This window comes from Bufo bufo, chromosome 10, assembly GCF_905171765.1.
Source record: "Bufo bufo chromosome 10, aBufBuf1.1, whole genome shotgun sequence".
Classification (NCBI taxonomy): domain Eukaryota; kingdom Metazoa; phylum Chordata; class Amphibia; order Anura; family Bufonidae; genus Bufo; species Bufo bufo.
The window spans coordinates 59,954,192-60,098,370 of NC_053398.1; the positions used below are offsets into that span (position 1 = coordinate 59,954,192).

General features: G+C 45.7%; 2 protein-coding genes across 8 annotated transcripts; one reads left to right on the forward strand and one right to left on the reverse strand.

The window, feature by feature from the left end:
- Positions 1–39,351: 39,351 nt before the first annotated feature.
- On the reverse strand, positions 39,352–82,584 carry DNAJC4 (DnaJ heat shock protein family (Hsp40) member C4). The gene is made up of 7 exons (XM_040409941.1): positions 82,460–82,584; positions 79,360–79,457; positions 59,726–59,819; positions 51,299–51,528; positions 50,630–50,788; positions 46,844–46,930; positions 39,352–39,566 (listed from the first exon to the last, which is right to left on the reverse strand). Exons 2-7 carry the CDS (start codon positions 79,440–79,442, stop codon positions 39,464–39,466), a joined length of 756 nt encoding a protein of 251 aa, XP_040265875.1. The 5' UTR covers positions 79,443–79,457; positions 82,460–82,584; the 3' UTR covers positions 39,352–39,463.
- On the forward strand, positions 81,994–105,963 carry NUDT22 (nudix hydrolase 22). 7 transcript variants are annotated; one of them, XM_040409935.1, is made up of 6 exons: positions 81,994–82,245; positions 95,769–96,458; positions 96,643–96,750; positions 97,255–97,352; positions 97,436–97,529; positions 105,433–105,963. In XM_040409935.1, the coding sequence occupies exons 2-6, from the start codon at positions 95,868–95,870 to the stop codon at positions 105,532–105,534; spliced, it is 993 nt and encodes a 330-aa protein (XP_040265869.1). In that variant the 5' UTR covers positions 81,994–82,245; positions 95,769–95,867; the 3' UTR covers positions 105,535–105,963. The 7 variants fall into 7 exon arrangements, with proteins under 7 accessions (XP_040265869.1, XP_040265870.1, XP_040265873.1 ...); XM_040409936.1 differs by lacking the exon at positions 81,994–82,245 and adding an exon at positions 82,261–82,282; XM_040409939.1 differs by lacking the exon at positions 81,994–82,245 and adding an exon at positions 82,392–82,413.
- Positions 105,964–144,179: the final 38,216 nt, after the last annotated feature.

The window sequence follows — 144,179 nt, forward strand, 5'->3', positions numbered from 1 at the left end:
AGAAGCCTGGGGTACCTTTCGCACTGAGAACATGAGATAGGGCAGCAGAAGGTCCTAATCCTTCCCATCTTTAGACATCACCCTTTTTAACACGGTTTTTAGAGTTTTGTTAAACCTTTCTAACAGACCGTCCATTTGTGGATGGTACACGGACGTCCGTAACTGTCTGATATGCAGCAACTTACAGAGTTCCCTCATGACTTTGGACATAAAAGGGGTCCCCTGGTCAGTCAGAAACTCTTTAGGTAGGCCCACTTGGGAGAACATCTCCATTAGCTCCTTAGCTATAAGCTTCGCTGATGTATGTCGCAGTGGCACTGCTTCCGGGTACCGAGTGTCACGGCCTATGGTGTGCACTGTGACACTGTTGCTACACTTGCGGTTGCCCGCGGCAACGTGTTGCTGTGTGTGCATGCAGTGGCAGTGTCTCGGCCTTCTGGGTGATTGCCGTGACATGGTTGCCATGCATGTTGTTGCCTGCGGCAACGTGTAGCTTTCTATGCTTGTGTGTGCACTTCCCCTTTAAGTGGCTTCTTTCCCTTGTCTGGTGTTGGAAGGGTTAACTCCCTTCCTAGTATTTTGTTAACACTGGGTTTATGTGTGTGTGGGTGTGGCTGCTTGGGCTATTTAGCCTCTGCTGGATGCCTGAAGCTGAGGGGTACTCCAGCCATGGTGTATGCTGGAGCTATCCTCCTGGTCTTTATATTCCATCTGTCCAGTGAGGGCCACCCTTGTGGTCATAGATGTTCTTATGGTGTCTCACGTTTATTGCAGCTATGGATGTCCTGGGTTCCTGTGTGGTTTGTGGTGTGTGCTGTGTCCTTTACTGTTGGTGGGGACACCAGCACTTGTGCACGGGTTCCAGTCAGTGTGTCTGTGGCAGGTAAGTGTGTTACTGGTTTCACTTATCTGCCATCTCCTTATAGCTGTATGTGTTACCCTCTCCTTGCAGCCTGGCCTCAGATAGACTCCTGTTCCTCCATGACTGGGATGAACAGGTAGTCTTTACTCTGCTCCTCTTCCTGACTTAATACATTTTCCCAGGCTAGGGATAGGGTTGGGCAGTACCAAAATTATCCCCAGAGAAATTGAGGTCTGCCAACTCCGGACCCGGCGGCAAGTCCTCCATGTCTCCCGCCATCACACTTAGTGGGGTTGTCTACCCCTTTTCCACCAAAGTGGCGGTCACCCCTACCGCTGGCCCTTCAGACTCAGGTTCCCAGGGTTCTTGCCTCCCCCCTGAGCCGGGCCACTCTGCTAGGGTCACTTCTGTCTCCCGGGTATCAGTAGCTTTCGTAACCGGCCATAGTGCCGGGAAACCGGGGAAGTCTCTCCCAATTATTAGTTCATAGTGCAACTTTGTGGCGACGGCCACCTCATCAGTCCACGTGCCGGCCAGCGTGGATAGTGACACCAGGGCGGTGGGATAGTACTTTAAGTCTCCATGGATGCACACTACACCTACTTTCCGGCCAGTATACTCGGCGGGCCGCACCACGGCAGCTCTTACCAGGGACACCAGGCTCCCTGAGTCCAGCAGCGCCACTGCCAGGGTATCTCCCACTTGTACCTGGCACAGGTGTCTATTATCTCGGGGTTACTGGATGCACACAGCCTCCTGGCATACATTGAGGGGCAGTAGCCAAAGTTAGTGTCCAGGGGTTCACCCCAATGGGGACAGTCGGCCCTTATGTGTCCAGGCTCATGACATCGCCAGCAGACCACCGGGACTGGGTCTGCAGGAGGTACGTCCCGGGCGTGGTTGGCTGGCACCTGCCACCGGGCCTTGGGTGGGGATTTCCGGGGTTTGACTGGCCCCCTCCCAAAAGAACCCCCCTGCAGATTTCTGGCAGCCTCGTAGCACTCCACCAGGTCGACCATTTCTAGGGCATTACCAGGAGACACCTGGCCGATCCAGTGCTGGAGAGGGTATGGCAAAGCCCTCCAGAACACATACGCCAACAGGCGGTCCAGTATAGCAGTGTGACTCAGTACGCTTGGTCAGCTGGTAGTTAGAAAAACACCTGCTGGGGTCCATACGCCAGGAACGGAGCGATGACCTCAGCCCATTGGTCTCGGGGTAACTTCTCCCACACGGCCATCTTTTCGAACACCGCCAGATACGTCTCGACGTCGTCCGATTGGGTCATTTTAAGGATCGCCGCACGAACAGCTTTCCGAGCATTATGGACGTTCTGGGACGCTCCTGCCGCTTGTAATGCCATTGCAAGCTGTAATAGCAGCTGGTTGGTTTCCTGCTGCTGCTTGCTTGCCTCCCGCTGCTGCAAGTTAGCTTTCACGGCCGTCTCCATTTTGTCAGGGGATACGGGTCGTAGCCTTGCCGGCTTGATAAAAAACATACACCCGTGCCCGGGGAAAAAAAAAAAAATCGGCCTTCAGGCCAGCCTCACTGCGTTTGCCCGCTCGCTCCAAGCCACCAATTGTGGGGATTCGCTCTGGTAGGCAGATTAGCGGACGCAATATAGAGGCAATGGACCAGGTTTTAAATCAATCTTCAGTGTTTATTCATACGCATAACAGAACAGTCCCTTTTCAGGCTTGGTGCTTGTTCACACACAGAAAAACAAAATAACATTCACCTGGTATCCTGGGTGTCAGTTCACACCCGGCTGAATGCTCAGCCTCAGAAAGTCCACTTGCAAGCTGTAAGGCGGCCTGCTCTTCTGACACACGGCCTTCAGACCTCAGCGCAGAGAGCTCCCAAAACCACAGCGTTTCCACAGCTTCACTGCAAAGTGGAGGATAATCCACCCAGCTGAGACTGCTGGCTGGGTTTTTATATCCCAGCCAAAACCCGGCGTGGAGCGTGGGGAGAAGCCACCCACCCTGCACTTTGGCTGCTCCCAGTAAGAGCCGGCCCGGATCGGTTCTACAGCCATACTAACTAAGGCTACTTTCACACTACCGTTCAGATCGGGTCCGTCTGATGTCTGCTCAGACGGATCCGCTCCTATAATGCAGACGTTTGTATCCGTTCAGAACGGATCCGTCTGCATTATAGTTTGAAAAAAATTCTAAGTGTGAAAGTAGCCTGAACGGATCCGTCCAGACTTTACATTGAAAGTCAATGGGGGACGGATCCGTTTGAAGATTGAGCCATATTGTGTCATCTTCAAACGGATCCGTCCCCATTGACTTACATTGTAAGTCTGGACGGATCCGCTTGCCTCCGCACGGCCAGGCAGACACCCGAACGCTGCAAGCAGCGTTCAGGTGTCCGCTTGCTGAGCGGAGGCTGAACGCTGCCAGACTGATGCATTCTGGGCGGATCCGCGTCCACTCAGAATGCATTAGGGCTGGACGGATGCGTTCGGGGCCGATTGTGAGTCCCTTCAAACGGAGCTCACGAGCGGACACCAGAACGCTAGTGTGAAAGTAGCCTTACAAATAGTGTCAGCACTAACTGCCACTGACACTTAAAATTACCGGCTCTTACCTCACTGAGGCCAGGAATCTCTGTGACACATACCTTCCGTTAATGACGGACCCTTGCGCCTTCCTACAGCAGGAAAAGATGTATTCAGACAATTGTCAACGCAATAATCACCCCAATACAGAATCTGTTTAGCTTGCCAATCGATGGTTGGATTGTGCTTGCTTAACCATAGTAAACCCAAAACCAATGGAGCAGGGAGACCCTCCAACACAAAACAGAAGATTAATTCCTGATGAAAGTCACCCACTCTGAGATAAACACTTCTGAGTTAGAGGTGCAGAATAAATAGCAAAATTGGAAATGTTTTTCTCTAATGCACTTGGAGACAACCTGTGCATACTGACGAACTGAGCATAAATCAGGTTCACCCCTGCCCCACTGTCGATAAACACCTCAATCCCCACAGTCTTGGACTCTAGCGCCACCTCGGCAGTCAGGATAAATTGGGTACTACCAGTCAAAGACAAATGCATGTTCTCTGACTCCCCTCCAAGAGTCAGATGGGAATTAGACATCCCATGAATGCATGTACATACATGGATAAAATGTCCCTTTTGTCCGCAGAAAAAACACACTCCCTTCCTACGACTAATACGCTTTAAAGCAGATCCAGGAGTAGCTCCCCCTAATTGCATGGGCTCGTCCCCAGACATAAACCCAGAAGTATCTTCACCCAAAGTGTCAGAGGAAGACCATACGTTATGTGATAGTCCATCCTGAGAGTGGGGGTCCCTAGATCTCTCTCTCAGGTGTCTATCAATGTGTACTGCAAGAGACATAGTGGCTTCCAGAGACTCAGGATTCTCATGAAAGGCCAAAGCTTCCTTCAGCCTCTCTGATAGTCCCAGACAAAACTGACTACGGGAGCTGGATCGTTCCACTCAGTATCCGTAGCCCACCTCCTAAACTCAGAGAAATAGATCTCAGAAGAAAGCTTTCCCTGACAAAAGCAACGTAGCTTGGTCTCGGCCCGGGAGATCCGATCCAGGTCATCATAGATGAGACCCAGAGCTTTGAAAAATTCATCCACCGACCGGAGCCACTGCGATCCGGTTGGCAGAGAAAAAGCCCATGACTGAGCGTTCCCTTTAAGCAACGAAATAACCACACCAACTATCTGAATCTCATCCCCAGATGAGTGTGGACGTAGCCTAAAATACAATTTGCATGCCTCAAATTCCCTCGGAGAATCTGTCCGGGAGGGCAACTTTAGGCTCGAGACAGGCCTGGTAACCACCAGTAGGAGCAGCAGCCTGTGGTCTCTGGATCTGTGAGACAGTTGTGCGGAGGCCAGCTACCTCCAAAGACAGCCCCTGTAGCTGTCCGGCCAGTGCAGCAATAGGATCCATGGCTGTACTGAAAAAAGCAAAACAATCACGGTTTTGGCGGTTTATAATGTCACGTTCGGGTGTGGGAGGGAAACCCCACACTGAACATAGGAGGGAAAGGGGTGAAAGGGGTGAGTCCTGACTAACTACCAGTATGAACAGACCCCAGAGGTAGGTGAGTTCATACACAGGAATACCTAATTTCCTAACTCACCCTATAGGACCCTGGTACTAATGTCAGGACTGATACAGCCTGTACCTCCAAAAGCAAAGATGAAAAGAGTCTCCCCCAGGCCTTAATATGTCACCGCCAGCTCTCTGAGAAGCTCTGGCAGACGTTCTTCTGTACCTCTTGCATGATGTTCTTTGTTTTGGTTTCACTTTGTCATCTCGTTTCCTTCTCCCAGCTGTCACCTATTTACACTAATTGCCTCCCTTTATGTTCCCTCCCATACTGCCTCACTTTGCGGTTTATACTACTTCCTGGATTGATGTGTTCACTGCTGGAGACTTCTGTTACTGCTTGTTCAGATAAGTCCTTTCATGTATTGTGTTTCCTTGCTGGCTTGATTCTAGGTGACCCTGACTCCCTCCGTGTTAAGTGCAGTGAGCCGGTGGTCGTGTCCCCTCACTATTATAGGGTTTTCAGGTGTCACACAGTCTAGGTACGAGGGCATGCAATCGTCTACCTCTGAGACCCTTGTATGTGCTTAGCAGTCAGGGTGAGCTCTTAGGGTTTTATAGGGGTCACCTTTATGCTCCTTAGTTTCGGATCAAGCCACTCGGATGTTTATCCATAACTTCCAGCTATCTGCAACATCATCCGTGACATTATAAACCGCCATTACCGTCTTAAGCATGGATCCAGTTTGAGCCTTGATTGACCGCATGCAGGGTCTTTCACTGGAGGTAGCAGATCTCCGTAAAACTGTATCTCAGTTTCAGGTGACCGGTTCTGCTTGGGTTCATGGAGTTTGTTCCGAGCCTAAGATCTCGCTTCCGGATACGTTCTCCGGGGGTAGTGAGAATTTTGTTCGCTTTAGAGAGGCTTGCAAACTCCATTTTCGCCTACTTCCCCATTCCTCTGGTAATGAGGAGCAGAGGGTGGGGATCATCATCTCGCTGCTCAGGGATAACGCTCAGTCTTGGGCCTGCCGGTGGGGGCACGGCCAATCCGATCGGTGGATGAATTTTTTGTAGCCCTGGGTCAGATATATGATGACCCGGATTGTATTGCTCTGGCTGAATCTAAACTGCGTCTTTTATGCCAGGGTAAACAGTCCGCAGAGATATATTGTTCTGAATTTCGGAGATGGGCAGCTGATACTGGTTGGAACGATGCTGCACTCCGAAGTCAATTTTGCCATGGTCTTTCGGAGGGATTGAAAGATGCATTTGCTTTTCATGAGAGACCTGCCTCGTTGGAGTCTGCCATGTCTCTAGCTGTTCGTATTGACAGGCGTCTTAGAGAGAGAGGAGAGACCACTCCTTCCTGTCATATTCAGTCCAAGGACAGTGGGGCGGTATCATTCAGTGCGCAGGGGCCTCAGTCTCTCTCAATCCCCTCTGAGCAGGAGGCCATGCAGCTGGGTTTGCTTGCCTCTGATAGTAGAGGATTCAGCTCTCAGAGGAGGGTTTGTTTCTGTTGTGGGGGTATAAATCATTTGGCTAATGTTTGCCCCTCTAGGAGATTCAGGGAGTTTTCTGAGGGTAATAAAAAAACAAAAAGAAAAAAAACCTCTAAAAACTTTCCATTTGCTACTATTGGCAAGGTTGATGCAGAAATTGAAGGTTTGCCGTTTGCTTGTAGTTCCAGTTTTCTCCTACCTACCAGGGTGGCGCTAGATAGCAAGAACATTGTTTGTGAGATTTTTGTAGATAGTGGAGCAGCTGTCAATCTCATTGATAATCAATTTGCTATAACACATGGCTTCCAGGTATGCACTTTGGAAAAGGATATACCTGTTTTTGCTATCGATTACGCTCCACTTTCTCAAAAATCATTAACCACCTGCCGACCGCCTAACGCACGGATGCGTCCGGAAGGTGGTTGATTCATTCCTCCTGGACGCATCCGTGCGTCATCTCGCGAGATGCGAGATTTCCTGTGAACGCGCGCACACAGGAACGGAAGGTAAGAGAGTAGATCTCCAGCCTGCCAGCGGCGATCGTTCGCTGGCAGGCTGGAGATGTGATTTTTTTAACCCCTAACAGGTATATTAGACGCTGTTTTGATAACAGCGTCTAATATACCTGCTACCTGGTCCTCTGGTGGTCCCTTTTGTTTGGTTCGACCACCAGAGGACACAGGTAGCTCAGTAAAGTAGCACCAACCACCACTACACTACACTACACCCCCCCCCCCGTCACTTATTAACCCCTTATTCACCCCTGATGACCCCAGATCACCCCATATAGACTCCCTGATCACCCCCCTGTCATTGATCACCCCCCTGTCATTGATAACCCCCTGTAAGGCTCTATTCAGAGGTCCGTATGAATTTTATGGATCGGATCCGCAAAACACATACGGACATCTGAATGGAGCCTTACAGGGGGGTGATCACCACATATAGACTCCCTGATCACCCCCCTGTCATTGATCACCCCCCTGTAAGGCTGCATTCAGATGTCCGTATGATTTTTACGGATCCACTGATACATGGATCGGATCCGCAAAACACATGCGGACATCTGAATGGAGCCTTACAGGGGGGTGATCACCCCATATAGACTCCCTGATCACCCCCCTGTCATTGATCACCCCCCTGTCATTGATCACCCCCCTGTAAGGCTGCATTCAGATGTCCGTATGTATTTTACGGATCCGCTGATACATGGATCGGATCCGCAAAACACATACGGACATCTGAATGGAGCCTTATAGGGGGGTGATCAATGACAGGGGGGTGATCACCCCATATAGACTCCCTGATCACCCCCCTGTCATTGATCACCCGCTTGTCATTGATCACCCCCCTGTCAGGCTGCATTCAGATGTCCGTATGATTTTTACGTATTCACTGATACATGGATCGGATCCACAAAACACATACGGACATCTGAATGGAGCCTTATAGGGGGGTGATCAATGACAGGGGGGTGATCACCCCATATAGACTCCCTGATCACCCCCCTGTCATTGATCACCCCCCTGTCATTGATCACCCCCCTGTAAGGCTCCATTCGACATTTTTTTGGCCCAAGTTAGCGGAAATTATATATTTTTTTCTTACAAAGTCTCATATTCCACTAACTTGTGTCAAAAAATAAAATCTCACATGAACTCACCATACCCCTCACGGAATCCAAATGCGTAAAAATTCTTAGACATTTATATTCCAAACTTCTTCTCACGCTTTAGGGCCCCTAGAATGCCAGGGCAGTAAATACCCCACATGTGACCCCATTTCGGAAAGAAGACACTCCAAGGTATTCCGTGAGGGGCATATTAAGTCCATGAAAGATTGAAATTTTTGTCCCAAGTTAGCGGAAAGGGAGACTCTGTGAGAAAAAAAAAATATATCAATTTCCGCTAACTTGTGCCAAAAAAAAAAAATTTCGATGAACTCGCCATGCCCCTCATTGAATACCTTGGGGTGTCTTCTTTCCAAAATGGGGTCACATGTGGGGTATTTATACTGCCCTGGCATTCTAGGGGCCCTAAAGCGTGAGAAGAAGTCTGGGATCCAAATGTCTAAAAATGCCCTCATAAAATGAATGTGGGCCCCTTTGTGCATCTAGGCTGCAAAAAAGTGTCACACATGTAGTATCGCCGTACTCAGGAGAAGTTGGGCAATGTGTTTTGGGGTTTCATTTTACATATACCCATGCTGGGTGAAATAAATATCTTGGTCAAATGCCAACTTTGTATAAAAAATGGGAAAAGTTGTCTTTTGCCGAGATATTTCTCTCACCCAGCATAAGTATATGTAAAAAGACATATACCAACTTTGTATAAAAAATGGGAAAAGTTGTCTTTTGCCGAGATATTTCTCTCACCCAGCATGAGTATATGTAAAAAGACACCCCAAAACACATTGCCCATCTTCTCCTGAATACGGCGATACCACATGTGTGACACTTTTTTGCAGCCTAGGTGAGCAAAGGGGCCCACATTCCAGAGCACCTTTAGGATTTCTCAGGTCATTTACCTACTTACCACACATTAGGGCCCCTGGAAAATGCCAGGGCAGTATAACTACCCCACAAGTGACCCCATTTTGGAAAGAAGACACCCCAAGGTATTCCGTGAGGGGCATGGCGAGTTCCTAGAATTTTATATTTTTTGTCACAAGTTAGCGGAAAATGATGATTTTTATTTTTTTTTCCTTACAAAGTCTCATATTCCACTAACTTGTGACAAAAAATAAAAACTTCCATGAACTCACTATGCCCATCACGAAATACCTTGGGGTGTCTTCTTTCCAAAATGGGGTCACTTGTGGGGTAGTTATACTGCCCTGGCATTCTAGGGGCCCAAATGTGTGGTAAGTAGTTTGAAATCAAAATGTGTAAAAAATGACCAGTGAAATCCGAAAGGTGCTCTTTGGAATATGGGCCCCTTTGCCCACCTAGACTGCAAAAAAGTGTCACACATGTGGTATCGCCGTACTCAGGAGAAGTTGGGCAATGTGTTTTGGGGTGTCATTTTACATATACCCATGCTGGGTGAGAGAAATATCTTGGCAAAAGACAACTTTTCCCATTTTTTTATACAAAGTTGGCGTTTGACCAAGATATTTATCTCACCCAGCATGGGTATATGTAAAATGACACCCCAAAACACATTCCCCAACTTCTCCCACCCCAAAGAGCACCTTTCGGATTTCACCGGTCATTTTTTACACATTTTTATTTCAAACTACTTACCACACATTTGGGCCCCTAGAATGCCAGGGCAGTATAACTACCCCACAAGTGACCCCATTTTGGAAAGAAGACACCCCAAGGTATTCGCTGATGGGCATAGTGAGTTCATAGAAGTTTTTATTTTTTGTCACAAGTTAGTGGAATATGAGACTTTGTAAGAAAAAAAAAAAAAAAATCATCATTTTCCACTAACTTGTGACAAAAAATAAAAAGTTCTATGAACTCACTATGCCCATCAGCGAATACCTTAGGGTGTCTACTTTCTGAAATGGGGTCATTTGTGGGGTGTTTGTACTGTCTGGGCATTGTAGAACCTCAGGAAACATGACAGAGTTGCTTCAAAAAGTGGAAATTCACATTTTTGTACCATAGTTTGTAAACATTATAACTTTTACCCAAACCATTTTTTTTTTACCCAAACATTTTTTTTTTATCAAAGACATGTAGAACAATAAATTTAGAGAAAAATTTATATATGGATGTTGTTTTTTTTGCTAAATTTTACAACTGAAAGTGAAAAATGTCATTTTTTCTCAAAAAAATCGTTAAATTTCGATTAATAACAAAAAAAGTAAAAATTTCAGCAGCAGTGAAATACCACCAAATGAAAGCTCTATTAGTGAGAAGAAAAGGAGGTAAAATTCATTTGGGTGGTAAGTTGCATGACCGAGCAATAAACGGTTAAAGTTCTGTAGGTCAGAAGTGTAAAAAGTGGCCTGGTCTTTAAGGGTGTTTAAGCTATAGGGGCTGAGGTGGTTAAAGGGCATATAAATAAAAGTAGAGGGATGGCACTCAAAACAATTGGGGTGTATGGAAAAGTAATACTATTTAATATAGAATAGCTGATAGTGAAAATATAAAACACATGTAATCGATAATCAATATAAAAAGTACATAGTGGTAATATCGATAAAAAGATAAAAATATGAAGATGGTTGAGTGATCTTTAATAAATAGATAATAGATATCAATTCAATACAATCCTGCTGGGAAGAAAGAGGGGAAAAAAAGCAGTCTTATAGGCCTGTTGGAAAAGAATCTGGTCATATATAGTATTGAAATGACCAATATAGTCCTGGTATCATGTAATGTCAATTTATGGAAAATCCTGCTGGAAAAGAATACTCCTGGTATGGGAGGAGAAAGGGCAGTCTTGTGAACCTGTTAGGATGAAAGAAGGTCCAGTATCATGGCATATATTCCAGTAGGGAGATGGGGTATCCTGATGTTAGTTGAAAGGTGGATACCTTTCTATAAGGGTTTAGTTAGAGATCCCAAGATTATGGGGAGGAAGCAAAACGGGTCCGATTTTGTTTCAAGTTGTTATTCACAGATCCGGTATCGGCAAGCTGTGGAATAAAGACTGCTTTGTAAGCAGGTACATTACCCTCCTTGCGGCTGTTGATGAGCTGGTCAGCGGTTCCTGTCTGGGCGGCGGTGTCCACGTGTGCCGTTCCCGCTCGCTGTCTGCTCAGGCCGTTGGTTGCTGCTGGGTGTCGTCACTTCCGGTGACGTCACCTGCGTTCCTAGGATCTCCCGCTCAGTGCTGTTTGCAGCTTGCCACGTGGAGGCAAATGGCGGGAAATAGAAAAACGTGTCATGGTCTTACCTGCTTGCTGCTCTCCTTCGTTTGACATGTGCTGGCGGCCATCTTGGGTCCTGGGTTTCTTGTAGCCTTCCACCCTGCGGCTCCTCCTTCCCCTGGGAGGAGCTGGATGCCTAGCTCATATATATAGGAGGTCTGTGGCTTCAGTTCCTTGCTTGGTCCTCTTGTGTTCACATGCTTCTAAGACTGCTGCTGCTTCTGGTTCCTGATCCTGGCTTCGTCTGACTACCCTGCTGGTTCCTGATCCTGGCTTCGTCTGACTACCCTGCTGGTTCCTGATCCTGGCTTCGTCTGACTACCCTGCTGGTTCCTGATCCTGGCTTCGTCTGACTACCCTTCTGGTTCCTGACCTCTGGCTTCGCAAAGACTCTGCTCGGTTTCACCATCCGTTTGGACTTTTGCTTTACAGCTTTATTTTCAATAAAGCCTTCTTATTTTCATTTATCTCTTGTTGTACGTCTGGTTCATGGTTCCGTGACATTAGGACCAAGCCATGAATTCTGACGGTACAGGGCCATCCTCGCTACCCACGCTGGTTGCCAGACTTGATCAGCAGGATCACCTGTTGGGTCGGTTCGCTGTGGCGTTGCAAACCCTGCTTGAACGCACGGCTCATTTCGCTCCCGTTGCCGATGGGTCGGTTGTCGCTCCTGGGCTCGCTCCTACTGCCGCTCCGGTTGTTGCGCCAGAGTCTACCCCGACACCTGTTGTTGCGCCTGCGGTGTTTCGGGGTATGACCGGTTCTGCCCCTCTTCCACAGCGCTTTGGGGGAGAGCCAACTCAGTGCCGAGGTTTCCTTAACCAGGTGGGCATTTATTTCGAGTTGCTGCCACATGCCTTTCCTACTGAGAGATCAAAGGTGGGCTTCTTGATCTCGCTGCTCTCGGACAAGGCCTTGGCCTGGGCCAGCCCTTTATGGGAGAACAACAATCCGGTGGTTGCCGAGTTTTCCGGTTTTGTTGCTTCTCTTCGGAAGGTATTCGATGTGCCGGCTCGTGCTGCCTCTGCTGCGAAGCTCCTTATGTCCATCAGACAGGGTTCACGATCCGTAGCTGAATACGCCATTGAGTTTCGTACCCTGGCAGCAGAGGTGGGCTGGAATAATGAGGCTCTGGTCGCTGCTTTCTCTCATGGTCTCTCGGATGCCTTGAAGGATGAGGTTGCAGCTAAGGACCTACCAGTTGAGCTCGAGTCTCTTATTTCTTTCCTGATTTTGATTGACACCAGACTCAGGGAGAGACCTTCCTTTAAGGAGAACCTGCGGAGGTCTTCTAACAGATTGGTGCCTACGTTTGCTGTCCCACCCGTGCCTCCCTCTCCTCCCACGCCTCCTGGGGATGACTTGTCTGGGGGTGAACCCATGCAGCTGGGGTTTGCTCGCCTGTCAGAGGGGGAGAGGGCACTCCGGAGACGCGAGGGCCGATGCATGTACTGTGGTCTCGGTGGGCATTTTCGGTTGGCATGTCCGAACCGTCCGGGAAACGCTCGTACCCTGAGATCCTGTCGGGGGCAGATCTTGGGTGGAGTCTCCTCGTCCCCGGTTTCCCGTGTTGACAAACCACTGATCACTGTTGTCCTCTCCTGGGTCGGGGGCTCGGTGACGACCCAGGCGTTGGTGGACTCTGGTGCTGGTGGTTTGTTCATTGATAGTGTGTTCGCTGCCGCCAATTCCATTCCTCTGCAGGCTCGAGGTTCCCCACTGGCTCTTGAGGCGATAGACGGCAGACCCCTTCTGCCGCCACACGTGACTCATGAGACCCTTCCAGTGGGGATAGCCATTGGTGCCGTTCACAGAGAGTCGGTCTGCCTCCAGGTTATTTCGTCTCCACACTACTCGGTGGTCTTGGGGTACCCCTGGCTCCAGAAGCATAATCCGACTTTCGATTGGAGATCGGTCGAGATCCTCTCGTGGTCACCGCAGTGTGGGGCTAGTTGCATCCATGGGTCTGTCAAGTTGCTGTGTACTTCCTCGGACTCTCTGTTGCCTCCTGAATACGAGGAGTACCGGGATGTATTCGATAAGGTGCGCGCGGTTGCCCTACCTCCGCACCGCCCATACGATTGTGCCATAGAGTTACAATCTGGTGCCGTTCCTCCTCGTGGCAAAGTCTATCCACTGTCGGTAGCGGAGAATGAGGCCATGGAGGAGTACGTGAGGGAGGCGCTTTCACGCGGACACATTCGCAAATCTTCGTCCCCGGCAGGGGCTGGATTTTTCTTTGTGAAAAAGAAGGGCGGTGAGTTGAGGCCTTGCATCGATTACAGGGGTCTCAATCGCATCACGATCAAGAACGCTTACCCGATACCCTTGATTTCCGAGCTGTTCGATCGCCTTAAAGGGGCCACGGTCTTTACCAAACTCGACCTGAGGGCGGCATATAACCTGGTAAGGATCAAGGCGGGCGATGAGTGGAAGACCGCGTTTAACACCAGGACCGGTCATTACGAATCCTTGGTTATGCCCTTTGGGTTGTGCAATGCGCCCGCAGTCTTTCAGGAATTCATCAACGATGTTTTCCGTGACCTGTTGCAGCAGTGTGTGGTAGTCTATTTGGATGACATCTTGGTATATTCTGAATCCATGGAGGCCCACATTCTGGATGTCAGACGAGTGTTGCAACGGTTACGAGAGAACAAGCTGTTCGGGAAGCTTGAGAAATGCGAATTTCACCGATCCCAGGTAACCTTCTTAGGTTACATCATTTCCGCTGAGGGGTTCTCCATGGATCCTGAGAAGGTTTCGGCTGTCTTACAGTGGCCCCAGCCCAGTGGTCTTCGTTCCCTGCAGCGCTTTTTGGGCTTCGCCAATTATTATCGGAAGTTCATCAGGGACTTTTCCATGCTGGCCAAGCCTCTCACGGATCTGACCAGGAAGGGCAGTAATTCCCAGGTCTGGCCGCTCGAGGCCATCCGAGCTTTTGAGGCCCTAAAGTCCGCCTTTGTGTCGGCTCCGATTCTGTCGCATCCCAACCCTGGGTTGCCCTTTGTCCTCGAGGTGGACGCGTCTGAGACGGGAGTAGGCGCCCTTCTGTCTCAGCGTAGAACACCAGAGGGTCCTCTGCTTCCTTGTGGGTTTACTCCCGGAAACTGTCTTCCGCGGAGTGCAACTATCAGATTGGTGACAGGGAGTTATTGGCCATCGTGCAGGCCCTTAAAGAATGGAGGCACTTGCTCGAGGGTTCGGTGGTTCCGGTTCTCATCCTGACGGACCACAAGAATCTGACCTACCTTTCTCAGGCCAAGAGATTGACACCACGTCAGGCCAGATGGGCTCTGTTCTTGTCACGTTTTAATTACGTGGTCTCCTACCTACCCGGTTCCAAGAACATCAGGGCGGATGCCTTATCACGGCAGTACTCCGAGCTGTCCAGGGAGGAGTCGATTCCGACTTCGGTCATACCTCCGAATCAGATCCTGGCCGCCATTCGCACCAGCCTGACCTCTCCCCTGGGTGAGCAGATTTTGGCGGCTCAATCTGGTGCTCCCTCTGGGAGACCCAACGGCAGATGTTTTGTGCCTGAGGAGTTGCGCACTCGGTTGTTGCGAACCTACCATAACTCCAAGACCGCGGGGCATCCTGGAAAGAATCAGCTGTCCTGGGCTGTTTCACGTCTGTTCTGGTGGCCTTCCCTACGTTCCGACATCGCCGCATATGTAGCGGCATGCTCCGTTTGTGCCCAGAGTAAGTCCCCTCGGCACCTTCCGTTGGGCCTTCTGCAACCCATAGCCACCGGGGAGCGCCCATGGTCACACCTGGGGATGGATTTCATTGTGGACCTCCCTGCATCCCGAGGCCATACGGTCATTCTCATGATTGTGGATCGGTTTTCCAAAATGTGCCACTGTGTTCCTCTCAAGAAGTTACCCTCTGCACAAGAGTTGGCCACGATTTTTGCCAGGGAGGTCTTCCGGTTGCACGGTTTGCCTAAGGAGATTGTGTCGGATCGGGGGAGTCAGTTTGTGTCCAGGTTCTGGCGCGCCTTTTGCTCCCAGTTGGGGATTCATCTCTCCTTCTCCTCGGCCTACCACCCTCAGTCCAATGGGGCCGCAGAACGATCCAATCAGGCCTTGGAGCAATTCCTTCGTTGCTATGTCTCCGATCACCAAGACAATTGGGTTGACCTCCTGCCTTGGGCTGAGTTTGCCAGGAACACGGCGGTGAACTCTTCCTCTGGGACGTCTCCCTTCATGGCCAATTATGGGTTCCAACCTGCCGTGTTACCGGAGGTATTCTCTCGCCAGGATATTCCGGCTGTGGAGGATCACCTTTCCGTCCTACGTGCTTCTTGGGTACAGATCCAGAAGTCCCTTGAGGTCTCTGCGCAGCGCCAGAGATTCCAGGCTGATCGCAGACGAGCGCCTGCTCCTTCCTACCAGGTCGGAGACCGTGTATGGTTGTCCACCCGCAACCTCAACCTTCGAGTGCCCACTCCCAAGCTGGCGCCTCGCTTTGTTGGTCCCTTCCGAGTGCTTCGCAGGGTAAACCCGGTAGCCTATGCCCTTGCGCTTCCTCCTGGCATGCGGATCTCCAACGTGTTTCATGTCTCCCTGTTGAAGCCACTGGTGTGTAATCGTTTCACTTCCTCGGTTCCTCGGCCTCGTCCGGTCCAAGTGGGCAATCGTGAGGAATATGAGGTGAGCAATATCCTGGACTCACGCCTGGTCCGCGGTCGGTTGCAGTTTTTGGTCCATTGGCGTGGTTATGGTCCAGAGGAGCGTTCCTGGGTTCCCTCCGCAGATGTCCATGCTCCTGCCTTGCTCCGAGCCTTCCACGCACGCTTCCCTCAGAAACCGTTTTGTGCTCCGCGGAGGAGGGGCCCTTGAGGGGGAGGTACTGTCATGGTCTTACCTGCTTGCTGCTCTCCTTCGTTTGACATGTGCTGGCGGCCATCTTGGGTCCTGGGTTTCTTGTAGCCTTCCACCCTGCGGCTCCTCCTTCCCCTGGGAGGAGCTGGATGCCTAGCTCATATATATAGGAGGTCTGTGGCTTCAGTTCCTTGCTTGGTCCTCTTGTGTTCACATGCTTCTAAGACTGCTGCTGCTTCTGGTTCCTGATCCTGGCTTCGTCTGACTACCCTGCTGGTTCCTGATCCTGGCTTCGTCTGACTACCCTGCTGGTTCCTGATCCTGGCTTCGTCTGACTACCCTGCTGGTTCCTGATCCTGGCTTCGTCTGACTACCCTTCTGGTTCCTGACCTCTGGCTTCGCAAAGACTCTGCTCGGTTTCACCATCCGTTTGGACTTTTGCTTTACAGCTTTATTTTCAATAAAGCCTTCTTATTTTCATTTATCTCTTGTTGTACGTCTGGTTCATGGTTCCGTGACAAAACGCTACAGCTTCTTTAGGGGGGAAGCAGATAGATAGCTCCGGAGCTGATCTATAGTTGTAGGATCCTTCTGTTTGTTGCTAGCTAGATGGGATAGGCTTACTCAGTGACCCATTATTTATATTCCCTCACCACAAGCGTTGGGTACGCTCTGTTCGGATTGAGCACCATACTCCATCCTCTTGTCAATAGAGAGCCGCCTCACTTTTACATTTTTCGGTTAAAGGGCATAGTTCACAATATCCGTTTGACTGTGGGTGATATGTCATGTTTCGTCCTAAGCGGATTACCTACTCCTCTAGTGTTGGGGCTACCCTGGCTCACTAAACATAACCCCACCATTGATTGGCAAGCAAGGCAAATAAATGGTTGGAGTGACTTTTGCAGAGAGAATTGCATCACGGCGTCTCTTTCAGAGGTTTCTACCAAGACTGTACCATCTTTTCACTCTGAATTTTCGTATGTGTTTTCCGAGAGTGGTGTCCAGGAGCTGCCCCCTCACCGGGAGTACGATTGCCCTATTAATCTCATCCCAGGCGCCAAGCTGCCAAAATCACTTTTATACAATCTCTCCCAACCTGAAATAGTCGCTATGCGTACTTATATCTCTGAGAGCCTGAGAAAGGGACACATCCGACCCTCAAAGTCACCTGTTGCCACAGTTTTTTTTTTTATTAAGAAAAAAGATGGTTCTTTAAGACCTTGTCTGGATTTCAAGGAGCTGAACTGTATCACAATTCGTGACCCATATCCAATTCCTCTGATCCCGAACCTGTTTAACCAGATTGTTGGGGCTAAAGTTTTTTCTAAGTTGGATTTAAGAGGGGCATACAACCTAGTCAGGGTCAGGGAAGAGGACTGTCACGGATGGTGTACAGGAAACAAGACAATGCAATACAATTAATGACTCACTGGATCCACAACTAAGGAACAAAAGGGAGACCCCTACATGAGACCTGCCACTCTCCCTAATTGCTCAGCCTATGCGAACACCCCAAAGGTGGATGGGCGCATATCCACGTACCTCGGCTATCTAATACCTGAAGACCCTACAATAGTGAGGGGACACGACCACCGGCTCCCTACACAAGACACGGAGGCAGTCAGGGTCACCTGAAAATCCAGGAGACCGAAAATCACAAATAAAGGAACAGCACTTATCTTGCAGAGGACTGAGGAATAGAAACAGCATGCACACACACTCCAGGAAGTTGTATAAGCCGCAACCTAATGCATCATGGGGAGGAACTTAAAGGGAAGCAATCAGTCCAACTGCATGACAGCTGAGATAGACTAACGAGATGAGGAACTTAACCAAAACAAAGAAACTCAAGGAGGAGGATCTGGAAAGCTCCTGTCAGAGCTTCTCAGCTGTCTAGTTGTGACAGTACCCCTCCCTCGACGAGTGGACTCCGGACACTCAGGGCCCACCTTCTCAGGATGGGACCTATGGAAAGCCCTGATGAGACGAGTGGCCTTAATGTCCGTCACTGGGACCCACATCCTCTTCTCAGGACCATAACCCTCCCAATGAATGAGGTACTGGAGGGAACCGCGGACAAGACGAGAATCCACAATCCTAGAGACCTGAATTTTAAGATTTCCATCAACCATAATCGGAGGAGGAGGCAAAGGCGAGGGTACAATAGGTTGAACATAAGGTTTCAAATAGGACTTATGAAAAACATTATGGATCTTCCAAGTCTGAGGAAGATCAAGACGGTAGGCAACAGGATTGATGACAGACAGGATCTTGTAAGGCCCAATAAACCTAGGACCCAACTTCCAGGAGGGAACCTTCAATTTGATATTCTTGGTAGACAACCACACCAGATCACCAACCTTCAGGTCCGGACCAGGCACATGTCTCTTATCTGCCACACGCTTATATCTCTCACTCATGCTCTTTAGATTATCCTGAATCTTTTGCCAAATAGATGACAAAGACGAGGAGAATCTGTCCTCATCAGGTAAACCAGAAGACCCCTCTCCCGAGAAAGTCCCAAACTGCGGATGAAACCCATATGCACCAAAAAATGGTGACTTATCAGAGGACTCCTGACGACGGTTATTTAAAGCAAACTCAGCAAGGGGCAAAAAAGAACACCAATCCTCCTGATTCTCCGCCACAAAACAGCGCAGATATGTCTCCAGATTCTGATTGACGCGCTCTGTCTGGCCATTCGACTGCGGGTGGAAAGCAGAAGAGAATGACAACCGAACCCCCAAGCGAGAACAGAAAGCCTTCCAGAATCTGGAAGCAAACTGCGTGCCCCTATCAGAGACTATGTCTGAAGGAATACCATGCAATTTGACAATGTGGTCAATAAATGCCTGCGCCAGCGTCTTAGCATTGGGCAAACCAGGAAAAGGGATGAAATGCACCATTTTGCTAAAACGGTCCACCACCACCAGAATCACAGTCTTCCCCGAGGAACGAGGCAAGTCCGTTATGAAGTCCATGGACAGATGTGTCCAAGGACGGGAAGGAATGGGTAAGGGAAGGAGAGGACCTGATGGCCGTGAATGAGGGACTTTGGCACGAGCGCAAGTCTCGCAAGCTGCCACAAAACCCTCAACCGACTTACGAAGCGCAGGCCACCAGAATCTCCGAGCGATGAGATCCAGTGTGGCTCTTGCCCCCGGGTGCCCAGCAAGGACAGTATCGTGGTGTTCCTTAAAAATCTTGTGTCTCAAAGCGAGAGGCACAAACAACCTCCCAGGAGGACAAAGATCAGGAGCCTCTGACTGGGCTGCCTGCACCTCTGCCTCCAATTCAGGAAAAAGAGCAGAGACCACCACACCTTCAGCCAAAATGGGACCCGGGTCTTCAAAATTCCCACCTCCCGGAAAACAACGTGACAGGGCATCTGCCTTCACATTCTTAACCCCAGGGCGGAACGTGACAACAAAATTAAACCTTGAAAAGAACAAAGACCATCTGGCCTGTCTCGCGTTCAGACGCTTGGCTGACTCCAAGTAGGCGAGATTTTTATGGTCAGTAAACACGGTAATAGGGTGTCTGGCTCCCTCTAGCCAATGGCGCCATTCCTCAAAAGCCAACTTGATGGCCAACAATTCCCTATCTCCCACATCCTAATTTCTCTCTGCGGAGGAGAGTTTCTTCGAGAAAAAGGCACATGGTTGCCATTTGGCAGGAGAGGAACCCTGAGACAAGACCGCACCCACCCCTACCTCAGAAGCATCAACCTCAACTATGAAGGGTAACGAAATATCAGGTTGTACCAGGATGGGAGCGGAAGCAAAACTCTCCTTGATATTAGAAAAGGCCTTACACGCCTCTACCGACCAGGAAGAAAAATCTACCCCCTTTCTGGTCATATCAGTGAGTGGTTTAACAACAGAGGAATAATTCAAAATACATTTCCTGTAATAATTGGCAAAGCCCAAAAAACGCATCAGCGCCTTCTGATTCTCAGGAAGCTCCCACTCAAGCACAGCGCGGACCTTCTCGGGGTCCATGCGAAAACCAGAAGCGGAGAGAAGAAACCCCAGAAATTGAATTTCTGGAACCGCAAACACACATTTTTCCAGTTTCGAGTATAATTTATTCTCCCGCAGGATGAGCAAGACCTGACGTAAGTGTTCCTTATGAGTCTTGAAATCAGGAGAAAAAATCAAAATGTCATCCAAATACACTAATACAAATTTTCCCATTAAATGATAAAAAATGCTGTTCACGAAATGCTGAAAAACGGCTGGGGCATTCATCAAACCAAAAGTCATAACCAAATTCTCAAAATGGCCCTCAGGGGTATTGAAAGCCATCTTCCATTCGTCTCCTTCTCTGACCCTGACCAGGTTGTATGCCCCTCTTAGGTCTAATTTGGAAAAGACTTTAGCCCCAACAACCTGGTTAAACAGGTCCGGGATCAGAGGAAGCAGATAAGGGTCACGAATAGTGATACTGTTCAGCTCCCTGAAATCCAGACAAGGTCTTAAAGAACCATCTTTTTTCTTAACAAAGAAAAAACCAGCGGCAACAGGTGACTTCGAGGGTCGTATGTGTCCTTTTCTCAGACTCTCAGAGATATAAGCACGCATAGCGACCCTCTCAGGTTGGGAAAGATTGTATAAATGAGATTTAGGCAGCTTGGCGCCTGGGATGAGATTAATAGGGCAATCATACTCCCTGTGCGGGGGCAAATCCTGAACTCCACTCTCAGAGAAGACATCTGAAAATTCAGAGAGGAAAGGTGGTACAGTCTTAGTAGAAACCTCAGAAACAGATGTCATGAGGCAATTCTCTCTGCAAAAGTCACTCCAACCATTTATTTGCCTCGCTTGCCAATCAATGGTGGGGTTATGTTTAGTGAGCCAGGGTAGCCCCAACACTAGAGGAGTAGGCAAACCGCTAAGGACGAAACATGACACATCCTCAACATGAGCATTACTCACAATTAAACGAATATTGTGAACTATGCCCTTTAATGATTTCTGAGAAAGTGGAGCGGAATCAATAGCAAAAACAGGAATATCCTTTTCCAAAGTGCATACCTGGAAACCATGAGTTATTGCAAATTGATTATCAATGAGATTGACAGCTGCTCCACTATCCACAAAAATCTCACAAAAAATGCTCTTGCTCTCTAGCGCTACCCTAGCAGGCAGGACAAAACGGGAACTACAAGCAAACCTTCAATTTCCGCCTCAACCCTGCCAATAGTAACAGACGGAACATTTTTACAAGATTTTTTCCTTTTTGTTTCTTTATTACTCCCAGAAGACTGCCTGAATCTCCTAGAGGGACAAACATTTGCCAAATGATTTATACCTCCACAACAAAAACAAACCCTCCCATGCGGGCTGAATCTTCTATTGTCAGAGGCAATCAACCCCAGCTGCATGGGCTCCTGCTCAGAAGGGGCTGACAGCGACTGAGACCCCTGCGCACAGAAAGAGACCGCTGCACTGTCCCGGGTCTGAGTATGACAGGAAGGAGAGATCTCTCCTCTCTCTCTAAGACGCCTGTCAATACGAACGGCCTGAGACATAGCAGAATCCAAGGAGGTAGGTCTCTCATGAAAGGCAAATGCATCTTTCAATCCCTCTGAAAGACCATGGCAAAATTGACTTCGGAGTGCAGCATCATTCCAACCAGTATCAGCTGCCCATCTCCGAAATTCTGAGCAGTATATCTCTGCGGATTGTTTACACTGGCATAACAGACGTAGTCTAGACTCAGCCAGAGCAATACGATCCGGATCATCATATATCTGACCCAGGGCTAAAAAGAATTCATCCATTGAACGGAGGGGCCGTGCCCCCTCCGGCAGCGAAAAGGCCCAGGATTGAGCGTTACCCCTGAGCAGCGATATAATGATCCCCACCCTCCGTTCTTCATCACCAGAGGAATGGGGAAGAAGGCGAAAATGGAGTTTGCAAGCCTCTCTAAAACGCACAAAATACTCACTACCCCCGGAGAACGTATCCGGGAGCGAGATCTTAGGCTCAGAACAAACTCCATGAACGCAAGCTGAACCGGTCACTTGAAACTGAGAAAAAGTCTTACGGAGATCAGCTACCTCCAATGAAAGACCCTGGAAGCGCTCAGCCAAAAGTGAAACCGGATCCATGCTTGAGACGGTTTTGGCGGCTTATAATGTCACGGATGGTGTACAGGAAACAAGACAATGCAATACAATTAATGACTCACTGGATCCACAACTAAGGAACAAAAGGGAGACCCCTACATGAGACCTGCCACTCTCCCTAATTGCTCAGCCTATGCAAACACCCCAAAGGTGGATGGGCGCATATCCACGTACCTCGGCTATCTAATACCTGAAGACCCTACAATAGTGAGGGGACACGACCACCGGCTCCCTACACAAGACACGGAGGGAGTCAGGGTCACCTGAAAATCCAGGAGACAGAAAATCACAAATAAAGGAACAGCACTTATCTTGCAGAGGACTGAGGAATAGAAACAGCATGCACACACACTCCAGGAAGTTGTATAAGCCGCAACCTAATGCATCATGGGGAGGAACTTAAAGGGAAGCAATCAGTCCAACTGCATGACAGCTGAGATAGACTAACGAGATGAGGAACTTAACCAAAACAAAGAAACTCAAGGAGGAGGATCTGGAAAGCTCCTGTCAGAGCTTCTCAGCTGTCTAGTTGTGACAGGGACGAATGGAAGACGGCCTTCAATACCCCTGAGGGTCATTTCGAGAATTTGGTTATGCCCTTTGGTTTGATGAATGCTCCGGCCGTCTTCCAACATTTTGTGAACAGCATTTTTTATCATTTAATGGGGAAATTTGTACTGGTATATCTAGATGACATTTAGATTTTTTCTCCTGATTTCAAAACTCATAGGGACCACCTACGTCTTGCTCATTCTGCAGAAGAATAAATTGTACGCTAAACTGGAAAAATGTGTGTTTGCGGTTCCGGAGATTCAATTTCTTGGTTTTCTTCTCTCCGCTTCTGGTTTTCGCATGGACCCTGAGAAGGTCCGTGCTGTGCTTGATTGGGAGCTTCCTGAGAATCAGAAGGCGCTGATGCGGTTTTTGGGTTTTTGCCAATTATTACAGAAAGTTAATTTTGAATTATTCCTCTGTTGTTGAGCCACTCACTGATATGACTAAAAAGGGGGTAGATTTTTCCTCCTGGTCGGTAGATGCGCTTAAGGCCTTTTCTAGCATCAAAGAGAGTTTTGCTTCCGCTCCCATTTTGGTACAACCTGATGTCTCTCTACCTTTCATTGTTGAGGTGGACGCTTCTGAGGTGGGTGTGGGTGCGGTCTTATCTCAGGGTCCCTCTCCTGCCAAATGGCGACCGTGTGCCTTTTCTCAAGGAAACTCTCCTCCGCAGAGAGAAATTACGATGTGGGAGATAGGGAGTTGTTGGCCATCAAATTAGCTTTTGAGGAATGGCGCCATTGGCTAGAGGGAGCCAGACACCCTATTACCGTGTTTACTGACCATAAGAATCTGGCGTACTTGGAATCAGCCAAGCGTCTGAACCCGAGACAGGCCAGATGGTCTTTATTCTTTTCAAGGTTTAATTTTGTTGTCACGTTCCGCCCTGGGGTTAAAAATGTGAAGGCCGATGCCCTGTCACGTTGTTTTCCGGGAGGGGGAACTTTGAAGACCCGGGTCCCATTTTGGCTGAAGGGGTGGTCGTCTCTGCTCTTTATCCTGATTTGGAGGCAGAGGTTCAGGCAGCCCAGGCAGGGGCTCCTGATCTTTGTCCTCCTGGGAGGTTGTTTGTGCCTCTCGCTTTACGACACAAGGTTTTTAAGGACCACGATACTGTCTTTGCTGGGCACCCGGGGAGTAGAGCCAGAGTGGATCTCATTGCTCGGAGATTCTGGTGGCCGGCTCTTCGTAAGACGGTTGAGGGTTTTGTGGCAGCCTGCGAGACCTGTGCTCGTGCGAAGGTCCCTCATTCACGGCCATCGGGTTCTCTCCTCCCGTTACCCATTCCTTCCCGTCCTTGGACGCATCTGTCCATGGACTTCCTTACGGACCTACCTCGTTCCTCGGGGAAGACTGTGATTCTGGTGGTAGTCGTCCGTTTTAGCAAAATGGCGCATTTCATTCCCTTTCCTGGGTTACCCAATGCTAAGACGTTGGCGCAAGCGTTTGTTGATCACATTGTTAAATTGCATGGCATTCCTTCAGACATTGTTTCTGATAGGGGCACGCAATTTTTTTCCAGATTCTGGAAGGCCTTCTGTTCTCGCTTGGGGATTCAGTTGTCATTTTCTTCTGCTTTTCACCCGCAGTCAAATGGTCAGACCGAACGCGTCAATCAGAATCTGGAGACATATCTGCGCTGTTTTGTGGCGGAGAATCAGGAGGATTGGTATTCTTTTTTGTCCCTTGCTGAGTTTGCTTTAATTAACCGTCGCCAGGAGTCCTCGGATAAGTCACCATTTTTTGGTGCATATGGGTTTCATCTGCAGTTTGGGACATTCTCTGGAGAGGGGTCTTCTGGTTTACCTGATGAGGAGAGATTTTTCCTCGTCTATGCCAATTATTTGGCAAAAGATTCAGGGTAATCTGAAGAGGATGAGTGAGAGATATAAGCGTGTGGCGGATAAGAAACGTGTGCCTGGTCCGGACCTGAATGTGGGTGATCTGGTGTGGTTGTCTACAAAGAATATCAAACTGAAGGTTCCCTTCTGGAAGTTGGGTCCTAAGTTTATTGGGCCTTACAAGATCTTGTCCGTCATCAATCCCGTTGCCTTCCGTCTTGATCTTCCTCAGACTTGGAAGATCCAGAATGTTTTTCACAGGTCCCTATTAAAACCTTATGTCCAACCGACTGTACCCTCCTCTTTGCCTCCTCCTCCGATTGTTGTTGATGGTAATCTTGAATGTCAGGTCTCTAGAATTGTGGATTCTCGCATTATCCGCGGTTCTCTCCAGTACCTCGTTCATTGGGAGGGTTATGGTCCTGAGGAGAGGATGTGGGTCCCAGTGGCGGACATTAAGGCCACTCGTCTCATCAGGGCTTTCCATAGGTCCCATCCTGAGAAGGTGGGATCTGAGTGTCCGGAGTCCACTCGTAGAGGGAGGGGTACTGTCACCGCCAGCTCTCTGAGAAGGTCTAGCAGACGTTCTTCTGTACCTCTTGCATGATGTTCTTTGTTTTGGTTTTACTTTGTCATCTCCTTTCCTTCTCCCAGCTGTCACCTATTTACACTAATTGCCTCCCTTTATATTCCCTCCCATACTTCCTCACTTTGTGGTTTATACTACTTCCTGGATTGATGTGTTCACTGCTGGAGACTTCTGATACTGCTTGTTCAGATAAGTCCTTTCATGTATTGTGTTTCCTTTCTGGCTTGATTCTAGGTGACCCTGACTCCCTCCGTATTAAGTGCAGGGAGCCGGTGGTCGTGTCCCCTCACTATTATAGGGTTTTCAGGTGTCACACAGTCTAGGTACGAGGGCATGCAATCGTCTACCTCTGAGACCCTTGTATGTGCTTAGCAGTCAGGATGAGCTCTTAGGGTTTTATAGGGGTCACCTTTATGCTCCTTAGTTTGGGATCAAGCCAGTCGGATGTTTATCCATAACTTCCAGCTATCTGCAACATCATCCATGACATAATACAAATGACAAGGAAATGCTACACACAAAATAATACAAACAAAATACAAAAGGGAATGCAAACACTTAACTTCAAGTGGCTATGGCAGCACCAGGAACTCAGCCGAGATCCACACACCAGCTATACACAACTCAAACTGAAGCTATAAACTGCATAGCATAGTGGGAGAAACAACAATAAATAGAGAAGGTTCAATGACCATAATGGACCTGGGGAAAGAAGGTGTGGCAAGCACTAGAAACAACACAGACGTCATTTGATCCAAACAAAAAAACATGTCAGATCAAACCACGTGTTGTCAGTCTCACCGATCTCCTTCCACCTGTCACAGGAACATACGTGACAGTGAACTTCTCTAAACTTTTGAATGCACATGTCCAAATGTTCAATGTTTTAGTAATTTTTGCACAACTTACTGTTCTCTAACAAGGAGCTTAACAACAAAAATCACAACAGGTGTTTGATCCATGAATCGCCCCAATAAATTTCCTGGTTCAATTAGAATTGGTATTTAAGCAGTCCTCCTCATCATGCTGTTCACATTTTGACATCATGAGACCAAGACGACACCTAAAAATTGATCAACAGTACCTCGCAAATGCAGGGCTTCAAGCAAGATGTTCTCAGATGGAAGTGGCCACTGAGCTACAGAGTGTTATCAGCAGGTTACAACAGAGATACAGAGAGACTGGAAGAGTCACAGAAAGGCATAGAAGTGGATGTGTTTTGGCCACATCCCAAACTGTAGACTGCTTCATTGTGAACAATGCCCTGGGGAACCGGATGATGAATGCCACACAACTCCAGGCACATTTAAGGGAGGTGAGAGGCAACCAAGTGTCATGTCAGATCATTCAAAACTGTTTACATCAATGTGGTCTGCGTGCTAGACAACCTGCAAGGGTACTTGACCACAGGCGTCATCGTCTTGCATGTGCCAGGAAGCATCTACGCTGGACAAGGGACCAGTGGGCCTCAGTGCTGTTCACTGATGAAAGTCAATGTCAGTCCGTGACCTCACCGCAGTGTGGCATTGCCTGACTACGATTCTGGATGCTGTCTGCTACTTGGATTGCCTGGACTATTGACCCATGCATTGCCTGACTACGATTCTGCCTGCCGTCTGCTACTTGGATTACCTCGACTATTAACCCCTGCATTTCCTGACTACGAATCTGCCTGCTGTCATCCGTAAGTTCGTCTGGACCTCTGACCTTGCACTGCCTGACTACGAGTCCGCCTGACCCAGCATACCGTATTACTCTGAACTTTGTTTTGTCTTTGTTTCAAGTGACTTTTGTCTACCTTCTGCTAGTAAAGATAATCTGTTCCGTTACTCTGCCTTTGTTGGACTCTGTACACACTCCTGCATTTAGCTGCTTTCTGGGTGAGTGGTATAAACACCAGGGTCCTGACTCTGGGAGTCAGCAGTCAGCAATATTGGGCTAATAGTCCACTGACCCAGCTGACCCAAAGGATCCACATCCTCTGGGCTTGACAGTCGATTCACGCTGAGCAGAAATGATGGCCACCAACAATGTTCGAGACGTCAAGGATAGCACTATGTATAAGCCACTGTTGTCACCAGACGAGCCTTTGGTGGTGGTGATGTTACAGTGTGGGCAGGTGTGTCTAGTCAATACAGAACTGCCCTACACTTTGTGAATAGTACAGTGACAAGCCCATACTACCTCAATAACATCATTAATCCAGTCATTGTGCCAGTTCATCGAGGTCACATCATCAGGGAACGGCTGCTGGAGACTGGGGTGCCTCAAATGGAGTGACCTGCACTTTCTCCAGACCTGGATCCCACTGAAAACCTATAGGATCAGGTGAGTCGCCATGTAGAGGCTCGTAACTGTGTAACCCAGAACCTAAATGACCTGAGGGCCGCCCTTCAAGAAAAGTAAGATGCCATGCCTCAGCAGACAATAAGTCAACTTGTGAACAGTATAAGACGTCGTAATCAAGCTGTAATTGATTCTCAAGGCCACATGACAAGTTTTTGAGACATGGACATTTTTTGTGGGTATATACGTACCGCTGTAGTTGGCTTTTGTTTCCATAAATTGTTTGAGATGAGCAAATCACTATAGCATGCTTGTTCTTAAATGCCCTAGTTTCATTATATAATATCTCTGTAGCGTGAACTTTTTAAATTTTCCATAAATTTTACCCGAAAGCCAAATATCCCTTACTTTTTGTGAGTAGTGTATGTCCATCCAGTTCAGCCTGTTATCCTGCAAAGTTATTTCAGAGGAAAACAAAAAATATAATACATTCCTTCCCGACTCCAATCAGGCAATCAGAAAAATTCCCTGGATCTAGAATCTTCTAGTAACTATAACCTGTAATACTATTACACTCCAGAAACACATCCAGGCCCCTCTTGAACTCTTTTAGCGAATTTGCCATCACAACCTCCTCTGGCAAAGAGTTCCATAGTCTCACTACTCTTGAAAAAGTAAAGAATCACCTTCTATGTTGATGGAGAAACCTTCGTTCCTCTAGATGTACAGGATGAGCCCTCATCACTGTCACAGTACTGGGTATCAATACACAATAAATGTAGATACTTTTTGCAGATAACACTAAACTGTGTAAAGTAATTGACACAGAAAAGTACAGTACACTGCTATAGATGGATCTGGATAGATTGGAGGCTTGTGCAGAGAAGTCGCAGATGAGGTTTAACACTGACAAATGTAAAGTTATGCACATGGGAAGGAATAATGCAAGTCATCCGTACATACTAAATGGTAAAACACTGGGTAACACTGACATGGAAAAGGACCTAGGAATTTTAGTGAACAGCAAACTAAGCTGTAGAAATTCACGATTGTATTGCAGTCGATATGTGTTTACTAATGCGATCCTTCACCTTCTGCATTGTCTCTGTATACACACCCTTGATACCTTACACCCTAAGGGTCTTAATAGGGATTATGAAGTGATGTGTTTTTAAATTTTGATAATGTATGTTTTCTTGCAGACTACGGCAATACGATAGTGAGTAGAAGATCCATTACTGTTGTAGTATTCGCAAGGGTATTATACTACTTATCTTTTGTTGTTACAATGATGACATTTCCTGTTTGAATTGATTGGCGATGTCCTGTGACTAGACCTATAAATGCAACATGTTGTCAGTTACTAATGTGCAGTTGAAGAAGGCTGGACGGGCCGAAACACGTCCTGTTATATTTATTATATTATGGAATAAATGCAGCGTCCCACTACCACCGTGGGTACTGCAAAGTTGTTGTATTATGCTTTTTATGCCTTATATAGCCTGTCTTAAGCTGCAATACATTTCGGTGCATAATCCCTGCTAACAGGTGTATTAGAATGCATTTACACTGAGCTTACCATTAGGGGGAGATAATACCTCCCATATATATATTTAAGCTCAGGCCTAGCCAGTTAGGACTAGTTCCAGTGGCAGTTGAGAGACCAGTTGTGTCAAGTGCAGTCTGTTATCTTTATCCCTCAGCCAAATTTCAGCCCAGAGCTGAAGTGCTTTACATACTCAGAGAATACTAAAGAAAGGAGACCCCCAAAGGGTTATGGCCACATTTTGCTAGTGCCTTAGGATTTTTGGATTTCCAAATGAAGGAGTCACCGGCCTCCGGCAACTTCACCAGCCTGAACCAGGATCTCCAGGACCATTCCTGAAGTCCTCTATCAGTAAGGCTACGATTTTATTACATTTAATATATAGAGAGGGACATTTACACCTGTCAGCAGAGGACTTGCAGCAATGTTATCTCTGTACTAAGAGACTGTTTAATGCTTTGGATGTACTGTTAGCAGAAGTCATCTTCAGTAAAGTTCCACCTTGAATTTCATCCTGCTTGCCTCAGTCTCAAGTTCCTCAATTCACACTATAGTAAATGGTTGTACCTCCATACAAAAGGTACTGGTGCCACTGGCACATTAATACAGACCACCAAGGGCACCTCAAACCAACATCTGGCCAATGTCCCTTACACCAGAGTGTGCCCCAGAGAATCCTTGCGCCGTTCTCCTTTTCACTTATGCGAGCCTGCCCAGGGACGACATAACCGTGAGTAACCAGAACTGTATTTACCTCGGCCCACCTATTGCTCACACCGTGACCTCACACATAATTCCTCTGCAAGGTCTGGCATACCGCATAAAGCACACTTCGAAACAAGTACGTCTGCTGGGATTTATCTGGCGATTCCTAAGATGACCCCCGCAGATGACATCGAAACCTACCTGGCGATGTACGAGAAAGTGGCCATCAGGGAAAAGCTACCCCGTGACCAGTCGGCTCAGGTCATCGCTCTATTCCTGGCATCCGATTCCCAGCAGGTGTATTTCGACTTGCTGGACAATCAAGCGGCCGACTACCAAAAAAAAAAGGGTGAAATTTTAGCAGGAGTGTTGGGGTTTAAGCCGGCTGAGCCTGTGAGGACCCAATATTATAACTTACTCCATCTCTTACAAAAGTGGCTACAGCCTGATGTGCTGAGTCCCACGGCTATGCTGGATAGACTATTGGCTGATATGTTCTGGAGGGCTCTGCCACGCCCCCTCCACCACTGGATGGGCCAGGTGTCTCCTGGCAATGCCCTAGAAATGGTGGACCTGGTGGAGCGCTACGAGGCTACTAAGACTGTTACAGGGGGTTCTTCTGGAAGGGGGGCAGTCAAACCCCGTAAATCTCCATCCCCGACCGGGTGACTTGTACCAACCAAACCCACCCGGGGTGTACCCTCTACGGACCTGGCTCCGATAGTCTGCTGACGGTGTCAGAAGCCGGGCCATGTAAGAGCTGACTGTCCCCATCAGGTGGTAACCATGGATACTAACTATGGCTACCGTCAGTTGCTATATGCCAGGAAGCTGTGTGCAGCAGGTACCCCAAAATTTATAAACCACCTGTCCCAGGTAGAGGTAGGAGACACTCCAGCAGAGGCTCTGCTGGACTCAGGGAGTCTAGTGTCTAGAACGATTTAACCAAACATTAAAAAATATGTTGAAAAATGTAGTGTCTAAAGATGGGAAGGACTGGGACCTCCTTCTGCCCTATCTCATGTACGCAGTGCAAGAGGTACCCCAGGCCTCTACTGGGTTCATGCCCTTCGAACTGCTCGCGGTCTCTTGGATGTGGCCAAACAGGCGTGGGAACAACAACCCACTCCACATAAAAGTGTCATTGAGTACGTTACCCAGATGCAAGATCAGATACAGTGTTGCCTCTTGTTAGGTAGCATATGGAGGCACCTCAGCAAGCCCAGAGTCGGGTCTATAATCGGCAGGCTCGGGTCCAGATCTTTAACCCGGGTGATCGGGTTTTGGTTCTGGTGCCGACCGTGGACTGTAAGTTCCTGGCTAGGTGGCAGGGGCCCTACGAGGTAATCGAGAAAATTGGAGATGTAAACTACAAGGTACACCAGCCAGGGCAGCGAAAGCCAGAGCAGGTTTACCATGTGAATTTACTCAAACCATGGAAAGATAGGGAAACCTGTACAGAAGACAGCCCGCGGCCGGGTTTTCTAGGAGAAGAAGTACCGGCGCCTCTGTCTGATGCAAGAGAGGCGGCTGCCACAGTAAAAATTGCTGACAGCCTCTCCTCTAAACAGACTCAGGAGGCCAAGGAGTTCGTTATTAGGAACACGGATGTGTTCTCGGACCTCGCTGGACGCACTTCCATAATCCAGCATGACATTGTCACTGAGCCTCAGGCAAAAGTCTGATTAAAACCATACCGGGTACCCAAGGCTCGGCGACAAGCCATATCGGAGGAGGTGCAGCTAATGTTGCAGCTAGACGTCATTGAGGAGTCAAAAAGTTAGTGGGCCAGTCCTATAGTATTGATACCAAAGCCGGACGGGACGTCGCGGTTTTGTAACGACTTTCGAAAACTTAACGAGGTTTCCAAATTCGATGCGTATCCCATGCCCCGGGTGGATGAGCTCATCGAGAGTTTAGGACAAGCCCGGTATTTTTCTGTTTTGGAGCTCACGAAAGGGTACTGGCAGGTGCCCTTAACGGAGGCTGCCAAATAGAAAACTGCCTTCATCACGCCTGAGGGGCTGTATCAATATAAGGTCTTACCCTTTGGTCTGCATGGCAACCCCACCACTTTCCAGCGACAAATAGACATTGTGCTTTGTCCACATCGTTGGTACGCTTCGGCTTACCTGGACGATATTGTCATCCACAGTATCGACTGGTAAAGTCACCTACTCAAAGTGCAGGCTGTAGTGGACTCCCTTCGGAAAGCTGGCCTAACCGCTAACCCAAAAAAATGTGCGATAGGGTTAGAAGAGACTAAGTACCTGGGGTATGTCACTGTGTGCGGAGTCATCAAACCCCAAGTGAACAAAATAGAGACGATACGGAATTGGCCCCGACCTGTCACCACTAGGCAAATAAAGTCATTCCTGGGAATGGTGGGCTATTACATGAGGTTTGTTCCCCACTTTGCTACTGTAGCAGCTCCCTTGGAGGGACGAAAATCACTGATGGTTCGCTGGGATAATTGGGCGGAAGAGGCTTTTGCTGCTTTGAAGGCCCGACTTCAAGAGGGAGTTCGTGGTACAGATGCCTCCGAAGTAGTCCTCGGTGCTGTACTGTCTCAGGAAGTCAACGGGGAGGAGCATCCTGTTGTCTTCCTAAGCTGCAAACTCACCCCAGCCGAAACCAGGTACAGTATAGTGGAGAGAGAGTGCCTGGCTATCAAGTGGGCACTCAAGTCTCTCCGCTACTATTTGTTGGGGAGAAAGTTCCACGTGGTGACCGACCACTCCCCTCTCAAGTGGATGAGCCAGAACAAAGACAGGAATGCCTGAGTCACCAGATGATTTTTGCCTCTGCAGAACTTTAAGTTCTAGGTAGAACACAGAGCAGGTCGGTTGCAGGGAAACGCGGATGCCCTGTCCTGGGTGCATTGTCTGGAGAGTGTCCACTCCCTCAGGGTTGAACAAAGGGGGGGGGGGGGGTATGTGACACAGTGAGAGGTTGTATCTGGCAAGGCAGGTATTTTCCTCCCAGCATGTGCGGCGTATTTTCCAGCCAGGTGAGGTCAAATACCGGACCGGAGTTTAAGTGCTGGTCCGGGTTTTTGCAGCACCTGGCTGTCCTTAACTAGGCAGCTGGGCTCAGCAGAGATGTGTCTGTTTTTGGGCTCTGAGGCTTTGTGCCATGATGGAGGGCTGAAAGCCGCACGCTGGGGAAACAGGCTCCATAAAGCCTGCTGTGGACTACTGGAGGCAGAACTGCCAGCAAAGTGACTTGTGTTATATGAAAGAACACCAAATAACAACAACCATAAACCTAAGCTGTCATGTGTGGACCCATACCAACTAATTATACCCACTGAATTTAACCACACATGTAATATAGAAAAATAACTTTATTACACATAATCATGTCAACACAATATTTCACAAAAGTACAGTATAAAATCTGCGTGTGAGAACTGTAGAGCAAAAATCTCCCTCCCACACAGACACTATAAACCTACATTACATATACAAATCATATATGCACACCGACAGGTACCGCATAATAAAGCTCCAATGCTATAGGGTATGGTGCAGTCATCTATGGCTGGACAATAATGAAAATCCAATACCCATCTCACACATAGCCAGAGCACACATTGGGTCCCCCATCCGGTATGGTCCAAACTACATGGCTCCAACTTGGGGAAATCCCAATAAGTGTCACCAACAGTAACCAGAGTGGTATACAATCATTCCCCAACACAGACAAATGATATACTGACCCTGGTATCTGTGGGGAGGGAGAAGGAGGACGACTCCCTGACGTATGTTTCGCCTTAGCTTTATCCAAGGGAATGGATTGCTCTACAGTTCTCACCCGCAGATTTTATACTGTACTTTTGTGAAATATTGTGTTGACATGATTATGTATGATAAAGTTATTTTTCTACATTACATGTGTGGTTCAATTCAGTGGGTATAATTGTGTTATATGAACTTTCCATTGTGTGTGAATTACCACCAAGACTGCAAAGGTACGTGCTGTTTTGTGCAATTGACTCAAGTGTGAATAAACACTGACGTTTTAAGTAAAGAACTTGTATTTTGCCTCTGTACTGTGCCCGCTTACCCTATCTGCCAGAGTGAAACCCCACACTATGTATAAATATATCAGGGGGCAGTACAGAGATCTCTTCCATCATCTATTTATCCCCAGGACTGTGACGAGGGGACATCCTCTGCGTCTGGAGGAAAGAAGGTTTGTACACAAACATAGAAGAGGATTCTTTACGGTAAGAGCAGTGAGACTATGGAACTCTCTGCCTGAGGAGGTGGTGACGGTGAGTGCAATAAAAGAATTCAAGAGGGGCCTGGATGTATTTCTGGAGTGTAATAATATTACAAGCTATAGCTACTAGAGAGGGGTCATTGATCCAGGGAGTAATTATTCCGATTGCCTGATTGGAGTCGGGAAGGAATTTTTTTCCCCTTAAGTGGGGAAAATTGGCTTCTACCTCACAGGGCCAAACTGGATGGACAGATGTCTTTTTTGGCTTTAAAAATTATGTTACACAGTTACTATTATTTTCATCTGACATTTCCTTTTCCTCAGTGAATACAGTGGAGAAAATTGTTTTTAATAGCTTAGCTTTCTCCTCATCGCTCTTTATAACTCTTCCCTCATAACTCCTTAAAGAGCCAACACTTTCACGTTTTACCATTTATATTACTGAAGAACATTTTAGGATTAGTTTCACTCTCTTTTGCAATGATCCTCTCTGTCTACAGTTTGTCTGCTTTTATCTGTTTTTCACATATTGTTTTATTCCTTATAGTGTTTTTAGTGCTTCTTCGCTACCTTCCTGTTTTAGTAAATGCTTTATTTTTGTTATTATTTATTGCACCTTTTACATTCCTATTTATCTACATTGTTCTTTTTCAATTCCTGACTCTTTTATTCCCATACAGTATGTACCTATCACATGAAAGTTTAGGATGCTTTTGAAAATATCCTATTTTGTGTCTGTATTGTAATTTTTTAGGACATTGTCCCAGTTAGTGATTATAATAGGTTCTCTAAGCTGATGAAATTTTGCTTGTTCGAAGTTCAGTATTTTTGTGCCTACCTGAAGAATGTATTTGTGATTTTGAATGACAATTGGAAGTTTTTTTTATGGTGACTATTTCCCAGGTGTCCCCCAACCTGCACATCTGTTCTGTCAGGTCTGTTGGTTAATACTAAGTCCAGTAGTCAGGTCCTGAACCATTTGGGAAAGGAAATTATCTTTGGTTATTGCCAAGAACCTGTTTCCTTTATGAGATCCTCAGGTTTCAGTTTCCCAGTCTATATCTGGGAAGTTCAAATCCCCCAAAATAATGACCCCATTATGATTTGACGCCTCATCTAGTTCTCTTAGTTTTTCTGTGGACTCTGGTATATTAGGTGGCCTATAACAAACTCCTATAAGTATTTTATTATTGTTTTTGCTTCCATGTGTAATAGAAGCTGCTGTGCGCCACTTTTCCCCTGCTTACCGCTGCAGTCCCGGGCACCGTGTTCAGCTGTGATCTGCTGCCAGTGCTTCCCCATTTACCACTGCAGTCCTGGGCTCTGTCCTTGTAGGTACTGTTTGTTCTGGGATCCGCTTCACAGTTTCCTTTCAGCCCTGGCCACCGCATGCTTACTGCTTGTTCCCTGCAGCACTCCTTAAGTGTTAAGGTCCTTGTGTCCTGCTAATGTTGCTGGTATCTCTGCTTGTGTTCCTATCTCATGCTTGTGTTTCTGGGCTCCGCTACTTGTTTGATCCCTGCCTGCTTGCCTTGACTCTCCTATTGCCGATCCGGATTGCCTGACCTGTACCTGTACCACCTGCCCTGACCTACTGCTTGTTTGACTTCGCTTCTGCCTCATCTTTCGCTCCTGGTTTACGACTTGGCATGCTGACTACGTCTGTAACTCTGGTACCTTGCTCAGGTATCTCCTGGTCCGCCAGGACCAGCTAGCTTGTGTGCCAATCCTCAAGAGGTAGCGACCTGGTGTTCCCCTCTGGAAAGTCTATCCCCACCTTCGGGTACTGTGAAGAACGAGGGGTTCACTTAGACAACACCCTTAGGAGGTAGGACAGTTTGTGACTCCAAATGTTCATTACTTCAACTTATATCTTCCCAGAGTGTGGGCTTTAGATAAAGGCAAACCCCTCTCCGGTTTTTACAGTCCTTTCTAAACAGACAGTAACCCTGTACATTAACTGCCCAGTCATAGCTATCATCCAGCCATGTCTCAGTTATTCCCACTATGTCATAGTCCTTCTCACACATCACTAATTCCAGTTCACCAATTTTCTTAGTCAGGCTTCTGGCATTAGTATACATACAATTAAGAGTATTTTCAATATTTTACACCTTTCCTCATGAACTGTTTTAGTCCCTCCTTCCATTACACCCCTAGTTCCACTAAAGGGGTTGTCCGCTTTTTACTACTAATGACCTATCCTCAATATCAGATTGGTGGGGGTTCAACTCTCTGTACCACCGCCGATCAGCTGTTTGAAGAGAAGGCAGCACTGCCTTCTTTGCTCTGTTTACCTGTTCGCCACAGTAATTGCAGTGGTGAGCAGGTTTAATTACAAGTATGGCGCCGTCCAATAGAAGTGAATGGGGAAACCATAGTTGTAATTACACCTGCTCACCACTGCAATTGCTGCGGCGAGCAGGTTAACAGAGCAGAGAAGACAGCGCTTCCTTCTCTTTAAACAGCCGATCGGAGGGGGTGCTGGGAATCAGACCCTTGAAGATAGGTCATTGGAAAAAGTGTACAACCCCTTTAACTCGCCCCAAGTCCCCATCTGCACGATCTTCCGCTTCTCTAATGTAATTACCCACCCACCTAGTCATCAGTTTTAAAGACCCTCCACTTACCTCTAATTTTGTCATTGGTGCCAATGTGCACCATGACCACTGGGTTTTCATCAGCCCCTCCTGGTAATCTATCTACCCAATCTGTGATATGTCAAACTTAAACAGCAGGAAGACAACGCACTGTTCAACAATCTCTGTCTTTGTGACAGATTGCCCTATCTATACCCCTAATGACTGAATCTCCCACTACCAGCACCTGTCTGCCCTGCTCTACTAGTCCCCTCTTTGCTGGCGCGGACAGTCCCCTGACTGGCAGAGGAAGTGTTCAGCTGCAGCAGTGCTGTCCCTGAACTGACATCCCCCTAATTTGCCAACCTTGTAAGCTTGTCGTGGTGTGTCAGATCAGGGCTAGCCTCCCTGGCACTCTTCCCTCTACCCTGCCTTCTGTTACCCAGCTAGCTATCTCACTTTCCTGCTCATCTACCCCAGTGAGTGTCTGCACAGTGAGCAGCAAACTCCTTTCCATATTGTCACAGCATCTCAGTGTTGCAATTCACTCATTTAGATGCACGATACAGGCTTCTAAATGTGCAATTTGCTCACATTTTGCACAGTAATATGCACCCTCCAATGGTTGTTTGAGGGCTGCATGTGAGATCCGTTTCAGGGCTCTCACAAGCGGCACAAAACGGATCAGTTCAGCCCCAATGCATTCTGAATGGATAAGGATCCGTTCAGAATGCATCAGTTTGGCTCCGTTCTGCCTCTATTCCGCTCTGGAGGCGGACACTAAAACGCTGCTTGCTGCGTTTTGATGTCCACCTGACGATACGGAGCCAAACGGATCCGTCCTGACTTACATTGTAAGTCAATGGGGACGGATCAGTTTTCACTGACACAATATGGTGCAATTGAAAACGGATCCGTCCCCCATTGACTTTCAATGTAAGTCAGGACGGATCCATTTTGACTGAGATTTTTTATTTTTTTAAGAATAATCCAAATGGATCCATTCTGAACAGATACAAGCGTTTGCATTATCGGTGCGGATCCATCTGTGCAGATACAAGACGGATCCGCACCGAACGCAGGTGTGAAAGTAGCCTTAGTCAGGACGGATCCGTTTTGACTTAGACTTTTTTTTAAAAAGAATAATGCAAATGGATTCGTTCTGAACGGATACAAGCGTTTGCATTATCGGTGCAGATCCGTCTGTGCAGATACAAGACAGATCCGCACCGAACGCAGGTGTGAATGTAGCCTTAATGGGTTTACATCAAAACAAAAATGCAATGAAAAAACAAAAATAATAAATGTAATTCCCTTCTATAGTCCCTGAATAGAAGGTCACTTAATCTTAAGGCTAGTTTCACATCTGCGGCACAGCTCTATGGTAGGCTCTTCCGACAGAAAACATCTGCTGGAGTTTTCCAGATCCACATTGCTAGATAGTACTGCCTGCCCACTGGAACCCAATGTCTATAATGGGATCCAGCAGCACCCCAGCAAATATGCCAGGATTCAGCTGGACAAAAAACGCTATATGCAACATTTTTTGTCCACCTGATTCCCGAATTCTCTGCCGGAACAGCCAGCCGGAAAGCTGTGCCGCAGATGTGAGACTGTCCTAAGAAAAAACACACTTGAGATCAAAATATACTTGCAAGCTTGTTCACTCGCTTTTACAGTCTGCTTTTAAAGCTGTTTTTCACAATAAGCTGCAAACCAGTCTGCAGATTTTTTTTCCCAGTGTAATCACTATTATCTCTACACATGCAGTTTGCTTTGTGCAGTGTTTTGCCCTATGTGGCAAGTACTTTTACAGGATGATCCCACAGTCTCTACCTATAAACCATCTATAGTACCTATGCACCCTATGTTATTGACTTACTGGAATACTCAGGCTAGACCGTGGAAATCTACAAAACTTTGATCTATCAGGATACTTACATAGGATTTTCCTGTTTTACATCATCTTGTCTCTAGTAATACTTTCAGTATATTGAGACCATCTAGGAGATGGATATACAGACTGTATACATCCAAGTATCCTATAGGTATTTCTGTAATATGCGCTTTGTGTTATATTTGGGAAGAAAGGGATGCAAATGAGCTCTTAACAAGCTCTGCCTCTAATGCCACCAGATGTAAGGCAGCTATCCTATAAGTCAATGTTCAACTCTTAAAATAAGCCTTGAGACATGACTTGGATATTAAATAAGCCAGCACCTCATCTGCAGACAGCTGTTTCGGGGTGATTGCCCCTCATCAGTGCAGAGCAGAGAGTACTGGCTTAAATGGGTGAGAGGCCTGTGCCCGGGTCAGGAGGGAACTAACTCTCCTTAGGGAGAGAGCACCTTAATCAGTGTGAGGAGACTTATAGGCCATACATGCTCCTCTGGAATTCTGGGAGGAAAATCCAGAGGAGCATATGTTATATTTTGTACATGCTTTTTGTCTGTTTTCATAGTATTTGTGCATAATTCTGGATTAACATACACCTGAATTTATGAATTATGGATGAAGTACACATATAATTATACATGCTGTAGTCTTTTTGAACGAATAAAAACCTGTCATTTTTCAAAATCAAAATGGAGTGCTACGTTTTCTTCTTGGATTTGATGTGGATTGGAGAATCCTCCCGCTGTAGCACCCGATATATAGGTGAGCGGTACAGTTACACTATTATGTTTCCTGGTAACATTTATCATGAGTTTATCTTTAGTCCATTAAGATTACATACTTTTTGGGAAATACACTAGAAGATTGTGTTATACAGTAGGTCAGTCACTCAGCAAAGACAATTACAAGTGAAAGCTATTGTTCTGGATGTTTATAGTGTTTTATTCATAGTATATATTTGTCACAAAAAAGGTTAGATACGTTATGAGAAAAAGATTTCATTTTGTTCACCAACTCTGAGCAGCATTTTTCTCTTATTTTTTGGTCTGATCTTGAAGTTTTTGACCATATAATTGCCTGAGTCTTTCTTCATGTCTTTGCACTAGAATCTCCTGCTGCATGCTCAATCCATTCAATCTACATAAAGAAACACAAGTACTATTACTACGAGGCTGTCTTGAAGATAAAGTTCACAACACACATACAATTAAAAACAATGACTATTAAAACAAATAGGAAATACATTAGGTTTCATTAACAAGATTATTAGAGCTCATTACAGCCTCTAAGCATCGCATTCAGGCCTTCTCCATGGACTCAGGCCTTACAGGTTATATTCCACATAAGCCATTCGTGTGACAGACGATTCCTTCTTAGCGATAATCCAGTCAGTTCTCCAGCTTCCCAAGTGGTCCAAATTTCTGGGGTCCTGTCTAGGCTAGACGCGTTTCGGGGTATCACATTACCCCTTCCTCCATAGCTACTGAGGAAGGGGTAATGTGATACCCCGAAACGCGTCTAGCCTAGACAGGACCCCATTTGTCTGTCACACGAATGGCTTATGTGGAATATAACCTGTAAGGCCTGAGTCCATGGAGAAGGCCTGAATACATGTGTCAAACAATTGCCAGTGTGCGAATTTATTGACAAACTATCGGTCTACTTACTTAGAGGACTACATTATTTCCTTTGTTGACCTATCAAGGGAGACGGTAAGACCGTTCGATTTTATCCAGCGATTTTATCCAGCTACTTTAATTTGTATGACTCCTAGTCCAGTGGGACGCTACTGGTGGATGTCATAAGCGGGACGCCGCTTAAAGTTTGTTCATTTGATCGCGTATTGGGACTGTAGAATCTTTTGGAAACTCCTATCTATTAAATCGAATTGGACAATATTAGAGGATACTGTTTATCGCTACCATTAACTGAGTGACTTTCCCATACGAATATTCGGCTGAATATTCATACGAACATTTTATTATCGAGTATTCAATTTTATTCCTCGAATTTTATTACATTTTAGATCTCTATTTTCCAGTTGTTTTACAGGGTATTACTGCATGTTGTGTGTTACATATATTGATTTTTAGTGTTTATCATCACCGCCAATATATACTGTTGTTCATGGCTATTTTATTATATGCTATTAAATTTCAATTGGTCCAGATATCCTGAGAGTGCCCAGTTATTCTTATTACATTTTTATTGTCTCTGGGAGTGGACAGGGTCCACCCGACTGAGTGCACCTCTTGGGGCAGTAGTTACTCTTGTGTGTTACATTTATTTTTATTTTTCACAATACATTGGTAAGTGCCGTGTATTAACTTCTACGTAATAAATGCTATTTGCTGAAGTGAGAGAGCCCCTTTTAAAGGGAACCTGTCACCACGATTCTGAACTATTATCTGCAGTAATACATGAGAAGTGCTGCACATAAGGAGTCCAGAACGCCATCTATTATTTCCTACTGCCCCCCATTCTCCCGCTGTCAACGCTCAAAGCTACACAGAAATACACAGCCCCGACAGCCATGCTAACATAACGGAGAGGACTCAGGTGTGCATACACAGCAGACCTGACAATGTATTTCGGCACAGCTTTAAATGCTGACAGTGGGAAAATGATGGGGGAAAATAACGTCCAAGATCGTGGTGACAGATTCCCTTTAATGAAATAATGAATGAAAGGCAGGAACCAGTGTAAAAAAGGAAACAAAACCACTTAGGGTGGGTTCACATTAGAGATCGACCGATTATCGGTTTTACCGATATTATCGGCCGATATTCAGGATTTTGAACGTTATCGGTATCGCCATCTATTTTGCCAATATACCGATAACGTATGGGGAACAAGGAGCGCGCTGCTGGCAGCGCTCTCCGTCTTCCCTCAGCAGCACAGGGGAGAAGGAAGCAGTGTCTCCCTCCCCCTGTGCTGCTGCTGCCACCAATGAGAGGAGAAGAGGAGGGGAGGGGCTGTGGCCACTGCGCCACCAATGAAGATAACTCTCTCATTAATTCATATACAGGAGGCGGGAGCTGGCTGTAGAATCATATAGCCGGCTCCCGACCTCTATGACAAGTAGCTGCGATCTGTGGTAGTTAACCCCTGAGGGGTTAACTGCCGCAGATCGCAGCTACCGCTTATAGAGGTTGGGGTATGATTCTGCAGCCAGCTCCCGCCTCCTCTATATGAATTAATGAGAGAGTTATCTTCATTGGTGGCGCAGTGCGCCCCCCCCCAACCCCAGTATTAAAGACATTGGTGGCGCAGTGCACCCCCCCACCCAAGCCCCCCAGTATTAATCATTGGTGGCAGTGGCCACAGGGTCCCCTCCTCCTCAGTGGCATTTCCGATCGGAGCCCCAGCAGTGTAAGCCTCGGGCTCCGATCGGTTAACATGGCAGCCAGGACGCTATTGAAGCCCTGGCTGCCATAGTCAGCTCCCTGCTGCTGTGTGCACTATGCACAGGGCAGCAGGGACAGTGTGAGGTCCTATTCACCCTGATAGAGCTCTATCAGGGTGAATAGGACAAGGGTTCTAGTCCCTAAGGGGGCTAAAAGTTAGTAATAAATAAAATAAAAACACCAAAATATTAAGTATAAATGAAAAAGAAAGATTTACCAAAAAAAACAATAAACATGTTCATTTTCAGCAGATTTGTGTAGGAATTTAATTTTTTTTTTCAAAAATGAAAATTCACAGAATATCGGTATAAATTATCGGCTATCGGCCTGAAAGTTCACAGATTATCGTATCGGCTCTAAAAAATCTATATCGGTTGATCCCTAGTTCACATCTGCGTTCTGGATTCCGTTATGGCTTTCCGTAATCCATAAGACGGAAGGACGGATCCGTTATGCTGCCCATAGACTTGTATTATGACGGAATGCAAAACGGAAGCCTTAAAAAGGCTTTCCGTCTTAATAGAAGTCTATGGGGAAGCATAACGGATCCATCTGGTTTCCGTTATGCAGAACGGAGACTTTGTTTTCCGTCTTGCATAAAGGGACCCAGACAGATCCGTTATGATTCCCCATAGACTTCTATTAAGACGGTTAAAAACGGAATGCCTCTAAAGGCTTCCGTTTTGACTTCCATCTTGTGGATTCCGTTATTTTCCGTTATAACCTTTTTATAACGGAAAGCCATAACGGAATCCAGAACGCAGATGTGAACCCACCCTTACCTTTTGAAAGTACCGCTGTTCCAGCGCTGTGGCTCCCATCTCTGCTGTTTCCGTTCCTGCCGGACTGGAATGATGATGCTCTGTCCGTGGTCATAAGTCCGCTGCATCTAATCTGGCCTTAGCCATGACGTGTGCACAAACAGCATGTGACCTGTATTTATTGAGGGATGTAACTCAAGGGGTGATGGGGGGAGTGAGTCAGACACCAACAAGCCACTCTGCCTTCACCAGCATATTTCGCTACATGGCTCGGGCAGTGAACTGAAGCTGTGGTCTGAGTGAGGGAAAACATAACTATGGATTAAAGGGGCTGTCTAGCATTGGAAGCAAACAAAATGGAACTAAACTACAATAACGGGCACATCCTGTGGACATGTATATTCATGTATAGCCCTTGGGAACCTGACATGTTGAACATGGTGTCCGAGCTGCATGTTCTAGAGCAGGAGGAGCTGAGCAGATTGATGTATAGTTTTATGGGAGAAGATTTAGTAGAACTTGTAATTTATTTAAATTCCTGCTGGGCTCTGAAGTCCAGGAGTGGGTCCTATCAGTGACTGACAGCCGTCCCTCTATGACTCTGTATACAGAGATAGCTGTCAATCACTGCCTGGTGAAGTGGCTGCCAGACGGAAAACGAATGAAGAGGTGGCCATGGATCTCTACATATCTCTCTCCCTTCGCTTCTGTGGGGTCATGGAAACAGCTAAGCATGCTTAATTGTGGGCGCATGCACTGCCACCTTTCCATTCATTCTCCGCAGGAATTTGGTGGGCAGCAGAGGGCATGTTTTGGAGACAGAGGCAGGTTTCACCTTTGGGACATGGATCCATTAGACATTTATGGTATATACCAGGGATCAGCAACCTCCAGCACTCCAGCTGTTCTGAAACTACAACTCCCAGAATCCTCCTTTCAATTCTATGGGAATTACAAAAACAGATAAGTAAGAGTGCATGCTGGGAGTTGTAGTTTTACAGAAGCTGCAGTGCCGAAGGTTGCTGACCACTGATATATACTGTGGATATGCCATAGTTGTCTAGGGTGGAAATATCCCCTTAACAACTAATGCATTTCCCTCTTACATGGCCTTGGTAAATACCCAGTTCTTTGGATTTATGATAATATATCCGTAATATCAGTAAAAAGCACTCTCTGCCAATTGTAATATTGTTCTGGGATGGAGGACTATTAACATGCTTGGCCGTAGGACTCTTTTATTATAACCATAATAAGAAGAACAAGATACTTTGGATGATGAGGTTTGTGTATATAACTAATTGAAGACAGAGCATTGATTTTACTTTCTTTTGCAGATCTTCCAGGATAAGGGTCCGTTCACACGTCCGTAACGTGTTTTGTGGATACACGGATCCGTAAAACACGGACACCGGCACTTATAGAATATGCCTATTCTTGTCCGCAATTGCGGACAAGAATAGGACATGTTCTATTTTTTTCAGGAACGGAAACGCGGACCCGGAAGTGCGACCATCGTGTGGGCCCCATAGAAATTAATGGGTCCGCAATTCCACAAAATTGCGGACGTGTGAATGGGGCCTAACCGATAGGAGATTGCACATACAGACCTTAAATGCTGTATCCAAGATAAAATCAGCTGTGAAAAACTGGGGAAAAAGCATCCTGTAAAGAGTTCCATTTTATTTTTAACTCTAATTTATTTCTAACTTTTTTTTCCTTAAATAATATCTAAAGTGGGGTCGAAAGGACGTATCACAAATAATTATAATGACCATGGGCACAAAGGCGTATGCCGGAGTCCCACCATGGTGTCATTGAGCATATTGGGAGTAGTAGTTCTGTCACTTTTCCCCTTCCTTCCCCCCCCCCTCTTTTTTGTGCTTGTTTTCTGCCATTTATTTTTCAGCTCATCTGAGGTGATTTGAGGAAGAGCTGTGATTGGTTGATCGTTGCCTGCCTGTTACTGGGGTACCTGTTTACTGCCCCTTTCTGATTGGCTGCTCTAACACCTGAGGTGGAAAATTCAACTATTTAAGAAGGTGATTGGCAGGTCTGGAGCCTTGTCTGTCGCTAAACCTGGAAGAAAGAAGACATCACCCCGCCCCACCCCGCCCCTTTTTACAAGTCACGGTCCAGAATTAGAGGGGAGTTAGTCATCCAGCTTTGCTGGGGGGACAATTGTGGACTTACTGATGGTTTATTGGTTATTTATTAATTTATTAAATGATTATTTATTGGTGAATTCATGATTAACATTTCATGTAACCCTTAATAAAGGACCGTGGCCATTTTCAGTCATTATTTCTTTATATGTTAAGTTGTTTTATTGCTCATATGGCACCATGTGTAACACACTGCATCCAGGCAGGAAGGCTCATCCCCGGTGTGGCCTGCTATTGACTAAGCCCACCCTTGTGTGAGGAGCCCGGGCATTAGAGGGGGCATTATAGAGTTTGGATAACCCCTTTAAAGAGCAGCAGGCAGCGATTTAGCAAGTTGTTTGTGTTCAAAAGACATTCCGTTATACAAAGTGATAAATATTTTTGCCGTATGCTTGTTATTGTTGCTTGTTCGCCCCTAGAGCATTTACACTGCTAATAACTGGCAGATTTTTTATTAGACAAGGGGACATGGCGGTGACTAGCAAAAAAATTTCAGTCAGGCAGATCTGTCTGATCCAGAGAGTCCATGGATTTAGCTTGTTGTTTATCACTGCACTATTACATGTTGTGATAATTTCTCAAATTCTAACAATTATACGAAAATTCATATGATAATTGTTCCATCTAATAGGACCTTTAGCCTGTCCAGCTTTTTCTCCAGTGCACTCCAAATAAATATAAATGTTGGGGAGTATTTATAGTTTTATATCCGGATTTTAATCTAAATAATTTGTTTAATAATATTTTATCATTAAAATGTGATTTTATAAGTGTTAGCAATTAGATATTAAGTTTATATTTCATACATCAGTATATCACACCAATTGGGACATCTGGGCAAAAAAAACGCATGTGTCCCCAAAAAAAACGCATGGGAACTGCAAGTAGGAAAAAAAATAAAAATAAAAAAAAATGTCAATGCTGTATAGAATTATCCCCTGATTATGTGGGAGGATTTCCTGACCAATTGGGAACAGCATGAACAGCAGGTGTTTGAGAGTTGGGAAGTAATTAAGGAATGGATAAAAATGGAGGCCAGGCAGGCAGACACTTGACCACTGAGGAAGGGAGAGCGAATCTACCCGAAACGCGTATGGTGAAACAACTGATGTACCTGTATTGAGAAGCCTCCGATAAAACTGTATGGCCATACAGAGAAAGAAATTTTTTTTACAGTAAAGGAACAACCACTTTTATCGTCGAAAAGCTGTACTGAAGGAAATTGCGGAACAGAGTGTCAACTCCCGTGATCTTTGGAACTCCCACGAAATTTGAACCAGCTTGCTGGAAGGAGCGATCAAATAAGCCGGCAGACATTTAAAGCTCCACTCAAGCAACAGGGAGACAGCAGACACCAGACGGTAAGCCAAATACAGATTTAAAGTTTACCTCGACTTTAAAAGGAAATACCATAAGAGACTTTTTATTCCAACATTATCAGGATTCCTGTGGCCATTTTATGATTACACTACGTTCCCAGGGGAAATACACCTACAATATTTAAAGTGACACTCATTTTCCCAATCTGAGATAGATTCACAGAGGAATTACCTCCCCCTTCACAATAACAGCATATATAAGACCTGGACAATACTTGGAGTTTTTGGTGTGTGATTTATATCAGTGAATTTATAGACTATAGACTAGTATCGAATATTTTATTATCATATATTTTAGCATTCAATACAATATCGACTATACTATTATATCTACTATAGTTTATGTGATTGTAGTTTTTGTATGTCATTGCTATAATACTCAGTTTTTATTATTTTTATTACTTGAATTTTATGGTGATTTAATAATAAATATTTTCTGCATATGTCATTTTGGTTGCCAAGTGTATGAGTGCTCGCCCATTTTTCCATTGTTACATTTACTTTTTAACAGAGGGTGGGGTGATTCCCTCTATATGAGCTTGCAGCACCACCCTGTAACTATAAGGAGTGAGCCACTACAACCCACTACTATGTTTTAGAACATATCGAAAACATGTCTGTGAGCATTTCTTGGAAATTGTATTTTCTTAATAATTGTAGACACATTCCATGTGTGCCCTGGTGTGCTATGTGGGAACTCACCTGGCAGCCTCTTTCCTTTCATTGTAAAATTTCAAAATCCTCATCTGTTCTTCGTCTATTTCCTTACGGCGAATCTCTCTAACTGTGCTATAACAAGGCATCAAAATATTAATGTGCATTTTCTCACTTATAACAAATATAGTCACAAAGCTGACATATTAATCTTAGATTGGGGTATAAAGCCACTTGAATCAAACCAATATGCTACTGAAAGCTCCTGTGATCACTTCATACTGAGTCTGCAGGGCCTCTGACAGCTCCTACTCCAGTGTAACTCCTGATCTTCTTTCACTTGCATACAGTGGCGAGGGGGGGGGGGGGGGTCACAGAAGATACACAGTCAAAAATGGGGGGGCACTAATAATTTTCGCCAGCTAATCATACTACTGAAAAATACTAAATAAGTATATATAAATAAGATAACAAAATACTCTGTACAAGCTGTAAGACATAAGAAAGGATGTTACGCGTCTAGATCCATCTGCTCACTTACATCTATATTCGCTTCATGGAAAACGATGGAAACAATATAGTCTAGGTTTCTACACAAATTACAGATGCTGAGGCAAACAGCATGGTGAATGAATGTTGCCCCATAACAACCAGATGCGTGTCCAGCCAAACCGAGGGACGGACTGAAATGTCCCAGTCCCCATGGCTAGTTAATCACATTACATATAATCTAGTAGACTGTCTGAAGTACTAGTAGGGTATTCTCTAAAGATGGTTCTGCACCCTTGTGAGTCCCTGGTAATAGTCTTTGACGTTTGACCACACGGGGCAGTAAATGATTTGTTGTCATTGGGGCCCTCAGATCTGTTACACACACTGGTGCTGTGGCTGACTGGCACCTGTAGCAGGCTATGCCACCCTGCAGTGTGCCACCAGGACTCCTGATACCCCTACCCTGCGAGAAACAGGAGACAGCCTACCCCCTAGTCCTCTGCTGCTCCCTATTTGCAGTGCTCTCGCCTGTTACTATCGCACACTTACTTATGTCACATGTTACCCCTGTATAATGCACCCTGATACCCCTTAGTTATATTATATAACTAAGGTATATTAGGGTAAATTACACAGGGCTAATATAACTGAGGAGGGCTATCATGGGACATTATACAGGGGTAATGTAAGCTATATTACCACCGTATAATGCCTGATAGGCCTCCTGAGTTATATTAACCCTGTATAAAAATGTACCCTGATACCCCTTAGTTATATGACCCCGCCAGGATCATATAACTAAGGGGTATCCGGGTACATAATTATACAAGGGTAATATAACTCAGGAGGCCTATCAGGCATTATACGGTGGTAATATAAGTTATATTACCCCCTGTTTAATGTACCCTGATACCCCTTGGTTATATTACCCCCTGTATAATGTACCCTGATTACCCTCATATAACTGAGGGGTATTAGGGGACATTATGGGTAATATTATAACTAAGGGGTATCAGGGTACATTATACAAGGGTAATATAACTGAGGAGGACTCAGTGCTATCAGGGGACATTATACAGGGGTCCTCAGTTATATTACCCCTGTATAATGTACCCTGATACCCCTAAGTTATAGGGGTATCAGGGTTGAGGAGGGGCTGGGCGCAAGCAGGCAGGCCATGAGGCGAGGTAGTGGGGGTACATACTTTTTTAAAAACTTTTTATTCTTACTTTTCTTAGCTTGCCTAGGGGCCGGCCAGGGCAGGGCCAGGCAGAGTTCTTGGGAGAGTGCCTCGCCCTCTGGTGCAGGCACAGCAGTGCCAGTGCAGTGCTGCCACACACAGTCCTCCTCTCCTGTCCGAAGCTGGGGCCTGGGCACAGACAGGCTCACTAGCAGTAGCAGAGCTGCAGAAGCAAACGTTCGCGCAGGCGGGCAGGCACGCAGCTTTACGTGGTGACGTCAACTCTGCGGCTGCCGCACTCCCAGCCTGCGCCTGCCCTGCACGCTCTGCCTCCACTGGGTCCGAATGCCGCCCCCACCCTCATCTGTCATGTGTATGTTGTCTGTTGTTGTGAATCAGTAGTGCGGGCGCAGCAGCGAATCAGCGGGGTGGGCACCCGGGGGGGCAAGGAATGACCTGGGGGAAGCAATTGCCCACCTGTAGCGACGCCACTGCTAGCATATCCTATCAGTATGCTGTTATGGAAAAACAATACCCCTTTAAAAAATGGAATGCCACCACAAGGGGTTGGCATATTTGTTAGAGTTACAGATTGCTTACAGGTTTTCTGTGCCGGCTTGTGTTATCTTGAGTAAATTTCCCCCATAGTGTTTGTGCCCTGCTGTCAAGGCAGAAGCCAGTCAAGCCAGCACTGTCCATGTGATCTCTCGTGCAGGGACCCAGTCCAGTCCGCAAGTAATCCAGGAAAAAAAGATAGATAAATCTTCAATCTTTATTTGGCTTCATGTAAAAATGCATGGTAACGCACCAACGCGTTTTGATCTAACAGATGTTAATCAAGGTATAAGTTAGATACAGGCATACTGGGTTTATATATCAAAATAAGGCACAACCCACACCAGTCATATTGGAGCTCCAACCTGATTGATGTGAGCTATGCCTTATTTTGATATATAAGCCCATTATGGCTGTATCTAACTTATACAATGATTAACATCTGTTAGATTGAAATGCATTGGCTGCGTTACCGCTTTTCTTATGGAGATTCATTTTCATCTTTTTTTCCTGTATACAATGCCTTGCCTTGGCAGCGCTGGCCCCTCTAAATGACGTAATTCAAAATGGTTCCAGTCCCAACCCAGGTCCTGCTGGCTGTGCACATTCCCATTATCTGTTTTACTGTGCAGACCCCATGTCCTGAGTCTCGTGTCTGCATAGTAGAACATTTTCATGTCCCTAGTGCCCCGTCCTCTCTACTGCCTACAGACTGGCATTCTCTGCTCGAGTGGCAGTGTGCAAGCTCCAGTCTGTAGGGAGGATGGGACACTAGAGGCATGAAAATGTTATGCCGTTGCAGACTCCATGTTCCACATCTGCGCAGTAGAACATTTTCATGTCTCTAGTGTCCCATCCTCCCTACATACTGGAGAACACAGCCGGCAGGACAGGGGTTAGGACTGGATCCATTATGAATGATGTCATTTAGAGGGGTCAGCGCTGCCAAACTGTGCACAAGCACTGTATACAGGAGTGGCAACCCCATCCAACAGCAGCAGGGCAGAAACAATATGGTGGAACCTTACTCAAGATAACAGAAGTCAGCACAGAAAACCTGTAAGTAATCTATAAATAACAAAGTGGTCAACCCCTTTAAGTTCTCTACGTACTAGTATTTTTGCTAGTCGTCGGGGTTTGCAGTAATATTTTTTTGCAGCCTGCAGCAATATTCTTGCTGGCCAAAATATCAGACCTAACAGACCTTATTATGTAAGTCAAATGGTTCCTTCAGTATCTGTTTGAAAACTATAGCTGTCACGGCTCCATTATAAACAGAAGTGGAACAGTTGTCCATAACAGCCCAACTGGATGTCAAAGGTGGCTGCCACTAATAACTCTCTCTAAAAATGCCAAGTCTTCAAACTGGGTTATGCCTCAGGAGAGGCGGACATTGTCTGGTATCCAACATGTTTGCACATCAAGGGAATTACTTTATCAAATTAGTTTCCAAACTCCTTGCATCCCTTATGTTTTAGGGCTTACAAAAGAGGGATTGACAGGACTATCCAAATATTGCAATTCCATTAACTTGTAAATAGGAGGTCAAAAAATGAAAAGACAATTACAAATCTGAAATGAAACTAAAAGTGATTAAGTGCAATTACCTAAAAAGCTCCCAATGTACAAATATACTTAGGCCTGCGACTAAGAAGCAATATATAACTATTATTGTATTTCTCTGCCCACGCTGTTCTGCAGACTCTTCCCAGTCACTTTTTGGAGGAAATTCTGACCAGTAGCGTTCATGATCTTCTGATGTAGACCTGATTGGGATACAAGGACAATCATAAGCACCATGGAGTAAATAAAACAAGTAGAAAAGGGGGAAGGCTACGTTCACACCAGACTATAAGCAGGGTACGTGGGGTTTCTATCAGGGAGCCCGCCATTTTATTGGACAAAATAGTGTTGCACTCAACAGAACCTGAGACAGAGGCCACTAATCGAGATGAACCTAGCCTGACTGGGGAAAGGGTTTGACACGAACGTTAATGACTTCTTTGTAACCTCAATACACTGCATTCCTCCCTCTGCCCCTATGCATCAATATGACCAAAGGAAGGAATTTCCTGATATCAAGGCATTTTGGAGATAAGAGAGGTAGAATGGGAAGTGAAGTAAAGCACAATGTAAGAAGAAAGAGAAAATATAGCAGTATAGAAAGAGAAAGACAAGTAAAGCAGGAGCATTTGGCCCCCTTACAATTAAACAGCCACATAGGAGAAACCTGAAGACATCTGAAGGTCTCCCGCAAGAAACGAGCACACACTTACCGGGTATATGGTCCCTGCTCTGTCTGATAAGAATGGTTCCACTTGTAGCTTTTGCTATAAGATGTATAAGGGCTGCGGCCTGCTGAACTCCACTTTTCTCTCTGTATTGCTTCCAATACCTGGTCATATTCTGCGCGGGAAGAATGCTTGCTTAATACTCTGTAAGCATCATTCAGACGCACAAACTGGGAGTGCAGAAGAGGGTTTGAGGGGTCACTGTCGGGATGGCACTGAGATAAGAAGGGAGAAAGCTTTAGGAAACATGGAAATGTATGACTTACTGTCCTATTTCAATACAAAGATATTTTCTCAAGTACATTACATTAACCACTCATGTTTTATGAAAGTAAGAACCTGGACCATGGTTGGTCAGGCTATGAAGAGTTCCGTCAGTTTAAAACAGCAGAGATCTGGCTTGTGGGCGGGCACCATATTTAAAGTCCTGACCACCGACGTATATAGCCGTACAGTGGTCATAAACAGGTTAAAAGGGTTTTCTGAGATTTTCATACTGATTGGAGGAGGTCCGACACCTGGAACCCCTGCAGATCAGCTGTTTTGAGAAGGCACCAGTGCTCCTGTGAGCTCTGCTGCTCTCTCTCAAATCACCAAGCACAGCTCCGTACATTGTATAGCGGCTGTGCTTGGTATCGCAGCTCAGCCCCACTTACTTCTATGGGGCTGAGCTGCTCCTAGGCCATGGGACACTCGGCCTAGTAAAAGCAAAGAGAGCGCCACTGCCTTCTCAAACAGCTGAACAGCGGGTGTCATCCAGAGGATAGGTCATCAGTTAGAAACTCCTTTCTAACTGGTTTCAGACCAGACCGTTATGATGATTTCTTTCTGCAATTTTTTGTTTCTGAAGAGTTTGACAAATAGACATCTTAGTTTCAAACTTTTCCATCATTCTCCCACTTCTGAACACCCCATCCTGACACCCACAATACTGTGCTCGCTGGGCCTCCACAATACTATACTGCAGAAAAAGACAATACTCCTGAAAATACTAGTAGCATGCAGATAGTGCCCCCTTCAATAATTATTGGTAGACAGCGTCCTAAAAAATAACTGCGCCCAGCAAAAATTGTCCCTGACACTAATAGTGTTGCAAATGTAATGTCCCCAAAAATAATTGTGCTAAGCTGATACTGTGCCAGGGAGCCTCCACAGTAATAGTGCTCCCCAAAGCCCTACCAAATAATAATCTTCCAGAGTGCCCTTAGTGTTAACTGTGTCCCAATAGTAATAATGCCCCCATTTTGCACACACTAGTAATCATGTAGTAATAATTCTCCTTACAATGCCCTCTTATAATGCATGCCAGTGCAAAAAAAGACCCCTCTTAATGCTCCGAGTAGAGCCAGCATCCCCATAGTGCCCCCACATAAAGTGAGCCAGTACAAGAACATGCCCTCTTATGTGTGCTACTATAACATGCCCCTATTTAATGCCCCATAGTGCTCCCCCCAGGGTGTCCTAAAAGCATGATGCCAAAAAAAAAAACAATAAACTGAAATACTTACATCCATGCAGCTGCCAGCGATACGGGGCAGGTCTCTTCTGGCTCATGTGGCGCGATGATGATGTCATTGTGTAGCTTGTGCCGGCCTCTGATAGGCTACATGCGCCAGGCCTGAAGCCTATCAGAGGTAACGGTGGGGCAGAGAGACATTGTTCCCATGCCTTGCTGCAGCATCTAATTATATCGCTGTTCTGAGGATGGCGATACAGAGTTGGCGGCGCGTCACTGGCAAGGAAGCCCTGTGGGCCCCCTGGCTTGAGGGCCCTGGGGTGCAATTGCGACTGCTGCGAACCCTATAGCTACACCCCTGGTCACTTCTCCTTTAACTACTTGCATTCCCCATTTAATAACAATTCTGGGGCATTTTTTCTTATAACTCTTAAGTTGTGCTGTTATTCTGTTATTATTTATTGTGTAATATTAAGTCCTGATCTGCAGCATCAAGCGGAGCTGAACTAACAGACTGGGCATTTCTAGGAGGTTTGGATGAAAACTGATCAGAACTTCTGACAAGGGAAGCTTGTAGAAAAACAGAATTCTTTCTAAAGGAATGATGGGGGATGTATATAAACTAATGGAAGAAAAGGTCTTCCTAATTCACTTATCACTACAGATCATGTGACATGATAAGGACGCAGTAGCCACCGCCATTTTATTAACTCTTTCAATGCTAACAACTTCATCGTCTCGCTTCCACAACTACAACCGAGGTGCTGGTTTGTATTACAGCTAGAAGCAGATGTAGAAATCCGACACTGAAAGACTGGAGGAGATGACCTGACTGCGAGGTGTAATGACTGAGTTACTTAGCTAATTGTCGGTTTCTTGTAACCTCCGATTATGCTATCTTTATTTGTGTTGACCTGATATATCTGCTCGTACCAATGAAGATGGACTCCTGTTATTTCTAGTCATGGGGACTGTTGTACCCTTCTTGTAGTTTATGTTGAGTCAAAAATCTTAATAAGGAAATAGTTAAAAAAAAAAAAAAAAAAAAAAACTTACGGTACTCACTACAATATTCTCTGTAACTGATATTAAATGACATAAATCCTAGGCATGTGCCACCGACTCTTGCGAACAGGACTATAAATGGACTCACTGATGAGATAGGTGGAGTCCTAGCATTCTGCTACCCATAAGCAACCTATCCTATTAACCCCAAGGACGAAGACTATTTTGGCCTTAAAAGGGTTTTCTGAGATTTTAATACTGATCAGTAGCTGATTGTGGGTGTCAGACTGCCGTGTCCTTCTCTCAGCTTACCAAGCACAGTGCCGTACATTATATAGAAGCTGCAAGGATAGGTCATAAGTATTAAAATCTCGGAACACCCCTTTAAGGATGAAGCCCCATTTTTCAAACATGACATACGACACTTTATGTGGTAAGAACTTTGGAAGGATTCTACATATCCAAGTGATTCTGCCAATGTTCTTTCGTGACATATTGTACTTTATGTCAGCGGTACATTTGGATTGCCATGTTTTGAGTTTTTGTCAAAAAGAAAATCAGAAATTTAAGAAAAATCGGGAAAAATTAGCAACTTTCATGATTTGAAAATGTACGCTTTTAAGTCATACAACATAAGTTTTATGCTGGCTTATAAATTTAGAAGTAATTTTATAAATCTTCAAGAAAATTTCCAAATCCTATTTTTGTAGGGACCAATTCAGTTCTCAAGTGGCTTTGAGAGGCCTATATATTAGAAACCTCTATAAATCATCCACTTTAAATAATGTACCCCTCAAAGTATTTAAAACGGCATTTAGGAAGTTTGTTAACCCTTTCTGTGGCCACCCATCTAGCACTCTCACCCCCCTCGAATCTATCCTCAAATCCGCTGTCCGGTTAATCCACCTTCCCCTCGTTTCCCCTCTGCCAATCCCTTCAATAGCTCCCAGTTACCCAGTGAAATCAGTTTAAAACACTAACAACCACACATAAGTCCGCCCACAACCTGTCTTCTCCTTACATCTCTGACCTGCTTTCCAGATACATCCCCACACGTAATCTCCGATCCTCACAGGACCCAATTCTCTGTTCTCCCCTGGGCTGTTCTCCACACAGTCGTCTACAAGATTTTTCACGTGCATCCCCCATACTCTGGAAATTACTACCAAGTACATCTGACGTAACTCCAACATCCAAACCTTCAAAAGCAACCTGAAAACCCACCTCTTCAGGAAACCCTACCACCTGCAATAAGTATGCGGCCACCACACATCCAGATGAGCATCTTTTACCCTCACCTATTGTGTCCATCCTCTTCCCTTGTAGATTGTAAGCTTTGGGGGGCAGGACCCTCTCTCCCTCTGTACTGGTTTATGCATACTGTACTTATGTTTTATATTATGTATGTATACCACCGTCATAGATGCACAGTGCTGTGGAATTAATGACGCTTTCAAATAATATTAATAATAAAAGCTGTTTCACAGAAATTAATGCAAAATGAAGGTGAAGTTTTTAGAAATATTCCATTTGTGGCCCTAGAGAGCTACTGGCTACAGTATTGAAGGAGCACCTTGTGGATTTTGGGTCTTCATCTTTTTAGGAAGCTTTCTGGGCACCATTTTAGGTTTGCAGAGGTCTCGAGGTGCTAAAATATAAGAAACACTCCCAAAAGGCTCCATTTTGGAAAAAGGGGTGCAGTGAGCATTTAGCATTTATCACACTTTTGGGCATGAAAATCCAAAATTACATGGTCTGAATAATACGTAGCTTTAGCCCAAAATTTCATTTTTACAAGGGTTAACAAAAGAAAAAGCATCATAAAATTTGCAACACGATTTCTCCTCAGTATAGAAATAACCAAAATCTGGTCATAAATGGCTGTCTGGGGACACGGCAGCGCTCAGGAAAGAAGGAACGACAACAGGATTTTGTAACATGGAATTTGCTGAATTGGTTTTTAAGAGCCATACCTTTTATTTATTTTTTGTTGACCGAGCTGGGTGAGTGCTTGTTTTTTGCAGGACAAGCTGTACTTTTTAGGCTACTTTCACACTAGCGTTTTGGCTTTCCGTTTCTGAGATCCGTTCAGGGCTCTCACAAGCGGTCCAAAAAGGATCAGTTTTTCCCTAATGCATTCTGAATGGAAAAGGATCCGCTCAGAATGCATCAGTTTGCCTCCGTTCAGTCAGCATTCCACTCTGGAGGTGGACACCAAAACGCTGCCTGCTGCGTTTTGCTGTCCGCCTGACAAAGCAGAGCCAAACGGATCGGTCCTGGCACACAATGTAAGTCAATGGGGACGGATCCGTTTTCTATGACACAATCTGGCACAATAGAAAACGGATCCGTCCCCCATTGACTTTCAATGGTATTCAAGGCGGATCCATCATGGCTATAGAAGACATAATACAACCGGATCCGTTCATGACGGATGCATGAGGGTATATTATTGTAACGGAAGCATTTTTGCTGATCCATAACGGATCTGCAAAAAATGCAAGTGTGAAAGTAGCCTTATTGGTACACTTTTTGGGTACATTTGGCTTTTTGATCGCTTTTTATTAAATTGTTTTGAAGGTGAAGTGAGCAAAAATTCCAATTTCAAGTGTTTTTAAATTTATTTTTAATGACGTTTCCCGTGCGGTATATATGAGAACTTTATTCAGCGGGTTGATAATATTATAGTATTAACAAATTTATATATTTTTTCATGTTTTACTAGATTTGCATCATAAAAATCAATTTTTTATAAAAAATCTGTTGTATTCTGCATCTCCATTACATTTTTATTTTTCCATCAACGTAGCTGTGTGAGGGCTTGTTTTTTTACGGGACAGGCTGTTGTTTTTATTGGTACCATTTGGGGGTACATAAGACTTTTTGATCACTTTTTTTCATTTTTTGGGGAGGTGAGGTGGGCAAAAATAGTAATTCTGTTAGTGTTTTTTTTATTTTTTATAGGGTTCACTGTGTGGTATATACAATATGATAAATTTAGTCTGCTTGTCAATACAAATAGGGCAATACCAAATTTATATATGTTTATATCAAGCTTTAACAAATACAATGAACAGCTCACCTGATTAAAAATTGATATACGTAAGAAATAATATGCTGAGCTAGGGCACCTATCTGGTGTCTACAGATGGAAAAAGAGTTTAGATGTAAAATGATGATTAAGTGCTCCAGGCATATATTTCAAAAATATACAATTTAATTAATTGGAATAAATCAGATAAAAACAATATGAAATAACATTAATACCATAAAAACGTAATTACAATAAAAAAAAATGTGCTTATCACAATAAGTCATTTCCAGTCCACAAGTATGCTGCAGGCCCTGCAGCTGATATTCGAATGGATTTTTTATTGTGATCAAATTTTTAAGGTTTTAATGTTATTTCTTATTATTTTTATCTGATTTATTTCCAATGAATTAAATTGTATATTTTTGAAATATATGCTTGTAGCACTTCACCATTATTTTACTTACTGCATTTTTCGCCCTATAAGACACACCGGCATATACGTTTTAGAGGAGGACAATAAGAAAAAAATATTTTTCATTAGACCTAAGGTCAAACCAGCAATAAGACCCCCAATATTAATCAGACCTCAGCTGACAGCCCCAATCAGACCCCCCAATATTAATAAGACCCCAATAAGACCTTAGATCAGACCCCCAATCAGATCTCAGCTCAGACCCCAAAGTGAACGACCCCCAATCAGACCTCAGATAAGAGCCACAATAAAAATGAGACCCCCATTCAGACCTCAGATCAGCCCCCTAGCCTCTTATCATCAGCCCCCTAGCCTCTTATCAGTCCCCATGCCTCTCATCAGCCTCCTAGCCTATTATCATCCCCCTAGCCTCTCATCAGCCCCCTAGCCTCTCATCAGCCCCCTAGCCTCTCATCAGCCCCCTAGCCTCTCATCAGCCCCCTAGCCTCTCATCAGCCCCCTAGCCTCTCATCAGCCCGCTAGCCTCTCATCAGCCCGCTAGCCTCTCATCAGCCCGCTAGCCTCTCATCAGGCCCCAGCCTCTCATCAGCCCCCAGCCTCTCATCAGCCCCCAGCCTCTCATCAGCCCCCAGCCTCTCATCAGTATTCACACAGGAGCAGGCAGTGTGAATACTTTGAGGCGGAGCAGGCATGTGTAGCAGGAAAGCCTGCTCCGCCTCTCATCTGCCTGCTACTGCGTTCCCACCAACGTTCTCACTGGAAATCTGCCAACCGGTCCCTATCAACCAGAACCAGACAGGGCCGGCCGGTCTCTACCACCCAGTGCCCACCGCAGAAGACCATTCCCTACCACCCTGCGCACGCCGCGGGCGGTCCCCATCAGCAAGCACGTGCTGCGCCCGCCGGGCTCTCTCTCTTCAGCTATGTCTGATAGATCGCTGCTGTTCCTATGCAGCGCAGCCTGCGATATACCGAGCATAATCAATGCGCCGCACATTTTATATTTCTTTGCCCTGTATTCACCCCATAAGGGTACTTTCACACTACCGTTTTTCTTTTCCGGCATAGAGTTCTGTCCTAGGGGCTCTATACCGGAAAAGAACTGATAAGTTTTATCCACATGCATTCTGAATGGAGAGCAATCCGTTCAGGATGCATCAGGATGTTTTCAGTTCAGTCTTTTTGACTGTTCAGGTCGGAGATAATACTGCAGTATGCTACGGTTTTATCTCTGGCCAAAAATTCGGAACACTTGCCGGAATGCTGGATGCGGCATTTTTTTCCAAAGGAATGTATTAGTGCCAGATCCAGCATTCAAAATGCCGCAATGTCAGGTCCGTCCTTCCGGTCTGCGCATGCGCAGACCGAAAAAATAAATAAAATGCCAGATGACACCGGAAAGACGGATCCGGCATTTCAATGCTTTTGTAAGATGGATCAGGATCCTGCTCAGTCTACAAATGCCATCAGTTGGCATACGTTTTGACGGATCCGGCAGGCAGTTCCGGCGACGGAACTGCCTGCCGGATTCCTCTACCGCAAGTGTGAAAGTACCTTAAGATGCACTAGCGTTTTCCCCCTCTTTTAGAGGGGGGGGAAGGGTGCGTCTTATGAAATGAAAAATATGGTATATCATGCTTTACTACTATTTCATCATAAAATTACTTTAAAAAAAAATATATATATATATTTTTACTTCACTTTTCACTTCCACTTGGGGAACTTAAACATAAAACAATCGGATCTCTTGAGCTTGGCAGGCTTCTGTACATGTCTGGTCTGGAGGCTTTTGTAAGGCCCCTGACTGCCATGGCAACTATCGAGACCCGGTGATTGCGTCGCGGGGAGCCTGTTGGAGCAAAGAGGTAAAATCCTCTCTCTGTGAACTACGTAGATATTGCGGACACTACCGATTGCTGACTAGCACCAATTCTGGCTGTTATTGTAGGGTGTCAGCTTAGTTCCTGAGCCACTGTCATCTCCATGATGTAAACGTACGGCATGGCGCGTTGATGCAATGTTTCCTGTGCTGTACATTTACAGCATGGTGTGAGAGGGGGTTAGTAGTCAAAAAGTACATCAGCTCTCACTTCATTAACGCTCAAGTCATTGTTAAGTGAATATCGACAGCAATAAAATCTGATCCAACATCAGATTGGTGGTGGTCCCACTCTTGACACCTCCGCTGATCAGCTGACTGGAGGGGCAGTGTTCTTTTCAATGGCTATCAGGCACAGAGCGGTACATTTGGTAGTAGCTGTGCCTGGTTCAGGAACTCAGCATTATTCACAGTCACTACCCAAATGTATGGTTCTGTGCCTAGTAATCTATAAAAGACACACAGAGCTTGATAAAGTGCCAATGTCCCACTTGTCAGCTGGTTAGAGGTGCCAGGAATTGGAGTCCCACCAATCTAAATATTCTCAATATTTGGATCACCTTAAAAAGGGGGAAAGGTTTAGCATGCCAGCACATAAAACGTACCTTCTTTGACAAGGTGAAAAAGGCATTTTTAATTTCTTCTCCTGTGGCCTTTCTCCCAATACCTAGGACTTGGTAATGGTCCTTCAAACTTGGCCTAAACCGTAATTAATATAAAAAAAAATAATTATACAGGAATTTATCAAGCCTTGCACTGCACAATTCTTACTTTTTGGGCTTAGGTCTCTTTCACAGGAGCGTGTGCAGTCCGGAAATCACATGATCCTCCATTCTGGTCTTGCAGGAGCGCACAGCATTATACTGATTTATAATGTTATGTGCCTCTGCATGACCTTACTGATACAGGGCCATAGTGACATAAAGCTGTCATTGCGATCCTGTATCAGTAAGGTCATGCAGAGACACATAACATTATAAATCAGTATAATGCCGTGCGCTCCTGCAAGACGAGCAGTGTCAAGAACGGAGGATCACGGCTTCACACGGAGCATGATTTCCGGTCTGCACACGCTCGTGTGAAAGAGCCCTCACTTGTGCAAAAAAAATGGTGATCTTTTTGCATATTTTCACATATCACATACATACATACATATATATTAATATAAAGTCATAAAAAAATAAAAGCTGAGGCAAGATTATTCAAATCTACAACACTGATATAAGTTGTTTTTTTAGGTCTTTGTAATAGAAAGCATACACTGAAACGTGATCACATGTAAGCAAAATTACCATTATAGAGAAGATAAGGAAATGTATTATGAGAAAATTACATATTTTCACATTGTTTAACCCTTTCCCGACCAGGCTAGTTTCCATTCTTAAGTTTTTCACTCCCTGCCTTCTCGGAACCATAACTTTTTTATTTTACAATTGACATAGCTGTATGAAGGCTTGCTTTTTTCTGGAAAATTGCACTTTCTAACGCCCCCATTTAATACTGCATACTATGTAGTGGGAAGCTGAAAAAAAAAATCCAAATGGGGGGAATTGGATGTAAAATGCAATTTTTTCACTGTTTTATGGGTTTTGTTTTTATGGTGTTCCCTATGCAGTAAAGCATACCTGCTCCCTTTATTCTCTGGGTGAGAACCACATTTATATAGGTTTTTCTTGTGGATTAATACTGAAAAAAATAAAAGCTTTGGGAAAAAAATTATTTTACTTGCGGTTGTTAGATCCCATAGACTGCAATGAATTACCATTGCAGTCTATAGGAGATTTACCATGTTCCTATGGAGTCCTGCTTTGTTTCTATGGAGCAGATGTTGAGTCATTAAAGATGGCAACTGCTCAGAAGTTGAGTGGGTGCTTGCTGTTTTACACAGCAGACACCCAGTGGCAAAATCCAATCACAGACTTTCAACCCCACAGATGCTGTGGTCAACTTTGACATTGGCATCTTAGAGGTTATTTACCAGGAGTGGGGTACTCTCCGTGACCGAAAGGTTCACCCACAATGAGATTGCAGGATCATATATTTTGAGTGCTTCACCTTCCAAAAAATAAAAATTAAAAAAGTGATTAAAAATTAACACATACTCCAAAATGCTACTAAAGCTCTCCCCTCATAATATGAGCCCTTAAACAGATGCGTAGACTTAACGTTACAGATGTTTTAAAAAAATGTCTTTGCATTGCCATATTCTAAGTTTTTTATTTTTAAAAATGTGTGATTGCTGTAATCATCATAACTTGCAGAATAAAACAATGGCTGAATCATTTAGTATTTTTTTCCACTTTCCCACTATACGATATGGAATATTAGGTGATGCCATTAGAGAGTACAACTTGTCCCACAAAAAACAAGTTATAGCTTCCGGAAGGCAGGGAGTAAAAAACAAAAACATAATGGTGTTAGAAAGGGGTTGTCAGAACCATTTCAAAAGTTCCCAAATTCCTTAAAGGGGTTGGCCACTTTCTGGCTATTGTGAGATGACTATGTGGCACTTACTAATATAGCCTTTGTTGAAATTCTGCACTATTTTCAGTATTTTATAAAAGGTATGCCTCCTGGTTTACAAAGTCTTTTGTGCTGTCCACACAGAGGTCGTGTCCATAAGATGGCTGCTGATGGAGGGTCACATGACCAGGCAAATCATCTCCATGAGATGTCTCCTCTATTCAAACACACTGCACCTGTCATCAACACTTGTTCTGTTGGGAGTTGCAGGTGCAGTGTATTTGAAAGGAGGAGGCATTGCATGGAAATGATTTGCCTGGTCACATGACCTTCCATCAGCGGCCATCTTATGGACAGGACCTTTGTGTGGACAGAACAAAAGACTGTAAAAAAGGCGGTATACCTTATGAAATATAGAAAATTATGCAGATTTTCAACAAAGGCTATATTAGTAAGTGCCATATAGTCATCTCACAACAGCATTGGTCAACAGTAACCAGAAAGTGGCCAACCCCTTGAAATGTTATAAATAATAAAATAACATATACTCCCCACCATCTCCAGCGCTGCAGCTGCCGCCTGTGTTTTCCCAGTTGCAGTGGTGATGTAGCTGTATACGGCACATGACCTCTGCAGACAATCACTGGCCTCGTAGCATATACTGAGGTCAGTAGATGGCTGCAGTGGTGACATGCGGTACTTCATTGTTGCAGTCAAGTAAACAAGTCCAAGCTGCGAAGACCAGAGTGGCGGTGCTGTAAACGGCAGGGGACTAGGTGGTAAGTATATGTTCTTTTATTATTTTAGTACATTTAGAGTCTACTGAAATCAGACAGACAACTCCTGTAAAGAGCATTACATGCAGGATTCACTGAAGTTGCATAAATCTGTTCGAAGCGCCGCACAGAGTGGTTGAGTTTGGTCATTACCTTGGGAGAACAGCTCAGATAGGCCAATGTTAACTTGTAATATTACATGCTTGATACAAAGATATGGATATGCTAGGATACAGAATGGTGGTTTACGTGCCAAAAAGTTAGCCACTAGTGTTGATCGAGCATGCTCGGCCGAACACCAATTCGGCTCGAGCATCTCGATGCTGGGCACATGGCGGTATTCGTGCTAGAGTCTCCTCCCTGCACGTTTGTTGGCTGCTACTTCACTGTAATGCCGTAGCCATGTTGGTTACTGGCATTACAGTGATTGGCTGGCCGTAATGCGTCATCGGGTGCTATATAGCACCCGATGACACGTGTTCGGCTCAGTGTTAGTCAGGGAGAGCTGTGCTGAAGAAGGAAAAGATAGTCTAGGGAGAGAAATTTTCTTTTTTTCTGTAGAAAAACTTGTCGGAGAACCATATATATTTTTAACGCAACCTGCGCTAAATTGCTAAAACTTTACAGACCCAAAAGTCCTTTTAAGGACTGTTGTGTGCGGCAGCAATATCTATTTTCAGCACATCCCGCGCTAAATAGCATGCAATAGTTAGGCCGCTGTAGACAGCGACATTATCTGCGGTACATCTCCTGTGTAACGTGTGCGCATCCCAAAAATATCTGTGACATCCAGTGTACTTTTTACGTAGACAGTGTACGCTGCGGACAGTGACATTAGCTGCACTACATCTCCTGTGTAACGTGTGCACATCCAAAAAAATATCAGTGAAATCCAGTGTACTTTTTACGTAGACGATGTCCGCTGCGGATAGTGACATTACCTGGGGTACATCTCCTGTGTAATGTTTCCACATCCAAAATACCTGTGACATTCCCTGTCATTTTCAAGCATATACAGTATAACATTTAATATAAAGAAGGCGAGCAGTAAGGAACAGGAAGTGGCCGTGATGCTGATGGTGCACGCAGAGGCCGTTGCCCTGGCCGTGTTGAAACTGTGCCTGCTGCCAGAGCACAAGAAAAACAATCATCCACGCTTCATGTCCCAGTTTGCAGGGCGGCGCAGGAAAACACTCTCGAAGTCAGACCAGTGCAACCAGGTGGTCAGTTGGATTGCAGCAGATAATGCTTCTAGTCGGTTAAGCACCACCCTGTCTTCCCCCAAGTCGAGTCTCAGTAGCCAAAAGTCCGGTCAACAGAATCCTCACCCTGATCCTCTTTTCCTCCCAGCATGGAGAGTCTTGTGGAACAAGTGATCCCACACTCGGACATTCCAAGGAGCTCTTTTCAGCACCATTCCTTCATTTGGGCCTCTCGACAAGCCCACTTGAAGAGGGACATAAGATCTTGTGCCCTGATTCCCAAACTCTTGAGCATCCACAGTCACAAGAAGATGACGGTGGTGAACGGCAATTAGTGTTTCACGAGGTGGATGATGATGATGAGACACAGTTGCCAAAAAGTTAACGGCAATTAGTGTCTCAAGAGGTTGATGATGAGGATGAGAGACAGTTGTGAATAACTGAAGTTGTTGTTAGGTCAACAAGTCAGGAGGATGAGCAGAGAGAGGAAGTGGAAGAGGAGGTGGTGGACGATGAAGTCACTGACCCAACCTGGGAAGGTGGCAAGCCAAGCGAGGACAGCAGTACAGAGGGGGAGGGATCCGCAGCACCCCAACAGGCTGGAAGAGGCAGTGGGGTGGCAAAAGGCCCACAACTGTTCCCAGAAGCACACCCTTGCAGAAATCTCCCTTGCCAAGGGGTAGGTGTTCCGCAGTCTGGCGCTTTTTTGAGGAAAGTGCAGATGACAAAAGAATTGTAATATGCAACCTGTGCCATACAAAAATGAGCAGGGGCGTGAACACTAGCAACCTCACCACCACCAGCATGATCCGCCACATGGCATCAAAGCACCGTAAAAGGTGGGCCGAATGCCTGGGTCCACAATCTGTGTCTGCGGGTCACACCACTGCCTCCTCTTCCCCTGTGTTACGTGCTGGCCAATCCCCTGTCGAAGGCGCAGGCCCAGATGTCTCCCACCCTGCACCTGGACCTTCGAAAGCACCATCAGCGACCACATCCACTTCCGTGTCCCAGCACAGCGTACAAATATCCTTACCCCAGGCATTTAAATGCAAGCGCAAATACCCAGCCACCTACCCACAGGCCATAGCACTAAATGCGCAACTTTCCAAATTACTGGCCCTGGAAATGTTGCCCTTTAGGTTTGTGGACACTGAGGCCTTCCGCAGCCTGATGTCAGCGGCCATCCATCGTTACGCAGTTCCCAGCCGCCACTATTTTTCATTGTGTGCCGTGCCCGCCTTACACCAATATGTGTCCCGTAACATCATCCGTGCCCTGACCAACGCAGTTACTGGGAAGGTCCACTTAACCACTGACACATGGACAAGTGCTTTCGGCCAGGGACGCTACATTTCCCTGACAGCACACTGGGTGAACGTTGTGGAGGCCGGGAGCGAGTCGTACCCTGGGATGACACAGATGCTACCGACGCCAAGGATTGTGGGCCCTAATTTCATCAGGGTTTCTGCCACCACCTATGTTAGTCGCTCCAACCCCCACTTCTCCTCCTCCGCCTCCTCCTCCACTTCCACCTCAGAATTATCTTCTTGCAGCATCTCTCAGCCATCAGTCGGTAGCTGGAAGCAGTGTAACACTGCAGTGGGGAAGCGTCAATAGGCCGTGCTTAAAGGGTTTCTGTCATCAGAAATAACGTTATGTAGCTGACTGACATTAGCGATGTGCGAATGTCAGCAGTACATAACAGTATGCTTTATAACTCCCTGCCTGCCGCCGTTCTCTTAAAATAAAGACTTTCTTCTCATCGTCACGTAAATCCCGCGCCTGCGCCGTCCCGTTTAGTATTCGCCGCAGGCACTGTGAGTGAAGGACGCGCTCCTGCTGCCGGTTTACTCACTGCGCATGCGCCGAAGGAAGGAATCCGGCATCAGGAGCGCATCCTTCACGCACTGCGCCTGTGCCGAATACCAAACAGTACGGCGCAGGTGCGGGATTTACGTGACGATGAGAAGAACTCGACAGTCAATCAACGGGACCTGGGCGTGCCAAAGGGTGAGTAGACCGAGAGCCTCTAGGTGCTGAAGCAACGCCCCATTATCACCTAGAGCAGGGGTGGGCAATTATTTTTTCGATGGGGCCACATGAGAAACTGAAAATATTTTGGAGGGCCGGGCCAAAAGGCTAAACTCAATACTGCATAAAATCAATTGTATTTCTTTATAAAAAGCAGTAAATATCATTGTTGGACAACTGGTACGAGTACTTGTTATAGTTAAACAATGAAAAAGTGAGGTTGCCTTACAAGAAAAAAATTTAAATTTATTAAACAAAATTTCCCAAAACAATGAACATTTTTCACTATTTGTGACTCATATTAGTGAAAGCCATTGTCCCCCTGTGAATCCAGCCATTGTCCCCTGTGAATCCAGCCATTGTCCCCCTGTGAATCCAGCCATTGTCCAATGTGAATCCAGCCATTGTCCCCTGTGAATCCAGCCATTGTCCCCTGTGAATCCAGCCATTGTCCCCTGTGAATCCAGCCATTGTCCCCTGTGAATCCAGCCATTGTCCCCTGTGAATCCAGCCATTGTCCCCCTGTGAATCCAGCCATTGTCCCCCTGTGAATCCAGCCATTGTCCCCCTGTGAATCCAGCCATTGTCCCCTGTGAATCCAGCCATTGTCCCCTGTGAATCCAGCCATTGTCCCCCTGTGAATCCAGCCATTGTCCCCCTGTGAATCCAGCCATTGTCCCCTGTGAATCCAGCCATTGTCCCCTGTGAATCCAGCCATTGTCCCCCTGTGAATCCAGCCATTGTCCCCCTGTGAATCCAGCCATTGTCCCCCTGTGAATCCAGCCATTGTCCCCTGTGAATCCAGCCATTGTCCCCTGTGAATCCAGCCATTGTCCCCTGTGAATCCAGCCATTGTCCCCTGTGAATCCAGCCATTGTCCCCCTGTGAATCCAGCCATTGTCCCCCTGTGAATCCAGCAATTGTCCCACTGTGAATCCAGCCATTGTCCCCATGTGAATCCAGCCATTGTCCCCTGTGAATCCAGCCATTGTCCCCCTGTGAATCCAGCCATTGTCCCCTGTGAATCCAGCCATTGTCCCCTGTGAATCCAGCCATTGTCCCCTTGTGTACAGAACACCCCCCCCCCCCCTTACAATAGTACACACCCCTCCCCCCCCCCCTTGCCTTTAGAAACGTAATGCTCAGAGATGATCAGCCATGTGTTAGTCACACTGACTACACACAGCACAGGGGGAGGCGGCCGCAGCTTCATGCTTGTCGGCTCTGTGACTGTCAGTGTCAGACAGTCACAGCCGATACTATGAGAGCCGCGGGCGCTGCGCTGTTACAGAGAAGGGAATAATTGCGGCCGGCCGGGTCCCGGGTACGGCTCGCACGAGGCACCCCCCCCCCTGCTGTGTCTTACCTAGACAGTACTGCCGCTGACGCTGCCTCCCTGCCACCGCGCCATGCCACACGCAGCACGCCGAGTCGGAAGTCCTCTTCATTCGCGGAGGAGGGGTATCGTTGCTTGGCACGCCTCTGGCTCCGCCCGGGGGCCGGATTAAAAGGTCCGCCGGGCCGTATACGGCCCGCGGGCCGTAGTTTGCCCAGGTCTGACCTAGAGGCTCATTAGCATATTTTAAAAGTCTTTATTTTAAGAGAATGGCGGCGGGCAGGGAGTTATAAAGCATACTGTTATGTACTGCTGACATTAGCACATCGCTAATGTCAGTCAGCTACATAACATTATTTCTGATGACAGAAACCCTTTAAGCTGATCTGCTTAGGTGACAAACAGCACACCACCGCAGAGCTGTGGCAGGGGATAAAAGACTAGACTGAGCTGTGGCTCTCGCCACTCAACCTAGAACCAGGCATGGTTGTGTCTGATAAATAGCCGTAACCTGGTGGCGGCTTTGGAGCTCGGCAAGCTCACACATCCCATGCCTAGCCCACGTCTTCAACTTAGTGGTTCAGCGGTTTCTCAAAACCTACCCCAATTTGCCTGAGCTACTGGTGAAGGTGCGTCGCGTGTGTGCCCATTTCCGCAAGTCATCGTCAGCTTCCGCCGGTCTGTCAACGCTGCAGCAGTGCTTACAATTGCCAGCTCATCGACTGTTGTGCGACGTGAGCACGGGCTGGAACTCCACGTTCCACATGTTGGCCAGGCTTTGTGAGCAGCAGGGGGCAGTAGTGGAATACCAGCTGCAACATGGTCGTCACCTTTCCAGTCAGCTTCCGCTCTTCACAAGCGATGAGTGGGCATGGATGTCTGACCTCTGTTAGGTTTTAAGAAACTTTGAGGAATCAACAAAGATCGTGAGCGGCGATAACGCTATTATCAGCGTCACCATCCCACTTCTGTGTCTCCTGAAACGCTCGCTGCTCACAATTAAGGCCGACGCTTTGCATGTGGAAGAGGTGGAAATGGGGGAAGCATTACACAGGGTAAAAGCCAGACCACCCTCCGTTCGTCTTTTCAGCGCAAATTGGATGATGAGGAGGAGGAGGAGGAGCAGGAGACGGTTGCCTCCGCTAGAGAGGGTAGTACCAATGGAAGTTTAATTCCATCTGTTCAGTGTGGATGGGCAGAAGAGGAGGAAGAGGATGAGGAGATTGAGAGTCATCCTCCTAATGACAGCGAAGTCTTGCCTGTTGGGAGTCTGGCACACATGGCTGACTTAATGTTAGGCTGCCTTTCCCATGACCCATGCATTTTGGACAACACCAATTACAGGTTGTTCACCCTTCTCGACCCCCGCCACAAAGAGAACTTCTCATCTCTTCATTCCGGTGGTTGAGATGACGAGCAAAATAGTGCAATACCAGAAGGTCCTTGTGGCAAAATTGCTCCAAAAATTTCCAGCTGACAACGCTGGCAGCAGAGTATGTAGTTCCTTGGGCAACCGAGGAGGGGAGACGAGGGGAACACACAGTAGTTCCAACAGAGGCAGGGCAACATTCTCCAAAGCTTGGGACAGTTTCACGACACCCCGCCAGCACCCTCACCCAGATGCGCGGCCTAGCGTCATAAGGAGGGAAACATTTTGGAAGATGGTGAACGTAGCAGATGGAGTACGTAGCAGACCATGTCAGCGTCCTCAATGATCCCTCTGTGCCTTACAACTACTGGGTGTCCAAGCTGGACACGTGGCACGAACTGGCGCTCTACGCCTTGGAGGTGCTGGCCTGCCCTGCCTCCAGCGTTTTGTCAGAGCGGGTATTTAGTGCTGCTGGGGGCATAATAACTGATAAGCGCATCCGCCTGTCAACTGAAAATGCTGACAGGTTGACTCTTATAAAAATGAACAAGGCCTGGATTGCCCCTGACTTCTTTACTCTACCAAAAGACAGCGGCTGAACATAAAGGCACTTTAAATGTGTTTTTATAATGTACTGAATACACTGTATTCCCATGCACTCCTTCCACCACAAAAAAGGGTATATGGTTCAATCTTGCTTTTCTCGTCCTCCTCCTCTTTCATCATATCAACATGCTTATTAGTCTGCCCTTGCTCCTAATTTTGTAGAGGGTCAGCTCACCTGCAGGCCCTCACATATAGTGTTTTAGGGTGTCAGCTCACCAGCAGGCCCTCACCTACAATCTTTTAGAGGGCCAGCTCACCTGCAGGCCCTCGCATATAATATTTTTGAGGGTCAGCTCACCAGCAGGCCCTCAACTATTTTTTTTTTGAGGGGACGGCTCACCAGCAGGCCCTCGCATATAAATGTTTTAGATGGTCAGATCAGCAGCAGGCACTTGCCCCTTATGTTTTAGAGGGTCAGCTCAGCAGCAGACCCTCACCCCTAATGTTTTAGATGGTCAGATCAGCAGCAGGCCCTCGCTCCTAATGTTTTAGAGGGTCAGCTCAGCAGCAGACCCTCACCCCTAATGTTTTAGAGGGTCAGCTCAGCAGCAGACCCTCACCCCTAAAGTTTTAGATGGTCAGATCAGCAGCTGGCCCTCGCCCCTATTGTTTTAGAGGGTCACCAGCAGGCCCTTGCTCCTAATGTTTTTGAGGGTCACCAGCAGGCCATCAATCATACTTTTTCAAGAGTGTATGATGCCCTTCTTTATGTGTAATAAAGGGTGTATTGGAGTGCCGGTTCCTTGTAATTTTTGGAAGTCCTTTTACTTAGTGTATAGCCTTTATGAACAATTGTACCACAATGTGAATGAGGCCCTCCCTTATGTGATATACAGGTTGTATCGGAGTGCCTCTTCCTTGTAATTTTTGGCAACACTTGCACTTTATATACAAGTAAACATACAGGAAAGAATGTTTCCTAACAATTTATCCTCTAAAATCGATTTCATCTTCGGTTTTGTGCGTATTATTGTCAGTTTGTAATAGTCGCGTACTGCTCGGACAACATCGTTCACAGCAGCGACCTGGGAGTCTAAGATGCATCCAGACATCCTCCCCATGCTGTTCCCGAACCATTTTGGTGGTATTTCCATCAATTTCTGACCTTTTCTTATGAACCAGACACCCTACCCTCTTCAGAGCAGGGGGTGCCTGGTTTAATGCTCGGGTTCTCCCATTGACTTCCATTGTGCTCGGGTGCTCGGTAGAGCACCCTAGCATCCCGAGGTGTTCGACCTGAGCACTTTGGTGCTCGATCAACACCATTAGCCACCTGTCCATATGTAACAGCTGGGCATTTACACTTTTCTGACATGTCTGTTCTAGATTATGCTGGGTAAAATATGGAGTATCTATTGGTTTACATCTTAGCTGTAAGGTAAAATATGTATCACTCAGAAAACCTGGGGGAGGAAAACCCTGAAAGGAATTCCCAGAATTTATTAAGTGCTGATTCTCCCACACACTTTACAAAGAGCAGCATCCTCCTTCATTACTTTATCTATTGTTGATGCCACTTACAGTGCATTCAGAAAATCTTCAGACCCTTTCACTTTTTTTCACATTTTGTTATGTTGTGGTCTTGTGCTAAAATCTTCACTAAATACCCCATGATGAGAAAGTGAAAACAGCATTTTAGAAATTTCTGCTAATTTATTAAAAAGGAATAAGTAAATTTTTATGGACACAAGTACTCAAACCCTTTGCTATGTCACTTGAAATTTAGCTCTATTGGCCTCTCATTTCTCTTGATCATCTTTGAGATATTTATACTAGGGTTGCTCTGAGTATCAAACTTTTAATACCCAAACGATACTTTTTCACCCGCATCGATACGATACCGGGATTTGCTTTTTTTCAATACTAGGCTGCACTGCTTGGTATCTCTTCTCATTAGAGAACGTGGTGCGCGCCATATGCCACATTCTCATCAGCAGCACAGAGGAGAAGAAGGGAATCCCTCCCTCCCCATTGTGACATGACCGCCACTGCCACAAATTAAAACATTAAAGGGCTTCTGTCTCCCCCCTAAAGTCATAATTTTTTTTTGGGCTCCTTAAAATCCTTATGCTGCGATTTATCAATATATAGGGCTCTTACTCATTTTCGTTCAGTAGTTTCTTTAAAAAATGGACTTTTATAATATGTAAATTACCTCTCTACCAGCAAGTAGGGCGGCTACTTGCTGCTAGCAGCCGCATCCTCCTTTCATAATGACGCCCCCTCCTCATGTTGATTGACAGGGCCAGCGAACGCGCTCGTCCTCTGGCTGGCCCTGTCTGCGTTTTAAATCTCGCACCTTCGCCGTACCGGTCTTCAGTCGGCGCAGGCGCACTGATAGGAGGACGCTCGCTCGGTCGCTCCTTCCTCAATGCGCCTGCGCCGATGACGTCACATCTACACCCGGCGCAGGCGCACTGAGGAAGGAGCGGCCGAGCGAGCGTCCTCCTATCAGTGCGCCTGCGCCGACTGAAGACCGGTACGGCGAAGGTGCGAGATTTAAAACGCAGACAGGGCCAGCCAGAGGACGAGGGGGCGTCATTATGAAAGGAGGATGCGGCTGCTACCAGCAAGTAGCCGCCCTACTTGCTGGTAGCGAGGTAATTTACATATTATAAAAGTCAATTTTTTTAAGAAACTACTGAACGAAAATGAGTAAGAGCCCTATATATTGATAAATCGCAGCATAAGGATTTTAAGGAGCCCAAAAAAAAATTAGGACTTTAGGGGGGTGACAGAAGCCCTTTAACCACCTCAGCCCCCATGGCTTAAACACCCTGAAAGACCAGGCCACTTTTTACACTTCTGACCTACCCTACTTTCACCGTTTATTGCTCGGTCATGCAACTTACCACCCAAATGAATTTTACCTCCTTTTCTTCTCACTAATAGAGCTTTCATTTGGTGGTATTTTATTACTGCTGACATTTTTACTTTTTTTTGTTATTAATCGAAATTTAAAGATTTTTTTGCAAAAAAATGACATTTTTCAGTTGTAAAATTTTGCAAAAAAAACGACATCCATATATAAATTTTGCTCTAACTTTATTGTTCTACATGTCTTTGATAAAAAAAAAAAATGTTTGGGTAAAAAAAAAAAATGGTTTGGGTAAAAGTTATAGCGTTTACAAACTATGGTACAAAAATGTGAATTTCCGCTTTTTGAAGCAGCTCTGACTTTCTGAGCACCTGTCATGTTTCCTGAGGTTCTACAATGGCCAGACAGTACAAACACCCCACAAATGACCCCATTTCGGAAAGTAGACACCCTAAGGTATTCGCTGATGGACATAGTGAGTTCATAGAACTTTTTATTTTTTGTCACAAGTTAGCGGAAAATGATGATTTTTTTTTTTGATTTTTTTTCTTACAAAGTCTCATATTCCACTAACTTGTGACAAAAAATAAAAACTTCCATGAACTCACTATGCCCATCAGCGAATACCTTGGGGTGTCTTCTTTCCAAAATGGGGTCACTTGTGGGGTAGTTATTCTGCCCTGGCATTCTAGGGGCCCAAATGTGTGGTAAGGAGTTTGAAATCAAATTCTGTAAAAAATGACCAGTGAAATCCGAAAGGTGCTCTTTGGAATGTGGGCCCCTTTGCCCACCTAGGCTGCAAAAAAGTGCCACACATGTGGTATCGCCATACTCAGTAGAAGTTGGGGAAATGTGTTTTGGGGTGTCATTTTACATATACCCATGCTGGGTGAGATAAATATCTTGGTCAAATGCCAACTTTGTATAAAAAAAATGGGAAAAGTTGTCTTTTGCCAAGATATTTATCTCACCCAGCATGGGTATATGTAAAATGACACCCCAAAACACATTCCCCAACTTCTCCTGAGTACGGAGATACCACATGTGTGACACTTTTTTGCAGCCTAGGTGGGCAAAGGGGCCCATATTCCAAAGAGCACCTTTCGGATTTCACTGGTCATTTTTTACACATTTTGATTTCAAACTCCTTACCACACATTTGGGCCCCTAGAATGCCAGGGCAGTATAACTACCCCACAAGTGACCCCATTTTGGAAAGAAGACACCCCCAGGTATTTCGTGATGGGCATAGTGAGTTCATGGAAGTTTTTATTTTTTGTCACAAGTTAGTGGAATATGAGACTTTGTAAGAAAAAAAAAAAAAAAAAAAATCATTATTTTCCGCTAACTTGTGACAAAAAATATAAAATTCTAGGAACTCGCCATGCCCCTCACGGAATACCTTCGGGTGTCTTCTTTCCAAAATGGGGTCACTTGTGGGGTAGTTATACTGCCCTGGCATTTTCCAGGGGCCCTAATGTGTGGTAAGTAGGTAAATGACCTGTGAAATCCGAAAGGTGCTCTTTGGAATGTGGGCCCCTTTGCCCACCTAGGCTGCAAAAAAGTGTCACACATGTGGTATCGCCGTATTCAGGAGAAGTTGGGCAATGTGTTTTGGGGTGTCATTTTACATATACCCATGCTGGGTGAGAGAAATATCTCGGCAAAAGACAACTTTTCCCATTTTTTTATACAAAGTTGGCATTTGACCAAGATATTTATCTCACCCAGCATGGGTATATGTAAAATGACACCCCAAAACACATTGCCCAACTTCTCCTGAGTACGGCGATACCAGATGTGTGACACTTTTTTGCAGCCTAGATGCGCAAAGGGGCCCACATTCCTTTTATGAGGGCATTTTTAGACATTTGGATCCCAGACTTCTCACGCTTTAGGGCCCCTAGAATGCCAGGGCAGTATAAATACCCCACATGTGACCCCATATTGGAAATAAGACACCCCCAGGTATTCAATGAGGGGCATGGCGAGTTCATAGAATTTTTTTTTTTTTGGCACAAGTTAGCGGAAATTGATTTTATTTATTTTTTTCTCACAAAGTCTCCCTTTCCGCTAACTTGGGACAAAAATTTCAATCTTTCATGGACTCAATATGCCCCTCACGGAATACCTTGGGGTGTCTTCTTTCCGAAATGGGGTCACATGTGGGGTATTTATACTGCCCTGGCATTCTAGGGGCCCTAAAGCGTGAGAAGAAGTCTGGAATATAAATCTCTAAAAAATTTTACGCATTTGGATTCCGTGAGGGGTATGGTGAGTTCATGTGAGATTTTATTTTTTGACACAAGTTAGTGGAATATGAGACTTTGTAAGAAAAAAAATAAAAATTCCGCTAACTTGGGCGAAAAAAATGTCTGAATAGAGCCTTACAGGGGGGTGATCAATGACAGGGGGGTGATCAATGACAGGGGGGTGATCAGGGAGTCTATATGGGGTGATCACCCCCCTGTCATTGATCACCCCCCTATAAGGCTCCATTCAGATGTCCGTATGTGTTTTGCGGATCCGATCCATGTATCCGTGGATCCGTAAAAATCATACGGACATCTGAATGCAGCCTGACAGGGGGGGTGATCAATGACAGGGGGGTGATCAGGGAGTCTATATGGGGTGATCACCCCCCTGGAAGGCTCCAGGGAGACGCCTGTATGTGTTTTGCGGATCCGATCCATCTATCAGTGGATCCGTAAAAATCATGCGGACGTCTGAATGGAGCTTTACAGGGGGGTGATCAATGACAGGGGGGTGATCAATGACAGGGGGGGTGATCAGGGAGTCTATATGGGGTGATCACCACAGTCATTGATCACGCCCCTGTAAGGCTCCATTCAGATGTCCGTATGCGTTTTGCGGATCCGATCCATCTATCAGTGGATCCGTAAAAATCATGCGGACGTCTGAATGGAGCTTTACAGGGGGGTAATCAATGACAGGGGGGTAATCAATGACAGGGGGGTGATCAGGGAGTCTATATGGGGTGATCACCACAGTCATTGATCACGCCCCTGTAAGGCTCCATTCAGACGTCCGTATGCGTTTTGCGGATCCGATCCATCTATCAGTGGATCTGTAAAAATCATGCGGACATCTGAATGGAGCTTTACAGGGGGGTAATCAATGACAGGGGGGTAATCAATGACAGGGGGGTAATCAATGACAGGGGGGTAATCAATGACAGGGGGGTGATCAATGACAGGGGGGTGATCAATGACAGGGGGGTGATCAATGACAGAGGGGTGATCAGGGAGTCTATATGGGGTGATCACCACAGTCATTGATCACGCCCCTGTAAGGCTCCATTCAGACGTCCGTATGCGTTTTGCGGATCCGATCCATCTATCAGTGGATCTGTAAAAATCATGCGGACATCTGAATGGAGCTTTACAGGGGGGTAATCAATGACAGGGGGATAATCAATGACAGGGGGGTGATCAGGGAGTCTATATGGGGTGATCACCACAGTCATTGATCACGCCCCTGTAAGGCTCCATTCAGACGTCCGTATGCGTTTTGCGGATCCGATCCATCTATCAGTGGATCCGTAAAAATCATGCGGACGTCTGAATAGAGCTTTACAGGGGGGTAATCAATGACAGGGGGGTGATCAGGGAGTCTATATGGGGTGATCAGGGGTGATCAAGGGTGATCAAGGGTGAATAAGGGGTTAATAAGTGACAGGGGCTGGGGGTGTAGTGTAGTGGTGCTTGGTGCAACATATTACTGAGCTACCTGTGTCCTCTGGTGGTCGATCCAAACAAAAGGCACCACCAGAGGACCAGGTAGCAGGTATATTAGACGCTGTTATCAAAACAGCGTCTAATATACCTGTTAGGGGTTAAAAAAATCACATCTCCAGCCTGCCAGCGAACGATCGCCGCTGGCAGGGTGGAGATCCACTCGCTTACCTTCCGATCCTGTGAACGCGCGCGCCTGTGTGCGCGCGTTCACAGGAAATCTCGCGTCTCGCGAGATGACGCGTATATGCGTGACTGTGCGCAGCGCTGCCACCTCCGGAACGCGAATCTGCGTTAGGCGGTCCGGAGGTGGTTAAGGGGAGGGTTCTCTGAAGCTGCCACTGCGCCACCAATGAAAATAATAAACCCCTAAATGCAGGAAGAGGCCTGCATCGCATCACTGACAGCAGCATAAAGGTAAGTATATGAGTTTATTGTTTTTATTATTTATAGTGTACTGTGGCAAGAAGGGGGGTGGGGGCCCTATATACTGGCACAATATGGGGGGGCACTATGGAGAAGAGGGGAAGCACTATGGGGGCCCTATATACTGGCACAATCAATATGGGGGCACTATGGAGAAGAGGGGAAGCACTAGGGTGGCCCTATATACTGGCACAACATGGGGGGGCACTATGGGGGCCCTATATACTGGCACATTATGGGGGGCACTATGGAGAAGAGGGGAAGGAGCACTATGGGAGCATCTACTGGGGGCCCTATGTACTGGCATGCATTATTGGAGGGCTCTATGGAGAAGTGGGGGGGGGGGCACTATAGGGGCATCTACTAGGGGCTTTATGACGCGGCTCCACCTGGCTCCTAACTTTTTTAGCTGGCTCCTAGATTCCAAGGAAATTTGTCAAGCCCTGATCTAACCCCTAAGGTTTCGGCACCTAAGGGCTTAAATCACTGGGTTCAGCTGTATCGCCATTCCCATTCATTGTGTACGAGTGCCAGCTGTATGATACAGCCGGCACCCACTTCGCATGCAGCCCACTCTATACATTTGCATTTAGGGGTTAGTTATTTTCATTGGTGGTGCAGTGGCCATCGGCTACTGGCCCCCCACTCAGTATTTTCATCGGGTATCAGAACAGCCTGGATGATACTGAAGCCATCCATGGTAATCTCTCTGCTGCTGTGTGCACAAAGCACAGCTCAGCAGGGACACTGTAAAATCCTATTCACCCGAATAGATCTCTAACAGGGTAATTAGGACAAGAGATCAAAAGATCCCAGGTTCCAGCCCCCTAAGGGGGCTAATAGTTATTAAATAAAAAGTTAAAATAAAGCCACCAAAATATTAAAAGTTTAAATCACCACCTTCCCCAATTTTACATAGAAAAATATATGAATAATAAAAAAAATAAACATATTAGGCATCGCTGCGTCTAAACAAAGTCAGAACTATTAAAATATTAAACAATATTGTTTAATATTTTAATAGTTCTGACTTTGTTTGATCGCAGCGATACCTAATATGTTTATTTTTCCTATGTAGGGAATGCTGTAACAGGAAGAAAAATTAACAACACACAATTCCCTATTTTTTTTGTCACCTTGTCCCCCCAAAAATAAGATAGGACTGTTCTATTATGTGCCGGAAGTTCTGAAAAATGTGGATTGCATTTTTCTTTCGTGTGGTATTGAATGGTATCAAATATCGCAATACTTTTCTATGGTATCGAAATCGAATCAAAATTTTGGTATGATGACAACCCTAATTCATATCTACCAGGCCAATATGCAGTAAAAGTAAGAGACAACAGTGAGATGGCAACCTGGCTGAGGAAGTAATAAGGTCTCAGGGTGCTCGGTAGAGAGAAGTTACCACTTACATCACTCATGAAATCTGGTGACCAAGCAATTTAAGGATTAGATGGGATCTGAACAATTATTTGGAAGGCAGCACAATAGTGCAATGTGTAGCAATGAGACTGTGTAACACTGGGGTCATGGGTTCAATATCAAAATGGCCAACATATGGAAGACTTTAAATCCGCAGTGTTTACTGCCCTTGGCATCTCAGTTTCCTCCCAGAGTTCAATAACATGGCAATAGGGCAGCTTCTTGGCAGAGTAATTAACCTTAGTGCCCCTGTCAATGTGTGTGGCAAGGAAATGTAATAGCACGTTTCTGCAGGCAGGGACTGAAGTAAAGCAATACGTTTCTTTATATAGGTTGCAAATGAATGAATGAATGACAGGTAGTTTCACATTCACTTATGTACGTGCAGATATAGTTGTTGAGGCCAAATGTCCAGAATCACGTTTAATGAGTTTTTTTTAAATAAATGCTCCTTTGTCCTGATATTTGCAACCTACTTGTTATGGTGCCCCCTGCTGGTCTTTGATGCAGTTCTTGATCCCAAATCAGGAGTGAATAAAAAAAACTGAAAGCAGTAGTATCTGTCCTAAAAAGGGGTTCTGCACTTTGTTTAAACTGATGATCTATCCTCTGGATAGATCATCAGCTTCTGATCGGCGGGGGTCCGACACCCGGGACCCCCGCCGATTAGCTGTTTGAGAAGGCAGCGGTGCTGCAGGAGCGCTGCGGCCTTCTCACTGTTTACCGCAGGCCCAGTGACGTCAAGACTAGTATCACTGGCCTGGGTGCGGCTAAGCTCTGTTCACTTGAATGGGCCAGCGGTAAACAGTGAGAAGGCTGCGGCGCTGCTGGAGCGCCGCTGCCTTCTCAAACAGCTGATCGGCGGGGGTCCCGGGTGTCGGACCCCCGCCGATCAGAAGCTGATGATCTATCCAGAGGATAGATCATCAGTTTAAACAAAGTGCAGAACCCCTTTAATACCATCTCTCCTTTTATGATCCACCCCTGATTATGGCTTAAAGGGGTTGTCTCATCTCAGACAATGGGGATATATCGCTAGGATATGCCCCTATTGTCATATAGGTGCGGGTCCCACCGCTGGGACCCACACCTATATTAGCAACAGAGCGATACGCCCCCATTGTGTGTGATGAGACAACCCCTTTAAAAACTGCACCAAAAATCCTGAATGTGTGGCAGCACCCTAACATTTATCTACCATGTCCAGTGTCAGTAGCTCAGTCCCAACACCTGGATCCTATTGTACACAGGTGGTGCTGGCAAAGTGTATTCTTCCTATCGTGTAGGCCAGCCAATATCGCTATGTTCGCATTTGAAGTTATGGCTTCCATTTGTAACAATACTCGGTCTGATGCGTTCTCTGATCCTCTGTAGCGCATGGCAAGAGCTGTTTTGTTTACATTCTCACACTGCTAGGCTGAGGCTCCCACCTAGCAGGGTTCCCGGTGACGTCACTGGCACTAATGGATGGTCTATAGCACTACCCTAGGTTGTTTTACAAGCTAGGGCAGCGATAAAGACTGCCCATTAGTGCCAGTGACACCACCGGGCTTACTGCTAGGCGGGAGCCTCCACCTAGCATAGCTATTCTGAGAACACGTACATCACTGGGAGTAAAAAAAAAAGCCCTTGCCCTGCACGATGCAGCACAGGGCAAGGGGGAGCAGTGGAGCATGAAATGCTGAATCAGTGAAGAAGGGGTTATATCCCCTTAAAGCAGGGCTAACATGTAAAGATGACCAATTTCTTTCCACTGCAACTAATAAGATCTTATAATGATTAAAGCTTACACCATAATTACAAAAAAGGCTTGATTGGCGTGTATTCTGGGTGTCATAACCACATATTATCTATAATGTGGACACACAAAAGGATTTCACAGCCTTGCAGCACGAGATTACTAAAGACAAAGTACTGATGTTAGAAATACTGTAGTAAAGGTTCAGGTAGGTAGGAGAAGCTGTGAGAGAGGAGTGGTATTACCGCACACAACGTCCGTCACTGTGGGCCATGTGACAAACCGCCTCACCGTGAATATGTTCCAGCACAGCGATGAGCCTGTTGCAGACATAGTTGGATTCCTTCTTTACACAGGCCGCGCCATAACATCATGAGTCATGTTAATCCCTGTCAAGAGACAGTATGGTCAGTGTTAAATCAGAGCTCATGTTCAACAATGTAATAAATGACACTACAGTATCACCCGCAAGTCAATACATGGGCAGCAGAGGGCGCCACCTGAGGGACACACAGCAAACTGGGTGCTGACTGTGTGAAAAGGTCTGCTGAATATATGCCCCCTCATATACGCAGCTGTATGGCCACATATTGCATGTGTCCGTCACTGACTACACAAAGAACGTATGCTGAGTATTTTTCAATGCAGTTCAGGCTATGGTACCGTAATGTATACTGTGCAGGCTAATGCCAAAATGTCACTCAAATGGTATACCTTTCAGTATTGAAGTCTATAGGCATACACCGTGATATAAAAAAAGCAGGTGTGAAAAAAATGCTGCAAAGTAAAGTGTTAATAGTTTATTTGTATCAATTAACAAAATGCAAAGTGAAAAGTGTAAAAAGAGAAATCTAAATCAAATCAATATTTGGTGTGACCGTCCTCTGCCTTCAGCTCTCAATCGATCCTTCTCGGTACACTTGCGCACAGTTTGTGAAGGACTTTTGCAGGGAGGTTCTTCCAAACTTCTTGTACAACTAATCACAGATCTTCTATGGTTGTAGTCTTGCTCGAATCCTTCTGTCTCTTCATGTAATCCCAGACTGGATGATGTTGAGATCCGAGCTCTCATGACTTCCAGGACTCCTTCTTCTTCTTTACACTGAAGATATGTCATCAATATCTGATGGGTGGGGGCCTGACTCCCACCACCCCCACTGATCAGCTGTTTGAAGAGACATGCTGCTGCCTCTTCCTAGGCCTGTGATGTCACGTTCATTGGTCACATGGCCTAGGCGCAGCTCAGTCCTATTGAAGGGAATGGAATACCAAGCACAGCCGCTATGCCCACCGGGGCGCTGTGGCCTCCGCTCTACGTAAGGTAAATATCTATGTGCTGCAATAACGAGCTCATGTACTAGTCAGTATCGGGTCACGGTTTGCCTTCAGCACTGGGACGCAGGATGTAATTATCACTCAATACCATCATCTCTATAGTTCTAAATCAAATACCCGTGTAATCGTCTACGAATGGGAGGGAATTTTTTGGCCGCCACTTCAATGTATGGTAAAATGTGAAGGTCGGCAATTAAACATGCCGCCACTATGTGGGGAATCCTGCTTGTGCCATTTTCCCGTTCTCTGCTTAGAAATACAACATAAATGATCAAACAGCACGGGAGGGGGATGTGCTTGTAGACCACATACATGAAAACTGCAAGGACGCCTCTGCCACAAAGAAGAAGCCGACTGACGGCACAACCAATTATTGAGCCTTTCTTCTAACACAGAAGACTTTTTGTGGTAAAAAAACGCCGTGTGTTTTAACCTCTTTTTGTTTGTGGAGAAGGCCTCCTGGGAGCGCCCCCTTCCATAGTAACTAATCACAGCTCAGCTTTTATTTTTTCCAGAGAAGTTTAAGAAATAAAAACGGAGCTGTGACTGGGTACTGTGGGAAACAAGGCCAGGTTATACTAGCATACAATCTGCGTATGAATCTTCTTTCCTGTAAGCCAACTGATAAAAACAGAGGCACATGGAGGTGGAGGACAGGCCCAACAAACTGTAACTCAAGCCCCTTAACGACTGTAAAAAAATTCTGAAATATGGCCTTAACGGTATCGCCCAGCAGGTAATTTTTTTTATTTTAGTAAAAGGCTCAGAATGGGTTAAACAAGGTGTAGTTTGGAAGGTAATTTTCTTTTATTTGAAATAAAAGACTCGCTGTGGGTTAAATAAAATAAAAGAAGCAATACTCACCTCAGCGATCCCCCTGAGCTTCCATTGTGACGTTCCTCTCTCCTTCCTCTGAACATATAGGAATTGACTGCTCAGCCAATCATTGACCGCAGAGTAGACACGCCGCAGTCAGTGATTGGCTAATTGGTCATTTCCTGTGAGCAGGAAAGAGAGGTAAGTGGAGACCTGGGAATTGGAGGGGAGCTGCGGGGATCGATGAGGTGAGTATTGCTTTTTTTTGTTTTTTTAAACCATCCTGAGTCTTGTGTTAAAAAAAACATTAAAAAATAACCTTCCAAACTAAACCTTTAATTACGCAATTATTGTGCAGGGTTTCGAGGCTGCCCATACACTTTTAGACTGCTGTCGGCCATGAGCTACTCCCCCCTATACAGGGAGATGGCATGTTTATTCCAATCGGGGGAGGGGGTAGAGGAGCCGCCAGACATCTCTCTCTGCCGCTTATCTCCCATGTTACAGACCAGGCCCATTACAATTAAAGATGAGCGAATTTCATAACGGAAACGGGACGGATCGAATAACGGAATGCCTCTAAAGGCATTCCGTTATAGAATTGCGTTATGGTCCGTGGTAACGGAATCCACAATGCAAGTCACCTTTTACCACCAAAGTGTGAACGAATTTCACAAGCGGAAATTCGCTCATCTCTAATTACATTCATGGCCATACTATGTGCACAGAGCCCATAAACAGGTCAGGACCTGGAACATTATGGACAGTGGAGGCACACAGCTGTAGTGGGGGAGGGGAGACCAATCAATCCTGAGGATGGCCGTCCAGTCCTCGGGGTGAGGACATTTCTGAGCCGGCTTCCTTATCTCCATAGCTGCGGGTAGTGAGTCAAGCCTCTGCCAATGGCCACAGAGTAAGCTACAGGTGCGCAGTGTCCTGCATGTCCCACCTGGCTAATGACTTGTTCACATACTGAATGCTGTGTGTAAGCAGTGTGCACACGGAGGGAGGACGCAGCCGACACAGGTTTGCCATGTTTGTCTCCAGCACTGTGTCATAACAGGTTTGTTGTCGTCCGCTCATAGAGGAAAACAAGCCAGGGGATTGAGAGGACAGCCGGCACTACAGACACAGCTCTCCCTACAAAGACGTACGGCTTGACTGCCCCTTCATTAACAGTTACACAAGCATGGGGTAAACCATCTGCACTTTAGGGGGTTCACAAACCAATCCTACTTACCGTCTTCACATATGTCACCTTCGACGCGACACGCATGCGCTAACCATAGATGAGTTTTGATTGGCTGGGATGTTACTTAGTGGCCAGTCACGCTATCAAATGAGAGCGGAGGAGGCGGCACCGAGGGGACTCAGGTAACGGGTGCTCAGTCTCTAGGTACGGGGGCACGTACGTAGACGTGGAGGACTATGGCAGGGTGCAGGAGGGGCTCTGGGTGACGGGAAGGTCCGGGCGACCTCCTTCATTACGGTGCTGCCATATTCAGGACCTCGTGAACTGTCCCCTAAGAGCTGGCCGTGTGCAGAGCTGCAGTCCTCACACGTGGACTTCCCCTTTAAGTGCAATGTAGGAGAAGCTGGAGGTGGTTAAGACCCTGTTAGGGCTAGAACTTCAGTTTAACCCCATCTCGCCCGGCCATTTTCTATTTCTTCATTTTAGTTTTTGCCTTCCAAAAGCCATAAGGGGTGTATTCCTTCACCTGCATAGCCGCACAAGAGCTTGGTTACTGCAGGACAAGCTGTATTTCTTATGGGGCCATTTATTATTCTGTACAAAGTACTGGGAGTTACTCCATTGTTTCAGGGCATGCACTGTGCAGTAATGATACCTGGATTCTGCAGGTCAGTGCCACCCCTATAGTTTTTATGTGTTACAGGTAAAATATGCTGATCCTCAGGATAGGTCATCAGTATCTGTGGGGGTCTGACCCTCGGCCAGGGCGGTCAAGTGAATGAGCCTGGGCCGTATTACTGCGCACAGCCACCGTGCTTGGTTAGATGTAGGAGGCCTCGGCTCACTGGAGTGCCATGGCCTAGACAGCTGAAGGGCAGGGGTAGCGGGAATCGGATCCCCACCGATCAGATATTGGTGACTTGGGACTCATGCACACACAGGTTTTTTTTTCTTTGTGTCTGTTTTTTTTGCGGACCACATGCAAAATCATTCATTTTAATGTGTCCGTTAAAAAAACGGAAGTTACTCCATGTACATTCCATTTCCGTTCCGCAGAATAATGAAACAATGTTATTGTCCACATTACAGACAAGGATAGTACTGTTCTATTAGGGGCCATTTTGTTTTTTGCGGACCGCAACATACATACGGTCGCGTGCATGAGCCCTTATCCAGAGGAGTCCTGATACATTACTTTAAAAAAAGAATTAAAATAAATAATTATTATATATATATTATAACAAACATAACTTTTTTTATATCTGTCTGTTCAGTTGTGTACGGGTTGTTTTTAGCAGAGAAAACTAGTTTTTATTGATATATATACGTTTTGATAACTTTATTAAATCGTCTCTGACCAGGGAATTTACTGATATACACAATGAGGATAATCTTTATTTATATAGCGCCACCATATACCGCAGCGCTTTACAAATGCATAGGGTTCATGCAAAAAACAAAAGTAACTGGCTAACATACAACTGAAACACTAGGAGTCAGGGTCCTGCTCGCAAGAGCTTACAATCTATGAGGAATTGGGGGTGACACATAAGGTAGATGATTGTGATAAGTAGGATTCAAGCCATTATTGAACTGAAAGGAGTGGTTTCGGCCGATCTGCTTTGGGTTTAGGCCAGAGGAGTTGGTGGGGGAGAGGTTTACTCGGGGAACAGTCATTTTAGGTAGCTTGATAAGCCTGCCTGAAAAAATGTGTTTTTAAAGGGGGGTATTCCCATCTTGCTCTTTCATCCTCACCTGCAGCCAGCTCTGCTGTTCACTTCCTGGTTTCCTGCTGCTAAGGCTGGGTGGGCTTAGGAAGTTTGAGTGAAGGCTGGCCACGCCCCTTTATGACATCACACTGAGAACTCAGTCCTTGTGTGCTAGTTCATGTGAAGAGTATGAGTCATCAGTCTGGCAGCCTGCAGGGTCTGTGAGGCCCCTCCCCCTGCTGGGGACTCCTGCGTTCTAATAGAGTTTTACACACACAACCTGTCTTAGGCTATTTTCACACTTGCAGCAGTGTGATCCGGCAAGCAGTTCCGTCGCCTGCCTGCCGGATCCGCCGATCTGGATGTGACTGAAAGCATTTGTAAGACTCATCCGGATGCGGATCTGTCTCACAAATGCATTGCAAGAACGGATCCGTCTTTCCGCTTGTCATGCAGACAGACAGATCCGTCTTGTATCTTTTTTCACATTTTTACCGGTCTGCGCAAGGACGGATCCGGCATTCCGGCACTAATACATTCCTATGGGGAAAAATGACGGATCCGACATTCAGGTAAGTCTTCAGTTTTTTTCCGCCGGAGATAAAACCGTAGCATGCTGCGGTTTTATCTTTTGCCTGATCAGTCAAAATGACTGAACTGAAGACATCCTGATGCATCCTGAACGGATTTCTCTCCATTCAGAATGCATGGGGATATACCTGATCAGTTCTTTTCTGGTATAGAGCCCCTGTGACGGAACTCAGTGCCGGAAAAGAAAACCGCTAGTGTGAAAGTACCCTAAGGCTGGGTTCAGACCTGAGCGTATTTGATATGCGCGTTTAACGCGCGTTTTTGTCGCGCGTTTTTATGCACGTTTTTTGCAGTAGTAAACGTGCATTTGACGCGCGTTTGTGTGATTGACTGCAGTGTCCTATGGCCACAAACGCGCGTCAAAACGCCCCAAAGAAGCTCAAGAACTTGTTTGAGCGTAGGGCGTTTTTCAGCGCGTTCAAACGCGCTGTAAAACGCTCAAGTGAGAACCAGGGCCATAGGGAAGCATTGGTTTTCATGTGTTGAGCGTTTTACAGCGCGTTTGAACGCGCTGTAAAACGCTCAAGTGTGAACCCAGCCTAAGGGCTCTTTCACACTTGCGTTGTCCGGATCCGGCATGTACTCCACTTGCCGGAATTACACTCCAGATCCGGAAAAACGCAAGTGTACTGAAAGCATTTGAAGACGGAACCGTCTTCAAAATGCTTTCAGTGTTACTATGGCAGCCAGGACGCTATTAAAGTCCTGGTTGCCATAGTAGGAGCGGGGGAGCGGTATACTTACCGTCCGTGCGGTTCCTGGGGCGCTCCAGAGTGACGTCAGAGCGCTCCATGTGCATGGATGACGTGTCCAATGCGATCACATGATCCATGCGCTTGGGGCGCCCTGACGTCACTCTGGAGCGCCCGGGGAGCCGCACGGACGGTAAGTATGCTGCTCCCCGCTACACTTTACCATGGCTGCCAGGACTTTAGCGTCCCGGCAGCCATGGTAACCATTCAGAAAAAGCTAAATGTCGGCTCCAGCAATGCGCCGAAACGACGTTTAGCTTAAGGCCGGATCCTGATCAATGCCTTTCAATGGGCATTAATTCCGGATCCGGCATTGCGGCAAGTGTTGCGGTATTTTCTCCGGCCAAAAAACGTTCCGTTCCGGAACTGAAGACATCCTGATGCATCCTGAACGGATTTCTCTCCATTCAGAATGCATTAGGATAATCCTGATCAGGATTCTTCCGGCATAGAGCCCCGACGACGGAACTCTATGCCGGAAGACAAGAACGCAGGTGTGAAGGAGCCCTTAGTTGTATAGATGCATATACAGCTCTACTACATCTGTCTTCCCTGAATCTCTTCTCTTACAGCTCTGCTACATCTGTCTTGCTCTCCAATATCAGCACTTTGTTGGAATTACTTCATATACAGCTCTGCTACATCTATCTATTTATCTCTCCCCCTCAGCACTGTGGCAGAACTGCCTCATATACAGCTGTGCTACATCTGTCTTCCCCTCCCCCACTAGCACTGTGGCTGAACTGCTTCACATACACCTCTGCTACATCTGTCTATTTCTCTCTCCCGCCAGCACTGTGGCTGAACTGCCTCATATACAGCTCTGCTACACCTGTCTTCCCTGAACCTCTTCTTTTACAGCTCTGCTACATCTGTCTTGCTCTCCACTACCAGCACGGTGTTGGAATCACTTCATATACAGCTCTGCTACATCTGTCTATTTATCTCTTCCCCCCAGCACTGTGGAAGAACTACCTCATATACAGCTCTGCTCCACTGGTCTTCCCTGAACCGCTTTATATACAGCTCTGCTACATCTGTCTTTCTCTCCCCCACTAGCAATGTGGCTGAACTGCTTCATATACAGCCTGCTACATCTGTCTATTTCTCCCTCCCACCACCACTGTGCCTGAACCACCTCCTATACAGCTCTACTACACCGATCTTCCCTGAACCGCTTTATATACAGCTCTGCTACATCTGTCTATTTCTCCCTCCCACCACCACTGTGCCTGAACCACCTCCTATACAGCTCTGCTACACAGATCTTCCCTGAACCGCTTTATATACAGCTCTGCTACATCTGTCTTGCTCTCCACTACCAGCACAGTGTTGGAATCACTTCATATACAGCTCTGCTACATCTGTCGTCTGTGCACCCCGCATCACGGACCCATTCAATGGGTCCGCGATCCGGGACATGCGGTGCGGAAGCACTGAGCGAAACCCCATGAAAGCGCCTCAGAGTGCTTCTGTGGTGTTTCTGGCCGTGCCTCCGCACCACAAAAAAGTAGTGCATGCACTACTTTTTTGCAGTGCGGACAGATCACGTACCCATTCAAGTGAATGACTCTGGGATCCTTCTGTGGCAGCCGCACGAATGTTGCCCGTGCATTGGGGACCCCAATGCACAGAACGGCTGGCACACACTCGTGTGCATGAGCCCTAACAGAGAGATGGCGGGCATTTATCCACTTGTGTAGAGAAAGCAGAGGGGGGGGATGGGATGGGAAATTCTTGCTTTGTAAAGTCTCATGTACACTCTTTGTGCCGCCATACGGTGTTATATAGCACCATAATTCAGAAGTATTCTCTCCTAGAACAGTCCATAATGCAATTAGAGGCATGCAGAGTTAGTGTATAGCCCCATAGACTTCTAATGGACCCATATTACAGATCTGTACTCTGTGGGATGCCACAATAATACATATATATTACCTATGAACATGCCACAAAGGCATGTATCACAGTTCTTACTTTCCACTTCACCACCATGACGGCCCAGAGAGAGATTGACCCCTGACCTCTGTAGGGGCAGGAACAGAGATAGGTTAAAAGGACCCCTCCCACCACCATTCACCAGTGTGTTCCTGCCCCTATAGTGGCCAGGACAGAGAAAAGTCCTCTCTGGCTTTCAGGGAGGTGAAGTGGATAAAGACCTCTTTTTTTTATTATTTTTTTCTTTACCTGGGTGACCGCATCGGTGGTGAATATTGCCTCCCTTGCGGGCCTTTCATCCAGGACCGCGTCCCCTGCTCTCCGGCGGACTTAGTTCCAAAGCTGACAGGGAGACGCCGGGATCACGCTCCCTGTTGTGGGAAGCCTGCCCTGAGCTGCCGCTGGGTCGCCTTCCTCCCCGTGTAGGTAGCTGACCGGAACGACGTTCTGCGCAGGCGTCTGACGTCACTTCCGGGCCACCGGACGAAAGCCGAAAGTGGACGTCTTTTTCAAAAAGAACTCACAAGCACTTTCCCGCTGCTCTCCCCGCATCACCGGACATGTCGGACCAGGAGAAGGAGCTGCATCAGAAGGAGCTGACCGCTCCAGAGTGCCCCTGTGTGAGTAGCCCACCTGGGCATGCCGGCAGCTTGACAGATGTGAGGCCAGTGGGGAAGGGAGCCTTAGTATACTGTTCTGATAACCACTGGTATGAGCCCCCCTCCCCCTGGGGGCTTCTGGTATACTGCATCTAAATGTTTATGCACCTATACTAGATCAACACAAAATTGATGGGCTGCTCTCTCACTTTAGGCCAAACTTGCTTTAAAAAAGCCGAGGAAGACCACCAGATGCATCAAGTGCTCCGTCAGGCTTCCCGATGATTATGCTAAGAAACTTTGCAAGGATTGTATTGCCAAGTTAGTGAGAGAAGAACAACCCTTAATTATGCAGGAGTTGAGATCTATGATTCAGGAGGAAGTTAAATCTTCTCTGGCCTCCCTCCGTGAAGATACCCTGGGGGCTCGCCCACCGAAACGGCCCAGAATGGCGGACATTTCCTCCTCAGACTCCGAGGATTTGGAGGGCGATGCCTCATCCTCCAAAAAAGAGGACGACAAATACCCCCTATCGGAGGGCGAGATGAGTGACCTTTTGAAGGCAGGCATACAATGGGGGTGGAGGACATCCAGCGACCCCATACAGTTCAGGAAGAGATGTTTGGGGGATTGAAGGTCAGACGCTCCCGTGTATTCCCCATAAATGAAAACATTAAGGAGATGGTGATGGATGAATGGGCCGATCCAGAAAAGAAACTAGGGATTTCCAAGGAATTCAGGAACCGCCTTGTATTTGACCCGTCAGACTCTAGGATTTTTGACGAAGTCCCCAGAATTGACGTCCAAGTGGCCAAAGTTACTAAGAAAACCTCGCTACCATTAGAGCACTCCTGTCAGTTAAGGGACACCATGGAAAGGAAGGCAGACAGTTTATTTAAAAAATCCTGGGAGGCGGCTATGTTTAGTGTTAAGACCAACATAGCCGCTACTTCAGTCGCCAGGTCTATGTACCTGTGGCTGAATGAATTAGAATATCATCTAATTAACAAGACGTCCAGGGAACAGATACTAGACTCTATTCCCTTGTTAAAATCCGCCACAGGGTTCCTAGCGGACGCCTCCGCAGAGACAATTAGATTCTCAGCCAAGGACGTGGCCTTGTCCAATGCTGCCCGGAGGGCACTTTGGATGGAATCTTGGTCAGGCGACATCTCTTCCAAAATGAAGTTGTGTTCTATAGCCTTCTCGGGTGAATACGTGTTCGGTCCTGTATTGGACAAGATTCTCGAGAAGGCTACTGATAAAAAGAAAGGGTTCCCTGAGGAGAAAACCCCTAAAAAGAAACCCTCCTTTCGTAGTCAATATTCCCAAAATAGCTCCTTTCGTGGTAAAGGTAAATCTGGACTTTGGAGTTACCCAAAAGGGGGGAGGGGTTCTACTCCAACCTTTTCTTAGTAAAGAAGCGAGTAAAGTAAAGTGATGCCATATAGTGCAGCAGTATTCTCCCCTAGAACAATGAAAGCAGAGGCATGTGGAAGTGCAGTGTGGCCCTGTTGACTTCTCTTGGGGCTACATTCCTATTTCATGCAACTTGCAGCTTGTCTAGGGCACCATGCTAATGCCAGGAACTTCGGCAAAAAGATACATTTGAAATCAGAGGCTAGGGTGCTAAGGTGGCACGATGGAAGCAGAAATAGGAGATTTCATCCCTAGCCCTTTCTTCAGTATGTCAAGGAGTCTTACATCTGGAGAACACCAGCTGGGGGTCACGGCAGACACTAGGCAAGAAGCGCAAAGCAGGAAGCGCCTTATCAGAGAAGGACTCTGACCAGCTGTCACGTGACCTTCAGGTCAGTGACAAGGGGGCACAGCACAACACTGCTCAGTGTGAGAGCTGGAGGACGATGCTTTCACTACACAGCAGAGTGTCCTCTAACACTGCTCCAGCACGTCCTCGCTCCACTTCTATCTCCCAAGTCTGCGCTGCAAACAGAGCATGTGCGGCTCTGTTTCAGACACAGCACAAGGGAATAAAGAACAGCACATGCGCGGCCGCACAGCGCCATGCGCGTTCATGTAAGAAATGAGGCCAGCCACTGCATCAATGTGGTTCCTCTGCGCATGCGCGGCCCCTGCATTCGGCAGGCGAGAGGTGGCCGTAACTAGGGGAGACACAATCGCAACAATGAGGTAGGAGGGGAAGAATTTTATCAAAAAGGGTGGGAATTGGCTAATACATTATATTTACAAAAATGATCACTGTCACATCATTACCAGATTAGAGAGTGATTACCCCTTTAAGGCACGTTTGAAGGTGGAGAAGTTGTAAATTGACCTGACATTTCGGAGCAGGGTATTCCAGAGAGTAGGTGCAGCTCAAGAAATGTCTTGAAGACGGGAGTGAGAGGTACGAATTATGGAGAATTATCTTAGGTCGCTGAGGGTCCATTCACACGGCCGTAGTGTATTGTGGATCTGCAGTACACCCGGCCAGCACCCCCATAGAACCGCGGACAAGAATAGGCAGTTCTATTTTTTTCGGGTGCCGCGCTCCGGAAATGCGGATAGCACACTGTGTGCTGTCCGCATCTCTTCTGGCCCCATAGAGAATGAATGGGTCCGGATTCGTTCCGCAACGGATCCGGACCCATTCTATGGACATGTGAATGGACCCTAAAAGAGCGGAGAGCACGAGTAGGGTGGTAGACGGAAATGAGGGAGGAGATGTATGGAGGTGGAGAGCTTTGTGGGTGAGAAGTTTGAACTAGGGTTATTTCGATACCATAAAAAAGTATTGCAATACTCTATACCATTCGATACCACGTGACAAAAATAAACCAAAAAAGCTACGTGCATTCTGCATTTCTAAAAAAAAGGCGAATCGCGCAGTTTTTTTTTTTTTCTGTTCCGGCATTCACCACATAATTATTTTTTTCTATTTTAATAGTTTGGACTTTTCGGACGTGGCGATATGTGATAGGTTTATTTATTGTTTATATATTTTTTTTATTTTTTTTAAACTTTTTTATTTAATAACTATTTCCCCCCTTAGGGGCTAGAACCTGGGATTTTTTCATCCCTTGTCCTATTCACCCTGATAGAGCTCTATTAGGGTGAATAGAACCTCACACACTCCCTGCTGCCCTGTGCATAGTAAGCACAGCAGCAGGGAGCCGACTATGGCAGCCAGGGCTTCAGTAGCGTCCTGGCTGCCATGGTAACTGCTCGGAGCCCCAGGATTACACTGCTGGGGCTCCAATCAGAACTGCCACTGTCACCAATGAAGAGGAGGGGACCCTGTGGCCCCTGCCACCAATGATTTTAATACTGGGGTGGGTGAGGAGGGGAGGGGGCACTGAGTCACCAATGATTTTAATACTGGGGGGGGGGGGGGGGGCGCACTGCACCACCATTGATAACCTTTAATACAGGCGGCGGGTACTGACAGCAGTAAATAGTAGTAATTAGCATACGGAGCAGGAGACTGTAACTTGGGCACAGCAGGCGAACGGAGCGGCGCTCAGGAATAATAGTAGGTGCAGGGAGATCCCTGGGCGCCGCTCTATGTAGCCTGGTAATTTAACTAAGTCCGAACCCATAAAAAAGGTCATCCTATCATTGGTGGCGCAGTGCGCCCTCCCCTCCTCCGCCCCTTTCTCCCCATTGGTGGCAGCGGCACAGGGGGAGGGAGAGACTGCTTCCTTCTCCCCTGTGATGTTGAAGGAACATGAGCGCGCTCATGTACAGAGATACTAGGCTGCGCAGCAGCGCAGGCCAGTATCGAAAAAATGGAAATCCCGGTATCGTATCGATACCGGGACAAAAGTATCGATTGGGTATCGAAATTTCGATACCCGCAACAACCCTACTTGATACCATTCGATACCACGTGAAAAAAATAAACACCCAAAAAAGCCGCGTGCATTCCGCATTTTATGGAACGTCTGGCCCATAATAGAACAGTCTGATCCTATTTTTTGGGGAGACAAGGTGACAAAAAAAAATGGCGAATCGCACATTTTTATGAATTTTTTTATTTTTTTTTTCCTTGTTACGGCACTCACCACATAGGACATTTTTTAAAATATTTTAATAGTTTGGACTTTTCAGCCGTTGGCGATATGTGATATGTTTATTGTTTATATATTTTATATGTAAAATTGGGAAAGGGGGTGATTTATATAAAATTTTTATTAAAAAAAATTTATAAATTTTTTAAAACTTTTTATTTAATAACAATTTTCCCCCTTAGGGCCAGAATCTGGGATCTTTTAATTCCTTGTCCTATTCACCCTAATAGAGAACCTCACACACTCCCTGCTGCCCTGTGCATAGTACACACAGCAGCAGGGAGCCGACTATGGCAGCCAGGGCTTCAGTAGCGTCCTGGCTGCCATGGTAACCGATCGAAGCCCCAGGATTACACTGCTAAGGCTCCAATCAGAACTGCCACTGTCACCAATGATTTTAATACTTGGGGTGGGGGCGCGCACTGCGCCACCAATGATTTTAATACTGGGGGGAGGGCGCACTAGGCCACCAATGATAATATAATTAACATTTAATACAGGAGGCGGGTGCGGCACCTGAGAGGTTAACTACCGCTAATCTCAGCGCCCCGCCAGCACCCGCCTACGGGATTTGTAGGGACTTTTCATCTGGCAAAAAAATTCTGAACCAAGTATCATGATATGTACAGCGGCGCCCAGGGATCTCACTGCATCTCCCTGGGCGCCGCTCCGTTCTCCCACTATGTCCTCCGGTATCTTCGGGGACTTGGTTATACTTGGCGGAGATTGCGCTTGTTCTCCTGGGCGTCTCCTTCTCCCAGGCTGTGAGCTCTGCGCTGCGATTGGCCAGCGCTACAGCCTGGGAGAAGGAGACGCCCAGGAAAACAAGGACAGTCTTCGCCCAGTATAACCAAGTCCCCGAAGTCTTTGCCCAGTATAACCAAGTCCTCGAAGATACCGGATAACGGAGCGGCGCCCAGGGATAATAGTAAGTGCTGTACATATCATGATACTTGGTTCAGAAGTTTTTGCCAGATGAAAGGTCCTCTTTAAATATTTGAAAGAATAATGCAAACGGATCTGTTATGAACGGATACAAGCGTTTGCATTATCGGTGCAGATCCTAGGTCTTCATCCGGGGAGTGGGCCAGTTGGCGACTGCCTCGATCTTAGCAGGTTCCGGGCACTGTTGCCCACAGATCATTCGATGCTCGAGATACTGTACCTCGGACATCCCTATGTTGCACTTGTCTGGCTTTAACGTTAGTCCCACCGCCCTAATGCGGTCTAACACAATACCCAGGTGAACCAAATGTTCCTCCCAAGTATCGCTGTAGATCACAATGTCGCCCAGATATGCACAGGCATAGTCCTGGAGACCATCGAGGAGCCGATCTACCATCCTCTGGAACGTTGCTGGAGCATTCTTCATTCCAAACGGCATGACCAAAAACTGGTAAGGGCCGAATGGAGTGATGAACGCTGACTTAGGAAGAGCATCTGCGTCCAGAGGAATATCTCCAATATAATGCATTAATATTATAACTGAATAGGCTTTGCATGTATAACTTAACCCTTTAAGGACCTGCGCCATACTTGTACGGCGGAAGTACGGTCCCCAAACATGGCTCCTACTCGCACGTTTTGAATAGCAGAGACCCACGGCACATGTATGCGATCAGCCATAAGGCTGATCGCATACATTTTCCTGTTCAGATGCCGTGGTCAAATGTGAACACGGCATCTGCGCAGTCCGGAAGCGGAAGTCACGCACTTCCGCTCCGGTAACAGCATTCCCCGGCTGAGATCGGGGAACCTGTTACATTGATCTAATAGGCTGAAGCCTCAAGCAGGCTTCGGTGCCTGTTAGATGACTATACCAATACAGGCCACTAGTGGGCAGTATTGTATTGAGTGCAAATGAAGTGTTCAATGGTGTCTATATAGACATCAATGAACACAATAGTCAATCTAATGATTGCCAGTTATTGGCACCCAAGGATACTTAAAAAAAATGTTTTTGCAAATATAAAATAATAAAAGTTCAAATCACCCCCTTTCCTTAAAATAAAAATACTTAATAAAAAATAAATAAACATCATGGGCATCACTGCGTGCGAAAATGACCATACTATTCAAATATAACAATATTAATGGATTACGGCAAATGGAGTAACGGGGGGAAAAAATTAAAAACCGCCAATTTGCCATCTTATGTCACTTCAACTACCCAATAATTTTTTTTATAAAAAGAGATCAAAAAGTCGCACACACTTCAAATTGGTATCACTGAAAAGAATAGATTGTCCCGCAAAAATGAGCCCCCAAACAGCCTTGTACACATAACTACAAAAAAGTCAGAATATGGTTTAAAAAAAATCTTCAAAGGTTTTCATTTTTTTTCAGTATTAAAACGCAAGAAAAATGTATAATTATACAAGTGTGGTATCGTAACCGTACTGACCTGGAGAATGAAGATAACAGGTCAATTTTACCGCATAGTGTACAGTGTAAAAAATAAAATAAAAACCTTTATCAGAATTGTGTTTTTTTCCCAATTCTACCCCATTTGGAATTTTTTTTCCCACTTCCTACTACATGGTATGCAACTGTAAATGGTGCCATTAGAAAGTACAACTTGTCCCGCAAAAAATAAGCCCTCATAAGGCTATGTGAATGGAAAAATAAAAAAGTTAGGATTATGGGAAGGTGGGGAGTGAAAAACGAAAACGCAAAAATGGAAAATCCCAGGTTCCTTAAGGGGTTAAAGTCTAGACGTGTCAGGCAAATTCCGAATTCATATTTGGAATCCGCACGTTCATTTTAGTATAAATCGCATGTTTTTCTCTCAGTAGTAAAATCATTGTTGCGCGGTGCAATGGGCTGATTAGTTTAACAGATAGGTGTGGATGGGGGATGGGAGGATAAACAGAGACATACACACAGTGCGTTCCCTCGCACCCACAATAGACCGCATTTCCCAGCGTTGGCAATACACAGCCTGGATTTGTCACAGTCCCCAATTACAATGCATATGTAAAGCCGCCCATCTCCATACGTGGTCGCTAGTGATTTTCACATTCAGTGGAGTTCAGTAAACGAAGATGTAAACTCAGGTTTACGGAATTTGGAATAAAATACATATACTGAAGTCAGGGCAAAAAACCCCTGTGTTTACTCAGCTTCTCCTGAGAGATTCCACCAAACGTGCTGTGAGGTGTCACCAGGTGAGGTAGCTACACCTGAAAGGTGACATTCCTGGGTTGTCTATGACGAGTGTGAGAGGGGAGTGGGAGGCCCTTATAACCGCTGACCAGATGGGGAGAGATGAGATCTCCTCACTATATTATGCCTGGTAAGTAATACATTGCATTTCAGCTTGTATGCTGACAGCCTGCCTGTGAGACCCATCCTAAGGGCTGGATCTCACAGGCTTCCGTAGAAGGCAAGCCCCGTTGCCTATGGAAGGATTGGGCTTGCCTTCTTTGCCATCGGGTCCCCGCCACTGCAGCGCCCATACCCTCTGCATGCCGTGGACAGCTTTGACCGCGGCATACAAGGGGTAATACGCCAGCATCTGTGTTTTCAGCAGGGGCTCGGCTGTCAGTGACTGCCGGGTCCGTGCCACTGATCGGGCCGGCGCAGCTCCTGCACCCGCCTGATCAGCCCCGCCTTACATGTATGGTGCTGGTCCTTAAGGGGTTAATGTACATGGGCACTGATTATCATTTTATCACACAGCTTCTGAAGTTAAACAGTATAAATATATGCTAATGTAGGTTTTATTGTACTTTTAGGCTTTTTTCAATCTTGGGGAAAGTGAGAAACGGGGACATTTGGATAAGATTTTGACTTCTTGGGAGTGACTTCAGTTTCATGTTCTCTCTGCAAACTTCATGGATCCTGAGATCTCCATCTTGTACTGCAGTCCTACACCTCTGGGCATTCCTCAACGGAAAGTTCACGTTCAGCTCTCTCCACTGTATCAGCGATGTCGTCTTCCGCCCCCATTAGAAGAACGGATCCTTGTGGACTGGGAAGAACGTCAGCGAAAACAACCATGGGTATTTAATGGAGCAAAATTCAGGCTTCATTCCGTCTTGCCTGAAGGAGATGTTGGAACAACAGATAAAGTCGCAGCTGAGCAGAATAAGGAGAAGGGAAATAAAGAAAGCACCAAGAGTGATGGTGGAGAGGAGAGAGGAGAAAATGAAGCTACCCTGGATGAAGGCGGAGGGCTTACCCTACATCTGGCGCTAACATGTTACAGAGACTTCCTGGGAACAAACTGGTCAGGAGAAGCACATGCCCTACAGGAAAGGGGAGGACAAGAGTTTGGGGACACTCAGGCCTATCTGGCACAACCACTTGGTGTAGGAGCTGCTCTGCAATGTAAAGATGGACGCTTTGTCATACTGAGAAGAAGCCATAGAGTGGGAGAGGCACCAGGTCTGCTCGATGTACCAGGAGGACACCCTGAACCTAAGGTATAGTAAATGTAAAAATGAATAGGGGAAATTATGATAATGTAACAAGTGAGGTAAGAGGGGAGTGTGACCTGGCATTTAAGGACAGTGGTGGTGGTCCTGGTCTACAATAGGTAGTCATTTTTATATGTAACCACTTCTTTGGGACAAAGTTTTAACTTCCAGTTTTTCTATACTGTTTTAGGTGGTTGCTCCCAATGTTCCAGAGGAAGAGCTGAGTTTGGAAGTGTTAAAACCAGAACTAGTCATTAGAGAGCTGTTTTCATCCATTCTGGCTGAGATACGGGATGAGGTGAGGGTCTTATACCAGCCTGCATATTATATTCTGATGTCACTGGGCGCAAACTCCGGACATGGCAATTCTAAGTTCTGTCATCTCTTCCTTACAATAATTTTTTTTCTCCATTGGCTGTATTATGTTGTGCCTCATGTTCTGCCGCATAGTAAAACCATACCGTAATCGTTCATGCATTTTCACTGCAGTTACATGACAAACACAGATGATACTCATGAAAAATCATGGTAAAAAATGTGTACAGTTTTTGCAGAACGGCATAACCGCACAATGTGAATACACCCCTAACCACTTCATTTTGACCTAAGAGTATTTAGTGGAAGTGCTACATGTATAGCATTTTGTGGTTTCCGTGTTCAAAGACCACATCTGCAGTATATGCAGTGACCATAAGGTGTCAGTATGTAGCATTCACGGTCCTAGTTGGCAGCAACTGAAGCTTATGAATCTAAGGAATTGTTAGAATATTTTCTTACTGTATATGATTTTGCTTTTTTTCAGGTTAATTTGCCCCTGTCTACCCTTAGCGAACCTCTTCTTTTGGGCATTGCTTGTAATCACACCAGCGCAGGACGACCTAGTGCTGAATTTTATGTCAAGTGAGCAGTTTGGATGCAGTTAATATTGATAATCCAGTCTTTTATCATTGGCAATTAATTAATTTGATGCTGCTTGTTCTCAGATGTAGTCTGACCTCAGAAGATGTGAAGGAGAGGTACTTGCAGGGGGGCCCAGAAGCACACGAATCAACAGAAATTATTTTTCTTGAAAAAGAGGTAAATGTTGGAGTGTTTTATGGTTAAATGTATTTAAGTTACTATACTATACTATACATAGCATCAAACATGTTTTTCAGTCTTCTTCAAATAACTGCATGCACTTTCGACTTTTGGCTAAATTTCAGCCACTACTTGGCCATCTGACATTCATGTGGTGGTTGCACCATTTCACACAACTCTCAAGGGGTGGGATATATTAGGCAGCCAGTGAATAGTTGGTCTTGAAGTTCATGTGTTGGAGGCAGGAAAATGGACAAATGTAAGGATCTGAGCAACTTTGACAAAGGGAAAATGGTGATGGCTAGACAACTTAGTCAGAGCGTCTCCAAAACAACAGGTCTTGTGGGGGTGTTCCTTGTATGCAATGGTTAGTACCTACCAACCAGTGAAATCCAGTGATCAACACTTTGTAATGCATAGGTAACCAGTGCATTCACAGTGCTATACAATAGAAGCTGCTCATGGACCAGTCTGGTTAGGTGCCCCTCCATCAGCGTCCATGTTGAGACCAGGGCAGTCACCAGGAGTCGGTACTGTTCAGCGGAGGAAACAATGCTGATTAACTTATAACAGTATATTAATAAGTTAATCATAGTAGCTCATTTAGCTAGGATAATGTGGCCACCCCCTATAATGCTGGCTATAACAGGAAGGTGTCAGAACACAGTGCATCATAGTCAGACTACCCATGCTGAACCTTGTCCACCACTAAAACCCTAGTGGGCAGGTTAGCATCATAACTGTACCATGAGTAATGGAGAAAAGTGGCTTAGTCTGATAAGTCACGGATGAGGAATGAGGAAAGCACCAGGATGCCCTGGGTCCTGCCATTCATGTGGATGCTACATTTGCACATGCCACCTACCTAAGGATTGTTGTAGACCAAATACACCCCTTTAAGGCAACCATATATCCTAATGGCGTGGCCTCTGTCAACAGTATAATATGGCTTGCCACATGCAAAAATTCACGAATGGTATGAGGAACATGACAATGAGCTCAAGCTCTGTTAGCTAATGTTCCTTTAGTACATATGTATAGTTATTGATTGTTTATTCAATTATAGCTCATTGTTCTTATTATTTACACTCATTGACAAAAAAAATAACGCACCCAGATAGAAATGTTGGATTGCTGAAAAACTCACCATGCAGGTATGTCTCAGGCAGATATGTAAATGATCGCAGGTGTTGTCTGATTAGACACTGGGTCTTGCCAGAAGAGGGCATAAAAAAGTGCTTCCCCCACGGCCCTCAGGCTCTGAGGCTACTTTTGGGTAGTGTACTTCTTGGTAAAGATCATGGACCGTTAGACATGCCTCTATTCAAAGACATTCTGCCCAGTTGACAGACTGAGAGGGGAACATCATTGGACTGAGATGACTCCAGATGGCCCAGACAGACCACCAGTAGAGCATGAGCAGCTTCCACAGTTTTACTTTTCTCCATCTGTACACAGGTGGCACCTTCATTACACACCCCTCTCTCTGCCTGGACCATTTCCAGGCGCTAAGCATAAGAAATTTTGGTGTCATGGCACCCATTACGTGTAGTGCCATAGCCAGCCAGCCACGAACGCATTTGTTTTCAGTGGTGTTGTTAACGAGAAACCTGGACTGCTATGGACTGGAATCATCTTTATTGACAAATCCAACAATGGTCCGGTTCCAGTATGAAGACCTTATGGTGAGAGCTTCAGCCCTACCTTTGCTGTGGAGCGACACACTGCCCCAACTGTTGGTGTGATGATCTGAGGAACCATCGCATATCACATTCGGTCACTCCTAGTAGTGTTACAAGGGACACTAACAGCTCAGTCATAAGTGCAGGACATCCTGCAGCCACATGTTAACAGCCAACTACAGTTGTGGCCAAAAGTTTTGAGAATGACCTAAATATTGGAAATTGGAAAAGTTGCTGCTTAAGTTTTTATAATAGCAATTTGCATATACTCCAGAATGTTATGAAGAGTGATCAGATGAATTGCATAGTCCTTCTTTGCCATGAAAATTAACTTAATCCCAAAAAAACCTTTCCACTGCATTTCATTGTTATCATTAAAGGACCTGCTGAGATCATTTCAGTAATCGTCTTGTTAACTCAGGTGAGAATGTTGACGAGCACAAGGCTGGAGATCATTATGTCAGGCTGATTGGGTTAAAATGGCAGACTTGACATGTTAAAAGGAGGGTGATGCTTGAAATCATTGTTCTTCCATTGTTAACCATGGTGACCTGCAAAGAAACTCGTGCAGCCATCAATGCGTTGAATAAAAATGGCTTCACAGGCAAGGATATTGTGGCTACTAAGATTGCACCTCAATCAACAATTTATAGGATCATCAAGAACTTCAAGGAAAGAGGTTAAATTCTTGTTAAGAAGGCTTCAGGGCGTCCAAAAAAGTCCAGCAAGCGCAAGGATCGTCTCCTAAAGAGGATTCAGCTGTGAGATCGGAGTGCCACCAGTGCAGAGCTTGCTCAGGAATGGCAGCAGGCAGGTGTGAGCGCATCTGGACGCACAGTGAGGCGAAGACTTTTGGAAGATGGCCTGGTGTCAAGAAGGGCAGCAAAGAAGCCACTTCTCTCCAAGAAAAACATCAGGGACAGATTGAACTTCTGCAGAAAGTATGGTGAATGGACTGCTGAGGACTGGGGCAAAGTCATATTCTCCAATGAAGCCTCTTTCCGATTGTTTTGGGGCATCTGGAAAAAGGCTTGTCCGGAGAAGAAAAGGTGAGCGCTACCATCAGTCCTGTGTCATGCCAACAGTAAAGCATCCTGAGACCATTCATGTGTGGGGTTGCTTCTCATCCAAGGGAGTGGGCTCACTTACAATTTTGCCCAAAAACACAGCCATGAATAAAGAATGGTACCAAAACACCCTCCAACAGCAACTTCTTCCAACAATAGTTTGGTGAAGAACAATGCATTTTCCAGCACGATGGAGCACCGTGCCATAAGGCAAAAGTGATAACTAAGTGGCCCGGGGACCAAAACGTTGACATTTTGGGTCCATGGCCTGGAAACTCCCCAGATCTTAATCCCATTGAGAACTTGTGGTCAATCCTCAAGAGGCGGGTGGACAAACAAAAACCCACTAATTCTGACAAACTCCAAGAAGTGATTATGAAAGAATGGGTTGCTATCAGTCAGGAATTGGCCCAGAAGTTGATTGAGAGCATGCCCAGTCGAATTGCAGAGGTCCTGAAAAAGAAGGACCAACACTGAAAATACTGGCTCTTTGCATAAATGTCATGTAATTGTCGATAAAAGCCTTTGAAACGTATGAAGTGCGTGTAATTATATTTCACTAAATCACAGAAACAACTGAAACAAAGATCTAAAAGCAGTTTAGCAGCAAACTTTGTGAAAACGAATATTTGTGTTATTCTCAAAACTTTTGGCCACGACTGTAGAATTTTTTCAGCAGGATAATGCTCACCCACACACAGTAAGGGTTTCTCAGGAATGTCTCTGCAGATTGTAACACTTCCTTGGCCTGCCTATTCACCTGATTTATCACCAATTGAGCATTTATGGGACCAGCTGGGATGTCCGCTTCAGCAATCTATGAATGTGCAGGATCTACAGGCCCAGCTGCAATATCTGTGAGAAAATGTGCAGCAGGATATCATAGAGAACCTGTATGCATCCATGCTTAAAGGGGTTCTCCGGGCTAAACCTAAAATTGGGGCATAATATGGCAAATGGGGCACTGTGGATGGCAATGGGAGCACTGTTGATGGCACATAGGGGCACTGGATGTCACTGAGGAACTGTGGATGGCACATTGGGGCAATGTAGATGGCACATTGGGGCAATGTAGATGGCACATGGGGGCACTGTGGATGACACATTGGGGCAATGTAGATGGCACATTAGGCACTGTGGATGGCACATTAGGCACTGTGGATGGCACATGGGGCACTGGACGGCAAATGGGGCACTATTGATGGCACATGCAGGGCTCCAGATGGCGACCAAAATGGTCGCAAATGCGACCTAGAATTGCTAAATGGCGACAAGACTTTGTAGTCTTGTCGCCATTTGCGCCTAGACCCGCCGCTGCTCTGCCGCTTTCACAAACTGACATGACACGCGCTTCTCTCAGCGCGGCCATGTTCTCAACAACACGGGAGAAGGAGGCGGTCCCTCCCCCCTGTACTGCTGCTGCCACCACCAATGGGCTGATAGCAGGGAGGAGGAGGGGAGGGGCTATGGCCACTGCACCACCAATGAATATCGTTTATGCTTACAATACAAACGCAGGCTGCCATGCGGGTGCCGGACATATCCCATACCCGGCACCCAGCCTCTATGACTGCGCGAGGCGATCCGCCGCTATTAACCCCCTAGGTGCCACACCGAGAGGGGTTAATAGCGGCGGATCGCCTCGCGCAGTCATAGAGGCTGGGTGCCGGGTATGGGATATGTCCGGCACCCGCATGGCAGCCTGCGTTTGTATTGTAAGCATAAACGATATTCATTGGTGGTGCAGTGGCCATAGCCCCTCCCCTCCTCCTCCCTGCTATCAGCCCATTGGTGGTGGCAGCAGCAGTACAGGGGGGAGGGACCGCCTCCTTCTCCAACTGCGGGGACGCTTACGGTATATTTCCCTATCGCCGATGTTGCATGCACCGACAATGAGGAGGATGAGCGTCGGCGCCGACGATACGAGATGGATGTGTCACATTTGGCATACGTACGCCGTTACGGGGTATGCAGTTATGTCTACTGTACACAGTACGTGTGTGGCCTCATGAAAAATACATTAACCACGCGCGTGCTGGCGGAGGAGAGCGAGGGTGGCTCCTCCACAATTCATCCCAGCTGCCAAACTGTTTGGGTTCTGGGATTTACTGGCATTTCATTCAGCCAGAGTAATAGGTGCCAGCTATCCCGGGGCTCGCAGTGTACAGCAGGATGCTGCATGCGTGTGCCCTGTCTGTGTGCAGGCGTCTTTGTACCTCCAATGTTTATTTGCGGTTCTCCGCCATGCACTGTCCATTGGTACTATACTGTCTCTACTCATGACCCATTACACATAGGGTTAATCTATACCGCCATCTGCTTCTGTGCCAGTGTGGAAAAGTACATGGGCTGTCACCCATGTGATGCCCAAGCTCGGTCCTCGCCCCGTAGGTGTCCTGTCAGTGTACACCAAGACCCGTGTTGGTCAGCGCTGGTGGCAACTTCTGATTTTGATGCACACGTATACCCAGAGCTCAGGCGCATCCCATGTGCTGCCTATAGTATGCCCCTTGTAGTGTACCCATCCACAGTATTATAAATTAGAATCATTGGTGGTGCAGTGCCCCCCCCCCTCCCCCAAGTATTATCATTGGTGGCAGTGGCAGTTCTGATCGGAGCCCCAGCAGTGTAATCCTGGGGCTTCGATCGATTACCATGGCAGCCAGGACGCTACTGAAGCCCTGGCTGCCATGGTAAGCTCCCTGCTGTTGAGTGCACAAAGCACAGGGCAGCAGGAATAGTGTGAGGTCCTATTCACCCTGATAGAGCTCTATCAGGGTGAATAGGACAAGGGATGAAAGATCCCAGGTTCTAGTCCCTAAGGGGGAAATAGGTATTAAAAAAAAAAAGTAAAAAACACCAAAATATTACGTTTAAATCACTCCCTTGCCCAATTTTACTTATGTAATTTTTTTTATTGTTTATATATTTTATAACACCACAGTGCAATTTGCCATTTTTTTGTCACCTTGTCCCGACAACAATTAGGATCGGACTGTTCTATTATGGTCCAGACGTTCCATAAAATGTGGAATCCACACAGGTTTTTTTGGTGTTTTATTTTTTTCACGTGGTATCGAGTATCGCAATACTTTTTTATGGTATCGAAATCAAGTCAAAATTATAGTATCGTGACAACCCTAGGTAAGACATGTTTTTTTTATTTTTATTATACCATAGTTATATGTATTATAAATTTGGCGACTAAAAATTTCAATTTGGCGACTAAATTTTTCAGGTTAGGAGCCAATGGCTCCTTGATATTTTTTTTAGTCTGGAGCCCTGACATGGGGGCACTGGATGTCACTGGGGAACGGTGGATGGCACATTGGGGCAATGTAGATGGCACATGGGGGCTCTGGATGTCACTGGGGCAGTGTGGATAGCACATTGGGCAGTGTGGATGGCACATTGGGCAGTGTGGATGGCACATTGGGCAGTGTGGCTGGCACATGGGGCACTGTGGATGGCAAATGGGGCACTGTGGATGGCAATGGGAGCACTATTGAGGCACATGGGGGCACTGGATGGCACTGGGGAACAGTGGATGGCACACTGGACGGCACTGGATGTCACTCAGGGCATTGTGGATGGCACATGAGGCACTGTGAATGTCACTGTTACGGGGGCACTGTGGAGGTCACTGTTATGGCTACTGTGATCGGACCAGGAATCCGCATATTCTTACCTGCGATGTCTGTGACCGGCCGGGCGCTCCTCCTACTGGTAAGTGAAAGGTCTGTGCTATAAGCAATGCGCCGCACAGACCTTTCACTTACCAATAGGAGGAGCATCGGGTCGGTCACAGACATCGCAGGTAAGTATAATGCTTCTAAAATTGCTAAGTGCTAAGTAACCATGGCAACCAGGACTGCAGTAGCGTCCTAGTTGCCATGGTTACCGATCGGAGTCCCAGCGATTAAACTGGGACTCCGATCGGAACTCTCCGCTGCCACCAATGATAGGGGGGTCGGTCATTTTAATTAGGGAGGGGGAGGGGGGGCCGGCCGCACTGGCCACCAATGAGTTAAAAACAGGGGGGGGGGGGCGGCCGCACTGGCCACCAATGAGTTAAATACAGGGGAGGGAGGGGGGGGGCGGCAGCACTGGCCACCAATGAGTTAAAAACGGGGGGGGGGGGGGTCTGCTGCCTGGCAGCAGGGGGCAGTCATGTGCACAGTTATTTAAGTATATTCTAACTTGAAGCGTCCCCATCACGAATATACTGTCAGATCGTGAAACTCAGATCCAACTCAAATCCGATGGTATAATTCTAACATAGAGGCATTCCCATGGTGATGGGGACACTTCAAGTTAAAATATACCATCGGATTGGAGAAAACTCCGATCTGATGGTATATTAATAGGGACTCCTGACTTTACATTGAAAGTCAATGGGGGACGGATCCGTTTGCAATTGCACCATATTGTGTCAACGTCAAACGGATCCGTCCCCATTGACTTGCATTGTAATTCTGGACGGATCCGTTTGGCTCCGCACGGCCAGGCGGACACGAAAACGCTGCAAGCTGAGTTCGGGTGTCCGCCTGCTGAGCGGAACGGAAGCCAAACGGGGACAAACTGATGCATTCTGAGCGGATCCGCATCCACTCAGAATGCATTGGGGCTGTACGGATCCGTTCGGGGCCGCTTGTGAGAGCCTTCAAACGGAACTCACAAGCGGAACCCCGAACGCAAGTGTGAAAGTAGCCTAAGCAGCTCTGCCAGGATAATGTGATGTCTTCCAGGGGGGAATAGAAGCTCAGACATGAAAAACAGGTATTGGGGGCATATGTATGCATGGTGAGGGGTGTTAGGAGCACATAAAGAGAATTTTGATTTTGGGACCGGACAACCTCTTTAACCGTATCTCATTTTCTATCCAGGCTAGAGGCGGCCCGGGGTACTAGAACCTCCTCCTTACAGTTTTTCCTAATAAACTTATCCTCTCTGTCTAATATTGTAATCACTTACATATATTAACATTACATTCACACATATAACGTTTCATTAGATTCCAACAACTCCTTGGTGTGTTATTTATTTATTTATTTATTTTTGTCAGTGTATTTTCTCATGATAAACGTGTCCAAAACAAATCTTTTTTACTGTTCTTCGTTTAATTGTATGGTTCTTTTTTTTTTTTTGCAGGATTTACTGACCATTGAAAACTCAGAAATGTGGAAAGAGTTGTGTCCTTCAGCAAAAGGTTGTGTGAAACTGTACCTCATGGTGCAAGAGCAAAAGTCCTAAGAGTGGACACTGATCGCACTGTTCTGTTTGACATAAGGAATAGCAGAACTTCCTTTTATGTCAGAAATATGTTTACACCTAGGATTTCCATGTGTTAGATAAAGAAGCACATGTACACTTTTATGAAGCTTGTAGCATATTTACTGTTTTGTAATAAAGCAGTTTTTCAGTATAGTGAATGTATATTTTTTAAGTGATTACCTCCTTTCTTTCCTGAGTCTACAACAATTTCAGGCTACTTTCACAACGCGTTGTTGTTTTCCGGTATTGAGATCCAGCAGAGGATCTGAATACGACCCAAAAAATATTTCCATTTAGTCCTCATGCATTCTGAATGGAAAGAGATCTTTCAGGATGCCTTCCGTTCTGTCAGCATTCTGTTTTGTGACCGGACACAAAACCACTGCAAGCTTCAGTTTTGTGTCTGGTCATAAAAACTGATTCGTCACTGAAAACAATGTAAGTCAATGGTGACGGATCTGTTAGATCCGTTTTTTTAGGCTTCTAAAAAAAAAAAAAGTCACCTATTGACTTTCAATGTATTTAGTGACAGATGCATCCTGATGTGACAAATCAAAACGGATCCTTTTACTTCCTGTATTGAGATCCTCTGCCGAATCTCAATACTAGAATTAACAACAAAAGTGTGAAAGTAGCATAACAGGTTATTTAATTTGAAACATGAACAGTATAAAAATATGGCAAATATCTATATTCACGATGCAAAAAAATATAAATTACATAAAATATAAGTCCTCATACAACCTTGTCAGTGAAAAAAGTTATGGCTGCTGAAATGGCTGCAGACAGGCAAATAAAATATAAATTAGGTGAGTTCACATCAACGTTTAGCTTTCCATTCTTCTAATCTGTCAGAGAGGGGGAAAAAAACAGGATCCTGGGAAAAAAAAAAGATCCTGTTGCGTCAGATCTGCATGTAGGACTTTCTTTCCAGTCTAAAAAAACGGATCTCGGACGGAAATGGCTCAAAAGGATGACTACTGATGCAACAGGATCCATGTTTTTTTAGGATCCTGTATTTTTTGTTTTTTTTTCTCTCTACTTCTGACGGATCAGAAGAATGGAAAGCTAAACGGTGATGTAAACTCAGCCTTAGCTGATCATTTAAAAGGCTTTCCCACAATGCAAACCTTTTGTATATATCCAACCAACTGGATCCCCGCTGATCACAAGAACAGAGTCCTGTGTTCCTGTATGAAGCATGCACATTGCCACTTTCTCTTGGCCCGCTGGAAATAGCCAAGCGCTGATCAGATACTTACAGTATTCCCTATCCTGTGGACTGGTCATTGGGGGGGTTAAGAATGTTTGCTACTTTCATTTCTTTGGTGTTCTGTCCATTTGTGTCTTCTAGCTATAAACATAAACTGAGATGACAGCACTTGACAGCGCCCATGGCTCGATGACACACATAGATTGCTCCCTTCCTCTTGGTTTTCTTTCCTGTAAAGCATAGTAGGCAGAGTAAACGGCAATGGAAATGATGATCAGCGGGAAATTCACACGGACATTTCTAAAGGCGTCCATATATAACTGGATAGCTATCAACCGCAAAGCAATCAGCCTGGAAAATGTGCATGTTCTGTTTATTGGAGGGATGAATGGCTGCAGGGAAGCTCCAGTGCCGCTCATCTTCAGGAAGAACAAAAGAGAAGAAAATATTTTATACTGAGGCCGTTGCATCTTGTGGGATAACTGTATAATGAGTGTGCTCCCCCTAGTGGTGGCGGCTGGTAAACAGAATTGTATGATATCTCTCAGTGGTGTGATGTGCCTCTATGTATTACTATTTAAATCATCTGTGCATGGCATCTTAAAATTAGCGCTCATGTGAGAAGGTACTTTGTTCACAGGTAGAAGGAGAATGAATAAATATGTGGCTCCCAGCTCTCCTGATGTAATCTACAGTGCTATACCGAAATGCTGGATTGTTCCACTCTGACTCATCTCCCTCCCAGCGCTGGTGTGCACTGCGAGGTTAACCCTGTCAGTACTGTAAATGCACTGAATTCTACCACAGAAGTGACAGCCCCTCGAAATCTGCAGGTCTGTCACTATATACGATGCCGCCCTCAGCAAGGGTAGCATAGTAGTGGTAACAGGTTCCCATTAAATTGAGAACCAGGCATAGCCATTCAGAAAGTTATGATGATGTGATGATTCTGCTAGACCAGGCAGCACTCCAGCTGTTGTGAAACTACAACTCCCAACATGCTCCATTCTTTTCTATATGATTTCTGATAAAAGTGTGCATGCTGGGAGTTGTTCACACCAGTTGGAGTGCCGAAGGTTGCTGACCTTTGTGCTAGGCTTACTAACTTACATGGCAATAGGCTGCAATACCAGAGAAAGCCCATGTACAAGAGTAGCACAACTACTGGAAGAAAAGCACACCTTTTTTTCCAATCTCTGAAAATCTTTCTTTAAAAAATGAAAGCAAAATGTTCAGCCTAAAAGCAACATGGTTTTAAAGGGAATCTGTCACCAATGACCTCTCTATAAAACGGTTTGCATAGACACATACTGTAGCTGTGGTTCACCTGATTAAAATGCTGTTTTTCTTTTGTTGATCCGAGGCTCCGTTCCCGAGTTATGATATATTTTCTTAACATGCAAATTAGGCCTTTGGTGCAATGAAGGTGTCACCATTGCCTTCAAGTGAATGGGTCCGCATCTGTGATATGGTGCACACGCAGCCAATCCCCGTATATTGGGGACCTGCTGTTTGTGGGCCGCAATACGGGCACAGTATTGCTGTGGCAGGCCTTGGATTCTTCTGGGTGCCCAAGGCTGCCACAGCAACTGAGCGGCTCCCTGAATCTTAGATTAAATATCTGTGATTGGCAGTATTGCCAATCACGGTCATTGCCTCCAGGTGTCTTCTGTGTAAAACAGCAGGCACCCAGCTTCTGAACAGTTCATGATTAAACCAGACTTCCGACATGTATAACGGTCTGTCTTATGAGTGATATACTCCTTGTTTTTCTTGTACTGTTGGCTCGGTTTTAGGCTACATTCACACGACCGTAGTGTTTTGCAGATCTGCAAACCATGGATACCAGCCCCTGTGCGTTCCACACTTTGCAGACCACACATGTCCCTATCATAGAAAATGCCTATTCTTGTCTGCAATTGCGGACATGAATAGGACATGCTCAACTTTTTTTGCGGGGCCGTGAAACGGCACTACCGATGAGGACAGCACAGTGTTGTCCACATCTTTTGCGGCCCCATTGAAATGAATGGGTCCACATCCGTTCCGCAAAATTGCTTCAAACAAAGTTCCAGTTCCATCACCTGAGGGTGCAAGGACCAGCTGATCGATGGGGGTGCGAAGTGTCTGGTCCTCACTAATCGAATATTAAAGGGGTGATCCGGTTTTGCATTTATTCTAACTCAATTTCCCAATCACCTTTCCTCATAGATGTATGGATTTCACAGCATTTTCGCCATCCTCCGGTCCTCCAGCGGGTCCCTGCCGCTGCGCTTGGTATTGTTGGCTGCGTTATCTCTCCCTCTGTCATTTCCTGTCACATTGCCTTATGGCTCCCACAAGTCAGCGAGAGTCTGCAAAGTAATGTCACACCCTACTTTGCATAATGCCCTCCTCAAAACCAGCCTCTGGCAGCTCTACAGCACACCCAGCTATGCCAGTGACATTACCAGGCTCAGTGCTAGGCGGAAGTCTGGCCTTAGCAGAGAGATGTAAAGCCTGGTACTACACCGGCTCAATGAAAAATGATCCTTGTGGTGCATGATTGCAGAAAACCTCTTTAATGGCATATTTTGAGGATATCAGTATCGGGAGACTGGAAAACCCCTTTAGGCTACTTTCAGACCTGCGTTCGGGGCTCCGCTTGTGAGCTCCGTTTGAAGGGGCTCACAAGCGGCCCCGAACGCATCCGTCCTGCCCTAATGCATTCTGAGTGGACGCGGATCTGCTCAGAATGCATCAGTCTGGCAGCGTTCAGCCTCCGCTCAGCAAGCGGACACCTGAACGCTGCTTGCAGCGTTCGGGTGTCCGCCTGGCCGTGCGGAGGCAAGCGGATCCGTCCAGACTTACAATGTAAGTCAATGGGGACGCATCCGTTTGAAGATGACACCATATGGCTCAATCTTCAAACGGATCCGTCCCCCATTGACTTTCAATGTAAAGTCTGGACGGATCCGTTCAGGCTACTTTCACACTTAGAAATTTTTTTCAACTATAATGCAGACGGATCCGTTCTGAACGGATCCAAACGTCTGCATTATAGGAGCGGATCCGTCTGAGCAGACATCAGACGGACCCGCTCTGAACGCTAGTGTGAAAGTAGCCTTAATAAAGATGAACTTGTATTTACATATTGTACTTCATAATGTGTTTTTCAGTATTTTTGGTTACTATTTTAAGCTGGGGGTCATTATATGCATATACATAGGGGCACAACTGGGGGCTAATATCTATCCTGCGGCACAACTTGGGAGCTAGTATACAGCCAGGTCCATAAATATTGGGACACCAACAGAATTCTAACATTTTTGGCTCTATACACCAACACAATGGATTTGAAATGAAACTAACAGGATGTGCTTTAACTGCAGACTGTCAGCTTTAATTTGAGGGTATTTACATCCAAATCAGGTGAACGGTGTAGGAATTACAACAGTTTGCATATGTGCCTCCCACTTGTTAAGGAACCAAAAGTAATGGGACAATTGGCTTCTCAGCTGTTCCATGGCCAGGTGTGTGTTATTCCTTCACTATCCCAATTACAATAAGCAGATAAAAGGTCCAGAGTTCATTTCAAGTGTGCTATTTGCATATGGAATCTGTTGCTGTCAACTCTCAAGATGAGATCCAAAGAGCTGTCACTATCAGTGAAGCAAGCCATCATTAGGCTGAAAAAACTAAACAAACCCATCAGAGAGTTGGCAAAAACATTAGGCGTGGCCAAAACAACTGTTTGGAACATTCTTAAAAAGAAGGAACGCATCAGTGAGCTCAGGAACACCAAAAGATCCGGAAGACCACGGAAAACAACTGTGGTGGATAACCGAAGAATTCTTTCCCTGGTGAAGAAAACAGCCTTCACAACAGTTGGCCAGATCAAGAACACTCTCCAGAAGGTAGGTGTATGTGTGTCTAAGTCAACAATCGAGAGAAGACTTCACCAGAGTGAATACAGAGGGTTCACCACAAGATGTAAGCCATTGGTGAGCCTGAAAAACAGGAAGGCCAGATTAGAGTTTGCCAAATGACATCTAAAAAAAGCCTTCACAGTTCTGGAACAACATCCTACGGACAGATGAGACCAAGATCAACTTGTACCAGAGTGATGGGAAGAGAAGAGTATGGAGAAGGAAAGGAACTGCTCATGATCCTAAGAATACCACCTCATCAGTAAAGCATGGTGGTGGTAGTGTCATGGCGTGGTCATGTATGGCTGCCAATAGAACTGGTTCTCTTGTATTTATTGATGATGTTACTGCTGACAAAAGCAGCAGGATGAATTCTGAAGTGTTTCGGGCAATATCTGCTCATATTCAGCCAAATGCTTAAGAACTTATTGGACGGCGCTTCACAGTGCAGATGGACAATGACCCAAAGCATACTGCAAAAGCAACCAAAGAGTTTTTTAAGGGAAAGAAGTGGAATGTTATGCAATGGCCAAGTCAATCACCTGACCTGAATCCGATTGAGCATGCATTTTACTTGCTGAAGACAAAACTGAAGGGAAAATGCCCCAAGAACAAGCAGGAACTGAAGACTGTTGCAGTAGAGGCTTGGCAGAGCATCACCAGGGAGGAAACCCAGCGTCTGGTGATGTCTATGCGTTCCAGACTTCAGGCTGTAATTGACTGCAAAGGATTTGCAACAAAGTATTAAAAAGTGAAAGTTTGATTTATGATTATTATTCTGTCCCGTTACTTTTGGTTCCTTGAAAAGTGGGAGGCACATGCAAACTGTTGTAATTCCTACACCGTTCACCTGATTTGGATGTAAATACCCTCAAATTAAAGCCGACAGTATGCAGTTAAAGCACATCTTGTTTGTTTCATTCAAATCCATTGTGGTGGTGTATAGAGCCAAAAATGTTAGAATTGTGTTGATGTCCCAATATTTATGGACCTGACTGTAATTGGGGAGCATTAAAAGGACCATTATCTATACTGGTGGCTATTACAACTACTGGAGCACAAAGTGGTGCATTATTTATACTAGGGAACTATGGGGGGCATAATATACACTCACCTAAAGAATTATTAGGAACACCATACTAATACGGTGTTGGACCCCCTTTTGCCTTCAGAACTGCCTTCATTCTACGTGGCATTGATTCAACAAGGTGCTGATAGCATTCTTTAGGCCTCTTTCACACTTGCGTTGTCCGGATCCGGCGTGTACTCTACTTGCCGGAATTACACGCCGGATCCGGAAAAACGCAAGTGTACTGAAAGCATTTGAAGACGGAGCCGTCTTCAAATTGCGTTCAGTGTTACTATGGCAGCCAGGACGCTATTAAAGTCCTGGTTGCCATAGTAGGAGCGGTATACTTACAGTCCGTGCGGCTCCCGGGGCGCTCCAGAATGACGTCAGAGCGCCCCATGCGCATGGATGACGTGCTCCATGCGCTTGGGGCGCCCTGACATCACTCTGGAGCGCCCCGGGAGCCGCACGGACGGTAAGGATGCTGCTCCCCCGCTCCCCGCTACACTTTACCATGGCTGCCAGGACTTTAGCGTCCCGGCAGTCATGGTAACCATTCAGAAAAAGCTAAATGTCGGGTCCGGCAATGCGCCGAAACGACGTTTAGCTTAAGGCCGGATCCGGATCAATGCCTTTCAATGGGCATTAATTCCGGATCCGGCCTTGCGGCAAGTCTTCAGGATTTTTGGCCGGAGCAAAAAGCGCAGCATGCTGCGGTATTTTCTCCGGCCAAAAAACGTTCCGTTCCGGAACTGAAGACATCCTGATGCATCCTGAATGGATTTCACTCCATTCAGAATGCATTAGGATAAAACTGATCAAGATTCTTCCGGCATAGAGCCCCGACGACGGAACTCTATGCCGGAAGAAAAGAGCGCAGGTGTGAAAGAGCCCTTAGAAATGTTGGCCCATATTGATAGGATAGCATCTTGCAGTTGATGGAGATTTGAGGGATGCACATCCAGGGCACGAAGCTCCCGTTCCACCACATCCCAAAGATGCTCTATTGGGTTGAGATCTGGTGACTGTGGGGGCCATTTTAGTACAGTGAACTCATTGTCATGTTCAAGAAACCAATTTGAAATGATTCGAGCTTTGTGACACGGTGCATTATCCTGCTGGAAGTAGCCATCAGAGGATGAGAGACAGGAGGCCGCGCCTCGTGTGTGTGGCTGTATTTACGGTCTAAATTCACTGTATACAAGAAGCGCTTACCGTGTTTTGTTGTGTATAGTCACAACAACTGTAGAGATCTTGTGCTGGTATTCTCCCGTCCAGCATGCGGGGTCCTGTGCTGCTGCCAAAGGTTCCTTTTTCTCTGCACCAGAGGTGACAGAAGAAAAAAGTGAGAAGATAAAAGGTAGTGGTTTTTGGAACCCTTTTTGCGGCGCTGGAGACAGGAGGCGGATTTTCATAAAATACTTTTTAGAGAATAAAATAGCTTGTTTATTTTTTGTGTCAACGCGTGTCAACGCGTGTCAAATACTTTTATTGTCCTGACGAAGAGGGCTGGACGCCCTTGAAACGCGTTGACACAAAAAATAAACAAGCTATTTTATTCTCTAAAAAGTATTTTATGAAAATCCGCCTCCTGTCTCCAGCGCCGCAAAAAGGGTTCCAAAAACCACTACCTTTTATCTCATCAGAGGATGGATACATGTTCTCATTCTGTTTACGGCAAATTCGGACTCTACCATTTGAATGTCTCAACAGAAATCGAGACTCATCAGACCAGGCAACATTTTTCCAGTCTTCAACAGTCCAATTTTGGTGAGCTCGTGCACATTGTAGCCTCTTTTTCCTATTTGTAGTGGAGATGAGTGGTACCCGGTGGGGTCTTCTCCTGTTGTAGCCCATCCGCCTCAAGGTTGTGCGTGTTGTAGCTTCACAAATGCTTTGCTGCATACCTCGGTTGTAACGAGTGGTTATTTCAGTCAACGTTGCTCTTCTATCAGCTTGAATCAGTCGGCCCATTCTCCTCTGACCTCTAGCATCCACAAGGCATTTTTTCCCACAGGACTGCCGCATACTGGATGTTTTTCCCTTTTCACACCATTCTTTGTAAACCCTAGAAATGGTTGTGCGTGAAAATCCCAGTAACTGAGCAGATTGTGAAATACTCAGACCGGCCCGTCTGGCACCAACAACCATGCCACGCTCAAAATTGCTTAAATCACCTTTCTTTCCCATTCTGACATTCAGTTTGGAGTTCAGGAGATTGTCTTGACCAGGACCACCCCCCTAAATGCATTGAAGCAACTGCCATGTGATTGGTTGACTAGATAATTGCATTAATGAGAAATAGAACAGGTGTTCCTAATAATTCTTTAGGTGAGTGTATATACTGAAGGCACTGCAGAATTTGGAGTTTTAACTAAAGAAAATCTTAAAATTATAACTTTCGAATAAACTATTTGAAATAATAAAATGCATCAGTTTTTTAAAGGACATTAAAGATGAATGCAATATGGCCATTAAAAACAGATACACAGCAAGAAAATGGATACACACGCTGGGACCTGCGACTATTTTAGACAGTTGGACAGGATGGGTGTCACGGCTGTATGTGAGCAACAATAGTAATACACAGTACAGAGCTACTGACTGGACCCAGAACTAGGGAGGATAAAGGGTGACCCCTGTCCGACCCTCAACGCTCTCCCTATTCTGCTAAAGCACATGCCCGGATCCCAATGGCGGAACGAGGCATGCCCACGTGCCTAAGACTAATGACCACTGTAACCCCTACAATAGTGGAAGGGGCACGGCCACCAGTGCCCTACTTAGTATATGGAGGGAACCGTGGCCACCTCAGATCCAGTCAGAAATAAACAGGAACACAACAATGTCTGCACACTTAGCTGGAGGTGTTGCAGCCGCAGAGAAAACGGATCCAAGGACAGGCTGGCAATATCCGGAGTGCTAGCTGCAGCAGAACACAGGTCCAGTGAACTGATAGCCACAAGTGAAGAAACTAAAGCAAGAGCTACAACTGAAGTGAGAACTATAATCCACATCCTATCATAGGAGGAGGGGTGATATAAAGAGAGGGAAATCAAACACATGAAGAACAGCTGTGGTGAAAGAAACCAAAAGTAAACAGAGTAGTGAGAACTCCTCCCAGCTCTAGTAGTGACATCATCACAGGGGTGGAGAAACAGAGCTGTGAGAACGTCCCAAAGCTCTGGTAGTGACAGTACCCCCCCCCCCCCTCTACGGGTGGACTCCGGACACCCAGGACCCACCTTCTCAGGATGAGCCCTATGAAATGCCCTGATGAGGCGAGTGGCTTTAATGTCCGACACCGGAACCCACATCCTCTCCTCAGGACCATAACCCTTCCAATGAACGAGGTACTGAAGAGAACCGCGGACAATGCGAGAGTCCACAATTCTGGAAACCTCAAACTCCAGATTGCCATCAACCAAAATCGGAGGAGGAGGCAAAGAGGAGGGTACCGTGGGCTGGACATATGGTTTTAAGAGAGATCTGTGAAATACATTATGTATCTTCCAAACCCGTGGAAGATCAAGACGGAAGGCAACAGGATTGATGACTGACAAGATTTTATAAGGCCCAATAAACTTGGGACCCAATTTCCAGGAGGGAACCTTCAACTTAATGTTTCTAGTAGACAACCACACCAGATCACCCACATTCAGGTCCGGACCAGGCACACGTCTCTTATCAGCCACACGCCTATACCTCTCACTCATCTTTTTAAGATTACTCTGAATCTTTTGCCAAATGGTAGACAAAGACGAGGAAAATCTCTCCTCCTCAGGTAAACCAGAAAGAGCCCCTCCCGAGAATGTCCCAAACTGCGGATGGAACCCATATGCACCAAAGAATGGTGACTTATCAGAAGATTCCTGACGACGGTTGTTCAGAGCAAACTCAGCAAGAGGGAGAAATGAACACCAATCCTCCTGGTTCTCTGCCACAAACCAGCGCAAATATGTCTCCAGATTCTGATTGAGGCGCTCAGTCTGACCATTCGACTGCGGATGAAAAGCAGAAGAGAAGGACAGCCGAACCCCCAGGCGAGAACAGAAAGCCTTCCAGAACCTGGACACAAACTGCGTGCCTCTATCGGAAACAATATCAGAGGGAATGCCGTGCAATTTAACAATATGGTCGACAAAAGCTTGCGCCAACGTTTTAGCATTGGGTAAACCAGGGAAAGGTACGAAATGAGCCATCTTGCTAAAACGGTCCACCACCACCAGGATCACCGACTTCCTCGAAGAACGAGGAAGATCCGTGATAAAGTCCATGGACAGGTGTGTCCAAGGACGGGAAGGAATGGGTAACGGGAGAAGGGAACCTGAAGGCCGTGAACGAGGGACCTTAGCGCGAGCGCACGTCTCACAAGCAGCCACAAAACCCTCCACCGACTTACGAAGAGCCGGCCACAAAAATCTCCGAGCAATGAGATCTACCGTGGCTCTACTCCCGGGGTGACCAGCAAGAACCGTATCATGATGCTCCTTAAAGAGTTTGTGACGTAGCTCAGGAGGCACGAACAACTTCCCAGAAGGACAACAGGCAGGTGTCTCAGTCTGGGCAGCCTGGACCTCGGCCTCCAAATCGGAATATAGAGCAGAAACAACTACCCCCTCCGCCAAAATGGGACCCGGGTCCTCGGAGTTTCCTCCTCCCGGAAAACAGCGAGAGAGAGCATCAGCCTTCACATTTTTTATCCCAGGTCGGAATGTAACAACAAAATTGAATCTGGAGAAGAACAGAGACCATCTGGCCTGTCTCGGATTCATACGCCTGGCCGACTCCAAGTATGCCAGATTCTTATGGTCGGTAAAAACGGTGATAGGGTGCCTGGCCCCCTCCAACCAATGGCGCCATTCCTCGAAAGCCAACTTGATGGCCAACAACTCCCTATCTCCCACATCATAGTTTCTCTCTGCTGGGGAGAGTTTTTTAGAGAAAAAGGCACAGGGTCGCCACTCGGCAGGGGAAGGGCCCTGGGACAAAACCGCACCCACACCCACCTCGGAAGCATCCACCTCAACAATAAAAGGTAAGGAAACATCGGGATGCACCAAGACGGGAGCAGACGCAAAATTCTCTTTAATCTTAGAAAAGGCTGTAAGCGCCTCCTCCGACCAAGAGGAAAAATCCGCCCCCTTTTTTGTCATGTCAGTGAGGGGTTTGACAACAGAGGAATAATTCAAAATGAACTTTCTGTAATAGTTCGCAAAACCCAGAAAGCGCATCAATGCCTTCTGATTCTCAGGAAGCTCCCACTCAAGTACAGCATGGACCTTCTCGGGATCCATGCGAAAACCAGAAGCAGAGAGGAGAAAACCCAGAAATTGAATCTCCGATACCATAAAAATACATTTCTCCAGCTTGGCGTACAATTTATTTTCCCGCAGAATCTGCAGAACCTGAAAAAGATGATCCTGATGGGTCTGAACATCAGGGGAAAAAATCAAAATATCATCAAGATACACCAATACAAATTTCCCCATTAAATGATAGAAAATACTATTAACAAAATGCTGAAAGACGGCCGGAGCATTCATCAGGCCGAAAGGCATAACGAGATTCTCGAAATGCCCGTCAGGGGTATTAAAGGCCGTTTTCCATTCATCCCCCTCTCTGACCCTGACCAGGTTGTACGCGCCTCTCAAATCCAATTTGGAAAACACCTTGGCCCCAACAATTTGATTGAAGAGGTCCGGGATCAGAGGAAGGGGATAGGGATCGCGAATCGTGATACGGTTCAGCTCCCTAAAATCTAGGCAAGGTCTCAGAGAAGATAAAAGGTAGTGGTTTTTGGAACCCTTTTTGCGGCGCTGGAGACAGGAGGCGGATTTTCATAAAATACTTTTTAGAGAATAAAATAGCTTGTTTATTTTTTGTGTCAACGCGTTTCAAGGGCGTCCAGCCCTCTTCGTCAGGACAATAAAAGTATCTGTCATACATGTTAAAACATCGTCTTTTAAAAGGGGGGTATTTTGGCGCGCAGGCCAGTGGTTGGACGGGGGACAGATGTGTATGACGTCATTTGTGGCGTCACTTGGAGGAACGCCCCTCATTTTCTGGCTGATAGTAAAGATACTGTGAGCGCTAACTAGGATAGCAGCTGATTGCTAGATTGTATGGTATACATGTCTTTTTTATTTATTTATTCGTATTAGTTGGTGCTGCCGATTTTTCTCAGTACACAGGTGTATGGCGTATTCCGGTAACATGATCCGGTATTTCGTGCATATTGAGAGCTGCTGCCGGCACTGTAAAGTATGGGGGATTGGTGGTTCGGCAGGAATCCAGATGCCTGTAGTTGTAAGGATTCGGTAGAGCTGTGGGTTACTGGAATGGTCGTGGGGTGAGTGGGGGAAGAGGGAGAGGTGGAGATGGGCTCCGTCCCGCCTGACAGCTCAGTGTGCTGTGAGGAGATGCCGGACTATGTTGGCGCTATGATTTTTGGGTTTTTTTGGGGGGCGGACTGCGGTCTGCTGTTTGTTTGAATGCTCCTTCTGTGGGGAGATGTTGAACTATGTTGGCGCTATTGGTATTTTTTGTGTGTAGGAGACGGACTGAGGTCTTGTTTCTGGGATTATATGTTCGTTCTGTCTGGAGGTGCCGGACTGTGTTGGCGCTATGGTTATTTCGTCTGTTGGTGTGTGAGGAGCGGACAGTGATCTACTGCTGGATTTCGGTGTTCTTACAGGTAGGGAGATATTTTATGTTGTTGTTAGGAGGTGGCCCCAAGGAGCACATTGTAGATAGCCATATTTTTGCGTATCTGGAAGCGGCGGAGACCCTATGTTTGATCTCCTTTGGTGCAATGTGTGTCCTTTGGGGTTGTTTTCTGGCATTTTGGCCAGGTAAAAAGGCAAGGGGGGCCACTGGTTCTTCTTAGTTCGGGATTGTGTTTGTGTTTTTGGTTGTATTCGGTATGAATGTATATCTGTATGCGTATATGGACCGAAAAGGTTATGTCTTATTGTATTGTGTCTAGTATAGGTGCTGCCGGTTAGATTATTACGTTTGTGTATGTTGGGATTAATATTTGTTTGTTTCATTTTTAGATTGCCTTATTTATTGTGGTTCCAGGCTGGAGGCGGTCTCATCATCCGTAGGTAATGTCACTTTATTTTTCATTTTTCATTTGTTTTGTGACGTAGGATGCTGTGACAAAAAAAGGCAGAGTATTGTGTCTTTATTTGTATCTTTTCATGTGGCAACATTTTTCCCATGTGGCAACATTGTTGCTATAGTCATCGCTTGAGACAGGGGTTGGGTGTCTTATTGGATGTGTTTTAGTTATCGGATAGGGGAGGTAGTAGAAGGGGGAGGAAAGGACTTTCTGTGAGTTTGAGGGTATTTTTTTTTGGGGTATGAATTTGAGAATGTGCGTTTATAGTATAGTTTCCGAGATTGCGTTGAGTCCGTATGGTGCAAGGGTGTCCAGCTGGTATATCCAGTATACTTCTCTCTTTTGTAGGGCATTAAATCTGTTGAAGGGATTTTCAGGTATAAAATCAATTGGGGTGATGGTTAGGGGGTGTTTGTCTTTATCAATTGTGGATGCACAGTGTCTGGATAGGCTGTGTTTAAGGTATTGTCTGCGTATATTGTATCTGTGTTGGTTTAGACGGTTATGTAGGGCCTGGGTTGTGCGTCCTACGTACTGCAGCCCACATTTACACTCAATTAGGTATATCACGTAGCAGGATTGACAGGTCATATGGTGTTTGATCATGAATGTGGATCCATTTTTGTTTGAGGAAAATTGTGTACGGTTGTGTGTGATGACCTTACAGCATAGGCAGGTTTTTGTTCCACATTTGAAACTTCCTTTCTGGTCTGGCTTGTCTCTTTCTGTAGTTTTTTCATGATGTCTTGGTTTGCTGGGGGCTAGCATGTTTTTCATAGTGGGCGCTCTTCTGTGGATGATTCTGGGTTCTCTTGAAAGGTATTTATTGAGATAGGGGTCTTGTTGTAAAATATGCCAATGTTTGGATAGTATTGAACGGATAGTTTTGTTGGATGTGTTGTATTGGGTGATTAGGCTTAGATGCATCTCTGATTTTTGTTCATTCTTGGTGCTTTTTTGTAGGCAGGTTTTTTGTGATATTTGTGCCGTTTTTTCGTATGCGTCCCTTAATAGTTTTTTAGGGTACCCTTTTTCATTAAATCTTTTTTGTATTATTTTTGCTTGTATAATGAAATCCTCCCCTTGTGTGCAGTTCCGCCTGATTCGTTTATATTGACTATAGGGGATGTTTTTGAGCCATTTTTTGTGGTGAAAACTTGTGAAATGTATGTAACTGTTCGTATCGACTGTTTTGAAATATGTTTTGGTTGTCAGATGGTTATTAGCACTGGTGATTGTGATGTCTAGAAAATCTATTGTTGTCCTGTTGAGATTTGGGGTAAAGGAGATTCCCCAGTCTGTGGTGTTTAGCTGGGTGCAGAAGTCTTGGGCTTGCTTATCGCTACCATCCCAGATGATGAACAGGTCATCTATATATCTCCTGTAGTAGATGATGTGTTTGTTTGGTTTGGAGGTGTTTAGGATGTGTTCTTTCTCGAATTCCCCCATAAAGAGATTTGCGAAAGACGGTGCCACCTTCGTCCCCATCGCGGTCCCCCTCCGCTGATGGTATGTGGTATGGTTATAAATGAAAAAATTATTTTCTAGGATGAATTTTAGACTTTCTAAGAGAAAAGTTATCTGTTGTGGTTTTAATGTTTTGTCGTTTGATAATACTTGATTTATACACTTTATCCCTAATTCGTGTTGTATGTTTGAATATAGAGCAGTGACGTCCATAGTGAACAGGGCGTATGTGTCTTTGTATGGCAGATCACTTAGTTCGCGGATGAGTTGACAGGAGTCGTGTAAATAGCTGGGGAGTGTACGGACATATGGTTGTAGGAAAAGATCTAGATAGTGGGACAGGTTGCTGGTAGCTGATTTCGTGTTGGATACAATTGGTCTGCCTGGAGGTTTTTCTGTATTTTTGTGGATTTTTGGAAGGTGATAGAAATATGGTATACATGGGGATTTGGGTGTTAGGAAGTTTTTTTCTTTCTTATTTATGAGCAGCTGCTCATAGGCATTTTTGATTCTGGTGGTCAATTCCTTGTTTAGGGCTGGGAAGGGGTTTTCTTGGACTGTCTCATAGTAAATTGGGTCCTGTAAGATATTTTGTGCCTCATTTTCGTAATCTATATAGTTTTGCAGGACAATGCCACCTCCTTTGTCGGCTGGGCGGATTATTATCTCAGTGTTTTCTTTTAATTTTTTCAGAGCCGTCTTTTCTTGGCTGTTTAAATTCTCTCTGAGTGTAGATTTTTTTGTTTTTGTTTTTGTTTTTGCGGTCATCTTTTTTATATCTGTTGATATCATATCGAAGAAGGTTGGTATGAAATGTCCCTGGCTTTGTAGGGGGAAGAAATTTGACTTCGGGCGGACTTCCTGATGTGTATATATCTGGGGGTCGTTGGTAGTGTCAGGGTTTGTTAGTGGGGTTTCTGTGTTCCTTGTGTTCTGGGATTCAAAATGTCTTTTTATTGTTAGATTTTTTCTGAATTTTTGTATATCTAGGTATAGTTCAAATGGGTCGACCGGATTGTAGGGGCAGAAAGAGAGTCCTTTCTGTAGTAATCTATATTCGGGTGTGGAGAGAATATGTGATGAAAGGTTGAATATTTTTACTGTCGTTGCTTGTTGTTTATTGGGGGGGGTGGTGAGTTCTTCAAGGGAGGATATGTCTTTTTCTGCTTGATCTAAATTGACTTTCCTTTTTTGTTGTTTGCCTCCCCTGCACCCTCGTGCTCTAATTTTCTTTTTCCCGGGTTGGGCTTGTAGTACTGTGTGATGAGGGAAGGGGTGATTTTTGGGGGGGGGGGGTTTTTTGGGGTCTCTGGTTTGGTTAGTGTATGTCTGGGAGGTGTCGTTCTTGCAGAGCCTAAAAAAGGAACCAGGGCAGTGGCTCCTGGGATGGTGTTGTCGATGATGGTATGGCCAGGTGGGTGGATGGCATCGTATGATGATGTTTCGTGTACCGTTATGTTCGTAATTGTAGTGTCTAATAGGAGATTGGTTTCTTCTATAACTGGGTTGGTGGTGTATGGTTCATTTTTGCTGGTTGGCTTGTCACCAAGGATGCTTGCTTCATCAGGTGGATAGGTTGGGATGGGGGGTGTGCTTGTATAGTCAGGAGGACTCCTGGGTGGTATATTGTGTTTCGATTTGAAGTCAAGATATTTTGTCCTCAGGGCTCTGAATTTCGTTAGGAATTCATCAGGAGATGAGGGGCCTGGGGTGTCCGGGGGCATGGAGGGTGTTGGTGTTCTATGGTTGTTTATTCTGGCATGTTGGGATGCAGGCTCGGTAGGACCCATGTGTCTGTGATCGGAAGGGCACATGGGGGGCTTGGCGGTGGTGTCTAATCCTAGGAGAGGTGTTGGTATTAGGGGTGGTGGTAGTTGTGGTACCGTCCTGGTGGTATTTATAGGTTGGGTCGGGTTGATGTACGTATAGCGCGGGTCTCTTTTTGAGGTATGTAGGCTGGCTGGTTCCCTCAAGGTCTGGTTGTTCGGTTTTTTGTAGTGGTTGTTTATAAAGGACCGAGTTTTGGTGCTGTATGGTGCTGTGGTCCTGGGGTTCTGTTGATTGCTTTCTGGTGGCGGGTTGCTGCTGGGGGTTATGGCTACTAAATCTTGTGGCTCTTTAGGGGTATTATAGTTTTTGTTTTTGGGGAGTCTGTATCTGTTTTTCTCCTTGTCCACTCTATCTCTTTGTAGTTTCTTGGCTTTGTTTGCTATGATGTTCTGCTCATTATAGTATATTCTATTTGTGAGGTTATGGTTTATCATTGGAAATTCTGGATGGGATGTGAATTCTTGTAGTTTTTGTATTTTTTCGTCTATTTTATGGGTGTGATGGTCGGCCAAGGTTTTTCTTTTGTTTGTGATAATTTTCATTAGGCCTGCTGCGCATTGATCAAGGTAATCATTCCATTCGTAAACAAAATTTTTGTCATCGGGAAAAGTAGGGGGGATATCTATTCTGAGGCCCCTCGGGGCTATGTTTTCTTGCAGATAAATGTTTAGAAACATAATGTCCAGGGAATGGAAAAGTTCAGATTTTAAGTTATCTTCCAGGTTATTGAAAAGTTCACACATGTGTTTCGTGTCATCGGGGGAAAAAGAATGTACATTGTCAGTTTCACCTGCTGGTGTCTCCTGTTGATAACAGTCTTTCTTTGCGGTGTAGTGGGATACTAAAGATATTCGTTGTTGGATCCTTTGTGGGAAGTAGTCCATTTTCTAGTTGTTGTTATATATTTCTCCACTGGCTGCTGGGCTTCCTCTCTGCTTCTTTGGACAGTGTATGTCCTCCGGTTACTGTATGTGTCCACACCGTCCCGGTTGTTATATAAAGGAAAAGAGAGAAAAAGAGACAGGAGGCCGCGCCTCGTGTGTGTGGCTGTATTTACGGTCTAAATTCACTGTATACAAGAAGCGCTTACCGTGTTTTGTTGTGTATAGTCACAACAACTGTAGAGATCTTGTGCTGGTATTCTCCCGTCCAGCATGCGGGGTCCTGTGCTGCTGCCAAAGGTTCCTTTTTCTCTGCACCAGAGGTGACAGAAGAAAAAAGTGAGAAGATAAAAGGTAGTGGTTTTTGGAACCCTTTTTGCGGCGCTGGAGACAGGAGGCGGATTTTCATAAAATACTTTTTAGAGAATAAAATAGCTTGTTTATTTTTTGTGTCAACGCGTTTCAAGGGCGTCCAGCCCTCTTCGTCAGGACAATAAAAGTATCAATACTTTTATTGTCCTGACGAAGAGGGCTGGACGCCCTTGAAACGCGTTGACACAAAAAATAAACAAGCTATTTTATTCTCTAAAAAGTATTTTATGAAAATCCGCCTCCTGTCTCCAGCGCCGCAAAAAGGGTTCCAAAAACCACTACCTTTTATCTTCTCACTTTTTTCTTCTGTCACCTCTGGTGCAGAGAAAAAGGAACCTTTGGCAGCAGCACAGGACCCCGCATGCTGGACGGGAGAATACCAGCACAAGATCTCTACAGTTGTTGTGACTATACACAACAAAACACGGTAAGCGCTTCTTGTATACAGTGAATTTAGACCGTAAATACAGCCACACACACGAGGCGCGGCCTCCTGTCTCTTTTTCTCTCTTTTCCTTTATATAACAACCGGGACGGTGTGGACACATACAGTAACCGGAGGACATACACTGTCCAAAGAAGCAGAGAGGAAGCCCAGCAGCCAGTGGAGAAATATATAACAACAACTAGAAAATGGACTACTTCCCACAAAGGATCCAACAACGAATATCTTTAGTATCCCGCTACACCGCAAAGAAAGACTGTTATCAACAGGAGACACCAGCAGGTGAAACTGACAATGTACATTCTTTTTCCCCCGATGACACGAAACACATGTGTGAACTTTTCAATAACCTGGAAGATAACTTAAAATCTGAACTTTTCCATTCCCTGGACATTATGTTTCTAAACATTTATCTGCAAGAAAACATAGCCCCGAGGGGCCTCAGAATAGATATCCCCCCTACTTTTCCCGATGACAAAAATTTTGTTTACGAATGGAATGATTACCTTGATCAATGCGCAGCAGGCCTAATGAAAATTATCACAAACAAAAGAAAAACCTTGGCCGACCATCACACCCATAAAATAGACGAAAAAATACAAAAACTACAAGAATTCACATCCCATCCAGAATTTCCAATGATAAACCATAACCTCACAAATAGAATATACTATAATGAGCAGAACATCATAGCAAACAAAGCCAAGAAACTACAAAGAGATAGAGTGGACAAGGAGAAAAACAGATACAGACTCCCCAAAAACAAAAACTATAATACCCCTAAAGAGCCACAAGATTTAGTAGCCATAACCCCCAGCAGCAACCCGCCACCAGAAAGCAATCAACAGAACCCCAGGACCACAGCACCATACAGCACCAAAACTCGGTCCTTTATAAACAACCACTACAAAAAACCGAACAACCAGACCTTGAGGGAACCAGCCAGCCTACATACCTCAAAAAGAGACCCGCGCTATACGTACATCAACCCGACCCAACCTATAAATACCACCAGGACGGTACCACAACTACCACCACCCCTAATACCAACACCTCTCCTAGGATTAGACACCACCGCCAAGCCCCCCATGTGCCCTTCCGATCACAGACACATGGGTCCTACCGAGCCTGCATCCCAACATGCCAGAATAAACAACCATAGAACACCAACACCCTCCATGCCCCCGGACACCCCAGGCCCCTCATCTCCTGATGAATTCCTAACGAAATTCAGAGCCCTGAGGACAAAATATCTTGACTTCAAATCGAAACACAATATACCACCCAGGAGTCCTCCTGACTATACAAGCACACCCCCCATCCCAACCTATCCACCTGATGAAGCAAGCATCCTTGGTGACAAGCCAACCAGCAAAAATGAACCATACACCACCAACCCAGTTATAGAAGAAACCAATCTCCTATTAGACACTACAATTACGAACATAACGGTACACGAAACATCATCATACGATGCCATCCACCCACCTGGCCATACCATCATCGACAACACCATCCCAGGAGCCACTGCCCTGGTTCCTTTTTTAGGCTCTGCAAGAACGACACCTCCCAGACATACACTAACCAAACCAGAGACCCCAAAAAACCCCCCCCCCCAAAAAATCACCCCTTCCCTCATCACACAGTACTACAAGCCCAACCCGGGAAAAAGAAAATTAGAGCACGAGGGTGCAGGGGAGGCAAACAACAAAAAAGGAAAGTCAATTTAGATCAAGCAGAAAAAGACATATCCTCCCTTGAAGAACTCACCACCCCCCCCAATAAACAACAAGCAACGACAGTAAAAATATTCAACCTTTCATCACATATTCTCTCCACACCCGAATATAGATTACTACAGAAAGGACTCTCTTTCTGCCCCTACAATCCGGTCGACCCATTTGAACTATACCTAGATATACAAAAATTCAGAAAAAATCTAACAATAAAAAGACATTTTGAATCCCAGAACACAAGGAACACAGAAACCCCACTAACAAACCCTGACACTACCAACGACCCCCAGATATATACACATCAGGAAGTCCGCCCGAAGTCAAATTTCTTCCCCCTACAAAGCCAGGGACATTTCATACCAACCTTCTTCGATATGATATCAACAGATATAAAAAAGATGACCGCAAAAACAAAAACAAAAACAAAAAAATCTACACTCAGAGAGAATTTAAACAGCCAAGAAAAGACGGCTCTGAAAAAATTAAAAGAAAACACTGAGATAATAATCCGCCCAGCCGACAAAGGAGGTGGCATTGTCCTGCAAAACTATATAGATTACGAAAATGAGGCACAAAATATCTTACAGGACCCAATTTACTATGAGACAGTCCAAGAAAACCCCTTCCCAGCCCTAAACAAGGAATTGACCACCAGAATCAAAAATGCCTATGAGCAGCTGCTCATAAATAAGAAAGAAAAAAACTTCCTAACACCCAAATCCCCATGTATACCATATTTCTATCACCTTCCAAAAATCCACAAAAATACAGAAAAACCTCCAGGCAGACCAATTGTATCCAACACGAAATCAGCTACCAGCAACCTGTCCCACTATCTAGATCTTTTCCTACAACCATATGTCCGTACACTCCCCAGCTATTTACACGACTCCTGTCAACTCATCCGCGAACTAAGTGATCTGCCATACAAAGACACATACGCCCTGTTCACTATGGACGTCACTGCTCTATATTCAAACATACAACACGAATTAGGGATAAAGTGTATAAATCAAGTATTATCAAACGACAAAACATTAAAACCACAACAGATAACTTTTCTCTTAGAAAGTCTAAAATTCATCCTAGAAAATAATTTTTTCATTTATAACCATACCACATACCATCAGCGGAGGGGGACCGCGATGGGGACGAAGGTGGCACCGTCTTTCGCAAATCTCTTTATGGGGGAATTCGAGAAAGAACACATCCTAAACACCTCCAAACCAAACAAACACATCATCTACTACAGGAGATATATAGATGACCTGTTCATCATCTGGGATGGTAGCGATAAGCAAGCCCAAGACTTCTGCACCCAGCTAAACACCACAGACTGGGGAATCTCCTTTACCCCAAATCTCAACAGGACAACAATAGATTTTCTAGACATCACAATCACCAGTGCTAATAACCATCTGACAACCAAAACATATTTCAAAACAGTCGATACGAACAGTTACATACATTTCACAAGTTTTCACCACAAAAAATGGCTCAAAAACATCCCCTATAGTCAATATAAACGAATCAGGCGGAACTGCACACAAGGGGAGGATTTCATTATACAAGCAAAAATAATACAAAAAAGATTTAATGAAAAAGGGTACCCTAAAAAACTATTAAGGGACGCATACGAAAAAACGGCACAAATATCACAAAAAACCTGCCTACAAAAAAGCACCAAGAATGAACAAAAATCAGAGATGCATCTAAGCCTAATCACCCAATACAACACATCCAACAAAACTATCCGTTCAATACTATCCAAACATTGGCATATTTTACAACAAGACCCCTATCTCAATAAATACCTTTCAAGAGAACCCAGAATCATCCACAGAAGAGCGCCCACTATGAAAAACATGCTAGCCCCCAGCAAACCAAGACATCATGAAAAAACTACAGAAAGAGACAAGCCAGACCAGAAAGGAAGTTTCAAATGTGGAACAAAAACCTGCCTATGCTGTAAGGTCATCACACACAACCGTACACAATTTTCCTCAAACAAAAATGGATCCACATTCATGATCAAACACCATATGACCTGTCAATCCTGCTACGTGATATACCTAATTGAGTGTAAATGTGGGCTGCAGTACGTAGGACGCACAACCCAGGCCCTACATAACCGTCTAAACCAACACAGATACAATATACGCAGACAATACCTTAAACACAGCCTATCCAGACACTGTGCATCCACAATTGATAAAGACAAACACCCCCTAACCATCACCCCAATTGATTTTATACCTGAAAATCCCTTCAACAGATTTAATGCCCTACAAAAGAGAGAAGTATACTGGATATACCAGCTGGACACCCTTGCACCATACGGACTCAACGCAATCTCGGAAACTATACTATAAACGCACATTCTCAAATTCATACCCCAAAAAAAAAAAAAAAAAAAAATACCCTCAAACTCACAGAAAGTCCTTTCCTCCCCCTTCTACTACCTCCCCTATCCGATAACTAAAACACATCCAATAAGACACCCAACCCCTGTCTCAAGCGATGACTATAGCAACAATGTTGCCACATGGGAAAAATGTTGCCACATGAAAAGATACAAATAAAGACACAATACTCTGCCTTTTTTTGTCACAGCATCCTACGTCACAAAACAAATGAAAAATGAAAAATAAAGTGACATTACCTACGGATGATGAGACCGCCTCCAGCCTGGAACCACAATAAATAAGGCAATCTAAAAATGAAACAAACAAATATTAATCCCAACATACACAAACGTAATAATCTAACCGGCAGCACCTATACTAGACACAATACAATAAGACATAACCTTTTCGGTCCATATACGCATACAGATATACATTCATACCGAATACAACCAAAAACACAAACACAATCCCGAACTAAGAAGAACCAGTGGCCCCCCTTGCCTTTTTACCTGGCCAAAATGCCAGAAAACAACCCCAAAGGACACACATTGCACCAAAGGAGATCAAACATAGGGTCTCCGCCGCTTCCAGATACGCAAAAATATGGCTATCTACAATGTGCTCCTTGGGGCCACCTCCTAACAACAACATAAAATATCTCCCTACCTGTAAGAACACCGAAATCCAGCAGTAGATCACTGTCCGCTCCTCACACACCAACAGACGAAATAACCATAGCGCCAACACAGTCCGGCACCTCCAGACAGAACGAACATATAATCCCAGAAACAAGACCTCAGTCCGTCTCCTACACACAAAAAATACCAATAGCGCCAACATAGTTCAACATCTCCCCACAGAAGGAGCATTCAAACAAACAGCAGACCGCAGTCCGCCCCCTAAAAAACCCAAAAATCATAGCGCCAACATAGTCCGGCATCTCCTCACAGCACACTGAGCTGTCAGGCGGGACGGAGCCCATCTCCACCTCTCCCTCTTCCCCCACTCACCCCACGACCATTCCAGTAACCCACAGCTCTACCGAATCCTTACAACTACAGGCATCTGGATTCCTGCCGAACCACCAATCCCCCATACTTTACAGTGCCGGCAGCAGCTCTCAATATGCACGAAATACCGGATCATGTTACCGGAATACGCCATACACCTGTGTACTGAGAAAAATCGGCAGCACCAACTAATACGAATAAATAAATAAAAAAGACATGTATACCATACAATCTAGCAATCAGCTGCTATCCTAGTTAGCGCTCACAGTATCTTTACTATCAGCCAGAAAATGAGGGGCGTTCCTCCAAGTGACGCCACAAATGACGTCATACACATCTGTCCCCCGTCCAACCACTGGCCTGCGCGCCAAAATACCCCCCTTTTAAAAGACGATGTTTTAACATGTATGACAGATACTTTTATTGTCCTGACGAAGAGGGCTGGACGCCCTTGAAACGCGTTGACACAAAAAATAAACAAGCTATTTTATTCTCTAAAAAGTATTTTATGAAAATCCGCCTCCTGTCTCCAGCGCCGCAAAAAGGGTTCCAAAAACCACTACCTTTTATCTTCTCACTTTTTTCTTCTGTCACCTCTGGTGCAGAGAAAAAGGAACCTTTGGCAGCAGCACAGGACCCCGCATGCTGGACGGGAGAATACCAGCACAAGATCTCTACAGTTGTTGTGACTATACACAACAAAACACGGTAAGCGCTTCTTGTATACAGTGAATTTAGACCGTAAATACAGCCACACACACGAGGCGCGGCCTCCTGTCTCTTTTTCTCTCTTTTCCTTCAAGGTCTCAGAGAGCCATCTTTCTTTTTAACAAAAAAAAAACCCGCGGCCACAGGTGACTTTGAGGGACGAATATGCCCCTTTTCGAGACTCTCGGAGATGTAAGTTCGCATAGCGATTCTTTCCGGTTGTGAGAGATTGTAGAGGCGTGCTTTTGGCAGCTTGGCGCCGGGAATGAGGTTAATGGGACAGTTAAACTCCCGGTGAGGAGGTAGCTCCTGAACACCGCTCTCGGAAAACACGTCCGAGAAATCAGAGAGAAATGATGGCACCGTTTTAGTAGACACCTCTGCAAAAGTCGCTGTGAGACAATTCTCTCTACAAAAATCACTCCACTCATTTATTTGCCTTCCTTGCCAATCAATAGTGGGGTTATGTCTAGTGAGCCAGGGTAACCCCAAAACTAGAGGAGACGGCAATCCGTTAAGGACAAAACAAGATATATCCTCCACATGAGTGTCACCTACAGCTAGCCGGATATTGTGAACAATGCCCTTCAGAGATCTCTGTGAGAGTGGAGCAGAGTCAATAGCAAAAACAGGTATATCTTTATCTAAAGTGCAAACCTGAAAACCATGCATGGCTACAAATTGAGTGTCAATAAGATTGACGGCCGCTCCACTATCGACAAAAATCTCACAAGAAATGACTTTGCTCTCTAGCGCCACCCTGGCAGACAGGAGAAAACGGGAACTGCAGGTCAGAGGAAAAGCATCAAATCCTACATCAACTTTGCCCAAAGTAGCAGATGAAGCAGAACTTGATGATTCACCTTTTGAGATTTTTCTCTTATTATCGCTCTTAGTACGGTTCAAGAATCTCCTAGACGGACAAACATTTGCCAAATGACCTATGCCCCCACAACAAAAACACACCATACTCTGAGGACTAAATCCTCTTTTATCAGGGGCAAGTCGACCTAGCTGCATGGGCTCCTCCTCAGAGGGGAGCGAGACAGGATGAGGCCCCTGCACACTGAATGAGTCCGCACCACTGCCCCTAGACTGACAATGGCTGGACAGAGAGGTCTCGTTTCTTTCTCTTAGACGCCTGTCAAGGCGTACCGCCAAGGACATGGCAGACTCTAAGGACGTTGGTCTCTCATGGAAAGCAAACGCATCTTTTAATCTCTCCGAGAGACCATGACAGAACTGACTCCGGAGTGCAGCATCATTCCAACCCGAATCAGCTGCCCATCTCCGAAATTCAGAACAATAAAGCTCCGCAGACCGTTTGTTCTGGCATAAAACACGTAGGTTAAATTCGGCCAGAGCAACACGATCCGGGTCATCATAAATCTGCCCCAGGGCCACAAAAAATCCCTCCACGGATCGAAGGGAGGAATGCCCTGATGGCAGCGAAAAAGCCCAAGTCTGAGCATTACCCCTGAGCAGGGAAATGACAATCCTCACCCTCTGCTCCTGATTACCAGAAGAGTGAGGACACAAGCAAAAATGGAGTTTGCATGCCTCTCTGAAACGAACAAAATTCTCACTGCCCCCGGATAACGTCTCCGGAAGTGAGACCTTTGGCTCGCAACAGACTCCATGAGCCGGAGCAGGGCCCAATGCTTGAAGCTGGGTCATAGATTTACGGAGATCCGCTACTTCCAAAGAAAGACCCTGCATGCGGTCAAACAGGTCAGAAAGCGGATCCATGTCAAAAAAAGAACGCTTTTGGTGGATTATAATGTCACGGCTGTATGTGAGCAACAATAGTAATACACAGTACAGAGCTACTGACTGGACCCAGAACTAGGGAGGATAAAGGGTGACCCCTGTCCGACCCTCAACGCTCTCCCTATTCTGCTAAAGCACATGCCCGGATCCCAATGGCGGAACGAGGCATGCCCACGTGCCTAAGACTAATGACCACTGTAACCCTTACAATAGTGGAAGGGGCACGGCCACCAGTGCCCTACTCAGTATATGGAGGGAACCGTGGCCACCTCAGATCCAGTCAGAAATAAACAGGAACACAACAATGTCTGCACACTTAGCTGGAGGTGTTGCAGCCGCAGAGAAGACGGATCCAAGGACAGGCTGGCAATATCCGGAGTGCTAGCTGCAGCAGAACACAGGTCCAGTGAACTGATAGCCACAAGTGAAAAAACTAAAGCAAGAGCTACAACTGAAGTGAGAACTATAATCCACATCCTATCATAGGAGGAGGGGTGATATAAAGAGAGGGAAATCAAACACATGAAGAACAGCTGTGGTGAAAGAAACCAAAAGTAAACAGAGTAGTGAGAACTCCTCCCAGCTCTAGTAGTGACATCATCACAGGGGTGGAGAAACAGAGCTGTGAGAACGTCCCAAAGCTCTGGTAGTGACAATGGGGCAGAGCAGGGGAGTGTCAGGGGCAGTGCTGAAACCTGGACTCCAGGCCTGGCAAATTTACGGAGAACCAACAAAAGATGATGGGTCACTCAAAGTACAAAGACACATGTAAAACCAGAGTAATCACAAAATAGCATAATTTTTATTGAAAATCACATAAAGACATGATTGACACAAGCCACAAAACATTTAAAATATTAAAAACCAAGAGGACCGATGGTGGGCTGTCGGTGTATATTGGAAAAAAGTGCAAGTGCATTAATCGTGGTTGGTCACTAGTAGAGAAGTTGGTTAAACCAAACTACAATGGCTCAATAGTACATAATAACAAAATCCATCTGCAAATATATAAAACAACACGCGACTCTCGCGTGATCCTCCGGATGGGCTGGTCGGGTCCGCGGGCTCGGCGTTCATGGTGGAGTGCCGGGCGCCATGTAATGAGCACTCAGCACTTTTATTCAGCTCAGGTGTGACATAGCGGACGGGCGACAGACCAGCCAATAGCAGCACTAATGAGGCTAAACCTATCAGCAAACGCGGTGTAGCCCTTCTATCTATTTAAAATACCATCCTCACCACACCAGCCAGTACCCCCTTGAAAAAGCTAAAGCGAAACGTGCGTGGGGGGGGGGGGGGGGGACTGGTGGTGGTCGTGTGCGGTGTACAAGCTTGGTTGGTCAGTATTTGCTATGTGCCTACTATATCTTGTTGCTTCTCTGCTCTAGTCAATTTTTGTAGTGTGTACCATCACCCACTTGGTCAAGTGTTTGTTTTATATATTTGCAGATGGATTTTGTTATTATGTACTATTGAGCCATTGTAGTTTGGTTTAACCAACTTCTCTACTAGTGACCAACCACGATTAATGCACTTGCACTTTTTTTCAATATACACCGACAGCCAACCATCGGTCCTCTTGGTTTTTAATATTTTAAATGTGTTGTGGCTTGTGTCAATCATGTATTTATGTGATTTTCAAAAAAAATTATGCTATTTTGTGATTACTCTAGTTTTACATGTGTCTTTGTACTTTGAGTGACCCATCATCTTTTGTTGGTTCTCATGATATGGTCAGGTGTCCTGAACTTTGATTTTGGGCTATATATAGGTTTCCTGGCAAATTTACTAACAGGTATATAAATGAATAAAAACCGCGCAGCTTAAATTTTAGTGGAGTTCACATTCCCAGTACACACGGAGTGTCTTTCGGAAATAGTTCCTCAGCTACAGTTGCAAAAAAAGTATGTGAACCCTTTGGAATGATATGGATTTCTGCCCAAATTGGTCATAAAATGTGATCTGATCTTCATCTAAGTCACAACAATAGACAATCACAGTCTGCTTAAACTAATAACACACAAAGAATGTTTTTATTGAACACACCATGTAAACATTCACAGTGCAGGTAGAAAAAGTATGTGAACCCTTGGATTTAATAACTGGTTGAACCTCCTTTGGCAGCAATAACTTCAACCAAACGTTTCCTGTAGTTGCAGATCAGACGTGCACAACGGTCAGGAGTAATTCTTGACCATTCCTCTTTACAGAACTGTTTCAGTTCAGCAATATTCTTGGGATGTCTGGTGTGAATCGCTTTCTTGAGGTCACAGCATCTCAATCGGGTTGAGGTCAGGACTCTGACTGGGCCACTCCAAAAGGCGTATTTTCTTCTGTTTAAGCCATTCTGTTGTTGATTTACTTCTATGCTTTGGGTCGTTGTCCTGTTGCAACACCCATCTTCTGTTGAGCTTCAGCTGGTGGACAGATGGCCTTAAGTTCTCCTGCAAAATGTCTTGATAAACTTGGGAATTCATTTTTCCTTCCATGATAGCAATCAGTCCAGGTCCTGACGCAGCAAAGCAGCCCCAAACCATGATGCCCCCACCACCATACTTCACAGTTGGGATGAGGTTTTGATGTTGGTGTGCTGTGCCTCTTTTTCTACACACAGTGTTGTGTATTTCTTCCAAACAACTCAACTTTGGTTTCATCTGTCCACAGAATATTTTGCTGTACTGCTGTGGAACATCCAGGTGCTCTTATACAAACTGTAAACGTGCAACAATATTTTTTTTGGACAGCAGTGGCTTCCTCTGTGGTAACCTCCCATGAAATCTATTCTTGTTTAGTGTTTTACATATCGTAGATTCGCTAACAGGGATGTTAGCATATGCCAGAGACTTTTGTAAGTCTTTAGCTGACACTCTAGGATTCTTCTTCACCTCATTGAGCAGTCTGCGCTGTGCTCTTGCAGTCATCTTTACAGGACGGCCACTCCTAGGGAGAGTAGCAGCAGTGCTGAACTTTCTCCATTTATAGACAATTTGTCTTACCGTGGACTGATGAACAGCAAGGCTTTTGGAGATACTTTTATAACCCTTTCCAGCTTTATGCAAATCAACAATTCTTAATCGTAGGTCTTCTGAGAGCTCTTTTGTGCGAGGCATCATTCACATCAAGCAATGCTTTTTGTGAAAAGCAAACCCAGAACTGGTTTGCGTCTTTTATAGGGCAGGGCAGCTGTAACCAACACCTCCAATCTCATCTCATTAAGATGTCATTAGTCTAGGGGTTCACATACTTTTTCCACCTGCACTGTGAATGTTTACATGGTGTGTTCAATAAAAACATGGTAACATTTAATTATTTGTGTGTTATTAGTTTAAGCAGACTGTGACTGTCTATTGTTGTGACTTAGATGAAGATCAGATCACATTTTATGACGAATTTGTGCAGAAATCCATATCATTCCAAAGGGTTCACATACTTTTTCTTGCAACTGTATATAGCTTCGGTTCTCACATATATCGATGCTCTAGTCTCCTAAGAGTGAAAGAAGAGACTAGATATCAAATGACCTCACAGTACATGTCAACGTTTACTATTTTAGCAAAGCTAATTGATGGTCCAACTGGACCTAAATACGTAATTGGATCATGTACTGTTTTTATTAGCTAAAACTTTACTTTTATTTATTATTTTTTAAAATTGGTTATTTCACTATCTATGCATACATAGACACTACATCGACAGTTTAAAACTATCAGTGGTACGGGCTGCTCTGTTATTCACATTCATCACCTATAATAAACTACTACTGTTTTTTTGCCCCCATTATTTATGGCCTGTGTTTGTCTGTATCAGTGGTCCTATTCGCGTCTGCATGGCTATACATTCACATTGTATATATTCGTCACAGCTGTTGACCGGCTGCTGCTTATTGCCACTACTGTTTCCCTCACTGAGGGAGCTCTCTATTAGTAGCGACTGCATGAGTATATAGGCGATAAGGAACTATAGCCAACAGTAATAACAAGTTAGAAACAGTAGTGGCAATAGACAGCAGCCGGTCAACAGCTGTGACGAATATATACAATGTGAATGTATAGCCATGCAGACGCGAATAGGACCACTGATACAGACAAACACAGGCCATAAATAATGGTGGCAAAAAAACTGTAGTAGTTTATTATAGCTGATGAATGTGAATAATTAGACAGAGCAGCCCGTACCACTGATAGTTTTAGGCCCCTTTCACACGGGCGAGTATTCCGCGCGGATGCGATGCGTGAGTTGAACGCATTGCACCCGCACTGAATCCTGACCCATTTATTTCTATGGGGCTGTGCACACGAGCGGTGATTTTCACGCATCACTTGTGCGTTGCGTGAAAATCGCAGCATGCTCCTCTTTTCCCTTATAACATGGTTATAAGGGAAAATAATAGCATTCTGAATACAGAATGCAGAGTAAAATAGGGCTGGAGGGGTTAAAAAAAATTTAACTCACCTTAATCCACATTGCACCCGCGCGATAAAAACTGAACATCGGAACACAATCGCAGTCAAAACTGACTGCAATTGCGTTCCTACTCGCGCGGGTTTGCCGCAATGCACCGGGACGCATCCGGACCTAATCCGGACACGCCCGTGTGAAAGAGGCCTTAAACTGTCGATGTAGTGTCTATGTATGTATAGATACTGAAATAACCAATTTAAAAAAATAATAAATAAAAGTAAAGTTTTAGCTAATAAAAACAGTACATGATCCAAAGACGTATTTAGGTCCAGTTGGACCATCAATTAGCTTTGCTGAAAGAAGAGACGGCCCGACGTAGTGAAGTCCCGCTTACTGAGTCATAATTTAATAATTTATTGTACTCACAAAATCTATAAAATAACGCCTATAATAAATCCGCCCCCTCCTTTTGTTGATTGACAGGGCCAGCCGTGATCTCCTCATCCGGCCGGCCCTGTCAGTATTTCAAAAATCGCGCGCCTCTGGTCATTCGGCGCAGGCGCTCTGAGATGAGGAGGCTCGTCTCCTCAGCACTCCCTCAGTGCGCCTGCGCCGATGACATCACCGAAAGAGAAGACGTCATCGGCGCAGGCGCACTGAGGGAGTGCTGAGGAGACGAGCCTCCTCATCTCAGAGCGCCTGCGCCGAATGACCAGAGGCACGCGATTTTTGAAATACTGACAGGGCCGGCCGGAGGAGGAGATCACGGCTGGCCCTGTCAATCAACAAGAGGAGGGGGCGGATTTCTGCTGCGGCTACCAGCAAGTAGACGCCCTACTTGCTGGTAGAGCCCTGATTTGCATATTATAAAACTTTGTTTTCTAAAGAATCGGCCGCATGAAAGTAAGTAAGACTATTATAGTCTCCTATATCGCGCTATAAGGAATATAACTTTCCAAAAAAAAAAAAAAGAGTTTTGTGGGGTGACAGAAACCCTTTAAAAATGTGCACGTCCTCTCATAAAACGCCCGACCCGGGTTTCGCTTCCACTTCGTCAGGGGCACCTGTGGACTCATCCTGATTGCTCATTTTTCAAGCCATTGTGGATGTTTCTTCACCCTTATTCACATAATTGTAACATTAAAAGCATACATAATAATTCTAAAACCATCTAATTAGCACGGAATCTTAATATCAGCTTTAACATTAAATAAGTCACCGATATATTAATTAAATATCCTTCCTTGTTCTTATACTCCGCTAATCTACCTATCTCCACCTCCCATGAAATCACATGTCCTATCTTAAGCTATTTTTACACTCGCGTTTGGTGCGGATCCGTCATGGATCTGCACAAACGCATCCGTTCAGATAATACAACCGCATGCATCCGTTCAGAACGGATTCGTTTGTATTATCTTTAACATAGCCAAAACGGATCCGTCTTGAACACCATTGAAAGTCAATGGGTGACGGATCAGTTTTCTATTGTGCAATATTGTGTCAGTGAAAACGGATCCGTCAGACTTCCGGGGGCGGGGCATCCAGCATGGCTGCGTTTTAGTAGCGCTCTTCTTGCAACTCCGGGAATCTGCCCTAATTCCTCCCTGACAGCTTGGGGGGCACCCCAACTTGAAGCCCCAGAGTCCATGTCTGCGACAAGCAGCCCCTTTTGTGGTGACTGGCCACGCCGCGCGGTGGAGTAAGGCCTGCTTGCCGCGGAACTCACTTGCGGAGTCGGGACCCGCTCCGTGCCGCTAAAGAGACCGCACGTAGACCTCGGGCGCCCGGGTACTTCTTGGAAGGCCGCCCGTCCCGTGAAGTGACCTGACCGGAGGAGCGCGCCTCCTGCCGCTTTGCGCAGCCGCCGGACCAAGGCGGGAAAAGCCAGAGACTCCGCACACAGGGGTGAGGTGCCCACGGCAATCCAGGGCTGTAGTCTCACTCTCCCGCCCCCGCACTTACCAGAGTTAGGCCCGCATCAGGCGAGTGCCGGCCTCAGGGTCCAACAACCAGACACGGGCCAGACGTGCAGTGGCTGCGGCTCGGAAGGACCTCGGGACTCTCCAGGTGAAGGTGGGGGATCCGCCATACTCCCGCTAAGGGGGGCCCCGTATAGATATAACCCAAAGCCTTGGCACTCATAGGCTGGGGAAGGGACAGAGATTGGACCTGCTGCCATTTTCTGCAAATTAAGTCTGCACCCCCCCCTACCCCCTCTATTTCTAAACCTCAGCGGCCTGACTAGCCACAGTTGTCTTCCAACTTGGGGACAGAGGGCAGCAGAGCCCGCAATATAACTACCCTACCTGTGACATTATTTCTGTAACGTTCTTGCGGCCTCACCAGCTCCTGCTGGATGTAGCACGACTGATATTGGAGCGAATTCCCTCTGTCTGAGCTTATCCTGCAAGCACATACTAAAGTAGCTCTGTCGGGGGCTCAGTTCCACTTCCCAATGTAAGAAAAACTAACTCTTTTCAGGCCCCCTCAACTAATAGAAACAAATGTATAGATAGTGAATGGGCACTCTGATAGATGGAGTCACATATAGAATAAAATCAATGACAAATTTATTTAAATCACACAATATTATATCACTATTAGTGTTAGCTATAAAAATCCTGACATGAGAAAAAAACAAAAATCGACATATGCATATATAATAAAATGGGAATAAAATGTTATCAATATAAGAATATAAATAATGGGTTGCCTCCCATCGGATCCAAAAATGGAAGCTGACAATTAATAGCACATTGTAAAATTATTATTAAATCGACACAATTGTTATATAAGCTCTTGGTAGGAATCTATTGAAAAGACCTCTGATATGTTGAGACAATATATGGTTAATATTCATACATATATAATCAAAAAGTCCGAAGTTCCTTAAAAGTGGATCTAAGGTGATCTTGCAATCGTTATACAAGCTCACATTTGCTTGTCAAAAAAATGATGATTCTTTCTTGTTCCACAGTTATATACGTGTGTCGGTAATGTCATACGAATGATTGCATACGAGTAGTTTGCAGACAATGATATTTTCAAAATAGATCGTAGTTCTGGATAGATAGCAGCAGGTGATTGTTAAATAGATTTAGTAAGCTCTCGGTCTGAGTAGCTATTACTCACAGTTAGCAGCCTCGGTTCGTGGCGTCCCACGTGCTGTCCTTGTATAGTGAGCTTACCTACTGTTAAAGATCTTTCTTACGGTTGTGTGCCGGATCTTTAGTGTTTCTGCTGGAAAATAGCTGTGTAAAGCTATAACACACGCGGTCCCGATATTTCCACTGATTGTATAGTCAGCGGGATTCCTTTAGCGTCCCACGTGTCTCCAAGTCTGTGGAGCCTCAGTGTTTGCTGATATAACGGCTGTACACTGCGTGCAGAATTATTAGGCAAATGAGTATTTTGACCACATCATCCTCTTTATGCATGTTGTCTTACTCCAAGCTGTATAGGCTCGAAAGCCTACTACCAATTAAGCATATTAGGTGATGTGCATCTCTGTAATGAGAAGGGGTGTGGTCTAATGACATCAACACCCTATATTAGGTGTGCATAATTATTAGGCAACTTCCTTTCCTTTGGCAAAATGGGTCAAAAGAAGGACTTGACAGGCTCAGAAAAGTCAAAAATAGTGAGATATCTTGCAGAGGGATGCAGCACTCTTAAAATTGCAAAGCTTCTGAAGCGTGATCATTGAACAATCAAGCGTTTCATTCAAAATAGTCAACAGGGTCGCAAGAAGCGTGTGGAAAAACCAAGGCGCAAAATAACTGCTCATGAACTGAGAAAAGTCAAGCGTGCAGCTGCCAAGATGCCACTTGCCACCAGTTTGGCCATATTTCAGAGCTGCAACATCACTGGAGTGCCCAAAAGCACAAGGTGTGCAATACTCAGAGACATGGCCAAGGTAAGAAAGGCTGAAAGACGACCACCACTGAACAAGACACACAAGCTGAAACTTCAAGACTGAGCCAAGAAATATCTCAAGACTGATTTTTCTAAGGTTTTATGGACTGATGAAATGAGAGTGAGTCTTGATGGGCCAGATGGATGGGCCCGTGGCTGGATTGGTAAAGGGCAGAGAGCTCCAGTCCGACTCAGACGCCAGCAAGGTGGAGGTGGAGTACTGGTTTGGGCTGGTATCATCAAAGATGAGCTTGTGGGGCCTTTTCGGGTTGAGGATGGAGTCAAGCTCAACTCCCAGTCCTACTGCCAGTTTCTGGAAGACACCTTCTTCAAGCAGTGGTACAGGAAGAAGTCTGCATACTTCAAGAAAAACATGATTTTCATGCAGGACAATGCTCCATCACACGCGTCCAAGTACTCCACAGCGTGGCTGGCAAGAAAGGGTATAAAAAAAGAAAATCTAATGACATGGCCTCCTTGTTCACCTGATCTGAACCCCATTGAGAACCTGTGGTCCATCATCAAATGTGAGATTTACAAGGAGGGAAAACAGTACACCTCTCTGAACAGTGTCTGGGAGGCTGTGGTTGCTGCTGCACGCAATGTTGATGGTGAACAGATCAAAACACTGACAGAATCCATGGATGGCAGGCTTTTGAGTGTCCTTGCAAAGAAAGGTGGCTATATTGGTCACTGATTTGTTTTAGTTTTGTTTTTGAATGTCAGAAATGTATATTTGTGAATGTTGAGATGTTATATTGGTTTCACTGGTAAAAATAAATAATTGAAATGGGTATATATTTGTTTTTTGTTAAGTTGCCTAATAATTATGCACAGTAATAGTCACCTGCACACACAGATATCCCCCTAAAATAGCTAAAACTAAAAACAAACTAAAAACTACTTCCAAAAATATTCAGCTTTGATATTAATGAGTTTTTTGGGTTCATTGAGAACATGGTTGTTGTTCAATAATAAAATTAATCCTCAAAAATACAACTTGCCTAATAATTCTGCACTCCCTGTATGCCGGTTGTTTTCAGAGTGGCAAACTCGGGATTCCGCTAGTGGATATCTTTGGTGAAGCGCTTCACTTGTGGACCATCCGATCGATGTTGTCCGACATATGACCGGCTGTTTGAGTCCGATTACCGAATATTACCGCCAGACGCGTTTCGGGGACTATGCTTGTCTCCTTCCTCAGTGGCTAATAGCCTTCCTCAACTAATAGCCTTATTCCTCTCTGACCAGGGCTTAGGAATGGACAAGTTCCTTATGGGACCTCAACCACAAAGGCAGCAATGTAAATCGCAACAGAGCCACATGGCTTCCAAATCTCAGCCGTCCAAAACTCTTAATAAACTCGTGCTGAGGAACAAGCAGATACCCTTGTCGACGCGGATGGATGAATCAGCTCCGGAGTCGCCACTCTCCTCACAAGAGATGATTCCAGAGGATATCACACCCACAAACCTCTCGCCTCCACACAGCCCGTCTCATCAGTCGCCTGCTGACAACACCCAGGCCGCGGCTGTGGCGCAGGAAGTCACTCGTTTACTATTGCCACTCTTTGACAAAAGGTTTGATACTCTACAAGCCTCCATCAACTCAGCAATGGCACAGATCACCACTAATGCGCAAAAAATTGCGGATCAAGAAAGCAGGCTGGTCACTGAAGAAACACAAATCGAAACGGTGCTGGCCGTGCCGAGGCAGCGCGAAACTGCGGAAGCGCTGCTTAGAGAAAAACTGGAGGATCTAGAAAACAGAGATAGGAGGAATAACCTTCAATTTGTGGGAATTCCGGAATCAGTGACGGGGGAGACGATGATGACGTATCTGGCAACTAAAATCCCACAAGCCCTACATCTTGACTTGCCAGCAGACCCTATGATGATAGAGAGGGCACATAGGATAGGTCCACCCAGGGACTGGGGGGGGGGGGGCCGCCCCAGGCCCGCTATTGCTAAATATGTCCACTGGGCCACCAAGGAGAAAATCCTGCGAGCATACCGCAATCAATGACAGCTGGTGGTGGACGGTCAGAAAATACTTCTATTTCAGGACTTTTCCGCAATGGTGACACAGAAAAGAAAGGCCTTCACGGGCATTTGCAACTTTCTCCATTATCGCAATATCCACTTTCAACTATTGTATTTGGCTAGGCTGCGGGTGCAACATGAGGGCCGTACTCACCTATTTGATGACCCAGGAGACGCTAGGAGACTCTTTGGCCAACAAGACGCGGGATGACTGGGCGTTAGAGTTGGGAGAGTGAACCCTCGCCTTTAAGATGAAATATAACCTCTTTGTTCTAGATTTAAGTTCGATTGCCCTGGGACGGGGCTGCTACTTGATGTTCGTTCACTGATGTTCCATTTTGTCTATTTGAAACTATGTTTTATGTTTCAGGCTGTTAACTACAAAGCTCGGGATCTGGGACTTCCCCCTCCATGGTGCGGAACCACTCTTACTCGCTCGCTGGGACGAGTGGGAGCGGATCTTCAAGGGATTGACCTGTCTGATGACTACCGTACTCCACCCTGGCCAGATGAGTACCAGACCTGAGCGATTTAAACCAGACATTATTACGTTTCTTCAAGAAACACATTGGAAAGCATCATCCCAGTCCTCACTCAGGGCCCCGTGGTTGGCTGAGTGTTTTACGGCCTCGCACACCACTAAATCCAGGGGAGCGACAACATTGTTTAAGCGTGGTCTGACATATGAGATACAAGACTTTTTGGTAGACCCAGTGGGACGTTATCTCCTACTGGATAGGGATGAGCGAACCCGAACTGTATAGTTCGGGTTCGTACCGAATTTTGGGGTGTCCGTGACACGGACCCGAACCCGAACATTTTCGTAAAAGTCCGGGTTCGGTGCTTTCTTGGGGCTTTTTGAAAGGCTGCAAAGCAGCCAATCAACAAGCGTCATACTACTTGCCCCAAGAGGCCATCACAGCCTTGCCTACTATTGGCATAGCTGTGATTGGCCAGTGCAGCATGTGACCCAGCCTCTATATAAGCTTGGGTCACGTTGCGCTGCACGTCACTCTGCTGATTGAAGCATAGGGAGAGGTTGCAGCTGCGACGTTAGGGCGAGATTAGGCAGATTAACTCCTCCAAAAGACTTCATTCTGTGATCGATCTGCAGCTGTGGATCATTGAAGTGCTATTATTGACTTGATCACTTTTTTGAGGCTGCCCAGAGCGTTTTTAGATCACTTTTTTTCTGGGGTGATCGGCGGCCATTTTGTGCCAGCACAAGCTATCACCAAGTGTATTTAACCATCAATAGTGTGGTTATTTTGTGCTATATCCTACATCAGCTGCAGGCTGAGCCTGTGTCACCGAAGTGCATTTAACCATCAACAGTGTGGTTATTTTTTGGCCATATACTACATCAGGGGCAAGTTGAGCCTGTCACCCAGCGCCTAAAAAATAGACCTGACATTTCTATTCAACCAAATCTGTACTGTTTTAGCTGGTCAAGTTATTTGTAGTGACCGTAAAAGCACACTTTTTGTTCTGGGTTGAAAAACTATTCCCAAATTTGCCATTCTCAAAATAACTAGTTTCTGGTATATGAGGCCTACTTGAAATCTATCCCAAAAAGGATATCTTACATTGAAGGTGCTGATAGTGTCATTCAGAAAAACCTAAGACACACGCTACCGTGCAGATAGAAGTCTGATTCTGTGATTAAACCTATACCTGTCACACAGCGCAAAAAAAAAACAGGCCTCACATCTCTATTCAACCAAATCTGTACTGTTTTAGCTGGTCAAGTTATTTGTAGTGACCGTAAAAGCACACTTTTTTTTCTGTGTTGAAAAACTATTCCCAAATTTGCCATTCTCAAAATAACTAGTTTCTGGTATTTGAGGCCTACTTGAAATCTATCCCAAAAAGGATATCTTACATTGAAGGTGCTGATAGTGTCATTCAGAAAAACCTAAGACACACGCTACCGTGCTGATAGAAGTCTGATTCTGTGATTAAACCTATACCTGTCACACAGCGCAAAAAAAAACAGGCCTCACATCTCTATTCAACAAAATCTGTACTGTTTTAGCTGGTCAAGTTATTTGTAGTGACCGTAAAAGCAAATTTTTTTTTTCTGGGTTGAAAAACTATTCCTAAATTTGCCATTCTCAAAATAACTAGTTTCTGGTATTTGAGGCCTACTTGAAATTAGGGATGAGCGAACCCGAACTGTATAGTTCGGGTTCGTACCGAATTTTGGGGTGTCCGTGACACGGACCCGAACCCGAACATTTTCGTAAAAGTCTGGGTTCGGGTTCGGTGTTCGGCGCTTTCTTGGCGCTTTTTGAAAGGCTGCAAAGCAGCCAATCAACAA

Bases quoted from the DNA above. Each gene is read 5' to 3' on its own strand.
- DNAJC4 (XM_040409941.1), bottom strand. From the start codon at position 79,442: ATGATGTTATGGCGCGGCCTGTGTAAAGAAGGAATCCAACTATGTCTG. The intron at 51,529-59,725 runs GTACGTTTTATG...TTCTTATCTCAG, and splicing joins TTTTCACCTTGTCAAAGAAG to TGCCATCCCGACAGTGACCC. The intron at 50,789-51,298 runs GTAAGTGTGTGC...TATCCCAATCAG, and splicing joins GAGCAGGGACCATATACCCG to GTCTACATCAGAAGATCATG.
- NUDT22 (XM_040409935.1), top strand. From the start codon at position 95,868: ATGGATCCTGAGATCTCCATCTTGTACTGCAGTCCTACACCTCTGGGC. The intron at 97,353-97,435 runs GTGAGCAGTTTG...GCTTGTTCTCAG, and splicing joins AGTGCTGAATTTTATGTCAA to ATGTAGTCTGACCTCAGAAG. The intron at 97,530-105,432 runs GTAAATGTTGGA...TTTTTTTTGCAG, and splicing joins TTATTTTTCTTGAAAAAGAG to GATTTACTGACCATTGAAAA.